This window comes from Lutra lutra, chromosome 1 (assembly GCF_902655055.1).
Source record: "Lutra lutra chromosome 1, mLutLut1.2, whole genome shotgun sequence".
NCBI lineage: Eukaryota > Metazoa > Chordata > Mammalia > Carnivora > Mustelidae > Lutra > Lutra lutra.
In genome coordinates this window covers 128,164,528-128,269,750 of record NC_062278.1, presented here as the reverse complement: position 1 = coordinate 128,269,750, position 105,223 = coordinate 128,164,528, and the positions used below count along the sequence as shown (strand labels likewise).

The 105,223-nt window shown below is 37.9% G+C and overlaps 1 protein-coding gene and 1 non-coding gene across 5 annotated transcripts; both read left to right on the top strand.

Moving 5' to 3' along the window:
- Window positions 1–2,740: 2,740 nt before the first annotated feature.
- Window positions 2,741–95,896, top strand: NCK1 (NCK adaptor protein 1). 4 transcript variants are annotated; one of them, XM_047736206.1, is made up of 5 exons: window positions 2,782–2,901; window positions 39,165–39,272; window positions 68,223–68,466; window positions 91,932–92,644; window positions 94,931–95,896. In XM_047736206.1, exons 3-5 carry the CDS (start codon window positions 68,241–68,243, stop codon window positions 95,123–95,125), a joined length of 1,134 nt encoding a protein of 377 aa, XP_047592162.1. In that variant the 5' UTR covers window positions 2,782–2,901; window positions 39,165–39,272; window positions 68,223–68,240; the 3' UTR covers window positions 95,126–95,896. The 4 variants fall into 4 exon arrangements, with proteins under 4 accessions (XP_047592167.1, XP_047592153.1, XP_047592162.1 ...); XM_047736211.1 differs by lacking the exon at window positions 39,165–39,272 and having other exon boundaries at window positions 2,741–2,867; XM_047736197.1 differs by lacking the exon at window positions 39,165–39,272 and having other exon boundaries at window positions 2,765–2,901.
- On the top strand, window positions 49,553–49,707 carry LOC125089975 (small nucleolar RNA SNORA62/SNORA6 family). The gene has a single exon (XR_007124115.1). It is a non-coding gene; the product is annotated as a small nucleolar RNA SNORA62/SNORA6 family (small nucleolar RNA).
- Window positions 95,897–105,223: the final 9,327 nt, after the last annotated feature.

Genomic DNA, 105,223 nt, shown 5'->3' with positions numbered 1-105,223 from the left:
TCCAGTATAGGTCATAAGTTTTGGTCTAAATAATATTGTTTCCTGATTCTGGCTAGTCCCTCGTCCACTCAGCACTAATTAGCAGGGGTGATTCCCATTTTTGGTCTGAGTTCCGCTAAAAGAGAGGAAGAAGCCATGTGCATGTTTATATTTGGAAGTGGGGAGACAGGGTGTATGGAAGGAAGTCTCTCGGACAACTCCCGCCCCATAAGAATTTGTGCTCCATTCCTTCTAAGTTACCATCCTGCAATTTCATATATGACTTTTGCTTAGCTACCTTTCTACCCAATGCTTTCTTGTGTCATTGCTGTTTCTTTTTTTTTTTCTTCGATTCCTTCTCCTTTTCATATGTTTTTTGAGCTTTTCTTTTCTTTCTTTCTTTTTTAAAAGATTTCCTGGTAAGAATGGGTGATAAGGAAACTTAAAGAAGTAAAACTAAAATGTTTACACAGAACTAAAAACCCTTTTAAAAGAAAGTTCTTTCCCTCATTTCTTCTATTGCTTAAATAGGTGGCACACAGTAGTTAAGAGATCTAGATCAAAATCTTGTAAAGGGTCTGTTCAGACCATTGGTTCATTCAAAATACATATTCCCTTACAAAATAAAATCTAAACTTATGACTTCATATTTTTCTGGGTTTATTTTCCCCACTTATGGCAGTGGTATAAGGTACCTGATGGCAAGAACCTGTTGTATTTTTATTAACACCTCCAACCCATCACATGTTAAATATGTACACAGAGGGGCGCCTGGGTGGCTCAGTGGGTTAAGCCGCTGTCTTCGGCTCAGGTCATGATCTCAGGGTCCTGGGATCGAGTCCCGCATCGGGCTCTCTGCTCAGTGAGAAGCCTGCTTCCCTCTCTCTCTCTCTCTCTGCCTTCCTCTCCGTCTACTTGTGATCTCTCTCTGTCAAATAAATAAATAAAATCTTTAAAAAAAAAAAAAAAAAAAAAAAAAAAAAAAAAAAAAATATGTACACAGAATTGAACTGAGCCAGGTTTTGCTAACAGTTTGGTGTATGATTTTGGAGGAACAGTTTTCACCTCTGGACAATCATTTCTCCAGCTTAAAAAAATGAATATAATAGCATTTCAATCCATAAACTTTATAAGATGTATTAACAAATAAAATTATTGTATTAGCTCAAGTTGCCAATAACAAAATACCAATAACAGAAATTTAATTTCTCCTGGTTCTAGAAGATGAAGTCCCACATAAGCATGTCAGTTTGGTGAATTACAGTTGAGAGCTCTCTTCTAGGCTTGCACATGGCCCCCTTCTCAGTCCTCTCATGGTGGAGATAGAGAAAAATCGCTCTCTTTTTATAGGAACACTAATCCTGTAAGATTAGGGCCCCACTCTTATCTCAGTCAATCTTAGGTACCTCCTAAAGGCCCTATCTTCAAATACAGTCCCATTAGGGGTCAGGGCTTCAACATATGAATTCTAGGAGGGGACAACTCAGTCCACTGTAGCCATGATAAATATACAAAGGAATTTAGGCCATTAGAATAAATTTGAAGTTCACTTACATATTTCACTTTGGATGCTAATAATGGGATGTAGACATACAATAGCTGTTGCCCAGAGTTTCATGATTTACTTGCCAGAGCCAACTTGAAGCCAGGAAGGGGTTCAGGGTGATTTGTGCTTGATGTTGTGACCCTCAATAATGGCAACCAAACCACATACATCAAAACTCAAATGAATGATTTTGAAGTTAATTGCAGAAAAGTGTGACCCTTGGGACTTTAAGCTAGGGCCAGGATTAAAGAAGGGAAAGGAAGATGTATTAATGCCTTAAACAATATTTACTTATCATCTATTATGTAGTAAGCAGTGAGGGAAAATACTGACATGGTTCCTGACGTAATGAGTTTACCATCTAGGTAGGGATACGAACAAACTCAGCAGCTTGTTTGGGGAAAATACCTGTGCTCCACAAAAGGTATCTATCTCAGCAGGCTTCCCTGAGGCGACACCTAAGCGGAGCGGAGCCACAGAGATGGCTCAGAAGGCATGAAGCAGTTTGAGGTGGGGAGCTGCAGTACTGGCGTGGGGAGAACCAACTTACTGATGACCTGGCAGGTGGCTGTGACTGGGCCGCTAAGAATGGGCACACTTGACACCGAAGGTCATTGTCCTCCTCACAGCATGGCTACCGCAGCTGAGACTGAAAGTTATCCACGTACCACGGTACTGGGAAGACCCTCAGACTCAGCTTATTTCGGTTTGTGGCTCAAATTAACCATACATCTTACTTTTTTTCTCTCAGGTTCCCATTTCCAGGCCTTTTGGTTTGTTTTTCGTTTTCTCTCTCTGCCCCTAAAAACCTTCTGTTGACAAGACCCACTTCAGGTGCAGAAACCTGGAGGAAGCTCCCAGAACCGTTGGGGCGGAACTCGGGAAGCAATAATTTCTGCTGTGTAGTCTCTAATGTGGCGCTGAGGAGGGAGGCCCAAAGTAATTCGCCACAGCAACCGGAGTGACAAAAACGGCAACGATAAGGTCAGGCCAAGCACTTCTCACCCTTTCCCTCGCTCACTGCTGAACAGCCTCAGTTTGCTCCACTCCCAGCACAGCACTTGATTGACAGACAGGCCGGCCCAATCCAAGCGCGGCGCAGACAACTTTCGCTTCAGGGATAGGAGAGAAGGGAGCGACTGAACCTATCGGATTGTGCCGGGAGGGGGTTTCCTGCCCGCGCGGATCCGCCTACGACCTCCCGGCCACTCGACGCCGGAGCCCCGCCCGCCCGCCGCGCGCGTCCCGCCCCTCTCGCCAGAGCTACGCGGCGGCTGAGCGGAGGCCTCGTGCCGTAACGGCCATCGCGGCGGCCGCGGCGGTCTCCCGGTCCCTTCCTCAGGTGAGCTGGGGCCCACGGACCCGGCAGAAGGAAGGTGAGACGGTCCTGCTGGTAGGCAGACGCACAGACCGCCTTTCCTTTCCCCATGCGTCCGCGCAGTCTGCTACTCGCTGCGTCGCTTCCTCTTCTCCCGCGAAGTTAGCCCCCCGGGCGCCGTCTGCCGGCCCTGAGCTGAGCCGGAGGGGGCGGGGAGGCCGCTCGGCCAGGCCTGGGCGTTTGCATCGCTGTTCAACGCGACCCTCTGGCCAGTTCCCGGGGCCCCGAAGCCCCAGGCCTCGCTCTGGCCGGCCGCTCCTTAGAGGCTGGGAGGTCGAGTGTGCGGCGCTCTCGCTTCCCTGGTTCTTTTTCTCCCTAAAAAGTCCTTTTGCCTGTTGTGGCGTAATCCGGGGCGGGGAAGGTAGGGACGTGGTCGAGGATGGAAGGGGCGCGCTCATCTCGAGCCTTACAGGAGGGGAGAGGGCCGTAACCTGTGCTGAGGGTGGACATCCTTGGGATGCGCTCTCTGCCCCTCCCCCCACCCCCAGATTAAAATCTGGGTTATTTTAATCATATGGACCTGCTGTAGTTTCGTACGATTGCTTGTTGCTTCGGCTGTGAGCTTTTGACTTGTGTAATATATCCGGTTAAAAAAAAAATCTCAGTAATTGGTTTTGTGACGTTTTGTGGTGTTTCCATAAAAGTTAAATTTGCCGTTAGAAGCTCGGGAAGCTGGATTTTGTTTAGGGGTGAGACCTGTAACATTATAGGCGCTCGGTTAATGTCGAACGATGAGCCGGTCACCGAAAAATAATTCTACCCGTTAGATTTGGTAAGAAAACATAGGAGTTAGGAAAGAATGAAGTTGAGAATTTCGAATCCCATCTTGGGTGGTGAGCAAAGAAGCTCCGTGTCCGGTCAAAACCGGTAAATATTGCAAGAGGTAATTCATTTTTGAAAGTCTTACTTTGGTAGATTGATGAAAAAACAACTATACAGTTTACTAAGTACCTGGAAAGCACAGTTCCTAAAATCTTAATCTTCAGCGAGGTCACAAAGTAATGAGGAAAATAATCCAAGAAGAAGGTTTTGTTTGATAATTGTCAGTTATATTCGGTTCTTAAGTAAGCTCCCATTCACAGTTTGAACGAAACAAGAAATATGGATTGGTTGATGAATAGTAGTTTCATTCCATCTTGATCATAGATTCTGGAATTTTCTTTTTTGGGAAAATTGTGATCTGGAGGAAATAGCTATAATATCTGTAAGCCCTGTTCACAGAATGCTCAAGACTCAGCTGTGCTTGTTCACATATTAAATTTTAAATTGTTCGCTTTATTTTTCTATGCATTATCTTTTAGTCCGGATTTTACCAGCGCTTTCAGGTCCATGTAAATAAAATTTGAAGTGTACACAGGATGTTTTGTTAGGTACTGAATGGTACTTTATGCCTCTGGGCTTACTTTTATTTTGCACTTTGGAGAACTTTCTTGCCAAAAGCTCAAGGTAGATTTAATGTAAGTATTGTTATAAATCACTCGTCAGGAGGACTCCATTTAATAAATAGAGAATTCAGCCCATTTTTTCTTATCATAGTATCATACTTTAATAACTTTTACAATTTACTTACCTTTATAATATGGAAAAATACTAAATGTTCTCTACATACATCAGAGCAGTAAATGATTTGTTATTTAGTTGGTAAGTTGGAGGAAACTCATGAAATCACTAAGCATTTAACAAATTCTTCATAAATACTTGGGTGTGCTATTTTAGGAAGACAACTGATACTTATTTTAAAAATTTATTTAAATAGTGAGCCTACTAATTGGTTGAGGGGAAGGGAGGGGCAAAGGGAGAGGGAAAGGGAGAGAATCTCAAGCGACTCCCTGCTAAGCACAGAGTGTGATTGGGGCTTAGGCTGGGTCTCATGACCCTGAGATCTTGACCTGAGCCAAAACCAGGAGTCAGTTACTCAACTGACTGAGCCACCCAGGTGCCTCAGGAAGATAACTGATATTTAAAGATTATTTAATTAAGGCAGTATTTCTACCTGGATGATCCTCATTTTACGATTCCATAGGCAGATTTTGTTTCAGTAGTGTTACACTTGCAGCTACCTAGACACAAACCTTGGTTTTGTCTTTGACATCCTCTATCCACATAGTATTGGCTAATTTTTGTCAGCCATTTTTTGGAAATTTCTTTGAGATATGTTCCTTTACACTAGCTTTTTTTTTTTTTTTTTAAATTAATTTATTTGACAGGCAGAGATCACAAGTATGCAGAGAGGCAGCCAGAGAGAGAGAGATGGGGGGTGGGGAAGCAGGCTCCCCGATGAGCAGAGAGCCCGATGTGGATGCGGGGCTCAATCCCAGGGCCCTGGGATCATGACCTGAGCCGAAGGCAGGGGCTTTAACCCACTGAGCCACCCAGGTGCCCCCCTTTACACTAGCTTTTAATTGGGTTTTCTGCCTACCTTTTCTACCTACTCAATATGTCCTGCCTTCTGCCTTGATCGTAAAATTGTGTTTCCCCACTGTAAAAAACCAGTGATAGCTCCCTGTTATCTACAGAGTACGCCTCAGAACTCCCTAGTCTTCTAAGAGTCTGCACAAAACCCTTTTTTTTTTTTTTTTTTAATGACAGCACTATTTCTCTATGGGAGCTGTCCATCCTAAACCAATCTCTCATTCTCATTTAGATTTTATGTTTTTCTACCTTCATCTGTTGAGAATTTGATTGCCTATGCATAGCCTGCCTATTCTTGAAATCTCCCTCCCTCCCCGTCCCCCACCAAATTACCAGAGTAGCAGATGAAGTCATATTTTGTTGAAGTTTCAATTTTGGTCCTGAATTCAGTACAGCCTTCCAGATCTTTCTGTTCTCTGTATTGTTGGTTTCTTTTGAACCCATTGCCCTTACTGTCTTATTATTCCTTTGGTTTTTTTAAGCTTATGTGAACTTGTTTTGTAATATCATGGAACAGTATTGTGGGAACGTTGGAATTACAACTTTTCGTTTTATAGGTGAGGAAAATGAAACAGAATAACTACACGGAAATTCACACATCTAAAGATGGTGGCAGAGCTGAAACTCAGATCTTGATTTCCTAACTCAAGGTCTGGTGTATTCTTTTTTTTATTTAAAGATTTTATTCATTTATTTGAGAGAGATGGCACGAATGAGAGAGAGTGCGAGCAGGGTGAGGGGCAGAGGGAGAAGGAGAGTCCCCACTGAGCAGGGAGCCCTATGTGGCCTCCATCTTGGAACTCCAGGATCATGACTTGAGCCGAAGGTAGATGCTTAACAGATGGAGTCACCCAGGTGCCCTTGGTCTGTGTGTTCTTTTTCTTTTTTTTAAGATTTTATTTATTTATTTGATAGAGATCACAAGTAGGCAGAGAAGCAGGCAGAGAGAGAGGAGGAAGCAGGCTCCCTACTGAGCAGAGAGCCTGATGCGGGGCTCAATCCCAGGACCCTGAGATCATGACCTGAGCCAAAGGCAGAGGCTTAACCACACTGAGCCACCCAGGTGCCCCGGTCTGTGTATTCTTTAAAGAAACTTTTTCCCTGTGTATTTCCTAAGAAGGTGTACTACTTTTCATCTCTTGCAATGCAGTTTTTTTGTTTGCTTCATATTACTTTGCATTTTGTGTCTTTACATCTTGCATAGATTGAAAACTTATATGTGAGGCCAGTGGGATCTTCATGACTCCGATTGTTCAAATCATTAAAATGGGTTTAAAGTCTTTTTCTTTGCTTGTTAGATGTATTAACAGCATTAACAAAAATCATATTGTCATCTCTGCAGTTGAGTCCTCGATTCATTAAAAAGCAAATGTATCTCTTAGAATTTTTACTCCTGGAGTTTAGTTTGTTTGAAACTCTTAATTCCAAGAGACTGAATATTTGGGTGCTTTCAAAGTAGATGTCAACATTTCAGTGGTTTGGAGGAAACTTGGAGGGTTTATCACATAACTGAATTTAATGAGCCCGCCAAATGTTCTTTTTCTCTTTTAGGTTCTTAGAACAGCAGCACTTTTGCATTTTGCTTCTTTGTCTTCTTGTTCATCTGTCAGAAACTTGATTATTGAGCAATCTGTTTATTGAGCAAAATATTCTGAAAACATTTGTTCCTTTTGGGAAGTCAGAGAGTTTTTATAAATTTGCTCTTGACATTTTTTTTTTTCCTCTTAACTGTGAAGTTGCTGTTACAGCAGTAGCATAGGGTTGCCTTGGTTATTTTTGTTCGTTTTTGGGATTTTGTTACTTTTTTTTTTTTTTTTTTTACACTTACGTAGCAAGAGTTGCATAGTGTAAGGTAGCACAGAAAATTGTCAGATGATGGGGCGCCTGGGTGGCTCAGTGGGTTAAAGCCTCTGCCTTCGGCTCAGGTCATGATCCCAGAGTCCTGGGATCGAGCCCCATGTCGGGCTCTCTGCTCAGCAGGGAGCCTGCTTTCTCCTCTCTCTCCCTCTGTCTGCCTCTCTGCCTGCTTGTGATCTCTGTCTGTCAAATAAATAAATAAATAAATAAATAAATAAAATCTTTAAAAAAAAAAAAAGAAAATTATCAGATGAAATATTTCTGGAAGGAATGTTTTACCCTTTTGGTTTTAAATAAAATTATCTGCTAATTGTTGAAATTTTTAGTTGAAAACTTTAGTATATTTGTTGAAACATTGATTCTCTCATTCTTTATTCCTGAAGTTGTATTTAAGTCTTGCTGAATTGGACATAAGTATGGTATGGATAATTTCTGCTTTTTTTGAAATAGACCAATGGAATAAAGCAGTGAGAATATGGTTTTTAAAAAACGGATGCATCTAAAAAGCTTTTCTGTTGTTTTTTAAGAATCAGCCTTCCAAAAATTTCAGTATGTATTTCCAAATCATGTTGTGTTTAGATCAGCTCATATAATTGATATAACAAAGAATTTAATATGCCTTGTATTTTTTGAGCATCCCAGCAAAACAAAAATTTATGTTTACCACAAAAACTTTCTATTAATTAAATAAGACTTGGAAAATTTTCCTTAGCAATTCTTGACCATTTCCAGGTACTAAATGTTCTTGCATGGTAACATTTTTTATTTTTAGAAACATTTAGAATACTTTGTGTATAGCCCCTTCCCTCCAGAATTCTGCTGCCCTAGGAAGTCAGTTACTTTAATTTTTCCATGGTTTTTTTTCCCATTTCTTTTCTATATATTTTTTTCTCCTAAGGATCTTATTTTTAAGTCATATCTGGTGCTCGCTTCGGCAGCACATATACTAAGTCATATCTGTACCCATTGTGGTGCTTGAAGTCATAACCCTGAGAAAAAGAGTTGCGTGCTCCCAGTCACCCTTCCGTATTCTTAAAAAGGCCTATAAGGCCTTCCATGATTTGGCTTTTGCCTACTTCTATCTCTTGCTATTTTCCCTTTCTCCTCCTTTTCCCTTCATTAGCCAAGATTTTTTTTGCCTTGGAACCCGTGAACCTGCTCTTGGAACCCGTGAACCTGCTCTTCCTGCTGGGCAGATGGTTCCCTTAGGTTAATTAATATTAAGTTTGGCTGCTGGTAATAAAAATAAGGCCAAATAATTTCTCTTCTCACACTAGAAAAATCCAGGATTTGCATGGCAATCATTTATTTAAATGTTATTTCCAGGTGTTTTTTTCCTTAGTAAAAATAATTCTGAAATAAAGATCTTTGTATATAAAACCTTAGATTTTTTTCTTCCCTTGATTAATCCTGTTGTGGGATGATGCAATTGTGCAATTGAAATGTCGTTGATTTCTTTAAAAACTTGTTAGAGAAAGTGTCATTTGAATTTTTAAAAATAGCAAAGTACACAAATTTCATTGTATAGTTCAATGAGTTTTTATATTTGTAGTCCTCTACCTGTCACCCAGATCAATTTTTTTTATGACAGCATTATTTCTCTGTGGGAACTGTCCATCCTAAACCAATCTCATTCTCATTTAGATTTTATATTTTTCTACCATTATCTGTTGAGAATTTGATTGCCTATGCATAGCCTGCCTATTCTTGAAAGGAAATCTCCCTCCCTCCCCATCCCCCACCAAATTACCAAAGTAGCAGATGAAGTCATATTTTGTTGAAGTTTCATTTTTGGTCCTGAATTCAGTACAGCCTTCCAGATCTGGAAGCGTTTCCAGTGCTCCAGAAAGTTCTCTCATGTGTCCTCTTAAGCACTATTTCCTATCCCCAAAAGTTAATCGCTATTCTGACCTGTATCATTTTTGCCTGTTCTTGAACTTAATGGAACCATACAGTATATACACTCTTATGAGTGACTGCTTTTGCTTAATATTCTGTTTGTGAGATTCACCTATGATGTTGGTACAGCAGTAGTTGGTGTTTTTTTACTGATAATAGTTTTCTGTTGGATGAAATATACAATTTAAAAAAATTCATCATTAATGAATATTCGGTTTGTTTCTAGTTTTGTAGCTGTTGTGAATAAAGCTGCTGTATACATTTACTTACAAGTCTTCCAGTGGACATACACAGTCATTTCTTTTGGGTATGTGTACCTGGAAGTATAGTGACTCTTATCTACCAGTTTTTGAACCTACTGGGAGCAGCTTTCTGTCTTATCCATAGCAGTTTTCTAGGATTTCTTCCTTATCGTAAGACTAGTGACTCCCCTTGCCTTTCTTCTGTGTTAAATCTCCCATTTCCTGTGTATCATGTAGTTCTTTTTTCGGTTTGACCCCTCCTTTGGTGGAACATATCCCATAGTAGATTCCTGTGAAGTTTGAGATCTTGCATTATTAATAAAATGCCCCCCCCTTTTTTTTCTTGGTCTCCCATGGGATTTTGCTGAGTAATAAATTTTAGGTTAGAAATAATTTACTTTCAGAATTCTGAAGGCATCTCTTTATTGTTTTCTGGCTTGTGATCCTTTTGAGAATTTTGAAAACCTTCTGATTCCTGATCCTAATTTTTTTTTTCTTTTTTGAGATTTTATATCTCTTGTATTCTGAAGTTTTATGACGGTGTGACTTGGCCTGATCTGTTCTTGGGCGTTTTCCTGGATATTCATTGTGCCCTTCAGACCTGCAAAATTATGTTCGTCAGTTCAGAGAAATTTTCTTAAAATATTTTGTTGATGGCTGTAGTAGTCTGCTAGGGCTGCTATAACAAAATACCACAGGCTAGGTTGTTTAAACAACAGAATTTTATTTTCTGACAGTTCTGAATGCTAAGAAGTCCAAGTTCAAGGTGCTATCAGTGTTGGTTCCGTATGAGATCTCTTCTTGGCTTATAGACAGCTGCCCTTTTTTTTTTTTTTTTTTTTACTGTGTCCTTACAAAGCCTTTTGTTTTTTCTTTTTCTTTTTTTAAAAAATAATTTATTTTTTATTTTAAGACTTTATTTATTTATTTGACAGAGAGAGAGCACAAGTAGGCAGAGGGACAGGGAGAAGCAGGCAGGCTTTCTGCTGAGCAGGGAGCCCCATGCAGGGCTTGATCCCAGGATCTTGGGATCATGACCCGAGAAGATAGCCCCTTAACCGACTAAGCCACCCAGGCGCCTTTCTTGATAGAGAGTTACCTCTCTCCTCTTCCTCCTCGCCCAGTGAGGATACAGGTTCAGTTGGATTAGGGCCCCACCCTTATGACATCTCATTTAACCTTTGTTACCTCCTAAAGTCCTGTCTCCAAATACAGTCACTTTCAGGGTTGGGGCTTCAACATGAATGGGGGGGTGCAAGGAGACATAATTCAGTCTACAGGAATATTTTCTTCTCCTTCCTTTTGTTTCTCTCTGAAAATTTTATGTTATTTCTGCTAGTTCTGTTTGTGTTTCAGACTAGTTCTTTGGTGTTTTTTTTTTCTTCTTAATTTTTCATCTCCTAGTCTTTTTGCTCTATATGAGAGGTTTCATTAACTTTTATTTCCTAAGTCTTTTGCTGAAATTTTTATTTTTGCCAGCAAGATTTTGATTTCCCAAGAACTCTGTTCTTTAAAAAATTTTTTTTTTTAAGATTTTATTTATTTATTTGTCCTAGAGAGAGAAGCAAGAGTGAGCACAGGTAGAGAGTGGCAGGCAGAGGCAGAGGGAGAAGCAGGCTCCCCGCCAAGCAAGGAGCCCGATGTGGGACTCGATCCCAGGACGCCGGGACCATGACCTGAGCCGAAGGCAGCTGCTTAACCAACTGAGCCACCCAGGCGTCCCTAAAAATTTTTTTATAGAGAGTATTCTTTGCTAGTTTCATGGATACATTTTCTTCTCTAATTTCCGAGGACATTTGCCCTTGTTTTTTCTTGGAGACTCTTTTTAAATTGGTTTCTAACTTTTATGTTGGAGGCTTGCTTCAGGTGTCAGTAATCCTTGGATGTTATCTTGAGATAATTTCAGTCTTGAGATTGAAAGCTTGAATTAATGGGGTCTTAAAGACTTTGAACTTTATTGCATGGTGGTCCAAGTGAGCCCTATTTTTTTTTTTTTTTTTTTTTAAATAAAAAACCCTGATGTCTGGGAGGTATTTCCTCTTGAGGGAAAACACAATCTTCTTGAGGGCTGAAGGTTTGACTGCCCCCTTCATGTGTGTGTGTGACTGAATTTCTCATTCCCCACTTTTGGTAAGGTATACAGATTTTTAGTTATATCTGGTGACCCCAGTTCAGAGTTGTGTAGCCAACCATCAGGTAGATTTGGAGAGGAAACTTCTAAGGATTTAACCACTCCTTAGCTTTCACCCAGTCTTCCCTATTTAACCCCCTTTTTTCTCAGTTGTAGCAGTAGCCGGTGCTGCCAGTTCCTGACTCTTTTGAGAATTCCAAGGTATAAATTGCGTTTTTCAACTCTTGGGTTAGGCCTTACCTTTTTGGAATTCACTGAGGTAGTAACCCGTTGTCCAACTGTCTTTTTAGGTTGAAAAAATTAGTTCTTATTGCTTGCTTTCCTGTATATTTTGGCTACTGTGTTAATTTCCTTAAAAACAAAAAACCCTGTAGTGTTAAATCCACTACTTTAATTGGAACCTCTCAAAAACTTTATTTGTACTGCCTAAGCCAAGAATGATTTTACATTTTTGAAGGTTTGTAAGAAAAGAAGAATATGCAACAGAGACTGTATGTGGCCTACAAAGCCTAAGATGTTTATTATCTGGCCCTTTAGAGAAAAAGTTGCCTTACCCTGTCCTTGTAATATAAAGTTTCTGATTTCCTTTAATAAGGCTGTTTATGGACTACTACTTTACTCCCACTCAAGTTTCAGTTTGTAATCTTGGAACTTCACACTTCACAGCATTCACCATAGCACATACCCTCCCCAATGTCCATAACCCCACCCCCTCTCTCCCAACCCCCCTCCCTCAGTTTGTTTTGTGAGATTGAGAGTCACTTATGGTTTGTCTACCTCCCATTCCCATCTTGTTTCATTTACTCTTCTCCTACCCCTTAAACCACCATGTTGCATCTCCTCTCCCTCATATCAGGGAGATCATATGATAGTTGTCTTTCTCCGATTGACTTATTTGCTAAACATGATACCCTCTAGTTCCATCCACGTCGTCGCAAATGGCAAGATTTCTTTTTTTTTGATGGCTGCATAGTATTCCATCGTGTATATATACCATATATACCACATCTTCTTTATCCATTCGTCTGTTGATGGACATCTAGGTTCTTTCCATAGTTTGGCTATTGTAGACATTGCTGCTATAAACATTCGGGTGCACGTGCCCCTTCGAATCACTACGTTTTTATCTTTAGGGTAAATACCCAGCAGGTGCAATTGCTGGGTCATAGGGTAGTTCTATTTTCAACGCTTTGAGGAACCTCCATGCTGTTTTCCAGAGTGGTTGCACCAGCTTGCATTCCCACCAACAGTGTAGGAGGGTTCCCCTTTCTCTGCATCCTCGCCAGCATCTCTCATTTCCTGACTTGTTAATTTTAGCCATTCTGACTGGTGTGAGGTGATATCTCATTGTGGTTTTGATTTGTATTTCCCTGATGCCGAGTGATATGGAGCACTTTTTCATGTGTCTGTTGGCCATCTGGATGTCTTCATTGCAGAAATGTCTGTTTATGTCCTCTGCCCATTTCTTGATTGGATTATTTGTTCTTTGGTTGTTGAGTTTGCTAAGTTCTTTATAGATTTTGGACACTAGTCCCTTATCTGATATGTCGTTTGCAAATATCTTCTCCCATTCTGTCAGTTGCCTTTTGGTTTTGTTAACTGTTTCCTTTGCTGTGCAAAAGCTTTTGATCTTGATGAGATCCCAATAGTTCATTTTTGCCCTTGCTTCCCTTGCCTTTGGCGATGTTCCTAGCAAGATGTTGCTGCGGCTGAGGTCGAAGAGGTTGCTGCCTGTGTTCTCCTCAAGGATTTTGATGGATTCCTTTCTCACATTGAGGTCCTTCACCCATTTTGAGTCTATTTTCGTGTGTGTTGTAAGGAAATGGTCCAATTTCATTTTTCTGCATGTGGCTGTCCAGTTTTCCCAACACCATTTATTGAAGAGGCTGTCTTTTTTCCATTGGACATTCTTTCCTGCTTTGTCGAAGATGAGTTGACCATAGAGTTGAGGGTCTATTTCTGGGCTCTCTATTCTGTTCCATTGATCTATGTGTCTGTTTTTGTGCCAGTACCATGCTGTCTTGATGATGACAGCTTTGTAATAGAGCTTGAAGTCCGGAATTGTGATGCCACCAACTTTGGCTTTCTTTTTCAGTATTCCTTTGGCTACTATTCGAGGTCTTTTTTGGTTCCATATAAATTTTAGGATTATTTGTTCCATTTCTTTGAAAAAATGGATGGGACTTTGATAGGGATTGCATTAAGTGTGTAGATTGCTTTAGGTAGCATAGACATTCTCACAATATTTGTTCTTCCAATCCATGAGCACGGAACATTTTCCCATTTCTTTGTGTCTTCCTCAATTTCTTTCATGAGTACTTTATAGTTTTCTGAGTATAGATTCTTAGTCTCTTTGGTTAGGTTTATTCCTAGGTACCTTATAGTTTTGGATGCAATCGTAAATGGGATTGACTCCTTAATTTCTCTTTCTTCTGTCTTGTTGTTGGTGTAAAGAAATGCAACTGATTTCTGTGCATTGATTTTATGTCCTGACACTTTACTGAATTCCTGTACAAGTTCTGGCAGATTTGGAGTGGAGTCTTTTGGGTTTTCCACATATAGTATCATATCATCTGCAAAGAGTGATAGTTTGACTTCTTCTTTGCGGATTGGGATGCCTTTAATTTCCTTTTGTTGTCTGATTGCTGAGGCTAGGACTTCTAGTACTATGTTGAACAGCAGTGGTGATAACGGACATCCCTGCCGTGTTCCTGACCTTAGCGGAAAAGCTTTCAGTTTTTCTCCATTGAGAATGATATTTGTGGTGGGTTTTTCATAGATGGCTTGATAATATTGAGGTATGTGCCCTCTATCCCTACACTTTGAAGAGTTTTGATCAGGAAGGGATGCTGTACTTTGTCAAATGCTTTTTCAGCATCTATGGAGAGTATCATATGGTTCTTGTTCTTTCTTTTATTAATGTGTTGTATCGCATTGATTGATTTGCAGATGTTGAACCAACCTTGCAGCCCTGGAATAAATCCCACTTGGTCGTGGTGAATAATCCTTTTAATGTACTGTTGAATCCTATTGGCTAGTATTTTGGCGAGAATTTTTGCATCTGTATTCATCAAGGATATTGGTGTGTAGTTTTCTTTTTCGATGGGATCCTTGTCTGGTTTTGGGATCAAGGTGATGCTGGCCTCATAAAATGAGTTTGGAAGTTTTCCTTCTATTTCTATTTTTTGGAACAGTTTCAGGAGAATAGGAATTAGTTCTTCTTTAAATGTTTGGTAGAATTCCCCCGGGAAGCCGTCTGGCCCTGGGCTTTTGTTTGTTTGCAGATTTTTGATGACTGTTTCAATCTCCTTACTGGTTATGGGTCTGTTGAGGCTTTCCATTTCTTCCTGGTTCAGTTGTGGTAGTTTATATGTCTCTAGGAATGCATCCATTTCTTCCAGATTGTCAAATTTGTTGGCGTAGAGTTGCTCATAGTATGTTCTTATAATTGTTTATATTTCCTTGGTGTTAGTTGTGATCTCTCCTCTTTCATTCATTATTTCATTTATTTGGGTCCTTTCTCTTTTTGATAAGTCTGGCCAGGGGTTTATCAATCTTACTCTTTCAAAGAATCAGCTCCTAGTTTCGTTGTTCTATTGTTTTTTGGTTTCTATTTCATTGATTTCTGCTCTAATCTTTATGATTTCTCTTCTCCTGCTGGGTTTAGGGTTTCTTTCTTGTTCTTTCTCCAGCTCCTTTAGGTGTAGGGTTAGGTTGTGTACCTGAGACCTTTCTTGTTTCTTGAGAAAGGCTTGTACCGCTATATATTTTCCTCTCAGGACTGCCTTTGTTGTGTCCCACAGATTCTGAACCGTTGTGTTTTCATTATCATTTGTTTCCATAATTTTTTTCAATTCTTTAATTTCCTGGTTGACCCATTCATTCTTTAGAAGGATGCTGTTTAGTCTCCATGTATTTGGGTTCTTTCCAAATTTCCTCTTGTGATTGAGTTCTAGCTTCAGAGCATTGTGCTCTGAAACTATGCAGGGAATGATCCCAATCTTTTGATACCGGTTGAGACTTGATTTAGGACCAAGAATGTGATCTATTCTGGAGAATGTTCCATGTGCACTGGAGAAGAATGTGTATTCTGTTGCTTTGGGATGAAATGTTCTGAATATATCTGTGATGTCCATCTGGTCCAGTGTGTCATTTAAGGCCTTGATTTCCTTGTTGATCTTTTGCTTGGATGATCTGTCCATTTCAGTGAGGGGAGTGTTAAAATCCCCTACTATTATTGTATTCTTGTCGATGTGTTTCTTTGATTTTGTTATTAATTGGTTTATATAGTTGGCTGCTCCCACGTTAGGGGCCTAGATATTTAAAATTGTTAGATCTTCTTGTAGGACAGTTCCTTTGAGTATGATATAGTGTCCTTCCTCATCTCTTATTATAGTCCTTGGCTTAAAATCTAATTGATCTGATAGAAGGATTGCCACTCCTGCTTTCTTCTGATGTCCATTAGCATGGTAAATTCTTTTCCACCCCCTCACTTTAAACCTGGAGGTGTCTTCGGGTTTAAGATGAGTTTCTTGTAGGCAACATATAGATGGGTTTTGTTTTTTTATCCATTCTGATACCCTGTGTCTTTTGATTGGGGCATTTAGCCCATTAACATTCAGGGTAAGTATTGAGAGATATGAATTTAGTGCCATTGTATTGCCTGTAAGGTGAGTGTTATTGTATATTGTCTCTGTTTCTTTCTGATCTACTACTTTGAGGGTCTCTCTTTGCTTAGAGGACCCCTTTCAATATTTCCTGTAGAGCTGGTTTGGTATTTGCAAATTCTTTCAGTTTTTGTTTGTCCTGGAAGCTTTTAATCTCTCCTTCTATTTTCAATGATAGCCTAGCTGGATATAGTATTCTTGGCTGCATGTTTTTCTCATTTAGTACTCTGAATATATCATGCCAGCTCTTTCTGGCCTGCCAGGTCTCTGTGGATAAGTCTGCTGCCAATCTAATATTTTTACCATTGTCCGTTACAGACTTCTTTTCCCGGGCTGCTTTCAGGATCTTTTCTTTGTCACTAAGACTTGTCAATTTTACTCTTAGGTGACGGGGTGTGGACCTATTTTATTGATTTTGAGGGGGGTGCTCTGAACCTCCTGGATTTTGATGCTTGTTCCCTTTGCCATATTGGGGAAATTCTCTCCAATAATTCTCTCCAACATACCTTCTTCTCCCCTCTCTGTTTCCTCTTCTTCTGGAATCCCAATTATTCTAATGTTGTTTCGTCTTATGGTGTCACTTATCTCTCGAATTCTCCCCTCGTGGTCCAGTAGCTGTTTGTCCCTCTTTTGCTCAGCTTCTTTATTCTCTGTCATTTGATCTTCTATATCGCTAATTCTTTCTTCTGCCTCATTTATCCTAGCAGGGAGAGCCTCCATTTTTGATTGCACCTCATTAATAGCTTTTTTGATTTCAACTTGGTTAGATTTTAGTTCTTTTATTTCTCCAGGAAGGGCTTTTATATCTCCCGAGAGGGTTTCTCTAATATCTTCCATGCCTTTTTCAAGCCCGGCTAGAACCTTGAGAATCGTCATTCTGAACTCTATATCTGACATATTACCAATGTCTGTATTGATTAGGTCCCTAGCCTTTGGTACTGCTTCTTGTTCTTTTTTTTATGGTGAATTTTTCCGCCTTGTCATTTTGTCCAGATAAGAGTATATGAAGGAGCAAGAAAATACTAAAAGGGTGGCAACAACCCCAGGAAAATATGCTTTAGCCAAATCAGAAGAGATCCCAAATCGTGAGGGGGGAGAAAGGGGATAAAAAGGGATTCAGAAAGAAAAAAAAAAAAAGAAACTATTAAAAAAAGAAAGCCGATAAAAAATATAAAAAGGAAAAAAATGTATTATTTAAACTATTTAAAAATGTTAAAAAAGAAAACGGTAAAAGTTAAAAAAATTTAGCAGAAGAAGAGAAAAAAAATTGAAAAAGAAAAAAAAATTAAATTAACTGCAAGGCTAAAGAATCATGGGGAGAAAACCATGAGTTCCATGCTTTGCTTTCTTCTCCTCTGGAATTCTGCCGCTCTCCTTGGTATTGAAACTGCACTTCTTGGTAGGTGAACTTGGTCCTGCCTGGTTTCTTGTTGATCTTCTGGGGGGAGGGGCCTGTTGTAGTTATTCTCAAGCGTCTTTGCCCCAGGCGGAGTTGCACCGCCCTTACCCGGGGACTGGCTGAGTAATCCGCCCGGGTTTGCTGGGTTTGCTGGGTTTGCTCTCGGGAGCTTTTGTTCCCTGTGGGCTTTCTGTAGAGTTCTGGAAGAGGGGAATGAAGATGGCGGCCTCCTTGTCTCCGGCCTGGAGGAGCCGAGAGCCTGGGGCCCCACTCCTCAGTGCACCCTCAGAGAACAGCGCCTAATTACTCCTATCACCCTGGCCTCCAGCTGCGCTCCGAGCTGACCGAGCTTGCGACCGGTTCAAGGTAACCCCGAGTTTAGAGCTTACTCCTCGGCTCTGTTTCTGTAGCTGGCTTCCTTATTCTAATACCGGTAAGCTCTGCAACACTCAGACACCCCCGATCCTTCTGTGACCCTGTGGGACCTGAGGCCGCGCTGACCCCGCCTGGGCTTCACCCCAGTTAAGCCTCTGGAGTGATGTCCCTCAGAGGAACAGACTTTTAAAAGTCCTGATTTTGTGCTCCGTTGCTTCGCCGCTCGCCAGGAGCCCCCCCCCCCCCCCCCCCCCCCGCGGTCTATCTCCCAGTCACTTTGGATTCACTTCTCTGCCAGTCCTACCTTTCAGATAGTGGTTGATTTTCTGTTTCTAGAATTGCTGTTCTTCTTCTCTTCAATTGGATTTGTAGGTGTTTGCAATCTTTAGATAAGCTATTTAGCTGATCTCCCGCTACCTGAAGTAGTCTCAGCCTGCTACTTCTCTGCCATCTTGACTCCTCCTCCTTTTCTCTTTTTTTGAAAGCACTGTGTTTGCTACAATCTATTTTTTTTTTATTTGAACATTTTCATTTGCTTTTGCTGTGTCCTGTTCTGGAAGGAGGTGTTTCTTTTTCTCATTGTTCTTAGCATATGCTAGTCATTTCGTAAGTTTGTTGTATAAATGAAATACTCTTTATTATACACAAACTGAAGTAGAGAGACTAGAGTGAATAATAACCAAGAGCTCTTATGGTAATTGAGTTGAATTGTTGAGGGTTTTGGTTTTAGTGGATGCAGTATCAGTGGAATAGAAAAGAATGAACGAGGGACATTTCAAAGGAAAATCCAACACAAATTGCTGTGTGACTTAAGCAGGGAGTCTGGGAGAATGAGATGATAGTAGTTTGTAATGGACAGGGATTAATAAGGAGGTTAGCCATAAAAATGGATGATCTGTTGAGAGAGACGGTATACATTGAGAACAGATGACTCGGGAGAAAAAAGAGGATCCACAAATGGAGACCAGGAGGAGTGGATGGAGAGGAAGGAAGAGAACCAGTTGAGTATAGGCTTAAGGAAACCAGCAGAGAGTTTTAGAAAAGAGCAATGGTTAGCTTGGCTGCTTCTAGTATGGCTATTCCTTGTGATATGTATTTGAAGATTCTGAAATGTTCCCTTCATGAAGGTTATAGAATGGTGATATTAATATCTTCTTCATAAGATTGTTGTGAGGATTAGTAACATACTGTATTAAAAGCACTTAACATACTTAGTGTATTTTGTCCAATAAAGTGAAGTGAAATAGAATGAGACAGTACAGTTAGGGATTAAGGAGGTATTAAGTTAGGCATTAAGGAGTTTGTGGTGGGAGAAAAGGTTTCTGGGCTTTTTTTTTTTTTAAATTTAAAGATTATTTATGTATTTATTTATTTGACAAAGAGAAATAATGAGGGAACACAAGCAGGGGGAGTGGGAGAGGGAGAAGCAGGCTTACCACCCAGCAGAGAGCCCAATGTGGGCCTAGATCCCAAGACTCTGGAATCATGATCTGAGCCAAAGGCAGACACTTAATGACCGAGCCACCCAGGTGCCCAGACTTCTGGGCTTCTATAGCAACTTTTTTTTAGAGGTATGTTCTTTTTAAATGTTACAATAAGTTAGAATTGTACTAAAAGCTTATATAGAGAGAACATTAACGAATTTTTATTGAAGTATTTTTAGTAGGAATTTTCTCATCTGAAAGTATGCAGAATCATAGCAAAACAATGGCAGTTCATGGGGCGCCCGGGTGGCTCAGTCCATTAAGCGTCTGCCTACAGCTCAGGTCATGATCCCGGGGTGCTGAGATGGAGCCCCATGTCTTCTTCCTCTATTCCTCCCCCGCTGCTTGTGATCTCTTTCTCTCATTCTCTCTCTCTCTTTCAGATAAAATCTAAAAAATAAACAAAACAACAAAAAAACCCAATGGCACTTCATCTGTTTATGCTACTTAACCATATCCTTCTACTGAATCTTCTGGAAGCATTTGTAATGCATGTGTCCCTTTGAAAGTCATTGTCCTTTAAAATAGTTTGAGTAAATTATTCTTTTTTTTTTTTTTTTTTTTTAAAGATTTTATTTATTTACCTGACAGAGAGATCACAAGCAGGCAGAGAGGCAGGCAGAGAGAGGAGGAAGCAGGCTCCCCGCTGAGCAGAGAGCCCGATGCGGGGCTCGATCCCAGGACTCTGAGATCACGACCTGAGCCGAAGGCAGCGGCTTAACCCACTGAGCCACCCAGGCGCCCCTTGAGTAAATTATTCTTTAACATTGAAGTGAAATAAGAATATATTTAAATTGGAAGCATAATTTAATATGTCAAATTGCATTAACACCAACTGAAAGCATCTTTTTTAAGCCAGTGGAACTTGATTTGGGATAGCCTGGAGAAATTCCAGTTGCCACAGGCTTCTGTCTCCAGGTAAACAAGTATGAGAATCATTAGCACAAGGGAAAGTGGGAGCTTTCTTGCATTCCTTTTTATTCTTATCTTTTAAAGTTTGCTCATCTTTTTGTTTAGGGAACTTTGGTGGATTAGCTGAGTAGAGTTTGGTACTAGTTCATCTTATACAAGATACTCATTTGTTCATATCTTATACCTCAGTCACTTTTTTCCTAAATATCTATTATAATGGAAAAAACAAGTTATTGTTGCCTTTCTCATGATCATTAGCAGTCTAAGAATAGAACTTTGGAATAAAGGATAAGGTAAAAAGTCAGGTGGCTAAGGAAGGAAGACACAAGGGGAGAGAAAAAGAAGTTGAGAGATGATTGGTGAAAAGAGCTACTTAAGTTTATCTTTCCTTATATCAGGCTTCAACTGGCAGTGAATTACAGTTTAAAATTGCTTTGTCACCAAAATATCCATCGATAGATAAATGGATAAAGAAAATGTGGTGTGTGTGTGTGTGTGTGTGTATATATATATGTATATATATACATATATATATATATCATAGAATATTATCCAGCCATAAAAAAGAAGGAAATCTTGCCATTTGTAATAATATTGTGGAGCTAGAGAGTATAATGCTAAGTGAAAAAAACTCAGAGAAAGACAAATACCGTATGATTTCCTTACATGTGGAATTTAAGAAACAAAATAAGCCAGCAAGGGAAAAAAAATACACAAGTCAAGAAACAGACTCTTCACTCTGGTGAACAAACTGATGTTTCCTAGAGGGAAAATTGCGGGGAGTTGGGGGGACGGGGAACAGGACGGGTGAAATAGGTGAAGGGGATTAAGGAGTACACTTGTAGTGATGAGCACTGGGTGATGTATGGAATTGTTGAATCACTGTATTGTATACCTGAAATTAATATTACACTATATGTTAACTGTACTGGAATTAAAATAAAATGAATTGCTTTGTCAGTAGCATATAATTGGTGATTTTTAGGTTATTTGCTGCCTGGGAGAGACAAATTCTGTGTTGTAAATTCAGAAATAATAATTGCTGAATTTATAGCCATACAACTGATGGTGGAATTTTTAGCATTAGGTAGGAGGGTAAGGGTGGGAAGGGCGACCATGTGGCATGTACCATACTAAGTATTTTAAGTATTCTTTAATTTTCATAGTCACCCTGTAGGTAGGTGTTCCTAAAGCACAGAAAGGTTAAGTAACGTTAGCTGAGTATCACACAGATAATGGGAGAGCAAGAATTTTATTTATTTATTTATTTATTCAGAGCAAGAATTTAAACTGGTCTTTCTTTCTTTCATTTTAAAGATTTTATTTATTTGACAGAGAGAGACACAGCAAGAGAGGAAACACAAGCAGGTAGAGTGAGAGAGGGAGTACAGGCTTCCCACTGAACAAGGAACCAGAGTTGGGGCTTGCTCCCAGAACCCTGGGATCATGACTTGAGCCTAAGGCAGACGCTTAATGACTAAGCCACACAGGCACCCCTGAACAGTGGTTTTCTGTCCTTTCATAGTTATTTTTTATTCATCCCTTTATTTTATAGTTCCATTCAGTCACTTATTGGCTTAAAGGAAAAAAAAAAGCTCTGTTGAGATATATTTCACATACTATATTATACAATTCACCCATTTAAAGGATATGATTCAGTGCCTTTCAGTATTTTGAGTTTTGCAACTGTCATCACAATTTAGAACATTTATATCACCCCTAAAGAAACCCCATTCCTGTTAGTCATCACCCTTTAGCATCCTCTACTCGCAGCCCTAGGCAACCATTAATCTCCTTTCTGTCTCTCTGGGTTTTTTCATTATGGACATTTTACATAGATGAAATCCTACAATATGTAGTTCTTTGTGACTGGCTTCTGTCCTTACCTTATGTTTTTAAGGTTCATTCATTGCTATCACTACTTCATTCCTTGTTATTGCTGAATAATATTCCATTGTTTGGGTATTCCGCATTTCATTTATCCATTCATCAGTTGATGAACATTTGGGTTCTACCTTTTGACTATTAAGATCTTAATACTGCTGTGAACATTTATGGGCTTTTTAAATTTTTGTGGTAAAATATACCTAACATAAAATTGACCATTTTAACCATTTTAAAGTGCATAGTTCTTTGGCTTTAAGTATATTCACACTGTTGTGCAAACCATCACCACCATTTATTTCCAGAACTTTTTCATCTTCCTCAAGTGAACTGTCCATTAAACACTAAGTTCCTATTTCATTCCTCCAGCCCCCCTGGCAACTGCCATTCTGTTTTCAGTCTCTGTGTATTTGACTACTCTAGGAACCTTACATAAATAGAATCATACAATATTTGTCACTTTTTAATTGGCTTATTTAACTTAATGTAATGTCTTCACAGATATACGTATGTTGTAACATGTAGTCAAAATTTCCTTCTTTTTTAAGGCTGGTAACATCCTGCTGATTGTGTATATGTACATTTTATTTACCCATACATCTGTTGGTGGACAATTGGTTGCTTCTGCTTTTTTGCTGTTGTGAATAATGGTGTTCTGAATATGGGTGTATAAATATCTACTCAAGACCCTGCCTTTTTTTTTTTTTTTGGCTAGATCATATGATAATTCTGTTTTGATTTTTGGGGGAAAGGCTAAACTGTTTTCCACGTGGCTGCACCATTTTACATTCCTACCAGCAGTACACAAGGGTTCTAATTTCCCTACTTACTTTGTCTAATTTCCCTTACTTACTTTGTCTGTTTTGATAATAGTTGTCCTAACGTGTATGAGGTGTTATCTCATTGTGGTTTTGATTTGCATTTCCTAAATATGATTAGTGATGTTGAACACCTTTTTTGTGCTTACTGGTCATCTGTGTATCTTGTTTGGAGAAATGTCTATTCAGGTCCTTTTGCCGATTTTTTAGTTGTTTTTTTATTGTTGAGTTGTAAGAGTTCTTTATATATTCTGGATATCAATCCCCTATCATATATATGACTTGCAAATATTATTTCCCATTCCACAGTAGTGTCTTTTGATGCAGAAAAGAGTTTAATTTTGAAGATGTCTAGTTTATCTGTTTTTTTCTTTTATTGCCTGTGCTTTTGTGGTCAGATCCAAGAAATTATTACCACATCCAATGTTCTCATGCTTTTGCCTTATTTTCTTCTGTTTTATGCTTGCAGCTTATTTCAGTCTTTGATGTATTTTAAGTTATTTTTGTATGTAGTGTAAGGTAAGGGTTCAACTTCATTGTATAATTTTTTTTTTTTAAAGATTTTATTTATTTATTTGACAGAGAGAGATCACAAGTAGATGGAGAGGCAGGCAGAGAGAGAGAGAGGGAAGCAGGCTTCTCGCTGAGCAGAGAGCCCGATGCGGGACTCGATCCCAGGACCCTGAGATCATGACCTGAGCCGAAGGCAGCAGCTTAACCCACTGAGCCACCCAGGGGCCCCATTGTATAAATTTTTATGTGAATATATGTTTTCATGTATCTTGGTTGTATAACTAGGAGTGGAATGCCTGGGCTCTGGGGTAACTTACATTTAAACTTTGAGGAACTGCTGAATTGTTTTCCAAAGTGGCTCTACCATTTTACATTCCAGCAGCAGTGTATGAGGGTTCCGGTTTCTCTATTGCTTTTGAAATCCAGACCACATTAGCTTCTGACTGGCTTATTTCAAAATTTCCTTGGCTGGACTCTTTGGTGATAATCTCACAACTCTGTCTTTCTTCCATCTTCTTTTACCAGTTCTTAATGCTGTTCATTGTATCATAAGAGATTCGAGATGGAAGGAACTATAATCATGGAAGTTAAGCCATTCATTTTTCAATTGATAAATAAAATTTGAGAAAGAGATTCGACCCATCTCTTCCTCAAATAGAGTGACATTGTCAATACTAGATACCATACTATGAATATAGCTTTCATTTTATTAAATCATCGTGTTCCCCATTTATGTGTCTAAAACTCTTTTCCTGTGGTTAACTAGGTCTCCTCCCCATCATCTACCCTACATTAGTCTAAAAGCAAGGAATTGTGTGCAGGTAATTTATTTGGCAGGTGATCCTAGGGAACAAGAATTGGGACCAGAATAAATGAAACAGGAAAAAAAGAAAAGCCAGTACAAGAATGTATTACTGAGTTACTCACTGCTGTGGCAACTAAGGCTCAGTCCTATTGGGAACTTCTGAGGATCTAGATGCTCCTCCAGTTGTCTACTTATGGATGGACAGGAGAAACTATTACTGCTCTCGTTCTCCATCACTTCACAGTTGTGCTAGTGGTGTATAGATTCTTTCGCCTTCCCTTTACCACTTTAGGACTCCACACAAGAGCCAGACAAGTGGGTTGGTTCCCCATGGTGTCTTACTTTGTGGCCTCAAAAAAAGCACAGGGCAGAAAGCAAATGAATCACAGTGAATTCTGTGGGGGGTGGGGTAGTTGAAACTTGACCAGAAGCATTAGCTTTAGCTTATGACAAGTGTGATGCTCAGAATAATGTCTCAAAGATCCTAATCCTCTAAACCTGTTAGTATGTTACCTTGCATCACAAAAGGGATTTTGTAGATAGTAAGATTTTCCTCGGTTATCTGAGTGGCCTTGTAATCACAAAGAACTTTATTTTATAAGAGGTAGGCAAGAATGTCAGTCCAAGAAAGAGATATGATAATGGAAGCAGAGGTCTTGATGTGGCAGGGGCCAAGGGATAGGAGCAGCCTCTAGAGGTTGGAGTGATAAAGAATGGATTTTCCCCTGGAGCTCCTGAAAGAATGCAGGCTTTGACTTTAGTTCTATAAAACCTGTTTTGAAATTCTTATCTCTAGAACTTTAAGATAACAGATTTGTGTTGTTCTAAGCCACTAAATATGTGTCAATTTGTTACCCAGCAGTAGGAAACTACTGTTAAAGCTAGCATCAAAGGACAGGTGGACAGCATAAGGATGGAATATAAGAGATTTCTGATAGAATCTACCTCTTGCTGTTGGCCTCGCCTTTGATTCTAGCTGTATTAGCTTCCTACTGCTGTTTAACAAATTACTACAAATCTACTTCTTACTCTGCTCAGATCTGCTTGGACCCCACATTAATCCATCATTGAGTCACTGCCGGCTCTTCAACAGAAATAAGGGTTAGTGGTGCAAGCTAGTGCTGCCTGCTGCTGCAACTGATTTGAAGCAGGAATAAATACTCATTTCCTTCTTTCACCACCCATTCTAGATTTCCCTTATGCTAGGCCAGCAGTGCATCTGCTTTAGGTTGCTTGTGACTTCTAGACTTTCATTTTTAAGGGATTTGAGCCCTTAGTTCCCTTGCCCTTTTTGGGCCATGGTTGCTGCAACTTCTGTTTGTTGTAGTTCCAAGCATGGAAACACCCTAAGTTCCAGACAGACTGCTCCCTACCCCAGGTGTGTACCACTCCTAATGATAATCAGAATGCATTAGCACTGCTAGTATAGTTTTTCCTTTCTTTGCCTGCTTGTCTATCAGCATGAGAAACCCAAGTGACCCAGGGTAGGACTAAAAAGCCATACCTTTTAGACTCAGAACTCTCAGTGTGTTCTCTGGTGGGAGCATTACCTTCAGGACCTCTAATACAGGAGAGGTTTTAAATCACTGGAATGGGAAACTCAGATTCCACAAGTGAGTTACTGATTGATGGTGAAAAGAGTCAGTTCAACTTCTATGCCTTGGTTTCTGGACTCATGCATTCTAGATATCAGGGATATGACACCATAGCCATTGTTTCAACCCATATTCTGCATCTTAGGAGACCAACAAGGTGACTGTTAGCTGAACTTTGAGTATAATTCCATCATTCTTTTAGTCTGACAGTTTACTAGTGATGTGATATTTGTCAGACCAGTGGTTGCCATGATCAGATACTTCACCATTAAATAGATGTTTTGGTTTGGGGCGATGTTGAGATGGATTTTGGTAAGCATTTTGAAGCTATTGGATGATGGTGCTGGGCAGAAGTACTATGAATATTGAGAGACACTTTGGACAAGGAGTGCAGTCCCATTTAAGTACGTGTAAATTCTGCTGCCTTTCAGAATGTAAGAGTTCCAATCCCATCATGCCACCTGCTCAGCTCTATGTCTGATAAGTTGCTATTGGTATTCTGCAATGATCCCAATCCTCCTAGAAATTAGTCAATTTTAATAAGACTTTTTTAAATTATATTTTTCAAAAGTAAGTTTTGTTTTGATAACAGAATCTGATGACCAGGAGTTTTAAATTTTAATATGGTCAGCTAATATTTCATTTATAAGGAATTCAAGAAAAGGTAAACTGTAGTGACAGAAAGCCTGTCAGTAGTTGCCAGTGGGGAGAGAATTGGCTGTAAAGGGGCACAAGGGAGCTTTTCAGGGTGATAAAAATGTTTTAGAGCTTGATTGTGGTATAGGTTACACAATTTTGCACATTTGCCAAAACTCATTGAACTGTACACTTAAAATCAATATAGATTATGTCTCACAACTTATTTTAAGGAAAGAAGAGGATTTAATGTACTCATTTGTTAACCTTTTCCATATTAGTTTGTGTTTTCCTTTATAGTTAATTTTTGATTTTTAGATTTGAGAAACTCTTCTTCTCTTCTTTGGGATTTTTTTTTTTCCTGATTTTCCCATCATATTAATTTCTGTTCTTTATTTCCCTTATTGTCTTGAAATGTACTCAGGATTTGTTTTAATCAGGTAAAAATAAGACACACAGAATGGAAATGACTGTCAGAAAGAAGAATGTTTTACTCACAGTTTCCTTTGGGGAAGCACCAAGGTTGGTGAGGAAGCAGAAGGAGCAAGGGAAAAGCATGTCCAGAGCTTTTAAAGTGGTTAAGTGGGAAGGCATTGAGGAGGCAAGATAGATAAGTCTGAGTAAGTTGAGGTTTGAAAAATTTATCATTTTGGGAGATACCGGTCGTCTTTAGTTTTCTAGTACATGGCCACAGGATGAGTTAGAGGGCATACTGGCTTGGTATGTGAGAATTTTTTGGAAGGAAATGTTGGTTGTGGGGGTATAGGCTTTGGATAGGTTAGGTGTGTATTAGAGATGTGCTCTCAGGCAAGTTGTTTTTCTGTCTCTAGAAATTCAGTACAGTCCCTCCTTGGGTCCAAAGGGCCCTGCCGTGATAGACCATCATAAATATTGAAAAAAATTTAAAACATGATTAATACACTTATGCTTTCTTTTGGTTAGCTTGGTTGCTTTTTTTCTACTTTCTTGATTTAAAATGTTAATTAAGGGGTGCCTGGGTGGCTCAGTTAAGGGTCCAACTCCTGATTTCAGCTCAGGTCATGATTCATCAAGAGATTCTCTCTTTCCCGCTTCCTCTGCTGGCCCCCCCCCCCCCACTTGCATACTCTCTCCATCTCAGATCTTTGAAATATGTGTTATTTAAGCATATTCATTTTTAATGTTTAGTTATAAATGCAACAAGGCTGTAATTTGAGCTGAACTCCTTGTTTTGATAGTGTAGTGCTTTTATTGTCACTCCTTTATAATTTCTATTGTGATTTTCTTTTTGTTTAGGAGTCTGTTTTTAAGTTTCTAAACATTTAAAAACGTTTTATTGGGGATTTCAACATTATATTGTGGGCAGAGAGTGCACACATAGGTATAAGTTCTTTGAAATTATTTTGTCTCTTTCTTTGTGACTCTTAATACATTATCAATTTCTGAAAATGTTTCAAGTGTGCTTGAAAATAATTATATCCTTATTTTTTTGTTGTTTGTTGGAAGGTTCTCTGTGTAATTGTCAGATTAAACTTAAATTTGCTGGTCAAGTATTTCTGTATCCTTATCGATGTTTGACTTCTTGATCTGTCAGTTTTCAATATAACTAAATTAGAGACTCATGTGGTATTTGAAGATTAATTTTTTTCTTGTAATTTTAGGGATTGTAATGAATCTGTAGATTGCTTTGGGTAGTATTGACGTCTTAACATCCTAACAATTTTAAATCTTCCATTCTGTGAATATGGGGTGTTTTTTCATTTAGTTATTATGTCTTTTCTTTTATTATTTTTTTTTAAATTGAGGTTTCTTTTTAGATTAGATAGGTTCACAGCAACATTGAGGGGAAGATAGAGATTTCCCACATTCTCTACCTCATACATGCATAGCATCTTCCATTATCAACATTCCCCATCAGAGTGGTGTGGTACGTTTGTTACAACTGATGAACCTACATTAACACATCATAATACCTGAAGTCCATAGTTTACATTATGGTTTACTCTTGGTATTGTGTACTTAGGTCTTCTTTAATTTGTTTCAGTAATGCTTTGTAGTTTTCATTGTACAAATCTTTCCCTTCCTAAGGTTATTCCTAAGTATTTTATTCTTTCTGTTGCTCTTGTAAATGGTCAAGTAGTTTAATTTCCTTTTCAGAGTGTTCATGAACAGTCTTCACTGACATTGTTAGTGTTAGAAATGCAGCTGATTTTTGTGTGAGTTTTATATCCTGCTGCTTTTGCTGAATTTACACCAGCTTAAATTAGATAACAGAAAAACTTTGCTCCTCTACAGCTCCAGTCTCACCCTCTTTCAGTTATTGATGTCACAGAAATACATCTTTAAACATTTGTGTGTCCAAACATATAGACTAGTAATTGTGTGTTTTTTTTTTAAAGACTTTATTTGTTTACTGATTTGAGAGAGAGTGTGTGCATGTGCAAGTGGGACGGGGGTGAGCAGAGGGAGAGGGACAAGTAGACTCTGTGCCGAGTGTGAAGCCTGTTGCAGGGCTTGATCTCAGAGCCCTGAGATCATGACCTGAGCCAAAATTAAGAGTCAGATGCTCAACCACCTGAGCCATCAACGCTACACAGGCCACCCAATAATTGCTATTTTTAATGCATTAGTCTCTTACATTGTGTAGAAAGCAAAATGTAGAGTTACAATAATAGTCATTTTAGACTAATAAGTGTTTTTGAAAGTTGTTTATTAGTGTCTTAAGTCATATAGAAAACAAAAAAACAGTTACAAACTGAATTTTTGGTAATTCCATCTTTTATGCTCATGTGTTTACCTTTATTGAGATCTTTACTTCTTAATATGATTTTGAATTATTGTTTAGTATCCTTTCATTTCAACTCAGGAAGTCCTTCCTTTACATTTTTTGCAGGGCAGGTCTGATAGTAACAAACTTCCTCTGCTTGTCTGGGAATGTCTTAATTTCTTCCCTCACTTTTGAAGTCCAGTTTTATTGAAAATTGGGTTTTAGTTGACTGTTTTCTTCTTCCAGTATTTTGAATATGTCAACCTACAGGTGACCCTTGAACAACATAGTTTTGAATTATGTGGGTCAGCTTATATGCAGATATTTTATAGTACAGTACTGTAAATGTATTTCTTTTCCTTATTTTATTTATTTATTTATTTAAGAAAGAGAGAGTGGGGGAAGAGCAGAGGAAGAGGGAGAGAGAGAATCATAAGCTGGGTACGGAGCCTGACACAAGAGTTCCAACTCACAAGCCTGAGATCATAACCTAAGACTAAATCAAGAGTCGGATGTTTAATAGACTCAGGCCCCCAGGTGCCCTGCCCTCCCTTACGATTTTTTAAAGTAACATTTTCTTTCATCTAGTTTAGTTTATTTTAAGAATATGGTATGTAATATATAAACTATGTATTAATCAACTGTTTATGTTATTGATAGGCTTCTGATCAGGAGTAGACTATTAGTTGTTAAGTTTTGGGGGTGTCAGAAGTTGTACATGGGCTTTTGACTGTCTAGGGGTCAGGGCCCCAATCCCTGAGTTGTTCAAGGGTCCGCTGGACTGTCTTCTGTCCTCCAATTTCTTTTCTTTCTTTCTTTCTTTCTTTTTTTTTTTTTTTAAGATTTTATTTACTTATTTGACAGAGAGAGAGACACAGCGAGAGGGAACACAAGCAGGGAGAGTGGGAGAGGGAGAAGCAGGCTTTCCACTCGATCCCAGGACCCTGAGATCATGACCTGAGCTGAAGGCAGATGCTTAACGACTGACCCATCCAGGTGCCCCATCCTCCAATTTCTAATGAGAAATTTCTCGGTGATCTTATTGAGGATCCCTTGTGTATAATGATTCACTTCGCTCTTGTTGCTTTCAGGATTCTCTTTGTCTTTCTGTGTTTTCATTTATAGTTTATCTCAGTATAGATTTCTGAGTTTATCCTGCTTAGAGTTTGTTGAGCTTCTTTGATGTTTATTTTATTTTTTTTAATTTTATTTTTAAAATAAAGCTCAAGCTCACAGCCTGAGATCTAGAGTCCCATGCTCCACTGACCTTGCCAACCAGGTGCCCCTAGCTTCTTGGATGTTTAAATGCATGTACTTCATCAGATTTGGGAAATTTTTAGCCATGTTTCTTCAAATAATCTCTTTGGCCCTTTAGTCTCCCTCTTTTCCTTCTCATACTCCTACAAGGCATCTGTTGGTTCTTTTCTTGGTATCCCACAGATCCTATTCTGTTTACTTTTCTTAAGTCATTTTCTTTGTGTTCTTCAGGCTTGATAATTTCAGTTGCCCTGTCTCCATGCTCTGATTCCTTCTTTCACCTGTTCAAATCTGCCTTTAAATCCCTCTGGTGAATTTTTCATTTTTGTTGTTGTACCTTTCAGGTGGAGAATTTCTTAGGTTTTCTATTTCTGCAGATATTACTATTCTGTTCATAACATCGTTTTCTTTACTTTTTCCACATCTTTCTTTGGTTATTTGACTATCTTTAAGATGTTTGTTTTAAAGTCTTTGTTTAGTGGGTTTGTTAGCTCTTCTTTCTCCAGGATGATTACTGTTGGTTTTTCCCTTTGATTGGGCCACACAGTCCTGTTTCTTTGTAACCCGTGTGTGTGTGTGTGTGTGTGTGTCTGTGTGTGTGTGTGTGTGTGTGTGTCTTTGTTTCTGTCTTTGGTTGTTGAAAACTGCATACTTGAATCTAATAATAAGGTAAATCTGAAAATCAGATTGTCCCTCTGCCCCAGGTTTTGCTGGGTTTTTGTTTTTATTGTCAAAGACTGTCTCTTTGCCAGGAATCACTTTGAGGTATAAGCTTTCCTCAGCTCTTCACTGAGCTTGTGCCGTTTTCTGGATATGTATTGTGGTGATTTTCTTAATCCCCTTATTACTAGTCCTTTATTGTCTAGCTCCTGAAAGGAGAAAGTTAAAAAAGACACCAGCTCTTTAGATTTCCCTCAGCCTGAGGGAGAGGGGCTTACATAATGTGTGTGTGTGTGTGTGTGTGTGTGTGTGTATACACACACATCAGTGACTGCCTCTTTGTCAGCACCTCACTGATCAGATGCATCATGCAGCTGTCAGCACATAGATCCCTGATATTTTCATGACAGGATTCTTAACTGCTCACCTTAACTCCTGCAAGCCACTCTTCAAACTAATGTACAACTACCTGGCATGTGCCTGGGGAGTGGAAGATGTGTAGCCCTTGCTGAGTTAAGAGCTGAAATTAACCAAAATTTATGGTCAAAGACTTCTTTGGAAGTTTCAAGCCTTGGAATAGACTCCAGAGTTCTGAAATAGTTCAATCAGACAGATTCTGCTAGTACAGTTGTTGTCTAGGTGAAGAGACAGATTCTTAGTGCTTCCTACTCCACCATTTCCCAGAATCTCATAACTTTACGAAAGAAAATTTCATTATAGTTTTGAAGACTTCTTAATCTTTTTCCCATTGTTTTCCAGATTAAACCTCAAAGCAAATACATTTGAGACCTTTTACTTAGTTTTCAAGTTTAGATAGCAAACACTTGAAGGAGGGATTCTTGTTTCTGATCCTTTTTTTTTTTTTTCCTCCCTAAGAAGAAAACTAAATGCTTCCCACTGGAAGACTGGAAGAGTGTGAGACTGGAGATGGAGAGACCCCTTAAGAGGCAATTGCTTTCGTTACTACTACTAAGGCAGTGGTAGTGAGAATGGAGATGCATGGATCCATTTGAGTCCTATGAAGGAGGTGAAAAGGCCATGAATTGAAATGAGGGGATTGACTGAGTAGACGTTCATTAATCCAGATAACTGTATTAATTAATGGTGATACTGTTTACTAAATTATAGAATACAGAAGCAAAAACTCCTAAGGGAAATGTAGTTAAGTGTGAGGTGCCTGTGAGATAGATAAGTACAGTACTTCAGAAAGCATTTTCATACCTAGGAATTTTAAGTAATAGTGTACTGGTTCCTGGTAACTCCCATAGGTCCTATTGCATGCATAAGCCAAAAGGTAACAGGAAGTCAATAACATGGAGGTAAGAGGGGGAAATAGATTTAAGCACAGCAGTTAATGTGAAAAATAACTCAAATGTTATGATTAATTGCATATTAAATATGTCTGAGAGTTCAGGTTACCACAAGTTTAGCGTATATATGTTAGGAGAATATGGTTGCTGAGTGATGATATAATCTCAGCCTTATTTACACTGTACGGCATGGGGAAATGATAGTTCCACTGTCCCCTATGCTTTGTGTTTTCTTTTGGAAATATGTACAACTTGGAGCAACACTTTTAAGAGATACAGTAATTAGAGTCTACTAAAGAGTAACAATTGGAACAGCAAAGGATTAAGATGATGAAAAAATTAGAAAACACAGTACAAATCCGGCTTTATTTAGTCCAAATAATTTGAGGAGATAGTTTTGATATTGATTGTAGTTTTGATGTAACTCAAGAGACTTTCTTGATATAATCTGATTCAGTTCTCTCATTTTACAAATAAGAAAATAGAGTTTTAGTTAATATGACATTCCCTGACTCAGAGTTAATACCAAGGCAGTTTAATGGCAATCCCAGTTTGTTAAGCATATTTTATATTTAGGAACAGTGAAGCAGGGCTGGGACTAGAGTGAGACAAGCAAGTTGCCTAGGGTACAAAATTGAAGGAGGTTGTCACTCTTAGATGCAGACCCTGCACTTGCAAGATCTTTATCAGAGTAATATTTGAAGATGGTTTAAAATGTCAAAGAGTTACAGGAGATACCTCCTAGCCCTGCAAATTAAGGATAGCTTGAGGAAGCTAGATGGAGTGATGATGGTAGAAGAGAATTATCCCTTAAGACCTAGCCCTCGGTGTATGGTAATCTAGCAGTTGGCAAGTACCTGTGAAGCATTACTTCACTTTTTGTGAGAACAGTGTGGGGTGCTCTATCTTTAGGTCAGGATTGGTTCCTGTACTCCTTTTTTTTTTCCCCCTTCAGTCAGATCTCAGAGGCTTTAGTTTCCTCTGTGCCTTTTTTTTTTTTAAAGATTTTATTTATTTATTTATTTGACAGAGAGAGAGAGAGATCACAAGTAGGCAGAGAGGCAGGCAGAGAGAAAGGGGGGGAAGCAGGCTCCCTGCTAAGGGGAGAGCCCGATATGGGCCTTGATCCCAGAACTCTGGGATCATGACCTCAGCTGAAGGTAGAGGCCCAAGCCACTGAGCCACCCAGGCACCCTCCTCTGTGCTTTTAAAGCTGGGATTTTTTTTTTTTTTTTAAGATTTTATTTATTTATTTGACAGAGATCACAAGTAGGCAGAGAAGCAGGCAGAGAGAGATAGGAGGAAGCAGACTCTCTGCTGAGCAGAGAGCTGGATGCGGGGCTCGATCCCAGGACCCTGGGATCATGACCTGAGCCGAAGGCAGAGGCTTTAACCCACTGAGCCACCCAGGCGCCCCAAAGCTGTTTTCATCCACAGCCCCTTGAGGGTTCTCTCAGCTTGGCTGGTGAGTTAGACAGTCTAGACATACCTCTCATTCCTTCTCCTTTACAACTCACACAGCCAAATAATGGAAACAAATTGGAGGTTAATAGTAACAAAGAGGTAAGAGATTAACCCAAATCTGCTTTTACTGTCATGGCCTTTTTCTCTAGTTTCTGACTTCCATTTCGTTTTTTAGAGTGCATTTACCTAGTTGAGCTGCATTCCCCTTAAGTAAGGGACATGTTTATTTATGAGGGTATTTACCCCCAGCACTTAGGGGTTAGAGGCTGTCTAGGCTGAATAAAACCCTCCATGTGTCAGGAGGATAATTTGTATTTCTCAGAACTTCAATGGATGACACATGGAGTATATAAGCTGTCCTCCGAATATTAGTGGTTTCCTTATTTGGCATTACCCTGTGTAAGGAGAATAAAACCAGAAAGTCCAGACTTTGTCTTAGAACTAATGGGTATAAAGTTGTGCTGCCTCTCTGGACCTGTCCTTTTTATACCTGGTGCCTCCTTAGGACCATTATATCATTTGTTCTTTAGGCCTTTGGAGTTCAAGACAGGGCATTTGTTTTTATATTACAATTTAAAATAGGTGGATTCTGGGAACTAAGAGTTTATAAAGTAAAAAGATGGGTGGTTTTATTGGCTCAATCAGAGGTAGCTAAACATATATAAAAAGTAGCAGTATATTGGATCTAGTTTACAGATGCAGTTGGCATAGTTTGTGATGCTGATGGGAGCAGAATAAGTTTAAGATAAGTCAGCATTACAGATGAAGTTGTATTAACAAGAAATAGAACTTTTCCCACTAGCCTGTAAGCTCTATCAGGACAGATAAAGCTTTGTAAGGTGGTTAGCTCATACTCTGCCTCGTACACAGTAGGGCCCAAAGAAAAATAATAAACAAGTTGAAAGCTTGGTAAAATCAGTTATTTCGTTGTTTATAAGCTCCACATAGTGTTCAGTGTTAGGTTAAATTAAACCCGTTCCAGAGTTTAAACTACACACACACAGTTGTTAAATTTGGGAATATCTGTACTTGCTAGTATTTGGGTTTCCTTAATCTCCATCTTTTTTTTTTTTATCCTTGTTTTCACATTTTTCTTATATCTGAAGTCGTTCTTTTAGAGTTTTCTTTTTTCTTTTAAATTTGATACTCTAAGGGTGTCTGGCTGACTCAGTTGGAAGAGCATGCAACTCTTGATCTCAGGATTGTGAGTTGGAGCACCATGTTGGGTATAGAGATTACTTAAATAAACTTCAAAAAAAATAAATTTGATATTCAGTCTATTCAGGTGCCTGTTATCATATATTGACCCTGTTTGTTTGTTTTGATAGAAAAGTAATTTTAGTTTATGAAATGAAATATCCCAAGATAGGTTCTGGGTTGAGGAATAATTAGATTTGGAGGTTGAAAAAATGCACTCTCATCTCTGTGGCCCTCTCACCTTCATTGTCAGGTTCTATATGGTGCCATTTACTCAGCTCTCAGGTTTAAGTCTGTTGGGAAAAGAGTAAGTACCTTCCCAGTAACCCCTGTATGCATCCCAGGAGTCTTTCTAAATGAACAACTTGAGTTTTCATTCAGCCCATTCGTCACTAGTCACAGGAATTAAGGGAATTTAACATTATAATTGGCCGTGTGTGAATTGCATATACTACCCCTGAATTCTTGGAACTCCACCTAAAGAATGTCAAAATAGAATTAGGGTTGGGGATGGAAGGGATAGTTTCTGAAAAGGAAGTTGAGGTACTGTTACGAAAAGAAGAGAAAATGGATACTGGTATAGCTTAAAAGTCAGCTAGCTATTTAACATTTTGATTGACTTAGTTTTGATTTTTAAGGGATCAGTGAGGTTTTCCAAATTAATTTTTTGAATTATCAAAGTAATACTTGAATGTCGATTAAAGTTTCAAATAGTGCTAAAAGGCCTAATAACAAAAAGCAGCAGTTCTTTGCTTTCCTTTTTCTACCCCCTTGCCTCAAGAAGTAATCACTAAACTTTTTGAGCTGTATCAGCAGCAACAGCTTAAAAAGTTGAAAGTGATTACTTCTTGAGACAAGCAGGAGGGAAAAGGGGGAGGAGAACAATGGACTGTTACTTTTGTTATAGGCCTTATAGCACTATTTGATATTTTAAACTATGTTCATGTATTACTTTAATAAATATATAATAAATATAAATATATAATAAATACAATTGTTAGTCTTATCTCCTGATTCATTAATTTTAGACATCTACTGATTTTCTGTTAAGATGAAGTGGTGTGTGTGTGTGTGTAATAAGTAAGCTCTACACCCAACGTGGGCTTGAACTCACAACCCCGGGATGAGAGTCAAATGCTCTGCCTACTGAGCCAGACAGGTGCCTGCATTTATTTTCTTAATCTATCTTTCTTAGCCCCATTGTCTTGATAATGTATATTCATATTCAGCATTTTTATCATTATGACTATATAAACATATAGTTTATAGCTGGCCCACCTCCTACTATTAACTTGTCTTTCTCGTGAATTTATTTTTTCTGAAATTTACAAGAAATTTGTATGGTTCACGTTTAAAATTTTTTTCATTGTTTTTGAATTTATAGCTAAGTCTTTCCACACTCTCCAGCATTTCTATAAAATTTGTATTTGTGTATAATTTTTCACATAGTCCTGTCAGATTAACTGTACCAGGTTTGGATTTTTTTTTTTTTTTTTTTTTTTTTTTTTGGAATCTTACTCCAAGTTGGACTATTTATTCTAAACTGCTTCAGATCTTAATTTACTTTTGCTAGCATTCTGGAAATTCCTTTTGCTTTTCTTCATTGGTTTTCCTGCTTCTTAGATCCTTTGTCTTCTTTTTTCTTGTTTTACTCTTTTGTTTTGCTGGAACATATCCTCTGGTTTTTTCTTAAGTCAAATGAATTGGAATTAAATTTTTTGAGAATGCCTGTCCAAAAATGACTATTCTTCTCTTACACTTTATTTTAATTGGTAGCTTGGCTATATTTGGGGGTTATCATTTAAAGTGTATAGAGTTTCAGTTTTGCAAGATGAAAATTGTTCATGAGATGGATAGTGGTTGTGGTTGGACAGTATTGTGAATGTACTTAATGCCGCTGAACTCGACACTAAAAATGGTTCAGATGGTAAATTTTATTTGTATTCTATTAGTTAGATAGGGCTGCCATAACAAAGTATCATGGACTGGGTGGCTTAACAGAAATTTATTGTCTCAAAATTGTGGTTGCTGGAGTCTAAGGTCAAGTTGTCATCAAGGTTGGTTTCTTCTGAGGGCCTCTATCTTTGACATAATATAGATGGTTGTCTTCTCCCAGGGTCTTCATATGGTCTTCCCACTGAGTGTGTCTGTGTTCTAATCAGCTTTTCTTACAAAGACACTAATCGTACTGGATTAGAGCCTATCCTGATGACTTCATTTTATTTAGTTACCTCCTTAAAGACAGAGTCACATTCTGAGGTACTAGAGGATAGATGTCAGCATCTGAATTTTGTAGGGGAAAAAATTCAGACCATAATATCTACCACAGTTGTAAAAATAATACATTAAAAACGTACTACAGAGGCACCTGGGTGGCCCAGTTGGTTAAGCGTCTGCCTTCAGCTCAAGTCATGATCCCAGTGTCCTGGGATTGAGTCCTGCATTGGGCTCCCTGCTCAGCAGGGAGTCTGCTTCTCCCTCTTTCTCTGCTACTCTGCCTGCTCATTCAGTTTGCTTTCAGTCTCAAATAAATAAAATCTTTAAGAAAAAAAATGAGTACAGTCAATCATCCACCCATTTATGTTTAGGTGACTAGTAGTACAATAAGGGTTAAATCAGTTAATGGTTTACAGTTGTGGTATTAATTATGACATTAAATTCTTTATTTTGTTATTTTTTCATAATTGGTTTATACCATAATTGCTCATCATTTAGCAATTTTAGCAAGAGTATTATATTCCTTTTACGTTAGTAGTAACATATGGCTGCTTCTTTAGATTATATAAAATGTAATATTCTTCAGATTATAGAATGGTGATATGTTCCTTTTTTTAAAAGATTTTATTTATTTGACTGACAGAGATCACAAGTAGGCAGAGAGGCAAGCAGAGAGAGAAGGGGAAGCAGGCTCCCTGCTGAGCAGAGATCCGGATGCCGGGCTCAATTCCAGGGCCCTGAGATCATGACCCGAGGGGAAGGCAGAGTTTTAACCCACTGAGCCACCCAGGTGTCCCTTGATTTTTTTTTTTTTTTAAGAGATTTTATTTATTTATTTGACACAGAGAGAGATCACAAGTAGGCAGAGAGGCAGGCAGAGAGAGAGGGGCGGGGGGAAAGCAGGCTTCTCACAGAGCAGAGAGCCTGATGCGGGGCTCTATCCCAGGACCCTGGGATCATGACCTGAGTCGAGGGCAGAGGCTTAACCCACTGAGCCACCCAGGCGCTCTGCAAAAAAGGCTTGACTTCTTAAGGAGTCTTTATTTCAAACTAGTCTGTAATTTTTTATTTTCCCCACGATGGGATTCTTAACCAATTTTTTTCATTCTCAGAGTGTTTAACAATTAAAATTACTTGATAGGATACTAAGGTTTAAAACATTGAATAGAATAAAATCTTATGAATTGCCTTGTCTTTTTTGAGTTACTAACAGCACATAGAAGTTAGTTATTTGGGGACTTTTTCCCCCCTTCATTGTTTACCGAAAGATCTGTAACCCAACCAAACTTCCGGAGTTAGTCACTTGGGTATTGTCACTCTGCTGATTTTTATCAGAAACAGGAAATTGTCAGGTTATGTGTTAAACAATAAAAGAATCTAAAATTGCATTTGTGTTACCATGAGAGATTTCTCTTTGGAATTTTTTTCTATCACTAGCTGGTTCCTTACTTTTCCAGTGTAACAACTGGCTTGCCCAAAATGGTCATATTTATTATGGCCTATACATACAGCAAACTATATCTTTCCTCATAGTTTACATATCATACACAATATGATTTGGTACAGTGATATGACAAAATTAGTGTCATTTAATATATAGATATGCTGAATGGATTTGTAAAAGTAGGTTGGGGAAGAATATGTTTTTAGGTGTTTGACCTGATATTATTTCTATATTTAGATTAGCAATTCTCTAGAGATTCTTAAAGTACCTTTTAAGGAGTCTACAAGACTAGACTATATTCATTATACTGAGATATTCATTTCCATTTTCACACTAGAATTTCCAGAGGCTGTATGAATGCACTGGTGTTTTATAATAAGATGTCAACATTTGAAGATCTGCAAAACTTAGTGAATATATATCGCATGATGATACAGAATCATGTGTGAGTATAAACAGGTTCATTTAAAGTATAAGACTGAGCAGTGAATATTTTCTGCTATGTATTTTAGTTTATATTCAGTAAGCTTGACACTTCTTGGAGTGTGATTGAGATTTGACACAGTTATGTAATCACTACCACAATCTAAATTCAGAACAGTTCTTCACCCCTCATGCTTTGGAGTCCAGAATGTCATACATAGCCTTTTGAATCAGGTTCAGTGAGATCATATATGGTTAATGTGTGTTAAACTTTATAAGAAGCTGCTAAACTGTTACTCTTAGTAACTATATAAAACAGTAGCCATATTGTTTTGCATCTCCACAAGCAGTGTTAGAGTTCCCCATTGCTTTGCATCCTCACTGGTACCTGGTACTGTTTGTGTTTCCTCTCTCTCCCCCTTACCTCTTTCCCCTCCCTCCCTTCCCCACTTTTTTACTACCTCTCTTATCTTTTGAAGCCATTTAATTCACTGTGTTATCATTTTGTGGTTTTAATTTGCATTTCTGTAATGACTAATGATGTTGAAGTTCCTCACATATGCTTGTATATCATCCTTGTGCAGTATCCCCTTTCCAAAAGTTCATATTATGCCACTTAAGACCTATGTTAGTATGGTAATGGCCTTTTTTATGGAGGGGGGCAGGGGGAGTGAAAATCCTCTTCAGATTTCTTTTGTTTGGTGAAAATAGGTACTAATGTAGGTCTTTAAAAAGCAAAGTGGTGTAACTTGAATTTTCAGAAAGCAGGGGATACATTTCACTTCATCTTATTTTGGCTTCTGAAAGGTTCATAGGAATGCTCTACTTGGAGATAGTGGGATAAACCTCTGTCGTCTTCGGTGAAGTATCTGTTCAAGTGTTTGACCATTTAAAAATGTTAAATATTTAAATATTTTTGTTCCATGGCTTTTCTGGGCACAGCCTGAGGCAGTGATCTCTAGGGTGGAATAATACACCAGTGGCTCTATTGGCCTGCCCTCCATGGAAGCTTTGCAGTGGGAGTAATCCAGGCTGTGGAAAGCCACGTGATGACCTCCTCTTCTGAAATGGGGGAAACGGGCTTAATGATCTCTGAGTCACCTTTTGGGTCCCTCTTCCCTTGTCTTGAAGAATATCTCGTGTTTGCAGTGGAATAGCTCTTTGGTTGCATCCTATACAGTCAAGAAAACTTAACAATCTTTCTTAATTCCTTCTTGTCTCCTTCCAGTTCAGATTGGCTGCTTCTTGCTGGGGTGGCTGATTAAATCTGATATTCACCCGTACTCTTTTCTATGAAAGGATCCATTGTCTCTTTTTTTTTTTTTTTTTTAAAGATTTTATTTATTTATTTGACAGAGAGAAATCACAAGTAGGCAGAGAGGCAGGCAGAGAGAGAGGAGGAAGCAGGCTCCCTGCTGAGCAGAAAGCCCGATGTGGGGCTCGAACCCAGGACCTGGGATCATGACCTGAGCCGAAGGCAGCGGCTTAACCCACTGAGCCACCCAGGCGCCCCGGATCCATTGTCTCTTATTACACTCCCGGTGTTTGGTTCTGAATGTGTTTCTCATTTCTTTGCACTACAGCAGACTGAAATTTTCCTACCTTTTAAATTAACTTCTTTTTGATTAACATTTCCATCTTTAAGGTATTTTTTCCATGTTTACTATAAGCATTCAAGAGAAGCCAAGCCACAGTTTCAACACTTTGCTTAGAAATGGCCTCAGATACCCAATTTCATCCTCACAAGTTCTGCGGTTCCACAGAACAGTAGGACATGACTATGGTTCAGCCAAGTGCCTTGCCATCTTTTAAAAAGGATCACCTTTCCAGTAGCATGTACCTCATTTCTGTCTGAGACGTTATCAGATTGGCTTTTATTATTATTAAAAAGCAAGGTTCAGCTGAGCAAATTTAAAGATCTTATTGGCTTTATTTGATGAGTCATGAATTGGACAGTATCTCATTTAGCAGATAGAAAGGGGTTCCAGAGAGCTATACAAAATTAAAGGCTTTTGTAGGAAAAGGAAGTTTCTAGCAAAGAGTGGATTGTTTCAGATAACGTCACCTTCTTACGGAGAGTGGAAGAGTCTGTTGAGTGGATTACTTTAATTGGTGCTGACCAGGTAATTCCAGATTGACTGGTTAAAGGTTACATTTCTGGGAGAGACTGAAACTGCAGTTAGGTTAGGTATTGAGTCTTACTCTTTGTTGATGTGGTACTTAGCATGAGCAACTGCAGTTTGGGCCTATAGTCTCTTTTTTAACGTCTGTATTTCAGCCAACATTATTTTGTTCATGACCACTTAGGTATTCTCTTAAAAGGGTTGAGTCTTGGCGCGCCTGGGTGTGGCTCAGTTAGTTAAGCATCTGACTGCAGCTCAGGTCAGGGTCCTGGAATAGAGCCAGGCTCCATGCTCAGGTGTGTGCGTGCACTCACTCTCTCTCAAATAAAGTCTTAAAAGGGGTGCCTGGGTGGCTCAGTGGGTTAAGCCGCTGCCTTCGGCTCAGGTCATGATCTCAGGGTCCTGGGATCGAGTCCCACATCGGGCTCTCTGCTCAGCAAGAAGCCTGCTTCCCTCTCTCTCTCTCTGCCTGCCTCTCCGTCTACTTGTGATCTCTCTCTGTCAAATAAATAAATAAAATCTTTAAAAAAAAAATAAAGTCTTAAAAAAAATTTAAAAAGAGGATTGAGGCTTTCCTTACAGCTCTCCACTTCTGACCCTTCAGAATAATTTCCCCTTAACATCTATCTATTCATGGCACTGTAGAATTTTTCTAGCATGTACCTCCAGGTTCTGCTCATTATCCAGTTGAAAGTCACTCCCACACTTTTTAGGTATCCCTTAGCAACCACAGCCTCAATTCTTGGTACCAGTTTTTTTGTCTTAATATATTTGGGCTGCTATTGTAAGGGCCTGTTTAGCTAGAGCAGCCCCACCTCAGTTGAACAGCCATTTTGTTATTTATGCAGTAAAACTTAAATTGACCCTGCCCCCCCCCCCCCCCCCCGAACTTATTTAAAAGCAAGTCCGTGAAACCAGTCCCAGGAACAGAGCCCAGATACACGGGTGGGTCGGGTGGGTCAGGTCGGGTAGCGATAACTGCCCAAATGCAGGAATGCAGGGATGAGTCGGGTCAGGTGGAGACATTAATCAGTAAAGCGCACGTACTGTCTCCCTAGCTACCAAGAAGTGTGGGCCCCGCCTTTTGTGGGGGCCAGTTCTCACCAAGCTGATAGGCTAGTGCAAATGTCTGCTATGGGGTGAATTGTAGTTCAGTTGGCCACTGGTGTGTGGCCAGGCTCAATCACATGGTCTTTGCTCTATAAAAGTTAGTCTGAGAGGCAGGGAGAGGTCGTCGTCCTCTCTGTAAGGGGTGGCCCCGACGGGTCTGTGGGTTTGATTCTTGATGCTTGGTGCAAAATAAAGCTTTGCTCAACCTTCGCTTTGTATCAGTCTTGCTCCTTTGACTATGGACCCAACATTGGGGACCCAACACTATGACAAAATACCATAGGCTGGGTGGCTTATAACAGTAGAAACTTAACTTCTCATAGGTCTGGAAGCTGGAAGTCTGTGATCAGGGTGCCAGCATGGTTAGGGGAGTCCTCCTTCCTCCATGTTGCAGGCTTCTTATATCCTCACATGGTGGAAGGGGCTAGGGGAAGTACTAATTCCATTCATCAGAGCTCCAGCCCTCGGGACTAATGAGCTACCAAAGGCCCTGCTTCATAATAACTATCACCTTATGGGGGTTAAGATTTCAACATTAATTTTGGGGAGACAAAACGTTCAGACCATAGCAATAGTATTTTCTTACTATGTTTTTATGTTTTATGTTTCTTTCAATTCAGACATTGGTAAATTTGTCTTTTTAGTCGTTCTTGCTAAAGAGTTATCAATTTTCTTGATCTTTTCAAAGAACATCTTCTGGTTTCAGTGGTTTTTCTCCAATTTTTGTTTCAGTCTCACTGATTTCTGGTCTTTATTATGTCCTTCCTTCTGTTTCCTCTGGGTATAATGTGCTTTTCTAGTTTCTTATGGCGGAAGCTGACATTATTATTTATTACTGTTATTGTTGTTATTGTTATTTATTTATTTATTTACTTTGGAGCCTGATGTGGGGCTTGAACTCATGACCTGAGCTGAAATCAAAAGTCGGATGCTTGGTCTTCAGAGCCATCCAGGTGTCCCAGATGCTTACATTATTGATTTGGGACTTGTTTCCTAACATCATTGGCAGTCAATACTATAAATTTCCTTATAAGTACTACTTTAGCCGCAGCTAACCAATTCTTACATGCTGTGTTTTCATTTTTACTTAGTTCAAAATATTTTCTAATTTCCCTTGAGTTTTTCTCTTTGATACATGAGTCATTTAGTAGTATGTTGTCTAATTTCCAAATACTTCTAGATTTTCTGGTTATCTTTCTGATACTTCTAGTTTAATTCTGTCATAGAGAATGTATGCTGTGCGATATTAACTCTTTCACATTTATTAAAATTTATTTCATGGTCCAGAATACGATCTGTCTTGGTGAATATTCCATGTGCACTTGAAGGATGTTTATGTTGTTGTATATATTGTATAAAGGTTGGTTGAGTCTGGTTTTTTTGCTGCTTTTCTACATATTTTATAGATTACTGAAAGTAGTTGCAGTTTTCAAGAATAGTGGTTTTATATACTTCTTTCCATACTGATCATTTTTACTTTATTAATTTTGCAACTCTGTTAAGTATAGATACATTTAAATTTGTTGTGTCATCTTGATGAATTGACCTTTTTCTCATTATCTCATGTCGCCCTACCTGGTGATTTTCCTTGTTCAGAAATCTCCTTTGTCAGATACTTATATAGCAACTCCAACTTTCTCTTGATTCCTGTTTGTATGATCCTTTTACTTTTATGCTGTGTATCATTATATTCAAAATAGGTTTCTGATAACAGTTGAGTCTTTGTTAATTTGTCTGATCACCTCTTTGTCTTTAAGACCAATTATTTAATGTAATTATTGATATCTTTGAGTTTAATTATATGTTACCTATTTCTTGTGGGGTTTTTGTTCCTCTGGTTTTTTTCTTGTCTTCTTTTGGATTATTTGAGTGCTTTTTTTTTTTTTTTAAGATTTTATTTATTGTCTTCGGCTCAGGTCATGATCCCAGGGTCCTGGGATTGAGTCCTGCATCGGGCTCCTTGCTTGGCAGGGAACCTGCTTCTCTCTCCGCCTCTGCCTGCTTGTGCACTCTCTCTCTCTCTCTCTCTGACAAATAAATAAATAAAATCTTTTTAAAAATCTTTAAAAAATAAAAAAAATTAAAAAAAATTTTTTAAAGGTTTTTTTTTTTTTTAAATTATTTGACAGAGACAGACACAGCAAGAGAGGGAACACAAGCAGGAGAGTGAGAGAGGGAGAAGCAGGTTCCCCGTGGAGCAGGCAGCCCAGTGTGGGGCTTGATGCCAGGACCCTGGGATCGTGACCTGAGCTGAAGGCAGATGCTTAACGACTGAGCCACCCAGGTGCCCCAGAGTACTTTTTTAAGTATCCATTTTATTGTCTCTACTGGTTTTGGGTTATGGGTTATATCTCTTTGTCTTACTTTTTTTTTTAAGTGATTGCCCTAAAGATTATACTATACTTTATATACTTTTCACAGTATATCTAGAATTTACATTTTACCACTTAAAATAGAACATAAAGCTTTACAGCCATATAGGTCCCATTGCCTTCCCCACTTTATATAGTTGTTAATTGTCATATGAATTCTACATATGTGAAACTCCCGTGTTAGTATTATAATATTCCCTTTCAAGAGTTAAGTGTGTTTTAAAGAATTTAAGAGATGAAAAAGAATCTTATTATATTCACCCAGATATTTACCATTTTTTTGCTCTTCTTTCATTGCTGAAGTTTCATGTTTCCCTCTGGTAATCACTTGTCTTTTAGCCTTAAGACCTTCCTTTACATTTCTATTAGAGGCAGTCCACTGGGCAACAGAATGGCTTAGTTTTTCTTCATCTGAGAATGTCTTTATGTCATTTCATTCCTGAAGGGTATTTTCATTACGTACAGAATTCTGGATTTTTGGTTGCTTGCTTTCAGTATTCTTAAGATATGGTAATGGTTTCTGGTGAGAAGTCCTTAGTTACTCAGATTGCTCCTATGTCAGGTTTTCTTAACTTTAGCACATTGGGCTGGGTAATTCCTTATTGTGGAGGCCTGTCCTGTTTATTATAGGATGTTTAGTGGTTTTCCTGGCCTCCCCTAGTAGCACCGTCCTGTCACCCTCTCCAGTTGTGACAATAAAAAATGACTTCAGGCATTGTTAAATAATCCTCTTGGATGTGACAGAACCACTGCCCTGTGTATAATATGTTATTCTTCCGTGGCTGCTTTTAAGATTTTCCTTTTACCTTTGGTTTTTAGCAGTTAGATTATGATGTGCCTGGACATGGTTTGAGTTTATCCTGTTTAGAGTTTGCTTAGTTTCTTCAGTCTGTAATTTTAAGTCCTTTGCAGACTTTCAGAAAATTTCTACCACTGTTTCCCGAGGTTTTTTTTTTCTGCACCATTATCTTTTCTTTAGGGACTTCAAAGAATGAATAATAGCTCTTTTGATATTGTCCCATTGGTCCTTGAAGCCCTGTTCCTTTTTAAAAATATTTTCCCTGCTCTGTTCTTCAGCTTAGATATTTTGTATTGATCTGTCTTCAGGTTCATATCGTCTTTCTTCTCTTGTAGTATGCTGAATGGCAACCTCCAAAAAGATATATTCATTTCTTAATCCCTGGGATTTATATTAACCTCACATGGCGAAAGGTGTGATTAATGACTATAAGGATTTTGAGAGGTGGAATATATCTTGGATTATCTGATGGGCCACAAATACAGGGACATGTGACCTAATGAGGCAGGGGGAGATTTTAAAGAAGAGGAGAAGAGGCAATGTGACCACAGAGGCAGAGTTAGAGTGATGTAGCCACAAGGAATACTGACAGCCACCAGAAGCTAGAAGAGGAAAAGTGCACATTCTTCCCTAGAGCCTTCAGAGGTAGTATAGCTCTGTCAACACAACACCTTGATTTCAGATTCCTTGATTGAATCCTATTGATATTGTCAGATCTATGACAATTTATTTTAAACCACCTGGTTTGTGGCACTTTGTTAAGGCAGCCATAGGAAATTAATACATCTGTCATCTTGATTCTGCTATTCAGCCTCTCTAATGAAGTTTTTATTTCAAATATTGTTTTTAGTTCTGTAATTACCCTTTGATTCTGTTTAATAACTTCTCCTTCTCAGATGAGATTTATCTTTCTCTGTTTTGAGAGTGTGCACTTTACCTTATGGAACATGGTTATAACAGCTACTTTTAAGTTTTGTGATAATTCCAACATCTGGGTCATTTCTTGGTTGGCATCTGTTCATTGTCTTTTTCTTCCAGCTCTTACTGGCCAGATTTTCCTGCTTCTTTGTATTTTGGACAATTTTAAATTGTATACTGGACATTTTAAATATTATTTTGTGAGACTTTGGATCCTGTTAAAATCCCTTGGAGAATTTTTATTTTGCTGTTGTTTTAGTAGGCATCAATCTGATTAGATTCAAGCCAATCTTTTTGCTTTTTGTGGGCAGTAGTCCCAGCATCCGTTTCATTTTCTAAACCTTTGCTGTTATGTTTGAATTTGTGTGTTACCTGTAATAGTCAGGGATGGTCTGGAACTTGGGTGGTAGTTATTTTTGTACTTCAATTTTCAATGCTTTTTTAATTGGTCTACCTGGCTATGCCATCTGGATTTGTAATTGACACTTTCCCAGAGGAAAAACAAACTTATCTTTATGACAAGGGATGTGGTACAAACTAGAGCAAGGTGCCCACCAAAGTTAGACCCTTACTCTGTACAGGGACTAAGAGCAAGAATGAGTTAAATCTTGTTGAATGTTTACATTTTATTTATTTATTCATTCATTCATTCCTTTATTTGAGGGAGTGTGTGTGCACAGAGGTATGGAGAGGTAGAGAGAGAATCCCAAGAAGGCTCCACACCCAGTGCAGAGCCTGATAATGGGGCTTGATTACACAACCCTGAGATCATGACCTGAGCCAAAACCAGGAGTCAGATGTCCAACCAGCTGAGCCACCCAGGTTCCCCCATTGAATGTTCACATTTTAAGGAGATGGCTCTCAGTTCTGAGAAGACACCTCTAGGTGGTGGAAGAGTTATATTTCAAAGGGGCAGTGCAAATATTTATAATTTCAAGCTTTCTAAAGTAACTGCTCTACGGGGGTGTTATAGGGACCTCTCTTCTTATCACCAAGTTTGGGCAGGAACAAACAGTAAATTCTTGTAATATCTAGCTTCCTGGTGTAGGAACTTAGGGGGCTGGAGTTGTCATCTGAGGGATGTGGCCTTAAGCCTTTAGAAACAATGCTAGTGTTTGTTCACGTCTTATAGTGTGAGAGTGTGGACAGAATCATTTATCCTAAGAGCCTGCAATTTTTAATGGGCCAAGATTGAAGCCTAGTCAAGAAGAGGGCTTAGAGGAGCGTATTTGAGAAGAGAGTCTTTGTCATAGATTACCTTCACCAGCTCTTTTCTCATGGGAATTTTCCCCATATTTACCTATCCCCAGCAACCCTCTTTCTGGTTCCTTTTACCAGAAAGGTTAGGTTCTCTTATTATGAGTTTAAGTCTTTCATGTTGTTAGTCAGTTCTGGGTATGGCTGTGCTTGACTTCAGGTGAAGCGGTGAGAGATAGTGGGTATTTCCCCCATATTCTTTGTACCAGCTAGTTACTTTTTCTCTTCCTTTATCCGGAGGAGTAGGTTTTCTTTTGGGGTCTTACTGTATGTGTCATCTCCACCATTGTGGCAGTGGTGCAGATCCACAGCTGAGGCTGGCCTTGGAACAGCACTGGAAGAGGGGGAAAAAAGAAGACATAAAACCTCAGGGATTTGGGACGCCTGGGTGGCTCAGTTGGTTAAGCAGCTGCCTTCGGCTCAGGTCATGATCCCAGCGTCCTGGGATCGAGTCCCGCATCGGGCTCCTTGCTTGGCAGCGAGCCTGCTTCTCCCTCTGCCTCTGCCTGCCACTCTGTCTGCCTGTGCTCACTCTCGCTTCTCTCTCTATGACAAATAAATAAATAAAATCTTTAAAAAAAAAAAAAAAACCTCAGGGATTTAACTCACAGTCTTCTGGCTTTCAAGAGCTTTTTCCTGACTGCACCTGCTATGTAATTTCCTGTTATGCCTACCTTTGGGTCAAAGCCAGAAAATAAAGCAGAAGGGGGGAATCCAAAAGGAAATTTATTGTTGATGTATTGGTCTTTTTTCAGATTGATTTCCCTTCCCAACCTGCCTGTTACTTACTTTTCAGAGTCCTCAGGAGCTGAGTCTTTGTATTATTTCTGGAGATTTTAGTTGTAATCAGTTGGAGAGAGAGGCTGCAGTGGGCTTATACCCATTTCCTCTGGAATTAAAAATACTTAGGCCAATGAATTTTAATATAACGGTGTGGAAAAGTTCACTTGGTAAAGCTTTAGATTCCACATTACAAGCTAGTATTTAAGAAACTCTAAGACTCGTCAAGTTAGTGTAGAATATCCACAATTATCTGAAAAGACTCTTGAAAGTACTCTTCTTTTTCCAGCTACATATTTGTGTGACACCAAGTTTTCTTGTCAACCAGAATAGTATGTTGCAGTACATTAAATGCAGAAACAGATACGAGAATCTATTAAGTCAGACATTGAAAAGATTTGGAAAAATGTAAAATAACACCACTCTTTTCACTAATGTTTTTGTGTGGAAAACAATTTTCATAAAAATGTTCCATATTGAATTAAATATGATCATATTTAATTGAATTTTAAAATATCCAAACATTTTTCTCACTTTTAATTCCCAGTGTGGTAAGTGTTGGTTGATAAAGCCAACATAAACAAAACCTTTTTGGGTCTTCAGTTTGTAAGTATGTGAAGGAGTTTTGAGACTAAATAGTTGGAGAATTGCTGATTTAGTAGGTAGAAGGTTTCTATCCATCTATAACCTGTACCCTTATTTTCTGATCTTTAAGAGGCAGCATGGTGGGCGCCTGGGTGGCTCAGTTGGTTAAGTGACTGCCTTCGGCTCAGGTCATGATCCTGGAGTCCTGGGATCGAGTCCCGCATTAGGCTCCCAGCTCCGCGGGGAGTCTGCTTCTCCCTCTGACCTTCTCCTCGCTCATGCTCTCTCTCACTGTCTCTCTCTCTCTCTCTCAAATAAATAAATAAAATGTTTAAAAAAAAAAAAGAGGCAGCATGGTACTGCACATTGTTGGAGCTTGAAATTGAGGCCACTGGCGGGCCAACGAACTCACAAGCATGGGTATTGTGGTACATGAGAGGCACATCTTTTCAATAATGCCACAAGGGTCTCTGGCCCAGTGAGTGCAGTTTGATAGTAATTCTTGCTACAAGTATTTAAAAAAAAAAAAAAAAGGCAGCATGGTAATAAAAAGTGCATCAACTTATACAGTTATCATGTTGATCACTGAATAATGTGTAGAACTGTTGAATCACTATTTTGTACACCTAAAACTAATGTAGCACTATGTTATCTGTACTGGAATTAAAAAAAAAAAAGGGGGTATGAACTTTGAAGAGATGAAAGGAACATGCATTTGTCTCCCAGTTTCCACCACTTAATTTTCTAAGGTTTAAAAGTCATTTAACTTCTTCATATCATATTTTGTAAAGTGAGGATAATACTTTAAAGGATTATTGTAAGGGAAATGCTAAGTTAACCTGAATTATATACATTCAGTAGACATTCCTTGGTGTAGAGTTATGTATTTTTAACAACCCCAACCTTTGTGAAAGGGTCTAAAGACCTCTGATTGTAAGCCAGTAGGTATTCTCCAATTTAATCTGCTGATCCCTTTCCAATAATAAAGAATGATAATTTATGCAGATCTCTAGAACAGTAAATTTTGTATTGTCCCCGTGACACTGAAGCGAGTTCTTTACTTTCACTTTGGTTCTATTCTTGTAATATCCAGATCAGGAAAGGCCAGGAGTATGATCAGCAAGTATGTATGGGTCTAGTTTGGGAATGAGATTGGAGGTGAATTTGAAAAGCAAATTGAGATCAGGAAAATAAGCCCAGAAGGAATAGACAAGCAGGATGTGAGCAGTGTACACAGGGACTTAATGTCAATTCCAGGGTCCATGATATTTGTATTATCAGAGCAGGGCCGGCAGTCGGTGGGGATCAAAATAGGCATTTCTCATTCTATCAAGGAAAGGCAATACTTCATTTCAGGCAGTAATTGGACACTGGTTGGTAAGGCTCCTGGGTTCAGGTGCCAGGTACAAGGACATAGACAAAAGGACAGGAATCCTGTTCCTGAAAGCAAGAGTAGGGGCCAGGAGCAGCCAAGTATAAATTACATGAGTATAGTTGAAAACATGGAGCTGAAACTTTTATAGGAGAATATAGAATGTTAAGTGACCATCTTTACAACCAGGCCTCTTGGCTGGATCAAAGAATAGTGGAGTTGTATCATATTCAGTTTATGTAATTTGAACTAAGCTTGGCTAAAAGAGATCAGGAGGGAAATGGTTGTTAAAATAGTGCAAATGTTTCTACCCAGTCTACTCTTAGTTTATGCTTTAGAGTAGGCATGAGTAGGCATTCTCATTTGGCCTCAGTTGTTGTCCCTCTTGTGTAAGCATGTCATCAGTGTTTCTTGTGCTTAAACATTATTTTCCCTATTATCAGGATTCTGAATTCAAGTTAGCTCTTTTACTTGCTACTTACTGAAGAAATAGTCATCAAAGCAAAGTTAATTTATTAATGTTGTTTTGTTTTTGTTTCTTGTGGGTTTACTTTTTTTTTTTTTGCTTTATGTTCTAATTGTTTAGGTTTTAGTTGTGATTCTGCGATAAAGCAGATTTATTTTATACCCTTATTTTTCTCTCATTTCTTTTTCCCTCAGTTCCCTATCATTTTTCCTCATACTATCTCCATGTTTCCTCACACCTACTTTGTGTTTTGGCTGCCAATTCCTGTTAGTTATAGCTTTCAGTTGTTTTTCTCTTTTTATAGTACATTTTGTAAAAGTAGAGTAATTTTTTGTAAAATACTCAAACCACACATATCTGTGGAGTATGGACTAAGTTTTATCAATCTTACCACTTACTGAGGCTGCCACTTTGACAATTTGATGTATATCCTCCCAGAACTTTTTAATGTATATACAAATATATGTTATGGGACTTTTTAAAAAATAGAATTATAATGCTTGTTTTAGAATTTGCATTTTTGCTTAATATTTATTGGTCATTCTGCATGCGAGTGCTTATAGTTTAGACACTCTCAGTGTATTTCATTCCTTACTTTTCACAGTTCGTAGCAGTGCCACAGCAAACATTATTACACACATGACTTTGAATACTTGAATTATTTTTTCCTATAGTATGTAGATTGCTGATTCAAAGAAATGTGCATGTAAAATTTTGACAGTTACTGTCAAGTTGTTCTTCAAAAATTTTATACATAAAATATAATAACCAAGTTAAAATGATAAATGACTGAGAAAAATTTATATCAAAGACAAAGGGCAAGTATTCCTACTATATAAAGGGCTTCTAAAAATTGGAAAAGAAAAGCCATACCTTGGGAAAATGGGCAAAAGATATAAACAGGTAGTTCACCCAGAAAAACAAAAGTAAATGTCCCTTAAATTTGGGAAAAAGTGCTTAATTTCACTAACGGAGAAATAAGTAAAAACTGCTTTGAAATACCAATTCTTATTTGGCAGAAATCCAAAATCCATATTTAGTTGGTAATGCTGTGAGGAAATAATCATTCCCAAATATTGTGGAAAATACAGAGGGATAAAGAAGCTATAGATAGGGTATTTGGCACCATCTCACAAAATTATATAAATGTTAAGCTTCAACTCAGCATTCTTATTTCTTTGACTCTAACCCAAAGACACACTAACAGAAAAACAAATGACGTGTATATTAAACTAGTCATTGCAGCACTATTTATTATCAGAAGGCTGGAAACAACTCATTGTCTGTCAGTAAGGTCAAGTTGAGGAAATTGGGATACTTCTATAATGATGAAGTACTGTGCAGTAGTTAGTTACTGGAAAAGAACTCTGATCCTGCTATGGAATGATGTTCAAGATACATTGTTGAACTTAAAGCAAGGTTCAGATAGTACATAATGTGCCCCTCCCTTTGTGTGTGTACTGTTTTGTTGTGAGGGAGTGTGAAAATTAGAATTTCTAATTTACATATGTTTTCTTTTACATATTCAAAAAGCAACAATAGAAAGATAAACCAAAACCAATAAAAAATGGTTATCCTGTAGGGAGAGGCAGAGAAAAGAGAGAGAAGGTGAGTATGGAAGCAGAGCTCTCTGAATGTACCTTGTTTGATTGTTACACTTTTTAGAACCATCTAAATGCTTTATATAATAATGAAATAAAATTAAATTTTAGGGATACCTGACTGGCTCATTCAGAAAAGCATGTAATTCTTGATCTTGGGTTTGTGAGATCAACATTGGGTGTAGAGATTACTTACATAAATAAATAAACTTTAAAAAATAAATTTTTTAAAAAGATTTTATTTATTTGACAGTGAGAGACACAGCAAGAGAGGGAACACAAGCAGGGGAAGTAGGAAAGGGAGAAGCAGGCTTCCCGTTGAGCAGAGAACCCTATATGGGGCTCCATCCCAGGACTCTGGGATCATGACCTGAGCCAAAAGCAGACGCTTAATGACTGAGCCACCCAGGTGCCCCCCAAAATAATTAAATTATTAAAAGGAAAAATAAAGTGATCTCCAAAAAGTGGAAACAACTGAATCTAGCTTTTTATATGGTGTTCTAAACACAGAGACATATATTCTGCCTTTCTTGTAGGGTCTCTGTACTAGTGTAATCAAAAAATGTTCTTAGTAAAACAGTTGCAATTTCTAAAAGCATGTATAGCTAGAGATCATTTTGGAAATGGTAGATCTGGGCAGTAATCATCAGTGGCTGATAAACCCATTAGGTGAAGGTTTGATGGGGAACGTGGTGGGTGAATCAGTTTGATACTACTGTACTGCTGTTCATTTTAAACATCAGCCAGACCAGGGTGCCTCCTGTATTATGCCAATAAGTATTTCTTGAGAATATCTATGAAGTATTTTTTTTAAAGGTTTTATTCATTTATTTGACAGAGAGAGTGAGTGAGTGAGAATTCAAGCAGAGGGAGAGGGGGAAGCAAGCTCTCTATGGAGCAGGGAGCGTGGTGCTGAGCTCTCTCGCAGGACCCCAGGATCATGACCTGAACTGAAGGCAGTTGCTCAACTGACTGAGCCACCCAGGCGCCCCATCCGTGAAGTATTCTTGCATCATCAACAACAAAAGTATCTGGGGTGGGGGTGGGCAGTAAAGGCTCTAGTTAAATTACCAACTTACAGGAAATAGAGGAGATAAAGGAACACCATGAGGATGCACCTCAATCAAATCCACAGTGTGGGAAGTGCTACAGGATAAATGGAGGCAGGTTCTTCAACAAATAAATGGCATGGAAATAGTGGGGAAAGAGAACTGTGTTATGTAGATTAAGGACATATAAAACATTAATCAAAGTGCAATATACAGACTTAGTTTAGATCCCAGTTCAAACCAACTATAAAAGACTTTTTATTTCAATAGACTCAGTGAAACTTGAATGTCAGTACTGGATGAAATGAAAGAATTGTTTGCAGGTTCTCTTGACCTTAATAAAGAAACACATATTTTTAACAGTATAAGTTTTTAAAAAAAATCTTGATAACTGAATTTCAGTATAGTTTATTTATTTGCAGTGCCATGTATTTTTATGCACTTAAAACCTTATTCTGAGTAGGGGTTATAGGTTTTACCAGACTTAACCTTTTTGCTACAGTGTGGGGGCCCATGGCAAAAAAGGTAAAAGACCCCTTGATTTTTTTGTGGGGTATGTGTTCTTAATTGTTAGTATTTATAGGTGAAATCATAGGATTCCAGTACTCCCACCAAAAATTAGGGGGGGATAAATGAACTGTAAAGCCAGAGTATTGGTAATTGAAGTTGGGTGATAGGTATGGGGTTCATTATACTACTGTTCCCTACTTTGTATATGTTGAAAATTTACGTAATTAAAAAAGTTAAGCTTTATATCAATTTTTAGTTATGAGGCCAATAAGGTATGTAGTAAAAGGTTTATTTTGTATAGTCTTACAGAGGCTTATTTTTTTAAAAATTTTGTTTCTTTATATATTTGTCAGAGAGAGAGAGAAAGAGCACGCGAGCGAGTGCAAGCAGGCAGAGTGGCATGCAGAGGAGGATAGAGAAGCAGGCTCCCCGCTGAGCAAGGAGCCTGATGTGGGACTTGATCCCAGGACTCTTGAGATCATGACCTGAGCTGAAGGCAGCAGCTTAACCAATGAGGCACCCATGCGGCCCAAGGCTTATTATTATTTTTTTTAATGTGAAAAAAAAATTTTTTTTTAATTTTTTATTTTTTCAGCATAACAGTATTCATTATTTTTGCACCACACCCAGTGCTCCATGCAATCCGTGCCCTCTACAATACCCACCACCTGGTGCCCCCAACCTCCCACCCCCCACCCCTTCAAAATTCTCAGATCGTTTTTCAGAGTCCATAGTCTCTCATGGTTCACCTCCCCTTCCAATTTCCCTCAACTCCCTTCTCTCCATCTCCCCTTGTCCTCCATGCTATTTGTTATGCTCCACAAATAAGTGAAACCATATGATAATTGACTCTCTCTGCTTGACTTATTTCACTTAGCATAATCTCTTCCAGTCCCGTCCATGTTGCTACAAAACTTGGGTATTCATCCTTTCTTTTTTTTTTTTTTTTTAAAGCTTTATAAACATATATTTTTATCCCCAGGGGTACAGGTCTGCGAATCGCCAGGTTTACACACTTCACAACACTCACCATAGCACATACCCTCCCCAATATCCATAACCCCACCCCCTCTCCCAACCCCCTCCCCCCATCAACCCTCAGTTTGTTTTGTGAGATTAAGAGTCACTTATGGTTTGTCTCCCTCCCAATCCCATCTTGTTTCATTTACTCTTCTCCTACCCCCTCAACTCCCCATGTTGCATCTCCTCTCCCTCATATCAGGGAGATCATATGATAGTTGTCTTTCTCCGATTGACTTATTTCACTAAGGAAGATACCCTCTAGTTCCATCCACGTCGTTGCAAATGGCAAGATTTCATTCTTTTGATGGCTGCATAGTATTCCATTGTGTATATATACCACATCTTCTTTATCCATTCGTCTGTAGATGGACATCTAGGTTCTTTCCATAGTTTGGCTATTGTAGACATTGCTGCTATAAACATTCGGGTGCATGTGCCCCTTCGGATCACTATGTTTGTATCTTTAGGGTAAATACCCAGCAGTGCAATTGCAGGGTCATAGGGTAGTTCTATTTTCAACATTTTGAGGAACCTCCATGCTGTTTTCCAGAGTGGTTGCACCAGCTTGCATTCCCACCAACAGTGTAGGAGGGTTCCCCTTTCTCCGCATCCTCGCCAGCATCTGTCATTTCCTGACTTGTTAATTTTAGCCATTCTGACTGGTGTGAGGTGGTATCTCATTGTGGTTTTGATTTGTATTTCCCTGATGCCGAGTGATATGGAGCACTTTTTCATGTGTCTGTTGGCTATCTGGATGTCTTCTTTGCAGAAATGTCTGTTCATGTCCTCTGCCCATTTCTTGATTGGATTATTTGTTCTTTGGGTGTTCAGTTTGCTAAGTTCTTTATAGATTTTGGACACTAGCCCTTTATCTGATATGTCATTTGCAAATATCTTCTCCCATTCTGTCAGTTGTCTTTGGTTTTGTTCACTGTTTCCTTTGCTGTGCAAAAGCTTTTGATCTTGATGAGATCCCAATAGTTCATTTTTGCCCTTGCTTCCCTTGCCTTTGGTGATGTTCCTAGGAAGATGTTGCTGCGGCTGAGGTCGAAGAGGTTGCTGCCTGTGTTCTCCTCAAGGATTTTGATGGATTCCTTTCTCACATTGAGATCCTTCATCCATTTTGAGTCTATTTTCGTGTGTGGTGTAAGGCAATGATCCAATTTCATTTTTCTGCATGTGGCTGTCCAATTTTCCCAACACCATTTATTGAAGAGGCTGTCTTTGTTCCATTGGACATTCTTTCCTGCTTTGTCGAAGATGAGTTGACCATAGAGTTGAGGGTCCATTTCTGGGCTCTCTATTCTGTTCCATTGATCTATGTGTCTGTTTTTGTGCCAGTACCATGCTGTCTTGATGATGACAGCTTTGTAATAGAGCTTGAAGTCCGGAATTGTGATGCCACCAACTTTGGCTTTCTTTTTCAATATTCCTTTGGCTATTCGAGGTCTTTTCTGGTTCCATATAAATTTTAGGATTATTTGTTCCATTTCTTTGAAAAAAAGGGATGGTACTTTGATAGGAATTGCATTAAATGTGTAGATTGCTTTAGGTAGCATAGACATTTTCACAATATTTATTCTTCCAATCCAGGAGCATGGAACATTTTCCCCATTTCTTTGTGTCTTCCTCAATTTCTTTCATGAGTACTTTATAGTTTTCTGAGTATAGATTCTTAGTCTCTTTGGTTAGGTTTATTCCTAGGTATCTTATAGTTTTGGGTGCAATTGTAAATGGGATGGACTCCCTAATTTCTCTTTCTACTGTCTTGTTGTTGGTGTAGAGAAATGCAACTGATTTCTGTGCATTGATTTATATCCTGACACTTTACTGAATTCCTGTACAAGTTCTAGGCAGTTTTGGAGTGGAGTCTTTTGGGTTTTCCACATATAGTATCATATCATCTGCGAAGAGTGATAGTTTGACTTCTTCTTTGCCGCTTTGGATGCCTTTAATTTCCTTTTGTTGACTGATGCTGAGGCTAGGACTTCTAGTACTATGTTGAATAGCAGTGGTGATAATGGACATCCCTGCCGTGTTCCTGACCTTAGCGGAAAAAGCTTTCAGTTTTTCTCCATTGAGAATGATATTTGCCGTGGGTTTTTCATAGATGGCTTTGATAATATTGAGGTATGTGCCGTCTATCCCTACACTTTGAAGAGTTTTGATCAGGAAGGGATGCTGTACTTTGTCAAATGCTTTTTTCAGCATCTATGGAGAGTATCATATGGTTCTTGTTCTTTCTTATTAATGTGTTGTATCCCATTGATTGATTTTCGGTATGTTGAACCAACCTTGCAGCCCTGGAATAAATCCCACTTGGTCGTGGTGAATAATCCTTTTAATGTACTGTTGAATCCTATTGGCTAGTATTTTGTCGAGAATTGTTGCATCTGTGTTCATCAAGGATATTGGTCTGTAGTTCTCTTTTTTGTTGGGATCCTTGTCTGGTTTTGGGATCAAGGTGATGCTGGCCTCATAAAATGAGTTTGGAAGTTTTCCTTCTATTTCTATTTTTTGGAACAGTTTCAGGAGAATAGGAATTAGTTCTTCTTTAAATGTTTGGTAGAATTCCCCCGGGAAGCCGTCTGGCCCTGGGCTTTTGTTTGCAGATTTTTGATGACTGTTTCAATCTCCTTACTGGTTATGGGTCTGTTCAGGCTTTCTATTTCTTCCTGGTTCAGTTGTGGTAGTTTATATGTCTCTAGGAATGCATCCATTTCTTCCAGATTGTCAAATTTGTTGGCGTAGAGTTGCTCATAGTATGTTCATATAATTGTCTGTATTTCTTTGGTGTTCGTTGTGATCTCTCCTCTTTCATTCATGATTTTATTTATTTGGGTCTTTTCTCTTTTCTTTTTGATAAGTCTGGCCAGGGGTTTATCAATCTTATTAATTCTTTCAAAGAACCAGCTCCTAGTTTCGTTAATTTGTTCTATTGTTTTTTTTGGTTTCTATTTCATTGATTTCTGCTCTAATCTTTATGATTTCTCTTCTCCTACTGGGTTTAGGGTTTCTTTCTTGTTCTTTCTCCAGCTCCTTTAGGTGTAGGGTTAGGTTGTGTACCTGAGACCTTTCTTGTTTCTTGAGAAAGGCTTGTACCGCTATATATTTTCCTCTCAGGACTGCCTTTGTTGTGTCCCACAGATTCTGAACCGTTGTGTTTTCATTATCATTTGTTTCCATAAATTTTTTCAATTCTTCTTTAATTTCCTGGTTGACCCATTCTTTCTTTAGAAGGATGCTGTTTAGTCTCCATGTATTTGGGTTCTTTCCAAATTTCCTCTTGTGATTGAGTTCTAGCTTCAGAGCATTGTGGTCTGAAACTATGCAGGGAATGATCCAATCTTTTGATACGGTTGAGACTTGATTTAGGACCAAGAATGTGATCTATTCTGGAGAATGTTCCATGTGCACTAGAGAAGAATGTGTATTCTGTTGCTTTGGGATGAAATGTTCTGAATATATCTGTGATGTCCATCTGGTCCAGTGTGTCATTTAAGGCCTTGATTTCCTTGTTGATCTTTTGCTTGGATGATCTGTCCATTTCAGTGAGGGGAGTGTTAAAATCCCCTACTATGATTGTATGATTGTCGATGTGTTTCTTTGATTTTGTTATTAATTGGTTTATATAGTTGGCTGCTCCCACGTTAGGGGCATAGATATTTAAAATTGTTAGATCTTCTTGTTGGACAGTTCCTTTGAGTATGATATAGTGTCCTTCCTCATCTCTTATTATAGTCCTTGGCTTAAAATCTAATTGATCTGATAGAAGGATTGCCACTCCTGCTTTCTTCTGATGTCCAATAGCATGGTAAATTCTTTTCCACCCCCTCACTTTAAACCTGGAGGTGTCTTCGGGTTTAAGATGAGTTTCTTGTAGGCAACATATAGATGGGTTTTGTTTTTTTTATCCATTCTGATACCCTGTGTCTTTTGATTGGGGCATTTAGCCCATTACCATTCAGGGTAAGTATTGAGAGATATGAATTTAGTGCCATTGTATTGCCTGTAAGGTGACTGTTATTGTATATTGTCTCTGTTTCTTTCTGATCTACTACTTTTAGGGTCTCTCTTTGCTTAGAGGACCCCTTTCAATATTTCCTGTAGAGCTGGTTTGGTATTTGCAAATTCTTTCAGTTTTTGTTTGTCCTGGAAGCTTTTAATCTCTCCTTCTATTTTCAATGATAGCCTAGCTGGATATAGTATTCTTGGCTGCATGTTTTTCTCATTTAGTACTCTGAATATATCATGCCAGCTCTTTCTGGCCTGCCAGGTCTCTGTGGATAAGTCTGCTGCCAATCTAATATTTTTACCATTGTACGTTACAGACTTCTTTTCCCGGGCTGCTTTCAGGATCTTCTCTTTGTCACTAAGACTTGTCAATTTTACTATTAGGTGACGGGGTTTGGACCTCTTCTTATTGATTTTGAGGGGGGTTCTCTGAACCTCCTGAATTTTGATGCTTGTTCCCTTTGCCATATTAGGGAAATTCTCTCCAATAATTCTCTCCAATATACCTTCTGCTCCCCTCTCTATTTCCTCTTCTTCTGGAATCCCAATTATTCTAATGTTGTTTCGTCTTATGGTGTCACTTATCTCTCGAATTCTCCCCTCGTGGTCCAGTAGCTGTTTGTCCCTCTTTTGCTCAGCTTCTTTATTCTCTGTCATTTGGTCTTCTATATCGCTAATTCTTTATTCTGCCTCATTTATCCTAGCAGTGAGAGCCTCCATTTTTGATTGTACCTCATTAATAGCTTTTTTTATTTCAACTTGGTTAGATTTTAGTTCTTTTATTTCTGCAGAAAGGGCTTTTATATCTCCCGAGAGGGTTGCTTTAATATCTTCCATGCCGTTTTCAAGCCTGGCTAGAACCTTGAGAATCGTCATTCTGAACTCTGTATCTGACATATTACCAATGTCTGTATTGATTAGGTCCCTAGCCTTTGGTACTGCCTCTTGTTCTTTTTTTTTAATGGTGAATTTTTCTGCCTTGTCATTTTGTCCAGATAAGAGTTTATGAAGGAGCAAGTAAAATACTAAAAGGGTGGCAACAACCCCAGGAAAATATGCTTTAGCCAAATCAGAAGAGATCCCGAATTGTGAGGGGGGAGAAAGGGGATAAAAAGGGGTTCAGAAAGAAAGAAAAAAAAAAAAGAAACTATTTAAAAAAATAAAGCCAATAAAGAAAAAATATAAAAAGAGGAGAAAAAATATATATATTAGATAAACTATTTAAAAAACGTTAAAAAAGAAAACGGTAAAAGTTAAAAAAATTTAGCAGAAGAAGAGAAAAAGAAAAAAAAATTGAAAAAGAAAAAAAAATTAAATTAACTGCAAGGCTAAAAAATCATGGGGAGAAAGCCATGAGTTCCGTGCTTTGCTTTCTTCTCTGGAATTCCGCCGCTCTCCTTGGTATTGAAACTGCACTCCTGGGTAGGTGAACTTGGTCCTGGCTGGGTTTCCCGTTGATCTTCTGGGGGAGGGGCCTGTTGTAGTGATTCTCAAGCGTCTTTGCCCCAGGCGGAGTTGCACCACCCTTACCCGGGGCCGCGCTGAGTAATCCACTCAGGTTTGCTTTCGGGAGCTTTTGTTCCCTGAGCGCTTTCTGTAGAGTCCGGAGGACGGGAATGAAGATGGCGGCCTCCCGGTGTCCTGCCCGGAGGAGCCGATAGCCCGGGGCCCCACTCCTCAGTGCGCCCTCAGAGAACAGCGCCCAATGACTCCCGTCACCCTGGCCTCCGGCCGCGCTCCGAGCTTACCGAGCCTGTGACCGGTTCAAGGCAACCCCAAGCTGAGAGTCACTCCTCGGCTCTGTCTCTGTAGCCGGCTTCCCCGTTCTAATACCGGTAAGCTCTGCGACACTCAGACACCCCCGATCCTTCTGCGACCCTGCGGGACCTGAGGCCGCGCTGACCCCGCCTGGGCTTCACCCCAGTTAAGCCTCTGGAGCGATGTCCCTCAGCGGAACAGACTTTTAAAAGTCCTGATTTTGCTTCGTTGCTCTGCTGCTCGCCGGGAGCCGGCCCCTCCCCCCGCGGTCTATCTTCCCGTCGCTTTGGATTCACTTCTCCGCCAGTCCTACCTTTCAGATAGTGGTTGATTTTCTGTTTCTAGAATTGCTGTTCTTCTTCTCTTCAATCTCCCGTTGGATTTGTAGGTGTTTGCAATCTTTAGATAAGCTATTTAGCTGATCTCCCGCTACCCGAAGTAGTCTCAGCCTGCTACTTCTCCGCCATCTTGACTCCTCCCCCAAGGCTTATTATTTTATTACAAAATAAGTCTTGAGTTTTTTTCTGTTAGTCTGATGAAGAATAATACTTCAATTTTAGTTTTTCATTTCTTTAATTATCTAAGGACATTCAGGATCTTTTATAATACTTTTTGACTGTCTTTGTTCTTTGTTCTTTGCCAATTTTTAAACTTACTTTCATAGTTTTTTGATGTTGGTGGTAGGTACAATAAAGTCTGCCCCAAAGATGTACACTCCTTATCGTCCAGAACCTGTGAATATGTTACCTTACATAGTTAGAGACTTTGCCTACGTTAAAGGATTTTGCAATGGGGAGATTATTTTGTATTATTGTTGTGGGCCCACTGTAGATTATAAAGGTCCTTATGAGGGAAAGGCAGAAGGTTTAAAGAGATCAAAATAGACGTGAGGATCACACTAAAGGTCAGGGTGACGTAATCACGAGCCAAGAAATGCAGACAGCTTCTAGAAACTGGAAATGGCAAGGATTAGATTTTCCCCTACAGGTACCAGAAGGAACACAACACTGTTGACACTTTGATTTTAGCCCATAAGACCCATTTCATACCTCTAACCTCTGGAGCTGTAAGATAATTTGTGTTGCTTTAAATCACTAAGTTTGTGATAATGTGTTACAGCAGCAGTAGGTACTAATGTCCTTTGCTGTATAAAAGTTAAACGTTTTTCATTTTATAGTTTCTAACATGGAAATCATGGTATTAAAGACTTCCTTAGGGCGCCTGGGTGGCTCAGTTGGTTAAGTGCTTTTGGCTCAGATCATGGTCCTGGAGTCCTGGGATTGGGTCCCGCCTGGGGTGGGGGGAAACCCCTGCTCAGCGGGGAGTCTGCTTTTCCTCCTGACCCTCTCCCCTCTCATGCTCTCTCTCTCACTCTCTCTCTCTCAAGTAAATAAATAAAATCTTTTTTAAAAAAAATAAAAAAAAAAAGACTTCCTTATATCAGGAATGTGAATGTATTATTTCTGTATTTTATTTTTTGTTTTTCTTTTTTAATCAGTGTATTTTATTTTAAACTTTTAATTTTGCTATAATTATATATCCACATGCAATCAAAAGAAATTATAACTTACTGAAAAATCCAGTGTCTCCTTTACTTAGTTTCTCCCAGTGATGACATCTGGCAAAAGTATAGTACCATATAATAACCAGGATATTAATATTTATACAGTTGAGAGAATATTTTCATCACTGTAAGAATCCCTGATGTTGCCCTTTTATAACCACATTGACTTCCCTCCAACTCCCTCCTTAATCCCAGGCAATCAAAATAATTGTCATTTCAGGAATGTCATAAATGTAGTTACATAGTGTATAAACTTCAGGGTTGGTATTCTGGTTTTTTTTTTTTTTTTTTTTTTTAATTATTTGGGGTTTTTTTTTTTTTTTGGTTACTCAGTGTAATTCCTTGGAGATGTATTCAGGTTATTGCATATATCTATCTTCCCTTTTCCTAGGTATAGAATGTACCACACCGTGTTTAGCCCTTCTCTTGAAGGACATCTAAGTGATTTACCATTTTTGGTTATTACAAATAAAGTTGCTGTAAACATCTACGTAAAAGTTTTTATGTGAATATAAGTCTTCATTTCTCGGGGATAATGCCAGGAGTACAGTTGGTATGGTAGTTGCGTGTTTAATTTTACAAGAAGCTGCCAAACTATTTTCAGAGCATCTGTGTCGTTTAACACATTCTCATCAGCACTGTATGAATGATCTGTTTCAGCATGTCTTTATCAGCATTTGGTGTTGTTACTCTTGTTTTAGCCATTCTGATAGGTGTGTAGTGACATTTCAACATGGTTTTAATTTGCATTTTCTTTTTTTTTTTTTAAAGATTTTATTTATTTATTTGACAGAGAGAGATCACAAGTAGACGGAGAGGAAGGCAGAGAGAGAGAGAGAGAGGGAAGCAGGCTTCTTGCTGAGCAGAGAGCCCGAAGTGGGACTCGATCCCAGGACCCTGAGATCATGACCTGAGCCGAAGGCAGCGGCTTAACCCACTGAGCCACCCAGGCGCCCCTAATTTGCATTTTCTTAATAGCTGATGATGATGAACATCTTTTTATGTGTTTTGTTTGCCATCTCTATATCTTCTTCATGTTTTTTGCTCGTTTTCTAACTGAATTTGTTTTTCTACTCTTGAGTTTTTCCTTTATGGATCTTGCTTTTGTTGCCAAGTCTAAGAACTCTTTGCCTAGCTCTGTATCCTAAAGATTTTCTCCTATATATTTTTCTTAAAGTTTCATAGTTTTACATTTAAAGTTGTCATTCATGTTGAGTTTATGTTTGTCTGAGGTGTGAGATTAGGTCTTGTACTTTTTTTGTGGGGGCGAGGGATATTGATGTCCTTTTGCTTTAGCATCATTTGCTGAGAAAACTTCCCCCCACCCCACTGAATTACTTTTTGTACCTTGATCAGAGAGCCAGAGAAAGGGTGCACAAATAGGCATAGGGGCAGGCAGAGGGAGAAGCAAGTGCCCTTCTGAACAAGGAGCCTGATGCAGGACTTTGGATCCCAGGACCCAGGGATCATGACTGAGCCAAAGGCCGACACCTAACTGACTGAGCCACCCAGATGTCGCCTAACTGACTGAGCCACCAGATGTCCTTGGGTTCTCTTTCTTCTCCATTGATATACATGTCTGTTTCTTTGCTGATACCATGCAATCTTGACTGCTCTAGCTATATAGTAAGCGTCCCCCATTTTTTTTTTAACTTTAAAACGTTTTAATTACTCTAGTTATTTTGCCTTTCCATCTAAATTATAGAATAATATTGTCTGGATATTTAAAAAAAAAACCTTTTTCTGGGACTTTGATAAGAATTATGTAAACCTGTATATCAATTTGGGAAAAAATAACATCCTCACTATGTTTGAGTCTTCTATTTCAAAAACACTTTTATTTAGATGTTTAATTTCTTTCATCTGCATTTTGTAATTTTCAATGTACAGTCTCCTTCATGTTTTGTAAGGTTTGCGCCTCTTTTCATTTTTTCCCCTTTTTTATTTTAGTAATTATAAATGGTATTGCTTTTTTAATTTTGGTGTCCGTGTGTTCATTGATAGCATATAGAACGACAGTTGATTTTTGCTTGTTGATCTTATGTCTTGCGACCTTGCTGAATTCACTAGTTAATACTAGGAGGGATTGGGTGGTTTTTTGTTTGTTTTGGGGGGGCAGTTTTTGGTGGCTTTTAGGATCTTGTCTGTAATCAGTCATGTCATCTGTAAATAAGGAGAGTTTTATTTCTTCTTTTTCTGATCTATATGCCATTTATATCCTTTTCTTGCCTTGCTGAGCTAGCTAAAACTTGTAGCACTTTGTTGAGTAAGAATAGTGAGAGCAGATACCTGCCTGGTTCTTGATTGTAGGAGGAAGGCATCTTTTACCATTAAGTAGTTGTTAGCTGTAGGTTTTTGTAGATCCTATTTATCAGGTTGAGGAAGTTCCCTTCTATTTCTGTTTTTCGGAGAACTCTTATCATGGAGGTTGAATTTTGCCAGATGTGTTTTCTGCATTGAGTAATATGCTCATACGATTTTTCTTAGCTCATTAATGTGGTGAATTATACTAATTAATTTTATATATTGAACCAGCTTTGCATCCCTGGAAAAACCCTACTTGGTCATGGAGTATTAATTCTTTTTATATACTGCTGAATTCTGTTTACTAATATTTTGTTAAGGATTTTTGGATCTATATTAATGAGGGATATTGGTTGGTAGTTTCCTCTTTTTATACTGTTTAGTTTTGACATCAGTTAATATCAATTTCAAAGATAAATTGGGCAGTATTTCCCCATTTCCCTTCTACTATTTTCTAGAAGGGATTATGTAGAATTGGTGTAAATTCTTTAAATAGTTGGTAGAATTCTTGAGAAGCCATCTAGACCTGGAGATTTCTTTTTGGGGGTGGAATTTTCAAGTTACGAATTTAATTTCCCAAATAGTTATAGGGCTATTCATATTATCCGTTTCATATTGAGTGTGTTTTGGTACTTTGTTTTTTTGTTTGTTTGTTTGTTTGAAAAATTGGTCCAGTTCCTCTAAATTGTTGAATTTGTGTGTGTAGAGCTGTTTGTAGCATTCCCTTATTATCCTTTTGATTGGAGGATAGAGCTTTGACTAACCCAAATACAGCTTAGAAAGTAGGGTCAGTCCCCACAAGTTGCATGGCTAATACAATAGTAGTAAGTTGACAACTGGAAGGATAATTGGGATATTAATAGGAAAGTAGAAAATTCTGGGTATACAACCTACAGTGTCATATCAACTCTAATTTTCTATAGAATGTAATTTGCTGGTTTTATGTGATTACTCTTCTAGATGAATTTTAAAGTCAGTTTGTCAAGTTTCAAAAGAAATTCTGTTGGGGCCTGGGATTAAATTTCATTAAATTTGTAGATTAATTATAAGGGTGTGGGTGTACAGGTTCCCACAGGGAAGGAATCAGAGTCGGTGTTCAAGTATGCCTGAAAAAAAGCCCTCTGCTTTCTCTTGCCTCAGAAAGTCATCACTCATTGTTGTAAATTTTTGTATCATGAACTAGTAATTATCTTTGGTTATAACTTTTTATTTGCGAGTAATTTCAAACAGAAAAATTGCAAGAATACAAATTGATTTTTCTGGTTTCTCTATTCATTATTTTTTGAATACCACATCATCTTTTATTTTAGCATTAGTTATTTCACTGCTGTACACACATGAGTCATTCTTTCAGGAGAATGTGTAGTAGGTTTTGAGGCCTTGCAGTGCCCCCCAAAATGGTCTACCTTCTAACCACAATGTATCTACACTTTAATGCTAGTGGATGTTGAATTCTAGATTAAAATAATTTCTTTGAAAATATTGAACAGCTTACTTCGTTGTTGAGAAAAGAGAATGCTGGGATTCCTGGGTGGCTCAGTTAATTAAGTGTCTGCCTTCAGCTCAGGTGATGATCCCAGAATCCTGGGATCCAGTCTCACATCAGGCTCTCTGCTCAGCAGGGAGCCTGCTTCTCTCTGCTTGTGGGTGCATGCTCTCTCTCTCTCTGACAAATAAATAAAATCTTAAAAAAAACAGAAAAAGAAAGGGAATTCTATTCAATATCCAAACCTGAAAGCTGAATTTATTTGCCTGCTAAGCCAAGGGTAGCTGTTTATGTAAAATAAATCTCTCTGAAAGCATGGAGCTTATCTAATAAATTCAAGAGTGAGTTAGGCTTGTAATTTTCCTTTCTTCTGAAAGGGTTTGTATAAATTGGAAGTACTTGTTCTTTGAATTTTAATAAAACTTGCGTGTAAACCATGTGGTCCTGCTGTTTGTTATGGGAAGATTTCTTTTTTTTTTTTTTTAAAGATTTTATTTTTATTTACTTAACAGAGATCACAAGTAGGCAGAGCAGCAGGCAGAGAGAGAGGAAGGGGAGCAGGCTCCCCACCGAGCAGAGAGCCGGATGTGGGGCTTGATCCCAGGACTCTGGGATCATGACCTGAGCCGAAGGCAGAGGCTTTAACCCACTGAGCCATCCAGGTGCCCCTATGGGAAGATTTCTTAATGACTGGTTGAATGTTACTACTTTTTTAATTTTTATTTTTCTATAAATTTGCACATTTCAGTTTCAGATTTATTGGTAAAGTTGTTTTGAATATTGCCAGGTGATTTGAATGTCTGTTGCATCTCTAATTATGACTCCCTTTTTATTCCTGGTATTTGGGTGTGTTTTTTCCTGAAATTTTTTCATTTATAAGTCTTGCTAGAACTATGTCCATTTGTTAGTCATGACAGAGAACTACTTTTTATTCTGTTGAGCTTTCTTCTGTGTCATTGTTTTCTGTTTCGTGAAATTCTACTTTTATTTGTATTATTTCATTTTTTCTGCTTTATATTATTCTACCTAACTGCTTAAGACATACTCAGTTCACTATTTTAAGTTTTTCTTGTTCTTTTTGATGTAACTATTTCCATCTAGAATCTCTATATACTCCTTTTGCTGCATCCAACAAGTTTGGTTATATAAAGTCTTTTTATTATTTTACTCCTATAACTATTTTCACAATGCTATTATAATTTCTTCTTTGACACATGAAGTTTTAGAAGTTCCCAAACAGGAGGTTTTTAAGAAGCTTTCTGTGATGATTGTCAGAGAGTATGGTTGTAGGATACCAAGTACATGAAAGTTATTAATACTTTATCTAACACCTCACATTGGTAATTTTTATATATGTTCCATTTCTATTATTCTGCTGGGAAGTAATATTTATGTATGTTTATTAGATCAGACTTAATGGTTTTGGTGTCAGTTTTTATCTAGCCTTATCAATTTTTTTGTATCCTTGATTTATTATTAAGTAAATATGTTAAAAATTGTTCTCTCTGCAATGGATTTGTCACATTTTTGTGTAGTTCCGTCAGTCTATTTTGGAACTATGTTAATAAGTACAAACAAGTTTGGCTGTTATGTATATTTAATAAAACCTTCAATTGTGTAGTGAACTTCTTTATTACTGGGAATGGTTTGCCTTGATAGTTTGTCCTTTTTGTGTATTAATATAGCCACACCAGTTTTTGTCTTTGATTAGTATTGGTATTGCCTATTTCTGTTTTTCATATTTTTCCTTTTAGTCTTTCAGTTCTCTTGGGTTTTTACATGTGTCTTTTTTTTTTGAAAAGCATTTTTTTTTTCAAAAAAGGTTTTTTTTTTGAAAACCCACTACTAGACCTTATAAAAATGTTCTGTATGTGGTTACAGTGCTGAAGCTGCTGAAAGATGGCAGAAGAAGTGGTGGTAGTAGCCAAATTTGATTATGTAGCCCAACAAGAACAAGAGCTGGACATCAAGAAGAATGAGAGATTATGGCTTCTGGATGACTCTAAGTCCTGGTGGCGAGTTCGAAACTCCATGAATAAAACGGGTTTTGTGCCTTCTAACTATGTGGAGAGGAAAAACAGTGCTCGGAAAGCATCTATTGTAAAAAATCTGAAGGATACTTTAGGTAAGTTATTTTTGTATTAAAACACCAATAATGCTTTCTTTTAAGTGGATGCTAGAGCTTGGTTCTTTGTGTAGAATTTTGGAAGCATTGGGTAAAATAGAAAGGCCAAGACTAGAATTTCAGCTAGGCCAGGTTAAGTTTGCTCATAGCAGATACTCAGCCAAATCAGAAGAGCATTAAAGGCCGTAAGTGTTAATGGGCAATTTCTGTAAATCTAGCTGGTGTTCAAGGGCCAGACCAGGGTGGTGCCAGTGAGCAGGATTGAATCAGATCCTCTAGCCAGGACCCCTTGAACTGTGACTGTCTGTTGAAGTTAGGTAAATTCTACATCTGAGAGAGAGATAAATGAGGGAGATTCAGAATTGCCTCCTTCGCATTAAGGCAGTTTTTAAGATATGGAACATTGCTGTATTTTAACATTTAATAGCTTACATTTTGAATTTTGCTTTTAAGAACAAACTATTATTTCATTTTGCATTTGATAAAAGAGTTTTAAATTGTAGATTATTTACTGTAGGTTAGCATCTACAAAGCTGATTTCTTATTTTGTTTTTCTTTTTTCCCCCTTTTCTTTCTCTAACTGTAAAGTTTGTTTGTTTTTACTAGCTCTCCATCAGGGCCAGAGATAATGGAACCCACCTCACAGTGGGCTTGGCTGAGCTGATAGGAAGGAAATATGCACAGATGAGGACTGGCCTCTTTCTTTTTTCTTTTATTTAAACTCTCCTTGGCTGACAGGAAGGAATGGGAGGGACAGAATTTCATTTTTCGTATTCAGGCAAACAGGCTGTTACTTAATGGTTCTTTGTATATATGTGGACAAGAAAGTAAAATTTCTCTTTGCAAAAACCGTTTGGGAGTAATGTGGCATGATTGACAAATACGAAATATTACTAACTGCTTTATATTAGCTTTATTTTTTATTTGGCCTCACTAGTCTAGAGTGTTCTTTCAGTTAACAGCAATAGAAGACAGATCTTTTATTTTTAACACTGTTTTAGCCAAAACTAAAATATAGTACAACTCAAAGTAAATATAAAATACTAGAATATTGGTTTGCGAGTGAATAACATTTCTAGTATTTTAAAGGTAGTTTAATAAATGAAGTTACCAATCTGAGTTTTCACTATGACTTTTAACTACTGTATCTGAGATTACCTTTTATTAAGATTTTTAAGTTTTGCAAATAAGACCATTATTATTTTTTAAGTGAAGGACAAATCAGAAAGAGGTTATCCTTGATTATCTGAAGAGACCATAGTTAGAACCAGGAATACTTCTGATTTTGCAAATATTGGACACTTACTTAAAGCATGTAGATCAGAGGTATTGGAGAAAATTAAGGTAACTTGGTATCAAGAAAGTATGCCTCATCGTTATGAAGGCACAACAGGGATTAGGGCTATACCTAGACTTTTTTATTCCTTTTTAAAAGGATACTGGTATCCTGGGACTGGATATGTTTAAATGTTTAAACAGAATATTGTGAAAAAAACCTAATATCATAGAGCAAAATGGAAATATATCCCAGTTTTATTTGCATTTATCCCAGTTTTTATTGCATATAAACTTCAAAAGCCCAGCTAGATAGAATTTTTATTGTTTGTCAATACGCCTGGGAAACCTTCCATACTGTTTTCTGACATTATTGAGACAATTTTGGAAAGACTTTTTATCTATTTAAGTCCTAGAATATCTCTGTTAACTTTATTACTATATTATAGGTATTGCAGGATACTTGAAAACATTCTGTTTTAAGTTACTGATCTTTTAGTTCTCCTGTATAATGATGTGATTCCAACTTTTGTATCAGATGGCTTTCTCTTAGAATTTCTGAACTCCTTTTTGGTAACCTAAGTGTCCCATGTGGTTAATGGATTTGTTTCACAATGATTGTGTTGGTGGAGACATTGTTTGAAAGATAAAAAGAAAAGGAGAAAACAAGGGAGAGATGAATGAATGAATATGTTTTCAACTATTAAAAATACATGCTTTAAAGCTTCTTCTAAAATAAGTCTGAATAATAAGGTAACTTTGTGGCCATGATGATATACTTGTTTTATAGGTTGTATTATAGTTCAGGGGAGAAGTTTTAGAGAGAAGCCTCAGAAAAACTTTCTGTTGCCTGGGTGTAGGCCAAGTCACATGGATTGGGCGTGGGGAGTTTCAGTGTTGCAGAACAGACCAGGAAGCTCACAGAGAATTATCCTGAGCTGTGTTGACAAACTGACAAAAGAGAACACGGGATTTTTATTCAAAATGGATTGGTTAAACGTCTTTAAAGATTTTTTCAGTAAGTTTATCTATTTATTAAATCCGTAGTTTTCTTGTAGTTTTTGAATTAGATTTTTCACTTTTGTGAATTTAAAGAAAAACTGTATGGAATCTGATGTGTTTCTATAATAGGCTGGTGCTTTATGTTGTTTATGAAACATAAGCTAAATGATTGGTGATACTTCAAATAATACTAGTTTTGACTTGATAAGTAATAGGTTTTAAAATGTTTTATCATCAGTGTTTGAAAGTAAAGAGAAAGGATATAAATGAGTTTGCAGTTAGTTATACTTTGGTAACTTTGAACTTAGAATAGACATTTGAAGTGAATTAAATTATAAACATTAAAAATATGAGGAAAAGAAAGGATTAGGTGAGCAAGTTCTTCCGTCCTCGGTATTTGAATCAACATAAATATTGTTTTAGTACTTTTTACTTAGATTTTAGAGGAATGATATAGAAGATAACATTTAATAAAACAATATAGAGAATGTTTTGATTTAATCAATGTAGGATTGCTAGAAATTTCTCTTTTGGTAATTGTGAGATTTGATATTTTGAAATGAGTTGAGAGGAGCTGCATACAGAGAAAATAAAAACACTGAAACTAGTGAATTACTGGGATTGTTTTGAGTTCAGGTCATAATGTAACACTGATACTAACTTAACCAGAGCTTCATGTGTATATTTGCTAATGGCCTTTTTATGATCTTATGAGAGTGAACTTGATTTGATCTCTTTGAATATTTGTTTGGTGTTTCTAGAAAAATGAATAGAGGGGTTGTTGTAGAAGTCTCATGCATAAGGAATCTAAGGAAACAAAGAGTAACCTGTTGAGAGATTTCATTTTTAGGCAGAATGGAAAAGGAGCAAGTACTTTGTTGAAAAAGAATGTCATTATTGTAATATTAAGACTCATTTGTTTCTTTAGTTAATTTTGGTGGCCAAGTGAATTCTTCTGGAATATCTGTCTTTTGTTTACTTTTGGAAAGTTAATACATTTTTAGATCCACTTTCTGGGTTAGTTTTCCTTTTGGAAAGTTATTAATTTATTCATTTATCAACATATTTTCCTTGGGACCCTACTGCAAGCCAGACAACAATCAGAGAATGAAAAACTAAGACTAACTTTCATAGAATTTACATGGTGAGGAGGTTGTTATTTTAATATTAATACAGTGGATTTCATATCTTGGTTTAATCATAAGTGTTGGTTGCTTGGTGGTCATAAGTGACCATAAATCAACCAGAAACGGTGTAAAAAGAATATAATATATCATTGGTATGGTGATTCATTATATACCATCAATACAATGATAAAGTTATCATTCTCTCTGTTGTCTCAGAAAGTCAATAATCTTAAATACATTTGTAGACCTGAGGGTGAGGGTTTGAGATTTGCAACCAAGATACTCCTTTTTTTTCATTAACTGCAGCAAGCCAAAATTTGTATTTATTTTGCTTTGCAGTAGAAGATACAGTATATGTGTTCCATGTGTAGTGGCTAGAATAAACAAAGAGGGTACAGTATTTTAGATAAAACAATAATAAAAAATAATTTATCTTTCATGTAGATGAACAGATAAATATACAAAAATTTAAATAAAAACTTGTGCTGGAAAGAACACCATATATTTGTATTTAGAATTCCCTAATTTTGCTCCCAGATATACCACTTTTAACCATGTGGCAAAGGCTATGTAACTAAACTTTCCTGATTTCTTGTTATTTGTAAAGGAAAGTTGGGCAAGACTAGATGATCCTGGAAAGTCCCTTCTAACTCTAAAAAGCCTTACAGCCCTGGTAAAACAACAGATCAGTCTACGTGTGATAGAAATCAGGAAAGTCCATGAGGGAGAAACTGTGAAGAAGTAGGACTAAAAACCAGAACTACAGTTCCTTAAAGAATTAGAATAAGTAATACTTGCTTTGGCCTCATTCTCTTGAACGTTTATTTAGTCAATGATTTAGATGGAGGGAAGATGACCTGCTTAAAGAAAAGAATACTAAGGACGAAAGAATAATATATTGAGTTCAGATACATATATTTGAAAGATAAAAACTAAAATAGAAATAAAGTGAATTAGGGGCAGGCATTATAATGTACAAATCTACATTAAGTTTTTAGAGATTGCTGAAAATCTGGCCTGGCAGGACTTTTTATGAGTAAAAGCTGCTATGAAGTCACGATATGCGGGTCATGGGATTGAGCCCCGCATTGGGCTCCAAGATTCTCTCTCCCTCTCTATGCCCTTCCCCCACCTCTAAAAAATTAAAATAAGACTGCTATGTTACTGTGGGTGCTAAAGAATTTCAGTGCAGTTCATGATAGCATTGATTCAAATCTATGTAGTTAAAGTGAAAGTATACAAATAGCTACTTTATGTGTGTGCTGGCCAAATGAAACATGACATAGTTTATCCACTTTGGATAGATAGACTTTAACAGTGGCATTGAGAAACTTGGATACTTCCAAATACTGTATCTAGTATATCAAGGATTTTGAAACCAGGTTATATAAAAGTAGTTATGTGTACAAAGATTTGCCTTAAGGAAAAGACAACCGTCATGTGACTGGAATATTTACAGTGCTTAACCAGATTCTTCAAAACTTGGAGGAGTTAATAATACAGTGTTTTGGTCAAGAAATAGTGCTGTAGGAGGAGAGAAGACAGACCAGTGGGTAGGAGTGAAGGGCAGATTGGAAGCTATACTTTGTTCTTTGAACAAAGCTAATGATAAAAATGACTGCCTCACTTTTGAGTGAGCACATCCTCAGTGCTCAGACCTGAGCATTCCCTCCCAACCCTGGCAGAGTCTACCTATAAAATGCAATAATAAAGATTTAAGTGTTTTTGAAAAATTAAATGCCAGCAGCACTAGGAGTAATAACTACCATTGATTAATGGAGTGCCTGCTATGTGCTATGTACTGTGTTAGGTGCTTTACATATAAACTTCTTTAAACAAATGTTAAAAGGTAGGTTCTTACCATTTCACAGACCTGGAAACTGGAGTTTAATGAAGATTAAATAACTCAACCAAGATCAGATAGAACTAGTAAGTACCAGGACTAAAATTTAAATTTGGAAGTTGTTTATGTTATTGTTAGTTTGCCTTATATACCCATTAGGACTAAAGAGTAGAGAAAGAATTAGAATCAGATAAGCAATGGATTAGAAAGATTTGATGCAAAAGGACTAAGGTTAGGATGATTGTGGAGAACTAACTGTGAAGTCGAGAAGAATTTAGAAAAGTTAATATTCCTTCTTGGTCTGGGGGATCCTCCTTGTTGTAGATGATCTCCTTGAAAAGAGATACTGATATTTTACATTTGTATAATTTTCTAAAGCACTTTTCAATGTATTCACTCATTGGTAACAGGAAATTGGAAATACCATTTTTTTAGCAACAGAGACAAAGGGCATAAACAGGTTCTTCTCAAAGAATTGTAAGCAGAGGAGAAAAAAGCAGGCTATTGATTATGCATGTATTTGTCATTCACATGATAAACACTAATAGAACACTTAATATGGGCCAGGCAGTGGGGGTAGGGAAGTGATTAAAAACTTGGTGTTTGGGGCGCCAGGGTGGCTCAGCGGGTTAAGCCGCTGCCTTCGGCTCGGGTCATGATCTCGGGGTCCTGGGATCGAGCCCCGCATCGGGCTCTCTGCTCAGCGGAGAGCCTGCTTCCTCCTCTCTCTCTGCCTGCCTCTCTTCCTGCTTGTGATCTCTCTCTCTGTCAAATAAATAAATAAAAAATCTTAAAAAAAAAAACAACTTGGTGTTTGAGGACTGGAGTCAGGATGGCGGAGAAGTAGCAGGCTGAGACTACATCAGGTAGCAGGAGATCACCTAGATAGCTTATCAAACCATTGCAAACACCTACAAATCCAACGGGAGATCGAGGAGAAGAAGAACAGCAATTCTAGAAACAGAAAATCGACCACTATCTGAAAGGTAGGACCGGCGGCGAAGTGAATCCAAAGCGACGGGAAGATAGACCGCGGTGGGGGGAGGGGCCGGCTCCCGGCAAAGGGCGGAGCAACGGAGCACAAAATCAGGACTTTTAAAAGTCTGCTCCACTGAGGGACATCGCTCCAGAGGCTAAACTGGGGTGAAACCCACACAGGGCCAGTGTGGCCCTAGGTCCCGCAGGGTCACAGAAGGATCGGGGGTGTCTGAGTGTCACAGAGCTTGCAGGTATTAGACCGGGGAAGCCGGCTACAGAGACAGAGCTGAGGAGTGAGCTCTCAGCTCAGGGTTACCTTGAACCAGTTGCAGGCTGGGTGAGCTCGGAGCACGGCTAGAGGCCAGGGAGACGGGCGTGATTGGGCTCTTTTCTCTGAGGGTGCACTAAGGAGTGGGGCCCCAAGCTCTAGGCTCCTCCGGGCCAGAGACTGGGAGGCCGCCGTTTTCATTCTTGTCCTCCGGAACTCTATGGAAGGCGTTCAGGGGACAAAAGCTCCCAAAAGTGAACCCGAGCAGATTACTTAGCCCGGCCCCTGGTAAGGGCTGTGCAATCAGAAGATCAACAAGAAATCCAGCCAAGACAAATTTCACCTACCAAGGAGAGCAGCAGAATTCCAGTGGAAGACAAAGCAAAGAACGGAACTCATGGCTTTCTCCCCATGATTCTTTAGTCTTGCAGTTAATTTAATTTTTTTTCTTCTAATTTTTTTTTAACTTTTACCCTTTTCTTTTTTAACGTTTTTAAATTAGTTTATCTAATATATATATATATTTTTTCTTTTTTATATTTTTTCTTTGTTTTCTTTTCTTAATTTTTTTTTTTCCCCTGAACTACTTATTATCCCCTTTCTCTCTCCCACGATTTGGGGTCTCTTCTAATTTGGTTAAAGCACATTTTCCTGGGGTCTTTGCCACCCTTTCAGTATTTTATTTGCTCCTTCATATACTATACTTCATATATCTGGACAAAATGACAAAGCGGAAAAACTCACCACAAAAAAAAAAAAAAAAAAAAAGGCAGTACCGAAGGCTAGGGACCTAATCAATACAGACATTGGTAATATGTCAGATCTAGAGTTCAGAATGACGATTCTCAAGATTCTAGCCGGGCTTGAAAAAGGCTTGGAAGATATTAGAGAAACCCTCTCTGGAGAGATAAAAGCCCTTTCTGGAGAAATAAAAGAACTAAAATCTAACCAAGTTGAAATTTAAAAAAAGCTATTAATGAGGTGCAATAAAAAATGGAGGCTCTTACTGCTAGGATAAACGAGGCAGAAGAAAGAATTAGTGATATAGAAGACCAAATGACAGAGAATAAAGAAGCTGAGCAAAAGAGGGACAAACAGCTACTGGGCCATGAGGGGAGAATTCGAGAGATAAGTGGCACCATAAGGTGAAACAACATTAGAATAATTGGGATTCCAGAAGAAGAAGAAAGAAAGAGGGGAGCAGAAGGTATATCGGAGAGAATTATTGGAGAGAATTTCCCTAATATGGCAAAGGGAACAAGCATCAAAATCCAGGAGGTGCAGAGAACCTCCTCAAAATCAACAAGAATAGGTATACACCCCGTCACGTAATAGTAAAATTTATAAGTATTAGTGACAAGAGAAAATCCTGAAAGCAGCCCGGGAAAAGAAGTCTGTAACATAAAATGGTAAAAATATTAGATTGGCAGCAGACTTATCCACAGAGACCTGGCAGGCCAGAAAGAACTGGCATGATATATTCAGAGCACTAAATGAGAAAAAACATGCAGCCAAGAATACTATATCCAGCTAGGCTATCACTGAAAATAGGAGAGATTAAAAGCTTCAAGGACAAACAAAAACTGAAAGAACTTGCAAACACCAAACCAGCTCTACAGGAAATATTGAAAGGGGTCCTCTAAGCAAAGAGAGAGCCTAAATGTAGTAGACCAGAAAGGAACAGAGACAATATACAGTAACAGTCACCTTACAGGCAATACAGTGGCACAAAATTCATATCTCTTAATAGTTACCCTGAATGTTAATGGGCTAAATGCCCCAATCAAAAGACACAGGGTATCAGAATGGATAAAAAAAACAAAACCCATCAATATGTTGCCTACAAAAAACTGATTTTAGACCCGAAGACACCTCCAGGTTTAAAGTGAGGGGGTGGAAAAGAATTTACCATGCTAATGGACATCAGAAGAAAGCTGGAGTGGAAATCCTTATATCAGATCAATTAGATTTTAAGCCAAAGACTATAATAAGAGATGAGGAAGGACACTATATCATACTCAAAGGTTCTGTCCAACAAGAAGATCTAACAATTTTAAATATCTATGCGCCTAACATGGGAGCAGCCAACTGTATAAACCAATCAATAACAAAATCAAAGAAACACATTGACAATAATACAATAATAGTAGGGGACTTTAACACTCCCCTCACTGAAATGGACAGATCATCCAAGCAAAAGATCAACAAGGAAATCAAGGCCTTAAATGACACACTGGACCAGATGGACATCACAGATACATTCAGAACATTTCATCCCAAAGCAAAAGAATACACATTCTTCTCTAGTGGACATGGAACATTCTCCAGAATAGATCACATCCTGGGTCCTAAATCAGGTCTCAACCGGTATCAAAAGATTGGGATCATTCCCTGCATATTTTCAGACCACAATGCTCTGAAGCTAGAACTCTATCACAAGAGGGAATTTGGAAAGAATCCAAATACATGGAGACTAAACAGCATCCTTTTAAAGAATGAATGGGTCAACCAGGAAATTAAAGAAGAACTGAAAAAATTCATGGAAACAAATGATAATGAAAACCCAACGGTTCAAAATCTGTGGGACACAGCAAAGGCAGTCCTGAGAGGAAAATATATAGCGGTACAAGCCTTTCTCAAGAAACAAGAAAGGTCTCAGGTACACAACCTAACCCTACACCTAAAGGAGCTGGAGAAAGAACAAGAAAGAAACCCTAAACCCAGCAGGAGAAGAGAAATCATAAAGATTAGAGCAGAAATCAATGAAATAGAAACCAAAAAACAATAGAACAACGAAACTAGGAGCTGATTCTTTGAAAGAGTAAGATTGATAAACCCCTGGCCAGACTTATCAAAAAGAGAAAGGACCCAAATAAATGAAATAATGAATGAAAGAGGAGAGATCACAACTAACACCAAGGAAATATAAACAATTATAAGAACATACTATGAGCAACTCTACGCCAACAAATTTGACAATCTGGAAGAAATGGATGCATTCCTAGAGACATATAAACTACCACAACTGAACCAGGAAGAAATGGAAAGCCTGAACAGACCCATAACCAGTAAGGAGATTGAAACAGTCATCAAAAATCTCCAAACAAACAAAAGCCCAGGGCCAGACGGCTTCCCGGGGGAATTCTACAAAACATTTAAAGAACTAATTCCTATTCTCCTGAAACTGTTCCAAAAAATAGAAATGGACGGAAAACTTCCAAACCCATTTTATGAGGCCAGCATCACCTTGATCCCAAAACCAGATAAGGATTCCATCAAAAAAGAGAATTACAGACCAGTATTCTTAATGAACACAGATGCAAAAATTCTCACCAAAATACTAGCCAATAGGATTCAACAGTACGTTAAAAGGATTATTCACCACGACCAAGTGGAATTTATTCCAGTGCTGCAAGGTTGGTTCAACATCCGAAAATCAATCAATGTGATACAACACATTAATAAAAGAAAGAACAAGAACCATATGATACTCTCCATAGATGCTGAAAAAGCATTTGACAAAGTACAGCATCCCTTCCTGATCAAAACTCTTCAAAGTGTAGGGATAGACGGCACATACCTCAATATTATCAAAGCCATCTATGAAAAACCCACGGCAAATATCATTCTCAATGGAGAAAAACTGAAAGCTTTTCCGCTAAGGTCAGGAACACGGCAGGGATGTCCATTATCACCACTGCTATTCAACATAGTACTAGAAGTCCTAGCCTCAGCAATCAGACAACAAAAAGAAATTAAAGGCATCCAAATCGGCAAAGAAGAAGTCAAACTATCACTCTTTGCAGATGATATGGTACTCTATGTGGAAACCCCAAAAGACTCCACTCCAAACTGCTAGAAGTTGTACAGGAATTCAGTAAAGTGGTCAGGATATAAAATCAATGCACAGAAATCAGTTGCATTTCTCTACACCAACAACAAGACAGAAGAAAGAGAAATTAGGGAGTCAGTCCCATTTACAGTTGCACCCCAAACCATAAGATACCTAGTAATAAACCTAACCAAAGAGGCTAAGAATGTATACTCAGAAACTATAAAGTACTCATGAAAGAAATTGAGGAAGACACAAAGAAATGGAAAAATGTTCCATGCCCCTGAATTGGAAGAACAAATATTGTGAAAATGTCTATTCTACCTAAAGCACACATTTAATGCAATCCCCATCAAAATTCCACCCATTTTTTTCAAAGAAATGTAACAAATAATCCTAAAATTTATATGGAACCAGAAAAGACCTCGAATAGCCAAAGGAATATTGAAAAAGAAAGCCAAAGTTGGTGGCATCACAATTCCGGACATCAAGCTCTATTACAAAGCTGTCATAATCAAGACAGCACGGTACAGGGACAAAAACAGACACAAATATCAATGGAACAGAATAGAGAGCCCAGAAATAGGCCCTCAACTCTATGGTCAACTAATCTTTGACAAAGCAGGAAAGAATGTTTCATGGAAAAAAGACAGCCTCTTTAATAAATGGCGGGAAAATTGGACGGCCACATGCAGAAAAATGAAATTGGACCATTTCTTTACACCACACACAAAAATAGACTCAAAATGGATGAAGGACCTCAATGTGAGAAAGGAGTCCATCAAAATCCTTGAGGAGAACACAGGCACCAACCTCTTCGACCTCTGCTGCAGCAACGTCTTCCTAGGAACATCACCAAAGGCAAGGGAAGCAACGGCAAAAATGAACTATTGGGACTTCATCAAGATCAAAAGCTTTTGCACAGCAAAGGAAACAGTGAACAAAATGAAAGGACAACTGACAGAATGGGAGAAGATATTTGCAAACAACATATCAGATAAAGGGCTAGTGTCCAAAATCTATAAAGAACTTAGCAAACTCAACACCCAAAGAACAAATAATCCAATCAAGAAATGGGCAGAGGACATGAACAGACATTTCTGCAAAGAAGACATCCAGATGGCCAACAGACACATGAAAAAGTGCTCCACATCACTCGGCATCAGGGAAATACAAATCAAAACCACAATGAGATACCACCTCACACCAGTCAGAATGGCTAAAATTAACAAGTCAGGAAATGACAGATGCTGGCGAGGATGCGGAGAAAGGGGAACCCTCCTACACTGTTGGTGGGAATGCAAGCTGGTGCAACCACTCTGGAAAACAGCATGGAGGTTCCTCAAAACGTTGAAAATAGAACTACCCTATGACCCTGCAATTGCACTGCTGGGTATTTACCCTAAAGATACAAACGTAGTGATCCGAAGGGGCACGTGCACCTGAATGTTTATAGCAGCAATGTCCACAATAGCCAAACTATGGAAAGAACCTAGATGTCCATCTACAGACGAATGGATAAAGAAGATGTGGTATATATACACAATGGAATACTATGCAGCCATCAAAAGAAATGAAATCTTGCCATTTGCGAAGACGTGGATGGAACTAGAGGGTATCATGCTTAGTGAAATAATTCAGTCGGAGAAAGACAACTATCATATGATCTCCCTGATATGAGGAAGTGGAGATGCAATGTGGGGGGTTTGGGGGGGTAGGAGAAGCATAAATGAAACAAGATGGGATTGGGAGGGAGACAAACCATAAGTGACTCTTAATCTCACAAAACAAACTGAGGGTTGCTGGGGGGAGGGGAGTCCGGAGAGGGGCATGGGCTTATGGACATTGGGGAGTGTATGTGCTATGGTGAGTGCTGTGAAGTGTGTAAACCTGGCAATTCACAAATCTATACCCCTGGGGATAAAAATACATTATATGTTTATAAAAAAATAATTAAAAAAAACTTGGTGTTGTGCTCAAAGACGTAAATATTGTTATACACATGGTCAAACATTACATTAAAAATATTTACAAAGAATAGTTGTGGCACAAAAGAGAAATACATTTGTTCGGTTTTAGGGAGAGAGAAAAAGCTCTAGTGAGAAGAGAATACCTTGTTTGAATCTTGAAGAATGAGGGTGGCATGTGTTTGAGGTTTAAAAAAATTTTAAAAAAAAAAGTAATGGGCATAGGCTCAGAGTCTTGCAAGGGCCTGGGTTTTTTGGGTACTGAGGAGCTTATATTCCTTAGCATTAGTGTAAAGCTAAAGAAATGCTCAAAGATTACTGAGGGCTTTGTGTTGCATAGGAAACAAATATTCTAAGTTTATGTTTTTTTCCCTGAAATATTTCTGACCTCTGCAATTTAAATAGGCTGTTTTTGGTGTTTTCCCACTTGGAAGTTTAATGGGTAGGTCTGTCCAAAAACTCTTCATTCCTTTTTTGACAATGTATAATTAGTCTTAGGCATCTTTTTCATTATTTAAAAAAAAAATCATTTTGAAACTAGCCATTAACTTCAAGTTTAAATTTTTATTTGGTTTTATCACTCTTCGGTTTTAATCAGTCTAACATTTATTGAGCATCTGATATATGCACAGTTCTAAATAGTATAGGAAACTCGAAAGATCAGTGAGACATGGAATGCTCTTCCTTTCTGGAAGCTGATGGCTATGGTAGTGAGTGAGGTTAAAAGATAAACACAAGAAATGCTGTGATACAATTACCTAAGAAGTACAAGGTGCTAGGGTGCTTTAAAAAGGAAAGCTTATATTTCTGGAGGATGATGGGGGGAAATGAAAGATGTTGGAAAACAAAATGGGAAGTAAATAAAATAAAATTGTTACTTGAAATAGCACTTCTTGCATTGGGTAGGTTTTTGATAGGCAAAGGTTTGTGTTTTGTTGTTTTGTTTTTTAAGATTCATTCAGTCATTCAGTCATTTATTTGACAGAACACACCCAGGGGAAGCAGCAGAGGGGAGGAAGAACCAGGCTTCCCATTGAGCAGGGAGCCTGATGCCACGCAAGGCTCAATCCCAGGACCCCTGGATCATGACCTAAGCCTAAGGTAGATGCTTAACCAACTGGGCCACCCATGTACCCCAACAGGCAGATGGTTTAATAAGATTTTTTTTTTTAAGATTTTTTTTTTTTTTTTTAATTTACTTGACAGATCACAAGTAGGCAAAGAGGCAGGCAGAGAGAGAGAGGAGGAGGAAGCAGGCTCCCCGCTGAGCAGAGAGCCCGATGCAGGACTCGATCCCAGGACCCTGAGATCATGACCTGAGCCGAAGGCAGAGGCTTTAACCACTGAGCCACCCAGGCGCCCCGGTTTAATAAGATTTTAGGAAGAAACTAGCAAACAAGGCAAACAAAATCCTGAAGGTTAAAATACTACTTATTCCTGGGTTTTTAAGTGGCCCATTTTTAATAAGATTTAGATAGTTTCACTGCAGGGCATTATGGAAAGAATCTTTTATTTAACAATTACTTTATGTACTGGGCTATTATTTACATTATCTTATTCACTTTTTAAAAAAAAATTTATTCACTTCTTACAACACTATGACAATATGTGGTGTTTTCTCCATTTCTAGGCTTAGAAAAGTGAATAATTTGTTCAGGTTTCGACAGTAAGTGGTATAGCTTGGATTTGAACCTTGAACCCAAAGGCTCATTGAAAATCTGTGCTGTATTTTGGGACACCTGGGTGGTTCAGTCAGTTAAATATCTGCCTTTAGCTTGGGTTGTGATCCTGGGGTTCTGGGATGAAGTCCTGCATTGGGCTCCCTGCTCAGCGGGTAGCCTGCTGCTCGCCCTGCTTGTATGCTCTCTCTCTCTGTGCGTGTCAAATAAATAAATAAAATCTTTCTAAAAAAATTACAAAGTCTTCGCCCTTTTCAGTACTGTGTATAATAATCCTAGAAAGGAAGAGTGTGGACATTCCGGAGAGGGGTATAGATTCTAGAAAGAGTATTTCTCTTAATTTGATATTCAATAAAGAACCACTGGTGACTTTTGAGCAATAATGTCATGTGATTGCAACTATATTTGTGGATGATGGGTTGGAGTGGGACAGATTGGATTAATAAGGAAACTAGTCTGAAGGGTTATTGAAGACTCAGACACAACAAAATGGGCCTGAAATAGCATGGGAATAGTGGGAATGGAAAGTGTTGGCAGAAAGGAAATAGGATTTGATGTGGGAATCTTTTAAGAAAGAAAATTTTTATGAGGTAAAATTCATATAACAAAATTAATCATTTTGAAGTATACATTTCAGTGGTAGTTAGTATACTAAGAGTGTTGTGCAACTGTCACATCTGATTCCAAACCGTCATCACCCAAGAAAACCCCATTCCCATTAAATAGTCAGTCCCCATTATACCCTCCCTTCATCCCCTGGCAATTGCTAATTTGCTCTCTCTATATATGAATTTATCTATTCTGGCCATTTCATGTAAATGGAATTAAACAATATGTGATCTCTTGTGTCAGGACTCTTTCAGTTGACATCCTGTTTTTAAGGTTCATCTATGTTGTAGCATGTGTCAGTACTTCATCCTTTTATGGGTGAATAATATTCCATTATATGGATATATACCACATTTTGCTTATCCATTAATCTGTGGATGAACATTTGGGTTGTTTCTACCTTTTTTTTTATTGTGTATAGTGAAGCTATGAACATTTGTGTACAAGTATTTGAATATGTGTTTTTCTTTTGAGTATATGCATAGGAGTAGAATCAATGGATCCTACAGTAATTATGTTTTTAACATTTGAAGGGACCATTAAATTGTTTTCCACAGTAGTTGTACCATTTTACACTTTTTTTTAAAGATTTTATTTATTTATTTGACAGAGAAAGATCACAAGTAGACGGAGAGGCAGGCAGAGAGAGAGAGAGAGGGAAGCAGGCTTCTTGCTGAGTAGAGAGCCCGATGTGGGACTCGATCCCAGGACCCTGAGATCATGACCTGAGCCGAAGACAGCGGCTTAACCCACTGAGCCACCCAGGCACCCCACCATTTTACATTTTGATCAACAGTGTAGGAAGGGTCCCAGTTTTTTCTATATTCCCATCAATACTTGTTTTTTTTTTTAAATTTTTTTTGTTTGGTTGGTTTTTTTTTTTAAATAGCTATCCTGATAGGTATAAAATGGTATTTCATTGTGTTTTGATTTGCATTTCAACAAAGATGGTGAACATCTTTTCATGTATTTTAGGGGCATTTGTATATCTTTGTTGGGGAAATATTTGTTCATGTCCTTTTCCCATTGTTGAAATAGGTTCTTTTTGATTCTGGGTTCTAAGAGTTCTTTATATGTTCTGGATATAGACTGTAGACTGTAATCTTTTTTTTTTTTTTTTTTTTTTTTTTTTGTAATTACTATTGCTTGTGCTTTTGGGGTCAGATCTAAGAATTCATTGCTAGCTCCTAGGTCATAAGGATTTTCCCGTGTTTTCTTCTGATAGTTTTAAATTTTTAACTCTTAAATATTTAGGTAATTGATCCATTTGAGTTAATTTTTGTCATCCAAAGTAGGAGTCTAGCTTCATTCTTTTGCATACGGATATCCATTTCTCCCAGCAGCGTTTGTTGAAGAGCCTGTTGTTTCCTCTTTGTCATCCTTGTTGAAAATCAATTGACCATGGATGTACGAGTTTATTTTGGGACTCTCAGCTCTATTCTTTTGGTCTATATGCTTGTCCTTTTGTGCTAATACCATACTGTTTTGATTACTTTGTGGTTTAGAAGTGAGTTTTGAAATTGCAAAATATGAATCCTCCAGTTTTTTTTTCATTTTTGGTGGGGGGAGGTATGGGCATAGGGAGAGGGATAGAGAGAGAATCTTAAGCAGGCTCCATGCCCAGTATGGAGCTTAACACTAGGCTTGATCTCCCGACCCTAAGATCATGACCTGAGCTGAAATCAGGAGTCATCACTTAACCAACTAAGCCACCCAAGGCCCCATTGTTTTCATTTTTTAGGATTGTTTTGGTTATTTGGTGTCCCTTGCAATTCCATATGAATTTTAGCATCAGCATTTCCATTTCTGCAAAAAAGGAGTATCAGAACTTTGATAAGGATTATATGGACTCCGTGGATCACTTTGGATGATATTGCCATATAAAAATATTGAGCCCTCAAATCCATAAACACAGAATGTTTTTTTTTTTTCATTTATTTAGGTCTACTTTAATTTCAGCAATATTTTGTAGTGTTCAGTATACTGTTCTTCTGCCTCCTTGATTAATAAATTTAACCTATATATTTGATTATTAATACTATTATAAATGGAATTATTTTCTCAATTTCCTCTTCAAATTGTTCACTGGTAGTATATAGAAATGCAGCTTTTTTGTGTGTGTTGACTTTGTATCTTGCAACCTTGCTAAATTCATTTCTTCTAACTTTTGTGTGTGTGGGGGGGTCTTTTTTAGGATTTTCTCTATATACAATCAAGTCACCTGCAAATAAAGATTATTTTACTTCCTCCTTTCTTGTTTGGATCTCTTTTATTTCTGTTTCTTGCTTAATTGCCCTGGCTAGCACTTCCAGTACACTATTGAATAAAAGTGTCTGAAAGGGCATCCATGTCTTGTTCCTGATCTTAGTTTTCAGTCTTTCCCTATTGAGTGTGATGGTAACTGCAGGTTTTTCTTTTTGTTTTTTTGTTTCATAAATGCCCTTTTTGATATTGAGGAAATTCCCTTATATTTCTAATTGGCTAATATACTTTTTATCATGAAAGAATGTTAGATTTTTATCAAGAGCTTTTCTATATCAGTTGAAATAGTCATGTGTGTTTTTTTCCTTTCTTATGTTAATGTGGTATATGATAATTGATTTTCATATTGTTGAATAGGTGAACTACTCTTCCATTCCTGGGACAAATATCCCTTTGTCATGATGTACATTCCTATTAATATGCTGCTGTATTGTTTTGTTAGTATAGATGATCCCTATTTTTTGCAGATTCCATATTTGTGAATTTACCTATTTGCTAAAGTTTATTTGTAAGTCCAAACTGATAACTGTGGTGCTTTTGTGGACATGTACAAAGTGGCAGAAATTTTGAGGTGCCTGATGCACATGTTGCCAGCTGATGTTGAACAAGGTGATCCTCTGCCTTTTTGTTTCAGCTCTCATAAATAAATGTCCTTTATGCAGCCTATTTAGTGCCATGGTTTTCTCACTGATATGATTTTTTGGTTTATGATTTTGCGTTTAAAATGCCCCGCAAGTATAGTCCTCAAGTATCGTCGTGTATTCCTAAGTGTAAGAAAGTTGTGATTTGCCTCATGGAAAAAAAAATATATGTTAGATAAGCTTCATTTAGGCATGAGTTACAGTGATGTTGGCTGTGAGCACATTGTTAATCAATATTTTATATTAAATAAAGTATCTTTACAGGGAAACATGTTAAGCAAGGTTATGTATTACTTGGTTGACAAAAATGTTGTGCACAGAGGCTTGCAGGATCTAACCTAGTATTTCATGGTAATTTTATTGAATGTAACTACCATAAATAACAAGAATTGACTATTTTGTTGAGGAATTTTTAATCTGTATTCATAATGGATATTGGTCAGTACTTTCCCTGTGATATCTTTATCTGGCTTTGATATCACGGTAATGCTGACCTCATAGAATGACTGTTTCTTCCCTACTCTCTTTGTAGAAATTTGAAAAGGAAATGTTTGTTAGAATTCATGAGTTAAGTTACCCGGTTCTGGACTTTTCCTTATTGTGAAGTTTTGGGTTACTGAGTCATTCTTTTACTTGTTATAGGTCAGTCCACATTTTCTATTTTTCCTTAAGTTTGTGTCTTTTTAGCAATTTGTTCTTTTCATCTAGGTTATCTAGTTTATTAGTGTACAAGTGTTCATAGTGTTTTTTTTTTCTTACTGTGTTTCTGTTATGTCTCTAGTAATGTCCCACTTTATTTCTGATTTTAGTAATTTGAGTCTTTAGTCAGTTTTGCTATTTTCAAAAACCAACTTTTAGTTTCATTGATTCTTTGTTGTTTGTGTTTTCTCCTTGCATTTTTCTCTGCTCTAATCTTTTTTAATAATAAACTTTCTTCTGCTAGCTTTGGGTTTAGCTTGATATTTCTGTAGTTCCCTAAAGAGTAAAGTTGAGTTATTGATTTGAGTGAGATCAATTTCCTTTTTTTAAAAAAATTCCTTTTCTGGGGCACCTAGGTGGCTCAGTGGGTTAAGCTGTTGCCTTTGGCTCAGGTCATAATATCAGGGTCCTGGGTTCAAGGCCCACAGCAGGCTTCCTGCTCAGCAGGGAGCCTGCTTCTCTCCCCACCGCCCCATCAAATAAATAAAAATCTTTTTAAAAAATTCCTTTTTTATCATCAGCTTTTAGGGCCATAAATTTCCCTCTGAGCATTGCTTTTGCTGCAGCCTTTAGGTTTTTTGGTTGTGTTTTCATTGTCATGTGTCTCGGAGTATTCTTTAACCTTACCTGTAATTTTTTCTTTGACCTACCAGTTGTTTGAGCATGTTAATTAATTTACATATATTTGTGAATTCTCCAGTTTTCCTTTCTGTTAATTTTTAGTATCATTCCACTATGGTCAGAGAAGATACTTTATATGATTTCAGTCTTTTTAAATGTATTTAGACTTGTCTTGTGGCCTAACATATGGTTTATCTTGGAGTGTTCCATGTGCACTCGTGAAAACTGTATACTTGGCTGTTGTTTATGAGCATTCTATATGTCTATTACGTCTTATTGGCTTATAGTATTTTTCAGGTCCACTATTTCCTTACTAAATTTTTGTCTAGTTCCACTCATTATTGAAAACTATTCAAGTCTCTAACTATATTGTAGAACTGTCTTTTTCTCCCTTTAATTCTGTCAAGTTTTGCTTTATTTGTCTTGGGGCTTATATAATATTTGTAGTTGTTACATCTTCTTGATGGATTGACCCTTTTATCAATATATAATGTCCTTCCTTATCTCCTGTAACAACTTGTGTCTTAAAGACTGCCTCAGCTCTCTTTTGTTTACCATTTTCAAGGAATATCTTTTTCCATCCTTTCACTTTCAAATCTGTTTGTATCTCTGGATCTAAAGTGAGTGCTTATAGATACCATAGAGTTGGATCTTGTTTTTAAATCCATTCTGTCAATCTCTGCCCCTTTAGTCCAGTATTTTAATTCACTTAACCTTTTTTAAAAGATTTTTTTTATTTGTCAGAGAAAAAGAGAGAGAAAATACAAATGTACACAAGCAGGGGGAGTGGCAGGCAGAGGGGAAGTAGGCCCCCTGCTGAGCAAGAAGCCCAACTCTGGAACTCAATCCTAGGACCCCAGGATCATGACCTGAGCCAAAGGCAGATGCTTATTAACTCACTGAGCCACCCAGATATCCCTAATTACCAATAAGGAAGACCTTCTGCTCTTTTGCTATTTGTTTTCTATATGTCTCATGCCTTTTCTCCCCTCAGTTCTTCTGTTACTGCCTTTTTTTTGTAATTGATTTTTTTCTGATTTACCAGTTTCCGTTCTCATTTCTTTTTCTGTATTTTTTTAGTTTTTCCTTAGTGATTACCCTGGGAATTACAATTAATATCTTAACTTTTTAACAGTCAAATTTGAATTGATGCAAATTTAGCTGGTATTTAACACTACTCTTTGACAGTTCCATCTTTTTTTTCTTAAGATTTTTTTTTTTTTTAATTTTAGGAGGGGCAGAGGGAGAAGAGAAGTTTTTTGTTTTTTGTTAAGATTTTATTTATTTATTTATTTGAGAGAGAGAAAGAGAGTGAGAGCATGCAAACACAGAGGGAGAAGGAGAAGCAGACTCCCTGCTGAGCAGATAGCTCAGCGTGGGGCTCATTCCCAGGACCCTGAGATCATGACCTGAGCCAAAGGCAGAGCTTAAACAACTGAGCCACCTAGGTGCCCTGAGGAGATTCTTAAAGCAGCCTCCATGTTGACCATGGAGCCCAGCTCAATCTCATGATCCTGAGTTGAAACCAAAAGCTTAACCAGCTGTACCACCCAGGCACCCCTACATTTCCATCTTTATATATTGGGTGCCTGATTTAAAATTATTGTTGTATACCTTTGTATCTTAAATCATACAGGAAAAAAGGATTTACAAGCCAAAAACATAGTATTACTGGCTTTTATATTTATGAATGAAGCTACCTTTACTGTTGTTCTTTATTTCCTCATATGGCTTCAGGTTACTGATTAGTGTCTTCATTTTAGCATGGAAAACTTTCTTTAGCATTTCTTGTAGCACAAATGTAGTGTGATAAACTCCTTCAGTTTTTGTTTAGGAGTGTCTTAATTTTTCCTTCAGTTTTGAAGGACAGTTTTGCTGGGTGTAGAATTCTTGGTTGACAGTTTTTTCTTCTATCAGATTCTACCCCCTTCCTAGGGCTTTTGTTGCTTTTTATTATAGGTTATTTGCTTGTTTAGTGAGTTTTCTAAGCTATTTTTGTAAAGTCTATATTCTTTGTCATGTGTGGCCTTTGAAGTTGGTGTTCTGTCTTTTCCTTCCTAGGGTTTTCATTCTGTCTGTTCCTTGTCTCAGCTGTCCCTTTCCCCAGGCTGTTGCATCAATTAACTGATTTCAGTAAAAGAATGAGAATGTTCCAGGTCCAGTGAAACCAGGGCAAGCCTTTGTGTTAGTCCTTCACATGGCTGCCAGATAGGTTGAAACCCAGCGTCACAGTTCTTTGAGAATAAGATTTGTATTGCTCTCTCTGGCATTAGGAGTGCCAGTTGTTGTCCTCAAAGCCACTACTGATTTAGGATGTAAGAGACGGTAGACAAGCCATTTAAAATGCCACAGCATCCTTTTACTACAAAGCAGCAGCTTTTTTCTTCACTAATCTTTGCTCTAGTTTTGTAAGTTTTTTGTTGTTGTTGTTGTTGTTGTTTACTAGATTCCAGAGTTCTGCAAAGTTGATTCTGACATTATTTGCAAGCTCATTTTAACTGGTTTTTGGGGGGTTTTTTGCTTTTTGATGGATGGAGCCCTAGAATTCTCTACTCCGCCAGAAATCCCTGATGTGGGGATTTTTTTCAGGATATCATTAGCCACAAGTAAGGAAGTTGGGAGGCAGGGAATGCGTTTATGGCCATGGGAAAGGTTATTTTTATTTGGACATGAGTGTTGTATTTGAGATGCTAGTAGTAGATGTCTGTAGATGTCTAGTGACAGTTGGAATCATAGGGCTTGAATTCCAAAAAGAGCTTAGACCTGTAAAAGACCTTGCTTGGAACCTTTTCTACAGAAGTTATAGAAAATAAAAGTATAAGATATCCTTGAAGTAGAAAGGAAGTCCAGGCATCATATCTTCGGAAACACTTTCAATGGAGAAATCTATTCACCTTTTCATTCAGCAAACATTCACTTGTTCCTATTGTATGGTTGCTGGAGATACAAGATCAGTTTTCTGCCTTCAGGAAACTCACTCGTATTAAGGAAGGCAAGAAAATAAGTATAGTACAATTTTATAACAAGGTTCAGAGGAGCCCAGACAGAGGTACACAAGAATATCTAAACAGGCAGTAGGTAAGACAGGAGACTCTCAGGGAAGTTAAAGGAAAAAACAATAGAATAATCTATGATCTTGGTTGCTGCATAGAATAATCTGTGATCTTGACTGCTGCAAAAGAATGAGGGCTCTAAAAAGTAGTAATTTGGAAGTAAAGAGATGACACGGTTTTTATAAGAATGGTTTGGTAGAATGGTAAAGATTAAAGGATTAGATCCTAAGGGTTTAGGAGTAAGAGGTGAGGAAGTTGAAGGAAGAAAAGGAGGCAACTTTTTAGAGAATGTTAGAGTTCACAGGAGCAGCAGAATTGAAGTAACCTTATTTTGGAATAGAAGTGATCTGAGTATGTTTTTAGACAGTAGAAGGGACTGAGTAGGAGGGAAACAAGGAAGGCCAAGAGTCCCAAAAGAGGCAGGAAAGATGATATTTAAAAACCCAGGAGGGGGGCGCTTGGGTGGTCAGTGGGTTAAACCTTTGCCTTCGGCTCAGGTCATGATCTCAGGGTCCTGGGATCAAGCCCCACATTGGGCTCTTCGCTCAGTGGGGAGCCTGCTCCCTCCTCTCTCTCTGCCTGCCTCTCTGCCTACTTATGATCTCTCTCTCTCTCTGTCAAATAAATAAATAATCTTTTAAAAAAATTAAAAACCCAGGAAGATCAGAGATTGGAAACTTTCATGAAGAAAAAGAATGAGGGTAATAAAAAGTTTTGAGATTGTGGGAAGTACAAGAAGTTTTATCTACGAATGCCTCTGTTTTCTCAGTAAAAGCAGAACATAAAATCATGTGCTAAGAAGTGATCAGTAGTAAAAACACATGACAAAAGTTGACATAGCGTACATTTATGATGTAGTACCATGTGGTGCTTTTCTCATTTCTTTTAACAAATATATATAGTAAGTATCTACTGTGTACTAAGCACTGGCTGAGATCTTTGTGTTATAGCTGTGAAAAAAGTAAACAAGTCACTCCTCTTCTGGAGCTTGCACGTGAACAGAGTGAGGGTAGACAAGGAAATAATGTATTATTTTAAAATGAACATAATGAGATAAATAGAGCAACATAGATCTGGGAACTAAGAAAGCAAATGGAAGGATTATCCAGACATAATTACAATCTTACATTGCATATCAAGTTGTAATTTATTGTTTTATTTTTATACAGCTAATTGTGGAATTCAGTTTATAAAGTAAGACAAGAATATGTACTTAGATTGTAGATATGAGAGAAATAATCTATATTTACATTTGGAAGAAATTTTGTTAAATTTAGGAAAACTGTCATTATGTTACTCAATTATTTCAACACCTTTGAGAGAAAAGGTGAGAAGGTAAACTCACATAATAAGTGCCTTTACATGTTTGGTTATGAAAAGAATTTGTGAAGGAAGTCAAAAGGTACAAACTTCCAATTATAAATAAACAAGTCATGAAGATGTAAAATAAAGGAAGAAAAGAAGGAAGAAATTTGTTATCTATAAATTTAAAGGCTGAAGAACTACAGAAGTGAAGATCCTTTTTTAATAATGATGAATATGATGAATAAATTGGTTTTTTGGTTATCATTATCTTATATTCTTATTACTCTTTTTTTTATGTGAACAGGCATTGGAAAAGTGAAAAGAAAACATAGTGTGCCAGATTCTGCATCTCCTGCTGATGATAGCTTTGTTGACCCAGGGGAACGTCTCTATGACCTCAACATGCCTGCTTATGTGAAATTTAACTACATGGCAGAGAGAGAGGATGAATTATCATTGATAAAAGGGACAAAGGTGATCGTCATGGAGAAATGCAGTGATGGGTGGTGGCGGGGTAGCTACAATGGACAAGTTGGATGGTTCCCTTCAAACTATGTAACTGAGGAAGGTGACAGTCCTTTGGGTGACCACGTGGGTTCTCTCTCAGAGAAATTAGCAGCAGTTGTCAATAACCTAAATACTGGGCAAGTGTTGCATGTGGTACAGGCTCTTTACCCCTTCAGTTCATCCAATGATGAAGAACTTAATTTTGAGAAAGGAGATGTAATGGATGTTATTGAAAAGCCTGAAAATGACCCTGAATGGTGGAAATGCAGGAAGATCAATGGAATGGTTGGTCTGGTGCCAAAAAACTATGTTACCATTATGCAGAATAATCCATTAACCTCAGGTTTGGAACCATCACCTCCGCAGTGTGATTACATTAGGCCTTCACTTATTGGAAAGTTTGCTGGCAATCCATGGTACTATGGGAAAGTCACCAGGCATCAAGCAGAAATGGCATTAAATGAAAGAGGGCATGAAGGGGATTTCCTCATTCGTGATAGTGAATCTTCGGTAAGTTGGTTTTCAAATAAATAAATGGAAATAGAGCTCTAAGTATTAAAAAAAAAAAAAAAGGAAGATTGGAAAGGTTAAGTTTCTTCCTTAAAATTAACCAGGTGATAAGTTGGGACATAAACTTAGATCTTCTGAACCTAAAGTCAGTGTTCTTTCCAGTCGTATTTATTTTAGATAAAATACAGCCATAGCAGTGATAACTACATTGGATTATTTCGTCTTGAATTCTGTTGGTCTTGTGTTTCTGAAATAGCTTCTGTCGCATTAAACTGAAAAATGAAGAAAACTGAACCATGGCCTCTTCATTCAGAATAAAACAACACAGTGAACTAAATTGGGAAAATACTTTTTTTTTTTCTTTTTTAGAGAGAGAGAATGGAGAATGAGCATGAATAGGAGGAAGCGGGGAGAGAGAGAGAGAGGGAGAGAGAAAATCTCAAGCAGGCTTCACACTCAATGCAGAGCCTGATATGGGGTTTATCTCACGACCCTGAGATCATGACCTGAGATGCAATCACAAGTCAGACGCTTAAGTGATTGAGCCACCCAGGCACACTTGGGAAAGCATTTCTTAAATTGCATATTGGATATGCTATCATCCTTAGTAAAGGAAATCCCTAAATTAAAAAAAAAAACAACCAAAAACCTAAGATTTAACTTTCTTTATAAATTGGTTGTTTGGAATTTGGAAACCCTTTAATTATTTACATGAAAAACCTATTTTAACTCACTGTATTTGAAATGCATTTGCAATAAAAAATACCTTTTCCAAAACTAGTAAAACAGTAAAAGTATAAAATCATAAAAATGGAGTAATAGTTATGTGGGCTCTTTTGGTTACTGTTTAGGATATTAGAATTTGATGATACTCATTTACCTTTAAAATGGTCTTTATTTTTCCTTTTAAAAGGATACCACTGCTTTTCCACTTTTCAAATCATTAGTATTGGTTTTGTTTCTGTGTATGTAGTTGTACAAAAGTGAATTTGTGATTGTGCAAAAGGTTGAAAGAAAACCTATCTGGGGTGTGTGTGTGTGTGTGTGTGTGTGTGCACATGCATATGGTGTTTATGTGTTTATAAGAGGGAAGGAAGAAAGGAGAGAAGGAGAAATCGAGGTTAATCAAACTGCTTGATACGAAGTTCACGAAACGGGGCCTATACATAACCCCTAAGGAAGAGCAGGCTCAATGATAGGGAAGAGTAGTGGGATTTGTTTTCTGTTTGATACCTGTCTTGGCCCCGCTTTCCAGGACAAGTAGTGGGCAAGTAGGGTTAGAAAGTGAGTGACCCTAGCACAAGTGGTAAGAGTAACCCTAGGTATAGGATGTTTCCAAGAAGCTCACTGTTTGAAACTTTGTCAGTAACTATATAAAAGGAGACTTTTAGTCTGTTCAGAAAACTGTTAGGTTAAAATAAAACAAAAAAACCTAAGAAAGTAAGCTTGATTATAGAACACTGTATTTTCTTGTGGATAATTGAGCATAGATATTAGCCAAAATACACCATTACTTTTAGCAGTAGAATTTTTAAAGTAAAGGTCTCAAACAGGTGTATTTTGTTTGAATTGAGTAATGTTTTTTAAACATTTAAACTTGTTACCAGTATTTAGATACTGGGAGATTTATTATAAAAATTCAGATGACAGACTTCCTTTTAAAATTGGAAGGCCTGCCAGCATTGCCCATATTCCTTCAAGGCAACAATCACAGTTAAGTGGCCACCTCCTTTAGATTGGCCATGCACTGTTCCTTCTGTGTAGCCACCCTGTCACTTGTTTACGTGTCTTTTTACCCTTGCAGGCATTTGAGTTTATGACCTCTCATTAGTGTCTATCATCTTGGAGAATTCAGAACATTATCTCAGCTAGTCTTTAAGATAGCTACTGTTAGCTCACATTAGCTCATGTTTTCTCGTGTGTTTCTGCAGTTGTCTGGCAGGGGAGAAGATAGGTGTTGTGCTTCAGATGTTTAAACTAAGGGATTTGCCGTGGGTGTTAGAGCATACTATTTAAGAGACTTTGGAGTCTGACTGCTTGAGTTTGAATCCTGGCTCTCTTGGAAACTAGATGGTTGATTTTGAGCAACTTAGCTTTTCTTGGCCTCGATTTTCTCAGCTCTAAAAAGGGGTTGGTTGGAGGTGTAAAGGAGATAATCTATGTAAATAATTTAGCACAGTACCTAGTACTTAGCTAAAATTTAAGCACTTATTATTAGTAGTCTAATATAAAAATGCTAACAGATGTCTGTCAAAATGTTTACCCTACATTTTTTTTCTCTTTTAGCCAAATGATTTCTCTGTATCGCTAAAAGCACAAGGGAAGAACAAGCATTTTAAAGTCCAGCTAAAAGAGACTGTCTACTGCATCGGGCAGCGTAAATTCAGCACCATGGAAGAACTTGTAGAACATTACAAAAAGGCACCAATTTTTACAAGTGAACAAGGAGAAAAACTGTATCTTATTAAGCATTTGTCATGATAATGCTGATCAGAAGTGACTGCTACACAGCTGTAATTCGTCATATAATTGAAGACTGAGAAAATGTCAGTCCAATTATGTTTGATTGGAAATCACTTTCTGACCCTACATAAGAATTGACTATAATACATAAGTATTTTTATTATAACTCAGCCCATACATATATACTACATATGCAAAACATCTGCACAAAGCAGTTCCTTATCCTTGGTCTTCTGTTTTATTGTTTTCTTTGCTCTTTTTCTCTTTGCTTCTAATATTAAGGTTTTATATTTTGAAGAAATGATGCAGATCAAAAGTCTTTACATGGAAGAATTTATTGGTTTATTTTCTTTATTTCCTTGTAAGGGTACCATATTAGTCACTTGGTTTGCACTTGCAATGGTTTCTCTTCATATAAAATTATTATATCAGTATATGGCATATGCTAAAATAAATTTCTTGGACAGTGTTCTTTTCTGTGACTAAATAGCAATAATAAATGGAAAATTAGAAATTTTTTCAGGTATTTGTTGCAAGCCATTGTAAATATCAAGTATGTTATATCTGCCATTTTAAAAAATTTATTCATTGTCTTCATTGTAAAGCAAAACAAATGGGACATACATTTGAAAATGTATCTTGTACACTTCTAATTTACACCTGTTGGAAACAAAAATCTCTAAATTTCTAGGATTTTTGCGGGGGTGCTTCTTATCTGGTTATTCAAAAGAATAAAGCAGTCTCTGAGATATTTAGCTTTTCAGACTATAAATGGATGCTCTAGTGTTATATATCATTTTCTTCCCCTAGTGTTATTTTACCAAAGCTCTTGTTGGGGTATGTTACATCTGTGTCAGTGTGGAAAAAGCTGTGGTCAAATGTTGGGGAAATAGGAGGCAATGAGATAACTTGGTTTCCCTCCCACCTCTAAACATCAGTAATTATCAGGCAATAGTATTTCTACTATTTTCATTTCCTCCTGTCAGCTTTGAGTTTTGTTGACTGAGACACTAAAATTGATTATACCTGAGGGAAAGACACGATGTGCCAAATGATTAGACGAAGTTATTTTTAAAATCTTACTTTTGAAAGGTTTCTGTTACATTTTTGTTTACCAAGCAGAAGTTTGGGTGTAAGAGGCTATTAAGGAGTATTGAATCTACTTCTGCAGGTCACAGAAGAAAACTATTTTGTGAGCTCCCCTTCCCAAAATTAATTCAAAAATTAATTTTGAAATTTAAATTTAAGCAAAGTAACCTTCAATATTTTAATTAAAATACTTAATAAAACCATAGAACTTAGTAGGAAATAATACGGTATTTTAAAAATTTCCCCAATGCTAAGCAAATGAATGTTTCTGTTCTTTAATATACTCTAGATAAGTATTTAAAACATGAAAATTACTGATGTAAAAATTGAAGTCTGATTCCTGAAATTTTTGGTATGGGTTTTTTTTTTAATTATTAATTTTTTTTTAATTCTTCAAATCTTAAAATCGTTTAAAGTCTTTACATTATCACTTGGTGGCAGCCCTGGCTTCTCCCACTAAGCAACAGGGTCAGCAAATATAATTAAGGCATTGAAGTATAATTTTTCATTTTCATTATATCTGCTTATCTTTGTCAATCTCCCTTTGTTTATTGAATGATTATTAGTAGATAAGTATAATAGAAATAAGTTGTGTGCCTCCCTTTTTTGCTGTAAGATCACTTGACTATAAGTTGAGGAAAATTTCAGTGTTAAAATATGATTAGGTAGTAAAATCTTTTTATTTAAACATTTGATGATGCCTTTTCTCCATTTTTTGTTTTTTTCCCCCAGTATTACTTAAAAAAAATTAATCTTTGTATCACAGGCATGAACTATATAGTAAACCCCACTGAGGATTAAGGATTTTGAGAAAGCAGCTAGGAATGGAGTAGCACTGAAAGTAGACTACACATTTCTGTGCCATAATTAGATTTATAATAACTGGAGAGTTCCCAGATAGCCCACTTAACCATTTTAACAAGCATTGCATTTACTTATCTTCTACAAGGCAGAAGAGTTGGGCCATCTGATTGTTCAACAAAATAAAGCTTGAACAGCATGCAGGAGTTGAGGCAGGCAAACCAGGTTGTAGAACTCTTCTATTTGTTAAATCAGAGAAGAGAAAATGTATTCCACACAGATACAAAAGGTATCATCACTCATCTCTTCTTTTTCTGTTGCCACATTTTTCTTCTTTCTGGTGTCCTGTAGTTTCTCAAGTCCTTTAGTCCCTCTCCTATCCATGCACAGCTGGGCTGCAAAATGCCAGGTAGTTGATGAGCCAGTAATACCTATTGTGTGCTCTTATTATACTGGGATGAAAATCTCACTGGCAACTATGGAATTTTGTACTTAAACATCTTATCAAATTTTTAAAAGTCTTAAACCAACCCTTACCTCAATAACTTTTTTATAAATGTAAACTTTACTTGAAGCAATTTTCTTAAGAGCTAGAACAACCTTAGAAAGCATCTACGTAGCTAGTGAGTAGCAGGACTTGTATTAGAAACCAGGTCTCCTTATTCCCAGCCTGGTACATTCTGTTTGGTGACACACTGCCATTCTGTGCTTGTTTTAGACTTCAGAGTTCTGGGGATAACCTGGGTGGCTCAGCTGAGTGTCCAGCTCTTGATTTCAGCTCAGGTCATGAGCTCAGGGTCGTGCGCTTGAACCCTGCATTGGGCTGTGCGCTCAGCAGGGATTCTGCTTGGGATTCTCTCCCTCTTGCACTCTAATTTTCTCTCTTTCTCTCACTGTCTAAAATAAGTTTTCACATTAAAACAAACAGACTAAGAGTTCTGGGAAGAGTGGATTTACAGAAATTTTCTTCCATATGTGAGAAGACACTTAACCATCAATTTAAACACCGATAACACACAGAACCCTGCCGAACCCACCTGTGTAAATAACTTCTCCAGAATCTTGGAAGAAGTTATTTGAGAACTGAAGTTTAGTAATGAAAGGCTGTTGTTGCAGTATCTATCAATTGGTCATAGGTCCTTAGGATTCATTTGAATATGTATGAACACACACACTATCTTTTACATTTACATCACAGTAACAGATGCCTAGCACAATTAAAGACCATGTCACGTACATATCACTGAAAACAGGGAAGCCATTGCTATTGTTGGCAGATGAGCAACTTGGGTTGGTAGAAAAAGGCCATCCTTATAGATGCATGGCACATAAATTATCTCCAACTTCAAAGCTCTCATTCTGTCTTCTAATCCAGAGATTACACACAGGGGAACTACTGTCAGTGTAGATACTTCTGTGAGAATTAGGAAAAGGCACCTCTTAACCTCCATACCCTGCCCTTCTCCCACGTCTTGGCCAGGTGCCCTATTCAGGGTATAACCAAATAGGACTACAATAAAGCCCACATAGTACAAAAGTAATTGTTCATATTTAAAAATGGGGGAATTTCACAAAATAGAGTTTTGATTTCCCCTGAATAATAAGCTGACAGTACTGGAGTTGAATTCCCACAAGGTCACCTTTTTATTGGATGGAACCTAATATAAATGGTTCCCTTATGTTACTAATGTACATGGTTAAAAAGAAAAAAAAAAGAAAAAGAATTGTAGAAGTCTCCTTTCCAACCCTTATCTCCCTAGTTCACATCTCCAAATGTAGTTGTAGTTAATTCCTATCTTATAATGTGGAGGTTTTGGTTTAGATCTGGAAACTTATTTTTCAGAAACAGCTCAGATGCAATGTCCAAATCAACAAATTGGGAATGTAGCATTACAAAATGATTTAACCTTTCCACTTTAATATTTTGCTCCAAGAAAAGGGGGCCCTTTGTATTCTTGTGTATATAGATACATATACAGAGATAGATCTTTTAACTCTTTCCAAGTGGCTTCACAATTATAATCACTTCTTCCTTAAAGGATATTGATAAAAGAGAGATGACATCTTCATTTTATGTTCTGAACAGCATCCAGTGGACTTTCTAAAAAATGCAACATTACTGCTGGGGAAAACCATTATTTGATTCTACTGTGAAGCAAGGTAGGAAGCCTCTCCCCTCTCATAAGCTGGTTCTGTTGGTTTAGCAAGTTTATATGACTCAGCTCTGTCATCTAAACACGTGTCGACCAGCATACTGTTCATACTCCACACCCTAATTTCTTACTGTTAAATGATCTAAACAAAGTGACCAAGGAACTGAAATGTATTTTTCTAGTTACCATGGAGATGTTTTTTGATCTGAAAGTATACAGTTTGCCGAGACGTTTTTAATGAGTAGAACCTAAATTGAATGTTGTGAGGTTTTAAAGAATAGGAGTTTCAATCAGCCATGTTCATAGAGGTAAATTTTTTAAACCCAAATGTCTTTTTAAGATTATGTTTGTTGGCCAGAGCACTTTTAATTATAAAATATTTCAGAATTGGCCTGTTGCTCATAGTGGCTTAGCACAAACATTTATCTACTGGTCTGGCTGGCTTTTAAATGTTTTGCTCAAATTACTTTTTAAGCTGTTTTTTAAGGCTAGGTTAAAGCTGGGCTCAGTATTTTGGAATAATGTAAATTTCATTTGTACTTACAACTGCAGAAGACAAAGAGTAGTCAACTTCCTTTTTTCCATGTTTTGTGGTACCTTTCAGAAAAGTAATGACTTTAACAGGAAAACAAACATAAATAGACATCTAAGGTAAAATCCCTCGTTGCTTTAAATAAATTTCTGGGCTGATTCTAAGAAAATTTATATCTGAGACTATGTAGAAAAGTTGCAGATGGCCTTTGGGTAATTACGGAGACAGCTGGGTTCCAAAATGAGACTGAACTGTTGTCTGTTTTAGAACGATTATTGAATTGATTTTCTTGGGCTCTTACTGAAAGAAATATGTAATCCCTGAATAAGCATGTTGTTTCTAGGAGCATGTAATGCCAAATTTTACTTGTTTTGATAAGTTTTCTAAAGGGGGATGGTACGGAAAAGAAACACTTATTTCCTCAGGGCAAATGCTAATCACTTGGTGCCAAGATGAAAAGAATAGTATTTGAACTGTTATATCTATATGCATGATTGTGTGTCACTGTTTAACTTTTGGAGATATTTATCCATCATCCATCCATGAGGTCAACTCGCCTCAAATATTTGAATGATCGGGTGTCAGAGTTTTGAGCTAGCAATATGCTACTGAAGAAAATAGACATAGCTGTCATAAAATTTATATTGCTAGTGATGAGACGCCTAACGGTGAAGTGCTCTAAAGAAAGAACAGAGGAGGAAGTTGAGAAGGTTGAGTGAGAAGTGGGGTGTTAATTAATATAGGGTGATCAAAGTATGCCTCTAATAAAAAAAAAAATTTACCTTTGAGCTTATTGTATACTCCACTTCAAAGAATCAGTGATGACTGACCAGGATTAAACTAGTGGTTGAGTGAAAATACAGCAGCCATAGCCATTTAAAAATTATACTACAATTTTCACTATTACAGAGCATTGTTTCTGTTTCTAGGTTTTTTTTTTTAATTGAATAAAATGGTATTTAAGTATAGAACTTTTAACTCAAAGGGCTGTTCTGAATAAAGCTTGATTCTCCATCTTAAGAGGAGTTGTTGGGGGATGTCACACTGAAAAAAAAAATCAGGAAGAAGAACTGTTTGACAGACATCTGATCACACCTAAAGGAAAAAATTGAGGTTAAGGAGGATTAAATTCGTGGTGCTCTGCATTGGTGGCCAGGCAATAAACTAGGAAGGAAATGGAAAAGTATAAAATATATTGAAAGGAGGTGAAAAAGAGCTACGAGAACCCTGAAAACTAGAGCTTGAAAGTTACATAGTTATATCTGGAGCAGACTCAGTGGAAGCAGGAGTTAGAAGAGTAAGACAAAGGGAAACCCTGTGTTTTTTTCCAAAAAGAAAGAAGGAGGGAAAAAGGGAGGGAGGAAAGAAAAATTGAGACTGGATTACAACTGTCAGATGTGCTAAAACCCCAGGACATAGATATTTAGGAATCTGGGTAAAGGAAAGGGAATTCTGTGCTAAGTAGGGCAAGAATGGTTATTGGAATGGAGTAACTGATCATGCAGTCCATGCCAAGGTACCAGGACCTATCCTGCGCTTACACAACCCTAAGAGTGGTGGCCTCAAATTTTGTGCCCTACTGCCCCACCCACCCTTGGTTCAATTCTAGTCCCAGCACTACAGAACTCAGAGAGCTTAGGAATCTCTTCTTTGATCATCAATTTCCTTATCCCATTGTCTCTTTACCTTTCCCTAAAAACCTTTTCTCTTCTTGCTTTTTCTTCCATAATTAAATATCAAATGCTTAAGTGGCAAATAATATAATAGGAAAAAAAATTCCTATTTCTAGACTGTACTTGCTTATAGTAGGAAATAGGTCCGTACTTCAGCAGTTCGTCTTGAGACATAAATGATCCTTCAACTCTGGAGAGCAGTAGAAATTAACCGGAGAAGTGCAGGAAACATGTTAGAGAATAGTTTGGTTTGGGTGTGTTGCCTTAAAGAGACCCCAACCAGCTAACAAGAAGGTATAGAAGTACCTCAAAGTCAGAAGAAGAAGGCATAGATCAGAGGGGGGATGTCAGGGCAAAGGTAGGAGCTGGAAGGTGAGGCACAGCTGTCCAGAAGTTCTCTCTCAATGGCAGGCCCAAGCAGGGGTGATGGTCTGAGTTCCTTGAGTCATGAACCAGTCCTGACAGGGACTGTTGTTCAAAAACTGTGGCAGGCAGGTGGCATTATCCCTCAGTGTCCTTGGGGTGTGCTGAGTCCAAGACAGAGACTGTCCTTGCGGTGGCTTGTGAAAGCTCATGTTGCCTTGTCAACATGGCAGCTGGGCATCTTGCCAGGAACCCATGCCCAAGTAGAGCTAACTAGCTTAACCCAAGTTCTGTTGAACAGCTCTCCTGCTTCCCCCACAACATAAGTAAATGAGTTGTTCTGTCATTCTCTGTTTACATACCTTTTCCTTTCCATCCTCAGTGTGTATTCCCTTCAACTTTTCAGTCCTTGAGCTTGGCTCATGCTACTGGCCCAGTTGGAATGCTCAACTGAATGCATCTCTCCTACCCAAATCTAATTGGTAAATCCTTAGGATTCCATATTGAGATTTGTCTATTTCCTAAAACCTTTGCTAATCTCCAGGATCACTCACCCCACTGTGCTCCTCAAAAACATTGTGGTACAGTTAGGTGAGTGAAAAAGACTTGGAGTTAGGCAAACCTCTGTTGATATTCCGGTCTCCATCCCTGACTAGCTCTGTGATGTGTAGTAAATAAATTTCTCTGATCCCTATGTCCTTATATGAAAAGTTGGAAATCAGTTCTTACCTTGTAAGTCTGTTATATAATATATGAAAATCTTTATAATTATGGAAAGCCTTTAGGGACAATTCCTGGCATGTAGTAGATACCCAGTATGCATTGACTTTGACTGTTAGCTTTTAACACGTGGAAACTGTGGGCAGAAATGGACTTAGGATGGAGGAATTAGGAAGCCAGGACTGGGAAAACAAGTGTCAAAGCTAGTATGTATGAAGCACTCCCAAGCTGGCGTGTGTCCAGACCCAAAGGCAGAGGGGGCCAGTATCAGAAGCTAGGAGAGCAGTGAGAGACTATGTACAAGCAGCTGGTGACCAGAGGTCAGGGCACAGATGTGGCCACTGACTCAGTACTGGGATCATGGAAAACATGCACCAAGTGTTCCTGAACATGATTTAGTAAAAAATACACAATTAATATTAGCACTTATTTTGTCAGATCCCACTGTAAGTATACCATCCCATTTAGTCCTCACAACAGCCCTATGAATTAGGATGGTCTCCCAATTTACAGGTAAAGACACTAAAACAGACTATTTAAATGACTTGCCTAAGAAATACAGCTAGTAAGTGGCAGAGCCCAGATGCCAACCCAGACAATTGTTTCCAGAGCCTTCTTTAAACTACCCTCTAATAGAGATCTTCAACTGGAAGCCTTTCTTTGCTGGTCCAGGGGCCAGACCATAAGATGGGGAGCCTGCAAAGGACCAGCCAAAGTGAATAATCCCAAATGTATTTATTGGTTTGTTTGTTTTTTAAAAGATTTTGTTTTTAAGTGATCTCTATACCTCACATGGAACTCAAACCTATAACCCTGAGATCAAGAGTTGTATGTTCCACTGACTGAGCAAGCCAGGGGCTTCTGTATTTATTGTTAACATTATGAATATAGCAAATGGTTAATACAGCATTTGTGAAAACTACTGTATTCCTGGAACTGGGCTAATTGTGCTTTGTCAGTATTCTTTAATCCCACAACTATTATGTAAGGCATTACCTATTTTGTAAATGAAAAAATAAGGAGTTGCTTATTTTTGCTTAAATAAGGAGTTGCTTATAAAAATGGAGTTGCTTTCTTCCCATTCATATCAAAGGAGTACTACTTTTCCTATCCACTCCTCAACCTACAACTATCGATCTGATGAGCCAAGCTTTCCACTGAAACCCCTGTTACTCAGATTTAACAGATGGCCTTCCAGGTGCTAAATTCAGGGGACATTTTTCAGTGATCAACTCAGTGACTCTTCTGCACTCCTCCTTGATGATTTCCCCCATCCTTCATCATTTCCAGGACCGCAGTTTGCTCCAGGGCTACCTCTCTGGCCTATTTTTCTCCCTGTATCTCCATTTCTTCTTTCTTGTGCTGGTCCTTATAGGTAGGTCTTCTCCAGGAGCATGTCCACATGTCTCCTTTATCTGCACAATCTCCTTGCATGCTCTCACCCACTTCCTGATCTCTGCTACCACTGGAATGCTGAGGGTAGGGGAAATGGTGCCATGCCCTTGACACCCACAGATTTGGGACAAAGATCATTAACATGCTAGAGACTGCTGCTAACAATAAAAGCATGTCAAATTGAAGTGTATGAAGGTGAACACATGGAACCTTCTGTACCACCCCCAACCCTGCCTAGTCAGACCTCACCTCTTCCTCCTCCTTTCCATTATTTTGATTGAGGAGCTGCCATCCACCCAGTTACTCAAACCTAGACCTGAAAGTCTTGTTTTCTTCCTCCACCCTGCTAATCCATTCTGTATCCAAGAGCTATCAATTCTGCCTCTTTCATCTTTTGAATTTAGTCACTTCTCTCTACAGACCTGGGAAAGCCTAGTGGAAGCCAACACTGTCTCTTACCTCGCTGACCAACATAGTTTTTTCGTTGCCCTCCTGCCTCCAGTTTTGTCCCTTCTACTGTTTTCTTCACTCCAGTCATAAACTTTTTAAAGCTCCAATGCAGGGAATAACATGATGAGATTTGAGCTTTTAACACTTTCATTGCTCTCAAGATAAACTCTAACCTCCTCAACAAAGCATTCAGAGCTGTCTGGAATCCTGGATCCATGAGCCTCATTCCTTGCCACCCAGTCTTGCTCGCCTATATTCCCTTGTGGATATTTCTGTCACTTTATCTTCAGTATTGATTTATGACTATTTCCATATCTGTCTTCTCCACTAGTTGAAAAGTTCTTGGATTAGGGCAGGGACTATTGAATTCCCAGATTCTAGGGTACAGTAGGCCCTTGGTGAATATTTGTTGAATGAATAAAAAATAGGTGATTAACTTTCCCAAAGGTTATAATGCAAATAAGTTCTGAAAGTGGAACCAAAATCTGTGGCACTCTAAAACCCATATTGGCCCACGAATGCATCCCACTAATGCTTACATCAAACAGTACAAAAAGATATACAGCACCCAAAAGAATTGAAAACAGGGTCTTGAAGAGATGTTTGTATACCCATGTTAATAGCAGCATTATGCACAATAGCTAAGAAATGGAAGCAACTCAAATGTCCATTGATGGATGAATGAAGGATAAGCAAAATGTGTTATGTACATACAATGGAATATTATTTAGCTTTAGAAAGGAAGGAAACTCTATAATATACTACAATATGGCTGAATCTTGAGGACATTATGCTAAGTGAAATAAGTCATAGGCAAGTAATTGCATGATTCCATTTATATGAGATAGTGTAGTCAGAATCATAAAGGCAGAGAGTATAATGGTGGTTGTCAGGGGCTAAGGGGAGGGAGAAATGGGGAGTTACTGTTTAACTGGTATAG

Excerpts from the sequence above, each read along its gene's own strand:
- NCK1 (XM_047736211.1), top strand. The coding sequence starts at position 68,241 with ATGGCAGAAGAAGTGGTGGTAGTAGCCAAATTTGATTATGTAGCCCAA. Across the intron at positions 68,467-91,931 it reads AAATCTGAAGGATACTTTAG|GCATTGGAAAAGTGAAAAGA; the intron begins GTAAGTTATTTT and ends TTATGTGAACAG. Across the intron at positions 92,645-94,930 it reads TTCGTGATAGTGAATCTTCG|CCAAATGATTTCTCTGTATC; the intron begins GTAAGTTGGTTT and ends TTTCTCTTTTAG.